General features: G+C 42.9%; 1 protein-coding gene across 1 annotated transcript; it reads left to right on the plus strand.

Annotated features, from left to right (window-relative positions):
* The first annotated feature begins 25,006 nt into the window (after positions 1-25,006).
* On the plus strand, positions 25,007-108,374 carry LOC110508639 (cadherin-2). The gene is made up of 16 exons (XM_036965888.1): positions 25,007-25,285; positions 27,553-27,664; positions 72,281-72,501; positions 81,438-81,617; positions 85,484-85,639; positions 86,715-86,859; positions 87,240-87,412; positions 89,450-89,587; positions 90,418-90,603; positions 91,416-91,669; positions 91,920-92,062; positions 92,966-93,199; positions 95,392-95,625; positions 95,994-96,133; positions 100,611-100,775; positions 106,818-108,374. Exons 1-16 carry the CDS (start codon positions 25,229-25,231, stop codon positions 107,022-107,024), a joined length of 2,745 nt encoding a protein of 914 aa, XP_036821783.1. The 5' UTR covers positions 25,007-25,228; the 3' UTR covers positions 107,025-108,374.
* The last annotated feature ends 35,805 nt before the right edge of the window (positions 108,375-144,179 follow it).

Below are 144,179 nucleotides of genomic sequence, written 5' to 3' on the forward strand. Positions count from 1 at the left end.
TTCTTAATGTTTTGTACACTCAGTTAATCATCCTTAACTTAACCAGAGGTGGGACCAAGTCATTGTAAGTCTCAAGTCTTAGCACTCAAGTCCCAAGTCAAGTCCCAAGTCAAGACAGGGAAGTCCAAGTCAAGTCTCATGTCCTAAACTTTGAGTTTCGAGTCCTAAACAAGTCATAATGTGCTCTTCACCAAATGTAATACCATTTCATATTTTTAACAAGAGTAATAGTGTATTACAATTACGCAAATCATGAATGTTTTCAAAAATATCTAAATATTTAATCCTTTCCAAATAAACGTTATATTTCCATGGAAATACATGGGTAGCCATGAGTAAGACACACACCCCCCCAATAGTGATTGACTATCGAGAATTGCTATGTGGCGCAATCGGCGATGTAGGCTTGTACACAATCGCCCAACCTTAACATACACATACACCCACTCCCTCTGTGTGATTACAGTAGGCTAACGTATGTCAATGATTTTAGGAACAGCAGTAACATCACTGCCTAGCCAGTTGTAGCTCAATCTTGGGTGCAATGTTCACGTTCCCGCTCTGACTGACTGTGTGGAGGCTCATTGATTTAACGTTACTCTAGCCTACACGATACACCAGTAAAGTAATCAAATATATAGTTGTCGGCTATATTAGCCATGACTTACCATTCTTTGTGCAGCTTCAAATGTTGAACAAATTTGGAAATTGTTGCGCCTCCGTCTGTAATTTTCTTCCCGCATGTTTTGCAAGTTGCAATCAGTTTTTTGTTGATACCGTGTCATCTTTATATCCGAAAATAATAATTTTGGGTATCATCTTTCCAAGGGCTCCATCTGAATTCGCCCGCCGATGTTCCTCTGCACTGCCACGCACAACTTTGTCTCAGCTGTTACAATTTGATTGGCTGCTGTCCGATTCAAACTGTAATCCATTATATGAAGAGATGATGCAGTGCACACATTTTTTAATAGCATCATTTTTAATATTTGGGCTTGGGGAGGGTATCAAGTCAGGTCGAGTCATAAGGCTCAAGTCCAAGTCAAGTCACGAGTCATTGGTGTTAAAGTCTAAGTCGAGTTGCAAGTCATCATATTTGTGACTCGAGGTGGACTCGAGTCCAAGTCATGTGACTCGAGTCCACACCTCTGCTAAATACTCTTTTGAAATGAACATCTTAAAAGCCGCATAATGCATGAAACTGCAGTCTAACTTTTGTTCACACAAAACAAAGGGTGAATTAAATCTTAGCTTGATTTAATCTTTTTTTTTCTCAATAATATCCCTGGTAAAGTTCTGAGGGGTAGTTAATCCACAATGACTCTGTCAAATGCTCTCCATCAGGTAAGTCACCTCAAGGAATTTGCCGTACCAAACCTAATTACACATGATCTGATATAAAGGATTATTTTATATTGTGGAGGTATTCATATCATGTGTCTGTTTGTTTTAGCAAATCACCAAATTATAAAAAAAATCTAATTAACAATTAATTTTAAAAATCTAATTAACATTATGATGATATTGCGCGGGATATACATTTTCATGAAGACTACGGCATTCATTATTTTTGTCTGTGCATCGTATTTTCTAATGGTTATGATGAAACAAAACGTATGTGTCTGATGTGTTTGGTGAACAGAAGAGGCACGCTAATGCACAGAGCCCAGAGCAACTCCATGCGAGGAGGAGTGATGTCTTTTGGCAATCGATGTTAACATGTTACAAATCTTCAGCCTGCGTTTTCACTTCATTTGATCAAATGGGTTGGTGAAGGTTGGTGAATGACAATAAAGCTGTACAGCTGGTTGGAGTGAGAGAGCGGGTGAGAAAGAGAGAGAGAGAGAGAGAGAGGCGCTGACAGTGCACAAGACACCACTGAGTCTCTGCACGTCCATCTGGCACTTCGGGAACGCTCAAGCAAAAACTCAAAATATTTCTAAGATTTCAAGTAATATTTAAACACAGGTCTGGTTTAAGAGGCCCACATCGCAAGATTTCAACAGAACATCATAACAAGGGCCTAAAATAATATTAGAAAGACTCAAAATATTAAATGGAAAGTTTCACCTAAATTAATAGGCCCTCTGAGTAATGTGATTTTGTTTAAATACAGAATGGAGCCACGAAGCAGAGAATTTTCATTGTGGTCTCTGTTATTTTATCTGATATCTAATGTGACAAGCCATATGCCTAGGGGAGACTGGATGTCAGGGGTTTGGTGCAAGTTCACAGTGGGGAACCTAAGCTTTGACAAACTGAAGAGCTTACAGCCCTTGATCCAATTGTTATTGCATGACTGGGCAGCACATGTACACTGTGTTTGTCTTGAATCATAGCTCATATATTTGTGAATGTGAACATCAAAATAAATCGAGGTGACGTGCATTCCCTAATAATATGACACATACACATCACACATTCTCAGTTTTGTGCACCCAGAGAACCTGACACACTCTGGGACTTACTGGGACTTTCCTGTGGGAAACCGGCTTCACAAGTTGACTTGCCCTCTATGAAGGAGACAAGGGTAAAACTATGACTCCCTCTGTCTGTTCTGAGGCTGAAAACCGACCAGACACCGTGCCAACTGCCAACCTCACCCCACTCCCCTCCCCTCCACCCCCCCTCCCTCTCAAATTTGACTATCTTGACACACTGTGTCTGTGAACAGCCTTGTATGCTGAAACCCTCCCCCCTTCTCACTCCCCACTCCCTCTCTCTTTCTCCACCCCTCTCCACCACGCTGCCACCTTGTTTTCCCTATCTTTCCTGGACTAATGTGAGTCGACATTCTGTCACCAGAAACCTAAACTCAGCCACTGTACAATATGTCACCACAGTCAGGAATGCATGATATTCACAAGAGCCTCTCTGTCACTATCTATTCTAGTCTTATTTTAAGACTTTTGGGATCTTTGCCTTTCATGCTTCCCCTCCCACAGATGCTAGCTCACTCTTGTCTCTCTCCCCTGATCCCTCTTGTCTCTCTCCCCCATCCCAAATTACGTGTAATTTATCATTCACTCATTTCGTGAACATGCACTCAACAGGGCAACAAATCGCTCACATTGCCAACCAACTCAGACATGTTTATATTTACTGTAGACTTTTGAGAACATTAGCCAACACTCTGCAAATGTTGAGTACAATTAGCACAGTTTTGGATTTTAAAGTGCCATTTCAAACAGTGATATGATGGTAAATGCTTTCCAGTAGATATATTACAAATAGCAGAGCGATATACAATGACAATGGTGCAGAAGCACTGCTAAGAAATAATCAGCCATCTCCTATCAGAACAATTTGGTGCACAATGATGAATTTTCCGGAATATTTCTAGATCATTTGGAATGCTCATTCAGATCGTTCAGCAGACCCTGTTATATTTGAAGAAAACAGTCACCTGGGAACACATTCACCCTGCTGAGTGCACACCTTGTGCTGGCGCTCCTTCGCCGAGACACCTTGCAGTGTGCAATCTCACATTCTCTTGGCACCGTGAAAAGTCGAGCGAGAGAAGCTTTGTCTCTAGATTTAATAAAGTTCTAAGGTTAGCACTCAGTCGCACCGTACGTTCATGTTCCCCTTGTTATGCAGATATTAACACATATTTGCATGCATGTACCATTTTTCAACTAAATCCATTTTCTCCCAGAACTGTAGAGCTATGTGTTTTTTTTAAATTATCCAAACGGTGTGGTGAAAGCCTTGTAACGGCACCCACCACCATCAAGAAGACTTGTTTCAGACGTTCAGACCCCTGAGGCAGACCTTGAATGGGAACTTAATGATGCATTTGTGAGAGGTCATTTTGGACTGCGAGTGAAAGTGATTTAATTAGTAAGGTACTAGGCCATTAACATTTGGCGCTCTTAACCTGAACCGCCACTCCCTAGAACGTCCGCAGCATACTTTGTGTGTCAGAAGAAAGATGGGGATTAATGCTGGAAAGAAAGCCTTAGTTGAAGGTTGACGCAACCTTTACATGTGTAAGGTTGAGCAATCAGTCTTCATCTAAGAAAGGCCAATGATCTGTTAACCTACTCAGGTTAGACCCACGTCTAATAATCCATGCCTTTTGCGATCTCTCCTCCAGTTGAAAAACAGTTTGGGTAATGAAGTGAATGGGCAACCTAATTGAGAGTTGACTGGGTCTCTGGGTATGTTAAGAGGTCGGCAATCTGTCTCACTGTACAGAGGCCTTCTCGTTAAATTAACCTAGTCGGCTTGGATTATGACAAATATTAATGACGCATAAAGAACCCGCAGTGAAATAAAAAAAACGGGCCAGTGAAATCGATGTGGCTTGGTTTCTGTGGATGGATAGTAGTCGTAACCACCTGTAGGTTTCTGCTTCCCACGACGAGGCCCGCCTGGGCTAGCTAGAGTGATTCATGTTTCTATTTTTAGATCGTTTCCCCGGCTTTACTTTATTTATTTATTTCTAATTGAGAGAAGGCAAGGCAGACGGGCAACACTGCCAACAGAAATACTTTGTCAGCAACTTGATTGCATTTACATGGTAGAATGGGTCCAAAGCTGGAGCAAATTAAAAGGTCCTGAGCTGCAGGGCTCAGCAGAAACAACACAGACACTCTGAGACACACAGTGTGGTGAGCCTTTAACACGGTCACCATCAATATCATTATTAACTAAGCCCTCATATTATTACCAACAACCTTGATTGTTTAACCTCATCTATTTTCCCTCCTCGTTCTTCCTTTTACCACAGTGATCCTTCGGCCCTATATTTAGCATCAAAGGCCTTAATAGTTTTTCCAGTCTACATCCATTTCTCTCCGTTCTATGATTCACCACAGTGCACACACAAACCTGTTCTTTCCATCCTATTACATTTTGTTTTACAATCGCCAACAAGCGTTCACCTAAACTTTAAGATACTTTTTCTAAACACTTAACACAGCAGCACACCTACATCACACAACTGGCCAAAGAGTTAATTTTCTGCTCAAAACCGCATTTTGTTCATTAAATACCAACTCTACATTTCAAAATGCAAATAAAACGTTCTCGGCATACACTAACTATTCCAAAACACAGCAAACCCGACTCAATGTCTAATCATTCTGTCATAACACTAGCACATGTTTTCTATCCAAGGGGAATACTAACAGTTGATGGCAGTTGATGGCATTACAAAAACTGCATTACATTTCATGTATCAGTTCTACCTGCATACAATAGACAATATGAAATCCATTGTTTTTATAATTCACTTTCCTTTTCCTGTAAACCACTCTACATTTTTTGGTTGAGTATCGAATGTGTGCATTTTGGCAACATAATATCAAAAGTGAATGAGTCCTCTTTACATTATAGAATGTACAGTAGAAACAAATAGTAAGTGACAGAATTGCTGCAGTAAAAGCTTTATTAGCAACAGTAAATTGCTGCCAGTGATGAACAACACATCCAACATACATGACCTTTGGTTCAACAACACATCCAACATACATGACCTTTGGTTCAACAACACAACCAACATACATGACCTTTGGTTCAACAACACATTCAACATACATGGCCTTTGGATCAACAACACACCCAACATACAAGGCCTTTGGTTAAACAACACATCCAACATACATGACCTTTGGTTCAACAACACAACCAACATACATGGCCTTTGGTTAAACAACACATCCAACATATATGACCTTTGGTTCAACAACACATCCAACATACATGACCTTTGGTTCAACAACACATCCAACATACCTGGCCTTTGGTTCAACAACACATCCAACATACATGACCTTTGGTTCAACAACACATCCAACATACATGACCTTCGGTTAAACAACACAACCAACATACATGGCCTTTGGTTAAACAACACATCCAACATACATGACCTTTGGTTCAACAACACATCCAACATACATGACCTTTGGTTCAACAACACAACCAACATACATGGCCTTTGGATCAACAACACATCCAACGTACATGGCCTATGGTTCAACAATACATCCAACATACATGACCTTTGGTTCAACAACACATCCAACATACATGACCTTTGGTTTAACAACACATCCAACATACATGGCCTTTGGTTCAACAACACATCCAACATACATGGCCTTTGGTTCAACAACACATCCAACATACATGGCCATTGGTTCAACAACACATCCAACATACATGACCTTTGGTTCAACAACACAACCAACATACATGGCCTTTGGATCAACAACACATCCAACGTACATGACCTTTGGTTCAACAACACATCCAACATACATGACCTTTGGTTCAACAACACATCCAACGTACATGACCTTTGGTTCAACAACACAAAGTTGTTGTAGGGGGGGGGGAAGGTGAGTAGGGGGGAGGAAAGGTGAGTAGGGGGGGGGGGGGGGGGTGAGTAGGGGGGAGGAAATTGGAAACCATTCTTGGATGGGCTGCAAACCAGTTTGTGATTCCATGTGAATGGTGGAATGCTACATTGTCCCGTGCAATAAGAAATGTCCTCATGTTTCCTCCCACCTGTTCCCGATCTCAGTGTTGTAGGGACCAATCTGGCATTTATGCAGGACCAAACCAGCACTCGAGACTGCAGCACACATTGTGATATTTCCTCTTCTCTGACCCGGCACATCAACAGTGTCCCTTTTCCATTGCATTGTCAGCAATGACCAATCCTACAATGACATGCTCTTAGTCTTCAATGAGGAGCTTTCCTCTTCCCCAGAGGGAAGAAGACGTTGCAAACTTCAGAGGAACAAAAATACAGTATTTGCATTGGGATTGGTGGCCTACAGTTACTGTGGGACATACCAACAGTAATAATAGAAGAAGCCCTTGTGAAATGCACTACTTACTTGTTGGTTTGTTGAAAAATCCGGATAATGGAAGCCACGGTTGACCGTCTGAAATTAGGCTGGACTCTTTCACCAGCCTCTCTCAGTGATAGACCGTGGTATTATGCTGGACTCTTTCACCAGCCTCTCTCAGTGATATACCATGTTTTATCACATGGTCTATGATGGTGGCTCTTATTTCATCAGTGACAACAGCTCTTACTCTCCTTTGAACACCACCACACATTCTTACTGCTCTCCCCCTACCTCTCCTTCTCCCTTGTCCTGGTCCAACTACTCCTCTGCCTGGTCCAGCGACTCCTCTGCCTGGTCCAGCTACTCCTCTGCCTGGTCCAGCTACTCCTCTGCCTGGTCCAGCTACTCCTCTGCCTGGTCCAGCTATTCCTCTGCCTGTTCCAGCTACTCCTCTTCCTGGTTTCCAGCTACTCCTCTCCCTGCGACAGCTACACCTCTGCTTGTTCCAGCTACTCCTCTGCCTGGTCCAGCTACTCCTCTGCCTGGTCCAGCTACTCCTCTGCTTGTTCCAGCTACTCCTCTTCCTGGTCCAGCTACTCCTCTCCCTGGGACAGCTACTCATCTGCTTGTTCCAGCTACTCCTCTGCCTGGTCCAGCTACTCCTCTCCTTGGTCCAACTACTCCTCTGCCTGGTCCAGCTACTCCTCTCCTTGGTCCAACTACTCCTCTGCCTGGTCCAGCTACTCCTCTGCCTGGTCCAGCTACTCCTCTGCTTGGTCCAACTACTCCTCTGCCTGGTCCAGCTACGCCTCTGCCTGGTCCAGCTACTCCTCTGCCTGGTCCAGCTACTCCTCTGCCTGGTCCAGCTACTCCTCTGCCTGGTCCAGCTACTCCTCTGCCTGGTCCAACTACTCCTCTGCCTGGTCCAGCTACTCCTCTGCCTGGTCCAGCTACTCCTCTGCCTGGTCCAGCTACTCCTCTGCTTGGTCCAACTACTCCTCTGCCTGGTCCAGCTACTCCTCTGCCTGGTCCAGCTACTCCTCTGCCTGGTCCAGCTACTCCTCTCCATGGTCCAACTATTCCTTTCCCTTGTCCAGACATCATTTTTTCTCTCGCTGCTCCTCTGTGTTGTTCTGTATCCACATTGAATAAAATCAATTCAAAGAGTCCCCTTTTAACTGTGTGTGTCCATGTAATTGAAATAACTTCAACACCTGGCTTTCTCTGCAATTGAGATTGGAATCAGCTGTGGTTGGTCTATTTTACACAATTTACAGTAATTCAGCTATTTCTCAATGTTTCAATGATCTGTTCAGTCAAAGATGCTTATCAGCTGTTTCAATATAGCTTTTGAGCTGCTGTTGTTGCAGAAGTAGAGGTGTTATAGTATATTTAAGGTTCTAAACATTAGGTCTTCATTTCTGGCATGCTGTGTGCAAGCATTTGTAAATAAGACAAGAAAGATCCATAGTATTGGTATTGGGTAAGCTTGTTTGTAAAGAAAATGCAATCTTTTTTGAAACCTGTTAATTGACTGCATATTCTGTGAAAACAACATGGTCCACAACAGACGGATGTTGTGCTAATTGTGTTTAGAGTTTGGAAATGTGACTACAGATTGGATAAAAGGATGTTAGCGACTGTAAAAAGAAAACCTGTAATACCAATAGCCTTGATTGTTTTCACATTCTAAATCCTTTCCTCTTCTTTCTTTCCTTTCACGAACCACAAATGGACACACATACGTATCCCTCCCTTTAAACTAAAAATAGTAGCCATAGGGAGGGGAGACAGCAGGAACAGATGCTCAGTGTTATGGTCTCACATGTCTCAGTGAGGAGGCAGGCAGAGCCACCCCGACAACCTACTGAAAAGACTCCTCTTTACCTGAGGAGGCTGTCTCTCTCATTTGACTCTCTGACTGGCCAGTGATCCCTCACATCACCTCACACCAAGCTTACACTGAGCACCGCCATACCTTTGTAATGTAACTGAAATAATCTGTTCAAAGTTGTGGTATGAGTTGAATGTGAATAATTAGCATATGTGGTTTATCTAAACAGAGAAGTGAAGCAGGATATCCATGATGGGGTTATGGCTCTATGAACACCCCCTACATTGGTGTAAAACAGATCCACGTAGAAAGTGAACATCCCCTTTCTCTAGCCAAAGCGTCCCGCTGACACAGCAGCTGTGTGTGTGTGTGTGTGTGTGTGTGTGTGTGTGTGTGTGTGTGTGTGTGTGTGTGTGTGTGTGTGTGTGTGTGTCGTGCCAACGCAGGTGGTTAGAGGGGGGCTGCTATGCCTGTGAGCAGAACAACAAATCCGGTACAGTGTACACCTGAGGAGCTGTCATTGTCATCATCAGCCATTTATAATGCATGAGAGAGACTGAGAGAAAGAGAGAGAGACAGAGAGGGAGAAAAAGGGAGGGAGAGAGAGTGACAGAGACACAGAGAGAGGGTGGGGGGGGGGGGGGGGTTGGGGACAGACACAGTATCAAAGTTCTAGGTGTGAATCTCCTTCAGATTATAACCCAGATCGCTCTCTCTCAGTCCTGAAGTCGCACTTGTCACGACCAGAAATCTCTCCTTCCACTCTACCCTCGTCCTCTCTCCCTCCCTCTTCACGCCCTGTCTGGCCCAGCGGGTGTGTGTCCGGACACCTCCTCCAGAGAGCTCAAGGTGACACACATTTTAGTCAGGCTGCTTATGACTGGTTGTGGCCGTGTCCCCGGTCCTCACACAACGGGACAACAAGCCAACCTGGCCTCACGTCCTCCACCTACACCGCCAAAGCTCTAAACAAGAGCCCCTGAACAGAAGGTAAGCTATAGTACAAACACCAACACCACCTACCAACCCCCAGAGCCCTTTGTGGTTCTCACAGAGAGAGACACTAATCTCCATACTCTGTTGTGTGTTATGTGTGGGGCTACTGGGAGCTAGCAAGAGCGGCAGGCAGGTTGACGAGGTTCCAGCTCTCTGACACAATCATTCATGGCTCATTGTATATGGTGTGTTTGGGGAGTGGAGCAGAGCAGAGAGAGTGCTGTTAGACGGCAGGGTTGGTATTTTTCTGCAGGGTCAGCAGAGGCTGGTGCCAAGCCAGCGTCACAGCGGATAAATCAATGAAACCCAATTAGACTCAGAGAAAAGCCAAGGTGAGAGGGAAATTGAATGGCACTAAAATGCACAGAGTTAGACTGCAAGTGATCCTCAACCCCTTTCCCTCAGTGGCAACTTTGTGAAAACGCAGAGATTAAATCAAACTTTTTTGGGGTTCACTAACACTAACACTATGAAACTATCCACAACCTAGCGCCAGCGAGGTGTTGTCATTGACCGGTAAATTGAGATATAGCGCTAGAAAAAGCCCAATGCAGCTTGTGATGTTTGAGAGCACACTGACACTGTCATAGAGTTCCTAGAGACAGTGTGGCTTGTGTTTTGTGTCACATGTGGGTACAATGGCACAGTGCAGTGAGTCTGTTGTACATGCATGTGGGAGGTTTACGTTTGTCACGTTCCTGCATCATAAAGGAGTGTAAGGTGTCATACCTCCATGCATTTTCATGTTTTGCCTCTGGGAAATCAAGGCATACACGGCGAAAAGGTGGCTTAGAAAGAGACATAAAACAAACACTCATTAAGATATTAGCTAACAGAGGGATGCTGAGACTCATTTAAAAAGTGAGCAACCTCAGTTTCAGCATCACTCTGTTACAGTGGAATTGCCCAGAGAGTACATTTGGTGCTGTGTTCACACTGAGTCCAAGAGTAAAGCAATATGATGCAGTATGTTTAATGATCACCTCGTGAGCTGGCCAAATGAGGAAACCTTTGCTCCAAGCAACCTGCCACTAACATCTGCTGTGGTGGAAGCATATGCCTTTCTTCTTTATGCCAGAGTTACATCTGAAACCAGGCTGCCTCAACCTTACATTATAAACCATGTCCAAATACACACACACACTCATGCACACAAAGACACACTCATACACACACACACACACACACACACACACACACACACACACACACACACACAAACACACAAACACACACCATGAGCGTTACGAACTCAATGTGATAGTTATCAGTTATCAGAAGATAATATCATACCACTACTGTAGTTGATATCCATCCTCTTTTGTGTTTGAAATGTTCAATCTTGTTGTGAGTAATGAGAGTCTATGTTATACTAATTGGAGAGAGTGAAGACAAGCCAATATCGGTGTTTCTGTGAAAGGTGGTTGGTAATGCCTGTCCCCGGGCACACTTCAAACAAGAGCACTGTAAAGAGCAACAATTCGCTATACACACAAAGTATGATACTCAGATAATGTAGCTCTGTTCTCAACGTACCCATAATTCAAGTGGAAAATATGGATGTGTTCTGAATTAATGAAAGAAAAACAGCATCGAAGCATATGTGATAACCTGCTGAGTATTCATGAAGCGTTTGAAATTGTTTGAAGATGTTATGCAGCAAATTGCAATTTCAAAGTTTCAACGTAAAAAACAAAAACCCTGACATGGCATGGAAATGCCAGAATTGTCTGGATATGGGGTAGATTGGCCGTTACCTAACTCCCTCATTAAAAATGGCAACATAGTATGATCAAATCAACTGAACGTTGCGATGTAATGGAACCATTCTAATCAATAACCATGGTTTACATCCAATCTATCAATCCCTTATGGAATTTCACGTGAACCATCTATCCGTTCATCTCAACCATTGTCTTGTGTATTGGGAATGTGAGCGCTTTAATGGTTTTCATTAACCATACTTAGAAATTCTAGTCTCAAACTATGTCCTTTGAAAACAGGAGAAACAGGGGAAAACAAAGCCCTTTTTCAGTTTAATTTCTCATTTCTAATCCCATTACTTATGTGATTAAACTCCAGACCGTGTCTCATCAGTCCCAAAATGTCTCCAGTCGAAAACCCTAAGCTCTGTCTCAGAGGAAGCCCAGTGAGACCGATGCAGCTGGGTGGACATCTTGGATCCGCCCAGCACCCTGACTATGGTATAAATCCATCGCGGGGCTTTGTTGCTCAGACAGGCTTATGGTCCCATCCTAAATCAGAGAGTCCAGACTTGCAAGGGATGACAGTCTGTCTCTTCACAGATCAATAGCAATGAGAGGGAATGGATTTCAAACCTCAAGATTCGAGAACTGCTCAGGTTCCAGCCAGAGAGCGAGACAGGTCCACAAGTATCATGCATATTTGAATGGCAAATGGAATATTGCACCCTTTAAGTGATGATGATGGCTTGGTCAATGTTGTTTATGCCCAATGAGACCTGTTGCAGAGAGCATCAGCGGGGACTAGCAGACCATGCATCACTTTGAGAGAGGTTGCATTCCTATTGTATGCAAATGGTTTGGGACAGGAGTTGGATATTTAATTTAGATCCTCAAGGACTTTTCTGTGTGTTTGTGTGTGTATATATATGTGTGTGTGTGTGTGTGTGTGTGTGTGTGTGTGTGTGTGTGTGTGTGTGTGTGTGTGTGTGTGTGTGTGTGTGTATGTGTATGTGTATGTGTATGTGTATGTGTGTGTGTGTGTGTGTGTGTGTGTGTGTGTGTGTGTGTGTGTGTGTGTGTGTGTGTGTGCGCGTGCGTTTGTTGTGCATGCGCAAGTGTACACACATAACTCAGTCAGAATCCCCTTCATAGGCATCATGCCGAAAGGATTAGTATATGAAATAAGAAAAACTAATGCTCCAATAGCATTAAGATGGTTTCATTGAATTTACTTGGCTATTCTATTTGACCTGCTGTGTGCTGGGAGATCATGCTCTGTAAAAATACATTCTTGTCTCACTCTAAGAACTCACAGCAAAATAGCAGAGCCATTACTATTTTTTTTCATTTTGTGTTGGAGAGAGAAATAGAAACTTGTTCAAATGCTTTTCACTGCTCATGTCCTCTACTGTGGTGTAGAGCACAGTGTCAGTATATTCTGTCCTCGTGGACACTTTCAGACAGAAAAGTACAAATTGAATTCCTCCCGGATAGATTGTTCATACTGAAATGTTTCCCACTGATAGAATTAGTTCAGAAGCCCTTAAAGATAAATCCTACCTTCAAACACCAAAGTGTCAATGAATGAATGGATGACTGGATGAACAGATGAACGGATTAATGAATGAATGAGCAAAGAAACAAACAAATCAATGTATGATTAAGTGAAAACTAAAGCATTCAACAGTCAACACTTGGCTGGATTGACCTGAAGAAATGATGGTGATGGAATGAATGTATGAATGAGCAAACAAACAAGTCAACAAACACTTTTCCTGCCACACGGGCCACCATTTAAATCAATAGCCATGGCTTTCATCTCTTAAGGACAGACACTGCTCTCCCTTGGTCAATCCTGAGTGGTCCTCCCTAATCAGCCAATCAATAGCTATTACACCCAAGTGCCATACGAGCACATAGCAGCAAGATTTGCCCCCCCCCCCCACACACACACACACACACACACACACACACACACCAAAGCAGCATCTTGACATTGTTTGTGGACAAGGCAATGCTCTGATGTGCTGACACTTCTTTTCACAAGGAATTACGATGAACACTTGGTCGTACAGCCGAGAAAAATATGGCCCTAAAATACTTTGTGATTTTAAATGCAATTATTGGTTTTATCTCAGGACACACTGTAGACCATAAAAACGAGCCACAAATCCATCATAACCGGGTGTAATCATTCAAATATTTTGGCGACTGAAACATGGGGTGACCACTGGAGGCTCCTCAGTCGAGGAAGGAGAGGACCATCCTACTCAGTGAATATCAGAAATATAAAAATAGTCAAACATTGAAAAGTTATCTTTTTTTAGAAAGAACTATACTAAATATATTCACGTCAACTTTTCCCACAATTAGCAAAACCTTACACTCAAGGAGCAAAACACAAGGCTAGATTTGCACAACTGTAAGCACATTGTCAGCTTCACACTATTTGCAAAACATTACACACAGTGATTTGCAAAACACTAAACACACTTGTATAAATCAGACACAGAAGTATATCATGATGTCACTTCCTTGCAATTCCAAAGCACTGACTGTCAAATTACCACACCTATGAGCCAATCTGTTAAACACAGCCATCAGGTGCACAAACACATGAATGCTAAATTGTAGACACACCAATCAGGTTTAAGCACTATAAAAATGCAGCAGGTAGGTCACCTGCCTTCAACCAAACTGGAAGGAGTCAGAAGAAGAGTGAGGGTGAGAGGAGGAGTACACAGAGGAGGAGGAGGAGGAGGAGGAGGAGGAGAAGGAGGTAGAGGAAGAGGCGGAGAAGGAGGTAGAGGCAGAGGCCGAGCCAGAGGTCGAGGAAGACCTGAAGCAGGAGGAGAACGTGCACAAAGAAGAGGACCAAACCTATCAAATGACATTCGTGCAACACTAGTGGACCATGTTGTGAACCACGGATTGACGCTGAGGGAGGCAGGACTGAGAGTTCAGCCAAATCTATCAGATATACAGTGGCATCTGTCATAAGGACTTTTCGACAGGAAAACAGGTAAAAGATCTGTCTACAGTTACAGTAATCAGCCGCTTATTGTATGCACCATATCAGCACTTGTGATACCCCTTCCTGTGACATTGTACAGTAAGTTACATGTATTATTCTCTACATAGGATTGAGGGTCGGGACAAACAAGGAGGAAGGTGGCCCATATTCACGCAAGAACAAGAGAGCGAGATAATAAACATGGTTTTGGCCAATAATGTTATCAGGCTCAAAGAACTACAAGCCAACATTATCGGTGACCATGCCATTTTCAATAATGTCCATCAGGTCTCTCAGTCAACACTGGCACGCATCCTGAAAAGACATCAGGTTCAAATGAAACAACTTTATCGAGTGCCTTTTGAGCGGAATTCTGAGAGGGTCAAACGGCTGCGGCATGAGTATGTGGCGGTTTGTATTGTTCACTTTAGCACTGTGATGTTGCATACTGCACACATTACTTTTTTACATTGACTGTATACTAGACCTATGAACTACACAATCTTGTCTTTCACTGTATTTTAGGGAGTTTTGCAGATGGATGCTGAGGAAATCCTGCATGAATTCATATATATTGATGAGGCAGGGTTAAACCTCACAAAAGCAAGAAGGAGAGGCAGAAATATCATTGGCCACAGGGCTATAATCAATGTCCCAGGGCAACGTGGGGGTAACATCACCCTTTGCGCTGCCATTTCACAGCATGGGGTTGTCCTCCGTCATGCCAAAATGGGCCCTTACAACACACCTCACATTCTCGCATTTTTGGACCAATTGCACCACATCGTCACAGCAGGTAATGAAATGTACCAGATGCAATACACGGTCATCTGGGACAATGTGTCATTCCACTGCTCTGCTTTGGTCCAGAACTGGTTTCAACACCATCCACAGTTGGCAGTACTATACCTTCCACCATACTCTCCGTTTCTAAACCCTATCGAATAGTTTTTCTCTGCATGGCGGTGGAAGGTTTACGATCTCCAGCCCCAGGCTCAGGTACCCCTCATTCAGACCATGGAGGACGCCTGTGACCAGGCCGCAGCTGTGCAAGGATGCATTCGACATTCAAGACGGTTCTTCCCGCGTTGTCTTGCTAATGACTATATTGCTTGTGATGTTGATGAAATTCTCTGGCCAGATCCAGCTAGGCGACGAGATAATGTATAGTATGTTTACTGTAGTATTTTCTGTACAATATTGTCCGTTTTTTTCAGATTATTTTCTGTTTGTTGTTATTTACTGTAATTGTAACCTGTACTGGATACAGTATTTTACGTTTGTCTGTTTGCTGAGCTAACAGCGTTATGCACACTACTGTAGTAGCATGAAAACTGGGACATGTTTTGTTGTGATTCTCTATGTTGACATGTTGACTGATTTGGGTACATGGAGAGAAATAAATGATATCGTCCTCAGTCTGCAGCATTGGTCTTGTGTAGTGTTTGTATAGTTGCACTTTCTCTGTGTACTTCATTTACAGCACTCTAATCACTGACAATTAGACTTGCTAAACGTGTTTTAGGTTAGCAACAGCAGTGTAACTGGTTCAAAAAGATTGAAGTCATATGAAATGTGTGTTTCGTATGGTGACAAAATATTTAAGTCGTGTATAGTTTTGACAAGTGTTCCATTTTGCAAATGATCTGAAGTGTTGTGCTACTTTGGTGTAGGGTTGTGCTAATTGTGTGTAGTGTTTTGACAAACCGGGCCCTGTTTTCAGAATTGTGCTTAAAACAATTGAAAAAAACTGTAAAACACACTGTTTTGCGAAGGTCTCCAGTAGCATCAACCGCACCCTCTAGGGTAGTGCCATGGTGCAGCCACTTTTTTTACATCCTCCTCTGGGTACATTGCCTTCAACACAAAACCCTTGGGGCTCATGGTTCTCACCACCTTCCATAGACAGTAATTATGACGACTTCCGGAAAACGTCCTACAACCTATCAGAGCTCTTACAGTATGAACCGACATGTTCAATCAAAGGATCCAATCAAAGGACCAGAGAACGAATCTAGTACTGAAAGCATAAGCTACAGCTAGCTAGCACTGCAGTACATCAAATGTGGTGAGTAGTTGACTCAAAAAGAAAGACAATCTAGTTAAACAGTTTGGAACAAACAATTAAGGAGAAGCAGCAGAGAGCGAGAGAGAGCTAGCTATATTTTGTTATATATTCTTTACCTTTCACTTATTTAGCTAGCTAATGCATCCCAATTGTGCCTACTCAGCAACCTGACTCAAACTGAGAGGAGTGCTATTTATGTTAGCTAGCTGGCTTAGGCTATCCAACACTGTGACTCTTCCAAGCCATGGTAAGATTTCAGTTTTAGGAATGAGAGCCCGTGGAGGCGGGAAAGAGTTATACAACGAGCAAAGTGATGACGCTGTATATGGCTGCCATGAAATTGACCTGTGTGTGCGGGTGATCAGGGGTGTTTTCATGACTCCGATTCTGTTGCAAAACGTTTCTGAAACTGAAGCAAATGGAACGAAGGGACCTACCTGAATAAGTCCAATAGAAACTCTTGTTTTAGTTGCAAAACTGAATGTTTTGCAACTGTTTGGACTAATGATTAATCCCCGGATCAGCTAGATGCAGGCAAGAGTATGCAATACAGTATTGAATGTGTCACTGTCACCTTGATTACTCCAATTTGTATCTCGACCTGTGCACCTATGTTATACATTTCATTTGTAGTCTAGGTCTAGCAACCTCACAATATGTCCTCCCTAATCTTAAATGCCACCGACCGCCACTGTATGCTTTAGGACAGAGATTGGGTACAGTGATAGCGGTGAAAACATTTGAAAACCACAATATCCCACCACTAAGACAGAACAGACAGACTATACAGCACAACTCTATTTGGCCCTATTGTTCAAATGGCATAAAAGATTGAAAGAGCCGATTTGGCAGCAGAAACAAATAATCACAGTGTTACTGTGGTCCTAAGAGGGCTCTATTGAATCCATAACAATGAAGCTTGATTGGAATTGATAGCTGCTTTGAATGCTTCGATGTTCCTCTCAGCTGACTCATTTGTTATAGGGCGACCTTTGACACGTCAGGGAATGCCATTGGCTAATGAGCTATTTAGCCAAAGTTAGAGAGGGGTCAAAAAAATGTGTGCTTTCTGTCAAAAGGACTGGCATTCTGTTGAAGAGGTGGGCTATCGGAACACCATTAATCAAAAGCGTTTTTACTGCAGTGAGCTAAATCAGGGTCACACAGTGTATCTTAGTAATCTTAAACAAATCTACTTTGAAACAAAAGTATTCTGTTATGAGCTTTAAAAAAGAAGACACCTGTACCATGTCAGATATAGAGTTGAAATGTATTCAATTTTGAGTTTGCATCTCAATATTACACTTTATATATCCCAAAAGGCTGAAATAGAACAAAACCATTTGACATAGAAACACCAGATTTTCTACAAGTTTTTAGAAATAATGTTTATTAATTATTAAATTATGAAAAATATTAATAAAATTCCACCCACGAGGCCACTAGAGAGCAGTTTTGGTCATTTGACTGCAGGAAAGGGGTGTTATGATAGCTATCTGTTCAAAGCGGTTGTCTGTTTTTACTAGTCTCGACCACTTTACCGTAGCAATTAGCCTGGGGAAGAGGTTCGTTAATTACCTAAGGAGGCACTCATTCATGACTCATTATAATTTGTATTCAATAAAATGTCAACCTACACCGACAGAAACATCATAGAACAAGCACACATGGGGAAACTACATACTACTACTACGTACAGTTCCTAGTCTCTGTATCAACAAACATATAGTCAGCATGAAAAAATGCAGAGGTGTGTAAGTGTTATAAAGGTGCTGCTGACCTCTGCCATTTTTTCTCCCTCTGAGCGATCAAGGCCACCGTGGAGAAATGGGCCTGGAGTCAAGGGCTTCCCCCCAGGCCACCAGCCCCCACCAGCCTCCCCCGGCCCCAAGTCACCAGACACCTGCACTTACAGGAGTCAACAGCAGTGTCAGCAGCATGGGCCACATGCCTCATACAGCAACCTTACAGCTGGCCTGAAAGCAGTGCTATTTCTCTTTACCCAGACACCTCTACATAACACAGGTCTAAGAACAATAGATACCCACCTTCTCTAGTCTCCATCTGTAGGATACAACTCACCTCCTCTTCTGGCCCTACCTAATCTACACATCCAAGTCTCAGAATTGGAGCAGATTCCAATTCTGAATCAGAACAGCATATTGATAATAATATTACACTTTAGACTGCATGCAGTTTTATATTATTTATTAGTATTAAATGTATTTTCATAAAAGTACAGCCCACAGTAGAAATATGCTACATACACAGTTCTCATAGGTACAAAGTGGCTTTATGAAATCAGAAACGTGATATGGCTTGATTGAATGCTCTGAGTCATAATTGGATTCCTCCTTTCCTCCCCCCTCACCTCCCCTCACCCCTCTCCTCCTCATCTCCCCCCCGACAGAAGATAACTGCAACAGCCTTAATCAAAGAGATGGAACATTTTGATCCCACTCTCGATTAGATTAGATTACATAAACTGAAGCAATTTGTACAAAATGCAAGGCGAATGATCAACAGGTCATTCAACTTGATCTCTAACCCAGTGTAGGCAGTTACACAGTAAACAATGTAAGGCATTCCACGGTTCCATTTGCTTCCTTAGGAAAATCCTTTAGTTGAAATTTCTAATCAATTTTACATTTAAGTTTCTCCAATACTGTGGAGTACATTGAATTGATTTAAAATATGTTTGTTGTAATTGTTTAATTCCATGTAAATAAAAAGAGTAAGATAACTAAATGTAAAATATACTGTCTGCAAAATGTATATAGGTTCAGAAAGAGCACAGTTGTGAAAGAGCACAGTTGAAAAAGACATGGCAAGTATAAATCTAAACAGAAAGGTCTTCAGAGATAGATGAGAGGGATTGAGTATAGCTGAAGGATGGGACTAAAAACAAACAAAAGATGACTATTGTACAAATGTACTGTGTCCGTAAATTGTATATACAGTTGAAGTCAGAAGTTTACATACACTTACGTTGGAGTCATTAAAACTCGTTTTTCAACTACTCCACAAATTTCTTGTTAACAAACTATAGTTTTGGCAAGTCGGTTACTTTGTGCATGACACAAGTTATTTTTCTAACATTTGTCTATAGGCAGATTATTTCACTTATAATTCACTGTATCACAATTCCAGTGGGACAGAAGTTTACATACACTAAGTTGACTGTGCCTTTAAACAGTTTTGACAAATCTGATAGCTTCTGATATCTTCTGATAGGCTAATTGACATAACTTGTGTCAATTGGAGGTGTACCTGTGGATGTATTTCAAGGCCTACCTTCAAACTCAGTGCCTCTTTGCTTAACATCATTGGAAAATCAAAAGAAATCAGCCAAGACCTCAGAAAAAAATGGTAGACCTCCACAAGTCTGGTTCATCCTTGGGAGCAATTTTCAAACGCCTGAAGGTACCAATTCATGTGTACAAACAATAGGACGCAAGCATAAACACCATAGGACCATGCAGCCGTCATACCAGGAAGGAGATGCCTTCTGTCTCCTAGAGATTAACGTACTTTGGTGAGAAAAGTGCAAATAAATCCCAGAACAACAGCAAAGGACCGTGTGAAGATGCAGGAGGAAATAGGTACAAAAGTATCCATATCCACAGTAAAACGAGTCCTATATCGACATAACCTGAAAGGCCGCTCAGCAAGGGAGAAGCCACTGCTCCAAAACCACCATAAAAAAGTCAGACTACGGTTTGCAACTGCACATGGGGATAAAGATTTTATTTTTGGGAGAAATGTCCTCTGGTCTGATTAAACAAAAATAGAACTGTTTGGCAATAATGACCATTTATGTTTGGAGGAAAAGGGGGGATGCTTGCAAGCCGAAGAACACCATCCCAACCGTGAAGCACGGGGATGACAGCATCATGTTGTGGGGGTGCTTTGCTGCAGGAGGGACTGGTGCACTACACAAAATAGATGGCATCATGAGGCAGGACAATTATGTGGATATATTGAAGCAACATCTCAAGACATCAGTCAGGAAGTTAATACTTGGTCGCAAATGGGTCTTCCAAATGGACAAGGACCCCAAGCAGACTTCCAAAATGGCTTAAGGACAGCAAAATCACATTATTGGAGTTTGTGGGCAGAACTGAAAAAGCGTGTGCAAGCAAGGAGGCCTACAAACCTGACTCAGTTACACCAGTTCTGTCAGGAGGAATGGGCCAAAATTCACTCAACTTGTGGGAAGCTTGTGGAAGGCTTCCAGAAAAGTTTGATCCAAGTTCAACTATTTAAAGGCAACACTACCAAATACTAATTTAGTGTATGTAAACTTCTGACCCACTGGGAATGTGATGAAGCTGAAATAAATCAATCATTCTCTCTACTCTTATTCTGACTTTTTACATTCTTATAATAAAGTGGTGATCCTAACTGACCTAAAACAGGGAATGTTTACTAGGATTAAATGTCAGGAATTGTGAGAAACTGAGTTTAAATGTATTTGGCTAAGGTTTATGTAAACTTCCGACTTCAACTGTGTTATGTATAAGCTTGAATTAGAAGCCTAAAGGGCTGTTGTCCATCGGTTTACTCCAATTAGGGGAGGTGTGGTAGGGTTAGGGGATAATAATGAAGGAAAATACATATTTTTTAATAGATATGGGGGACTGGAAATGATGCAGACAATTAAATTCATGGAAACCACAAGCTATCTGTAATATTAAAGCTGATCTACCCCCCCACCCCCCAAAAAACTAGAAAATAAAAAGGTATAAATAAAAAACCTACAAAAATGTTTCCTAAGAAATTACAAAAATATATATATTTGTAAATAAATTATATAGTAAGTACTGTAGTACTCCATGGTAACCTGTAGTAATATTACATGTGGGTGTCTTTCATTTGGATAAAGATCAATATCATAATTTCTACATAATATAAAAAATAATGCAAGATTAAGGGCATGTCTTTAAATCTCCCAGTTTAGCTACTCATAAGATTTTCAGGCATAGAGAGTAGAGCAGGAGGGTGGAAATAAAATACTTTTAAAAGTCCCGAACAGTGAAGATCATGTTTTTCATCTAATTGTATGATATTTGGATGAAACCAGTTGAAAGTTGGATAAGTTGCAGGGTAGAGTACTGGGAGGTAGCCGGATAGTAATATTGACTAGGGTTCAGGGCAGGGTACTGGGCAGAGACTGGCTAGTAGTGACTGTTTAACAGTCTGATGGCCTGAAGATAGAAGCTGTTTATCAGTCTCTTGGTCCCAACTCTGATGCACCTGTACTATCTCCTCCTTCTAGATGGTAGTAAGGTGAGCAGGCCATGGCTCGGGTGACTGAGGTACTTGATGATCTTATTGGCCTTCCTGTGACACCGGGTGCTGTAGCTGTACTGAAGGGCAGGCAATGTGCCCCCGATTATGTAGATGACCCCTCCACCCTCTGGAGAGCTCTGCAGTTGCGAACTGTGCAATTTCCGTACCCGGCGGTGATACAGCCTGACAGGATGCTCTTAATGGTGCATCTGTAGAGGTGTGTGAAGGTTTTAGGGGCCAAGCTGAACTTCTTCAGCCTCCTGAGGTTGAAGAGGCACCTATTCTAGGTCGGTTTAACAAAATAACTTGAGTTCCTGTACGTTATCATAATCACACCATTAGTAGTTAATCATATACCTGCAGCTTTCTTCTTCCCGGAGAGTTCTTTATTCCTGTCTGCGCGATATACTGAGAACCCAGCTGGCTGTATGGACTGGGGGACAATGCATCCGGAGAGAGCCATTATTCAGTGAAACAGAGTATGTTACTGTCCCCGATGTCTCTCTGGAAGGAGATCCTCGCCCTGAGCTTGTCTACTTTATTGACCAGGGACTGAACATTTCACGAGTAATATATCCATTGTGGCTCCGGAGGAGCACCCAAAGAATGCCTTCGCCACACCAGAGGAGCTTTTCCAGTATGTGAGGATGCTCTTCGGACTGCATGGTGCCGCTGCAACTTTCCAACACCTCATGGATGCCATTCTACGGCCCCATCAAGAGTATGCAGTGGCGTACATAGACGATGTGGTCATCCACAGCGAGGACTGGGATAGTCACCTCCTGCGATTACGGGCGGTGCTCGTGAGTTTGGAAGCCACAGGGTTGACGGCCAATCCAAATAAATGCTGCCTAGGCCTGTCCGAAGAGGAATACCTGGGGTACACCGTGGGGAATGGGAAAATACGCCCACAGGCAGAGAAGACCAGGGCAATTCGGGACTGGCCTCGACCCTGGACCAAGCGGGATGTTCGGTCCTTCTTAGGGATAACGGGATATTATCGCTGTTTTATCCCGGGATATGCAACCATTGCCAGCCCCCTCACAAACCTCATCAAGAAAAACTTGCCAAACCAGGTAGTGGAAAGACGAGACGGAAGAGGCCTTTCAATTGTTAAAAGATGGCCTGTGTTCTGATCCAGTCCTACAGGCTCCGGACTTCTCACAAGAGTTCATTGTGCAGGTCAACGCCTCGGATACGGGCTCGGGCCGTACTAGCTAGCTCAGGGTAAAGGCGAAGCAGAGAAGCCGATTCTCTTAATAAGTAGGAAGCTCAGCGATCGGGAACAGAGATATGCTACCGTAGAGAAAGAGGCCTTAGCCATTAAGTAGGCCCTAGATTATCTCTGGTACTACCTACTGGGTCGGAGGTTTGCATTAGTTACTGACCATGCGCCCCTCACGTGGATGGCTGGTAAGAGAAACAATAACAACAGAATAGCCAGATGGTTTTTCTCTTCACAACCGTTCTCTTTCTATGTCATCCACAGGGCCAGATCGAGGAACGGGATGGCAGACGCGCTGTCCCGACACGACCAAGTCGGTGCGTCTGGCGCCCGACCCTCCGGTTCGGTCCTGAGGGGGAAGGTATGTGGAAGGACCACCAGAGGGCAGGCTGAGCTCACGGATAGTAGCCCAACAAGGCATGGGAGACAAGGTAACCAGAGGCAATTAAGCACAGCTGACGGTACTAATGACATATTGTCCTTCCCCTATAAGAGAAAGTAGGGAACCAGCAGACAAGGGGGAAAAAACTATCTGTGGAAGATGGCCACCGAGACAGAGGAGCTATCCATGAAGAACCACTAAGGCGGTGACAATCCCGTGAGATTTGTTTTAGTTTAAAGATAATCGTATTGTGTTCCTGTTTGATCTGGAGAAGATGTATGTTTTGTCCTTGGGAGATTTTCATTGATTATGTTGGAGTGTTTGTGTTGACCAAATGTCCTCAATAGAAAACTGTGTTCAATTAAGAAAACCTACTTCTGACTCGTTTATTCCAACTTTCCGCTTTAGAGTGACGCCCAATTACTTGGTCCGCTCACACCATCTACAATAAATGCGGCCCCAGGATATGGGGTTTCCAATTTGCACATAGTTCATTGTAGTTCCTTGAGAGCCATCTGGGGTTCGACTTGCAGGGGAATATACACGGCAGTGAAGATAACTTCGGTCAGTGAGGTACTCCAGATTGGGAGAACAAAGGACTTGAGTTCCTGTACGTTACCACAATCACACCATGAGTTGTTAGTCATGAAACAAACCCATCTGCTTTTTTTTACCCCCGAAAGTTCTTCTTGTCTGCTCCATGGATGGAGAACCCCGCGGGCTCAATTGACGGGGACAATATATCCGGAGAGATCCATGATTCTGTAAAACAGAGTATCCCTGATGTCTCTCTGGAAGGAGATCCTCACCCTAAGCTTGTCTACTTTATTGTCCAGGGACAGAACGTTAACGAGCAATATACTCAGAAGTGGTGGATGGTATGCATGCCTGAGTCTGACTAGGGCCCCATTTATTCTTCCTCTTCTCCAGCATTGGTGTGTTGGTGCAGCCACTGAGATGAATAGAGCTCCCTTAGGGAAGTTCAAACAAAGGATCCAGATAAGGGAAGTAGAATTTCTGCTTGAATGTCTGGTAAGTGACTGCCATTCTAATGTCCTATAGTTATTTTTGGCTGTTGGTAATATTACTAGATAGTTGCACATTGGCTAAGAGCTGGAAACAGGGTGACTGTGTCTGTCAGTCCCATCTTAAAATGTTTTGCTTGGGAGAATGATGGTGCCGGACCTTTAAAGGGCCAATCAGCAGTTGAAACAACAGCTAAAAAGCTCAGGAATGGGGCTTGAGAAATGTAACAATAATCAAACTAATCGACATGGATACAAGCGCTGACCATCAATGATATCAAAATTATATTTTTAACCATCTTTTGAGTCGATATAGTGTTTGTTTACAATAACATTGTTTACATACAATGGAGTAAACCAAGCTTTTTGGGGGGGTTATAATGGGGTTCAACAGTTAAACCAAGCTCGTGAGTTATTTAAAAGTTATATTCTTCATGAATCAATGGGTACATATCATTCATTAGAATTATTAAAAGAATAGCAATCGCAGATATTCCATTTTTATTTTTTAGAAAGGAGGAGTATCGAGTGGAAGGAGCGAGTCTCAAGGAGCCAAAATGTGTTTAGTGAAATTGGCGAATTGACCAGTAGGGAGAGACAATGAGAGACCCTGTCCTGGCACAGCGACAGCGTCTTTCCTGTTCTGTTGGAGGGACTGCATGCAAGGGAGGGAGTAGCAGCCTCAGTACCAGGAGGTGATCTCAGATCGGAGCACGGAGTGGATAGGGGAGGCTGCTAGGCTACATGCTGCTGCCGCTGCCACCTTTGTTGTAAGCAGGGAACGTTTGATTTCACCACTACATCCATACTGCAGCAGACATAGCCTACGGATATTTATCACGGATTGCAAGGGGAAATACATTACAACCGGCATACCCATGTACTTTTACGAGGGCAGAGGACTGCTTCTCCTCACGCTCTTGGCCGCTTTGCAGGTAATGTGTCTGCGGAACGGTTTTGTTGAGTTGGAACAGGACAGTTCTAGGACTAGTGCTTGTTTTCAGTGACGATGCTTCTGCTGTGATCTGTCGGGTAACGTGCCCGCCTGTCCATTATGGCTCGCCTCTCCACTATGAAAAAAGGCTACATAGGCATGTTTTGCATGGTTGCTAGATATAATGCAGTATAGGGAACTTGCATATGTGACGCGTCAACAAATAATGACAATATGTAGTAGATTGATATTGCATGAAGATCAACCCTGGGTTATTTTAGCCGACACCGCTAGGGTCTATTTGAAGGATGGGATGATTTGCCATTTAAAAAGCTACCCTTTTTCAAAATATGATTTTGTTGGCTTCAATGTATCAAGAGTAAATTAATTCAAATAAATCTAAACCACATTATATATTAAACATAGTATTATCTATTAGGGTATTCCGTCCATATGGTGATCAAGCAATACATTGTTTCTTAAGTATTTCAAAAAAAAACTTGCTTAGATGATGATAGCCTATACATGCATGTTTGTTGGATACATTTGTAACATTTTCACGAGAAAACATTATATGGTTACAAAGTTAACGTCTATTGATGCAGGCCAGCTACTTGAATCATTTCCCCGGACCGCGGGGTTACAAAAACCTACCATTATTTATTCCTAACGGACACGGAATGAGGCTCGAGGCAATGGCCCATTCCGTCTTGCAAATAGGCTATCAGTGCAAACAACAGCTACACACACCGGTGCACTTATCGTATCTAGAGTTTCACTAGGTTAGTGGAATCCACAAACTCTGCCTGGAACAATGCTGAGTTAATGTTTGATTTCCGACCCACAAATCGCCTTCAAGTCAGCTGCTTATTGTGCCTAGGCAGAATTTAAAGTATTAACGTAGCCTAATCCAGTTTTCTATGCTATTTATCATATTTTATAGCTAATTCTGCATATTCTGGTTTCTTCACAATTATTCGTTTTAATTACTAATTTAGTCCTAAATTACTTATTTGAGTTATAACATTATAATTAAGGAACTTTTTCTTTTAATGGTCAAAATAGTAAAATGATTCAGCTCTAATATGAGAAACAGTCTAATAATATATATATATAGGCCTATGTATGTTTTCCCCAAAACGAGATATCATTTTAGAAGAACTAGTGTGTGAACAATGCTGTTATATGCATCGTGGTGTGCTCTGCCTGGTAATGTAGTGAGAGAAAGGCAGCCCTACACCTCCCCCTCCTGCCCCAGCATATTCCAGTCAAATTCCGCTGATTAATGGCAAGTGGCACTGATACACACAATGCTTTTTTTTCTGCTGAACTCTTCTCCTTTCACATTATTTTCAGGTCCGGTCTTTCTAAAGAAATAGGATTAAGTGTATTTGGGAAGATGGGGTCGACTGGTGCCCACCCAATATGTATGATCGGATTTGAACATGCTTGTACACAATCAGGGAATCTATTTAAACTCAACCCTGAATGGCTTAGGCCGACTTGTTCTTTTTTGGCTATGTTTATTTGAAATGTTTTATAAATGTGATTTCCGTGTGTTATTTTGTTATAGACTAGACCCACTCACACTTGATGAGATAAGTGTCAAACTCTATATCTATCTAAAAATCCAATTTGTGTTCAATTGAATTTGTGTCAATGAATGTTTGTTTCTTTTTGGAAAGAAGGTGGAGATAAATCATTTGGCAGGTGATCCTTTATTATTCTAACAATGACAGAAATATAATGTATCCGAAACAACATGACTGTTTTTAAATCTGAGATAGAGTGAGGCAGGGGGAGGAGAAAAAGGAACAGATGATGTAGTGTTTGAGTAGACACAGGAATTCACACACAGAGACGTTCACCCATACTGTTTAGTAGGAGTGTTAGGATTTGTAGCCTAGTTTCACCGTTCCTGAATTTTAAAGCATCTTGTTAAACCAGAGCAGAGTATTATAAGGGGGCCAACCAGCGTTCAACCATTGCCTGGGCTTGGGCCTCCCTCTCTCTCCTCACAGAGACAAATGGGGCCTGTTCTTACCTAGCCATGCTCCTTGGCTAATGCTTAACCCTTTGGCCTCATTATCCTAATTGCAGTCCCCGCTATAAAAACAACAGATGCTTTGTAGAACTGTGGTGGAGGGTTCAGAATGTGACCAAGTCTTTTCGGGGGGTAGTCAGAGAAGTGCATTTTGGAGGGGGGGGGGGGGGATTGTGACTCTGACTCATTCTCTCCCCTCCCACCCCCCGGTCCTTTCCCTGCAGATCGCAACTGAGGGCAGAGGCACCCTTCCTCTGTGCCGGCCGGGGTTCTCTGAAGATGTGTATGTTGCCGTGGTGCCAGAGAGTGCAGAGAAGGGACAGCCCCTTTTCAATGGTAAGCGCTGAATTGGGTAGATTCTTTCTATGTTGCTCTTCGCTGGCTGTTTATAGTATGTTTGTTCACATGTGCTTCAGTGTTTTTATGTGCGTGTGTCTGCGCCTGCCCATGTCTATATATAGATACTGCTGCACTGTCGGAACTAGAAGCACAAGCCTTTCGCTACACTCGTAATAACATATGCTAACCATGTGTATGTGACAAATACAATTTGATTTGATTTACTGTTGTTTCGCTCAACACGTGTATGATGTTGAGTGCGGTGGGAGGGTGACAACAAGCATTAAACGTATTTCAACAATTAGCGTTGCTGTTATATGGGCCCAGAAGCCCATGTTGTTTGGCTTGTAAGCCAATGAAATCTCAGTCTGAATCAATTTAGCCCTGCTTCTAGTCTTTTGCTTACACAGGCCTTTTTTGAAGAACAGAGCACAATTCAACAACAAAAAATAATATTACCGCAGTGTTGCTGAAATTCCAATGCATTATCACTGGGGCAATCTGTTCCTGTGATGTGACTCGACTTTATTTGCCTTTAAAAATAGTTTTTAAAGGCAATTGAAAGAATTAGAAAAATGTTAAACCATTTGGAAATTAGATAACTTTATACAGTCGCCTTTATGAAAAATGCATATTTATTTATTTTAATTTCACCTTTATTTAACTAGGCAAGCCAGTTAAGAACAAATTCTTATTTACAATGACTGCCTAGGAACAGTGGGTTAACTGCCTTGTTCAGTGGCAGAACGACAGATTTTTACCTTGTCGTCTCGGGGATTCGATCTTGCAACCTTTTGGTTACTAGTCCAACGCTCTGACCACTATATGCTTGCATAAGTCGCAGAAAGTCTCATTCTGAATAGGAAATGAAAAATCAAACTTCTTTCTTCGTTTTGAAATGGAACCGTGGTAGTTGTAATTCTAAAAGTGAAAACATTGGATGCACTTTGCATAGCACAGTCATGTAATAGACATGTTGCTTGTGCCTCAGCACACCTTCTATGTCTTGTTTCTATGTTTCTGTATTTTCTCCAATTTCCTTTTTACACATATGCTAACCCAAGTGGCATGCGGATCAAATGGTCCAAGCTTTTATATCATGTGTGCTATTTGCTGCTTTAGGCAATAATTATTATGCGAGTAAAGAAGTATGTGGTTATTATTTCTGTCATGTTACCCTTTAAACAGAGCTTCAAGAAAATGCATAAACCTTGCAAGGACTTGGTAGAAAAATACATTCAAGGAAATAAGTGTTTCAGTGGCCATGCTGTTTTATAGTCCCAACCCCACTCCATGGCTGTCATTTCCTTGTGACACAGCTTTAAGTATCAGTGTTGTGTTTTGAACGTCAACTGTTCTGTTGGAAATCCAACATTGGAATAGCATCATGACTTGCTCGATCCGACCAGCCTTTTATCGGTTTCATTTGTGTCTGTTTCATATAACTTCTAAAACATATCATTCAGAAAAACAAGGAAAACAAGGAAATGGTTTGTCATGTTTATTTTTTTCCCAATCATTATAATGCAATGGAAACTGTAATTACAATGTATAATAGAAAATATGACCAATTAAAGTATTATTTGCGACGAATCAGTCCCAAAGTGAAAATGCTGCCACACAAACAAACACAATTGCTATAGTGACAGCCACCAATAGCACCTCTGAACAGTGCTGAGACAGACAATAAAACAGGAATATACCACCAACGTGCTATCCAAGGGCTTGGGGCCTTGAGGTCATCTGAACCAGAAAACAGCTCCAGTGGCGTTGGATTTCACAGTGTGTGCCTAGAAGTCACAGTCAGCCGAGGTTGTGGGTCAGAAAGATGGAGGGGGGCGAGTAGGAATGAGGGAGAAGAGAGAGATAAAAAAAAAAAGAGAGAGGGAAAAGGAGGGAGAAGGGGAAGGGAGAAAGAGACAGAGAAAGAGAGAGCGAGTAAAAGAGGGGTGGATGGAAAAGAAAGAAATAGCTTTTACACAGCCCAACCTCCAGTTTGATCCTCCAAGTGATAGTTTTGCCTCTCAGTTGGTTTGTGGATGGGCCGTGACCAGAGGTAATCGGGTTCCCATTTGTCAGCCACCCTTCATCCCTTCCCTCACCTTCTTCTCTCCTCTCCTCTCTATTTACCCTCCCTCACCTCCTCCTCTCTCCTCTATCTTAGCCCTCCTCCCAGCCCTCCAACCTCTATGGCGAGAGAGATTCCCTGACAGGGAGAGAGACACAGCACTTCTGTGTCATTGTAATGTGCTGGCCTGGAGCTGGGGCTGCATGGGGCTCAGTAGCTCAGTGGTGTGGGATGATGCTAATGAATGCGCCAGTCGCTAACGAAAGTCTCCTGTGGCATGTTTTGAAAGACAAAGCTTCCATGGTGTGGAGGGAGTGTTAAGCCCCCCTCATGTTTTCTAACTCCACTTTCACCATGCTGCTTGTGAATATTGTTTTTACCAGGAAGCTGGGAAACAGAGGATTTTCAAGAAGCTCCTAGCCACATGAGGTGTGGTGTGGCACCTAATGCCATGACACCTTTCTATTTTGGTCTTTCTGTGAGAATGCCTGCCTCCTGTGCATTTCATTACGTTTCTTAATTGCACCCTTAGGCCCTAAATAATGAATGAATGGAGACAGTGAATCGTGTAGCAGTCATTCTCCTCAACCATACCTCAGTGTTAATGCTCATTGTAATAGAAAATCCTTCCTTGTTATGTCAGAAATAATCTAGCAGCCTCATTGTAATATGCATGGACCTGTCCTCATTTAGAAAAGCTATTAGGGAGCGTAGATATACTAAGCTCTTTCTCGAGCCGGGACAGTTTATTTCCTCCAAGTTTGCCAAGAGGAATAGTTGTGAATATGACTGTAAACCTATCAGTATACAGTATTAGGTAACAGTAATACGATCACGTTGTTCTTGCTGCAGTTGACCCCGTGGAGAGTGGAGACCGTAGGAGAAGGGATAGGTTGTGAAGACGTTTCATTCCAACTCGCTGTCTCTGAAGGTGATTCCATTCGAGTAATTGATTACCAGAATACACACCCTGAGAAGATCATAGCGAACAGCATTCACATGCAAATGTCATGGAATAAATAACAAAGTAAAAAGTTTCTCGGCCCAAAACACATTCAGTTTTGCTTGGGTATTCTCTACAATGGCAATTCCTCCACAATACACAGGTGATTGTTGAATTGTGAAGACGTAATGATTTGTTAGGTGATGCAGATCAGAGATTAACTATTGGTTGGCACCAAGCGAACGCTCCATCAGTTTCCAATAGAATCGTTCAGGTGTATCTGGACAACATTGGTTAGCAGAGCAGCAGAGGGGAAAGCGAGGGTGGACAATTATTTATCTGAGGTCTCCTCTCTCCTCTCTATCCGATGATGTGGAAAGCAAGGATTTGAGCTTTTTGTTTGTGAACGTAAAGCTGCGTCAGGCTTAGGAAGTTTCCCACTGTCGGCCCCAAGGGGCCTCTCATGACCTTGCCTAAAGCAGGGAACTATTTGTTTATGACTGATACTTAGTCACTCAGTGGAGAGAAAATAACAAACATGGCCTATACATCAATTCCCCTCACTGTACTCATCACTAGTCACCACCCCAGCTAAGCTAACACGGTGTCACCAGCAGGGAGTGTTCCCATAGAAAGGACGTTTTAACATTCATGTCAGGTTCGTTTCCTGTTCGATGGAAATTACTTAACTTTTGAAATCAGCAGGTAAAATGGCCATTATGGCTGGCGACGGTAGTATGGCCTGGGTCTGGGAGCTGCTGGATAATGGAATACTGGCTATAGAGAGCTGACGTGTACACTGAGTGTACAAAACATTAGGAACACCTTCCAAATATTGCATTACAACCCATTTTGCCCTTAGAACAGCCTCAATTCGTTGGGGGGAATGGACTCTACAAGGTGTCGAAAGCGTTCCACAGGGTTGCTGGCCCATGTGAAAAACCCAGCAGCGTTGCAGTTCTCGACACACTCAAACCAGTGTGTCTGGCACCTACTACCGCAACCCGTTCAAAGCCACTTAAATCTTTTGTCTTGCCCATTCACCCTCTGAATGGCACACATACAACACCCATATTTCAATTGTCTTAAGGCTTCTTTGACCTGTCTCCTCCCCTTCATCTACACTGATTGAAGTGGATCAAGCAAGTGACATCAATAAGGGATCATAGCTTTCACCTGGATTCAGCTGGTCAGTCTGTGTCATGGGAGGCTTTTTAAGCAGGAATGTAAATTGAGTCACTCACAGTAGCATTATTCAGCAGAGGCGTTCCTCTCCAAAACTGGGTTAATGAAAAAGCCTAATTGAACTTAAAACACTCTCCTCTCGCTTGCAGCCACCCTGCCTCCCCAACCCCATCACCTATGTTACCCTATTTTCAAATTAATACAGATTAATTAATACAGATACAATAATACAATTAATACAATTCCCAATTAAGTGTGCTGGGCCGATGAAAATGCTTATAGTCTACTACTTCAACTTCTGTTCAAGTGCTTTTAACGCCAGTTTGTTGACCGTGTCCACTGAGCCGTCTGTACATGGCTCCACTGACTGGGGGTTCAAACCCCAAGCCGGCCTGGGGAGACACAGTTGACCGATTTCATGATGTGGTTTGAACAAGCAGTACCAACATTAGCTGAGAGAGAGAGAGAGAGAGAGAGAGAGACTCAGACTCAGACTCACTGGATTTACAACCTCAACTCTCTTTCTTTCTGTCTAATGAAATGTAAACTGGATGGAAAGACCTCATGGGCAGAAGAAATAACATCACTTTTCATTACTTTGTCTTTTAGTATAATTACCTTTCCCTGGTCTGTTTGATTAAGACAAACATCTTAAACCAACAAAGAACCAGTCCCGTTTGACAGAAAGAAAACATTCAGAAAAATAAATGATAAACCTTATTTTGTGGCTTTTGGCGTTTTTTAAGGGTGGAGATTGCGTTTGCGTGGGGTTGTTGTTCTGGTTCTCTGCACTCTTTCAAGGTGATGGCCCCTGGTATAGGGTACATTTGGGGCAGCTCTCAGAAGTGTTTGAGAGGCCGTGTGTTTGGTCAGACGTGACCCTGGTCGATCCCATCCTGTAAATTGGGGCCGGTGCTCAGCAACCAACTCAACCTCTTACGGCCCCAGGAGGGAGGGGGTGGGGTGCGTGTGTGTGTGTGTGTGGAGGGGGGTGGTGGCATGGTATTCTAGCGATCTCACACTGAAAGGAGAGACCGGTGAATGGAGGTCATGACCCTCACAGTGGCGGCCGCATGTACACGACACCTCTCAGTGCATGTTGTCCTGACCTGTCTAAATGAACATCTATCACCGGGAAAAGGAGAGGCGGCGAGGCGGAGCGTTCCGACGGAGCACCATTCGGTTGGGTGGATCTCTACGGATGTTTCCACCGTACATGATAAATGGTAATGAATTAGCGTGACATTCGCAGCATAATCAAAGGCATCTGTATTAGTTATGAGGGGCTGCTGTGGAAACACTGACGGAACATGATTCTCTTATGAAACATTATAGCAAAGATACACATTCCTTTCGTGAATAATGTGTGTCTGAGGGTTAGCCGGAGTCAGTGTCATCGCACAGCACATCATGGCCGTAGATAAGAGAATGTGTGTAATAGCGTAGTGCAATGAAATCTCCCCCCGGCCGCCTTGCTGCAGTTGAGGTGGTGTAGTAGACCACTGTCTGAAGCACTGATGTCTGTGCCAATCCTGAATTATTCAATAGTCAAACAAGGCTTCTTTAATATTCTAATCCCCTGGTGAGATGAGATCCATAACTACAGAAGAGCCATCATCCTTCCATTCATCAGTCAGATGAGAAGAGGAGAGGAAGAGGGAATCAGCAGGAGGCATCCAACAGCTCAGCCAAGCCCTTACTTTTTTTTTCTCATTACGATGTTCGCTGGGTGTTACACAAGTTCCTCTTAACTCTTGTTTTTTTTTTTATAGTAGGACATCAAGTGCAACCCCACGACCGGACCTCTCTCCCCATCTCATTTGATGGGGGCTCTAAATCCCAATCCCCCGCTTCCCTTGTTTTAAGTCGAAGCAGCACTTCTTCCTTCCTTCAGGGTGATCCTGTTTGCAGCACCAGTCCATTGCTCTCTTTCTCATTCCCCCCTCTTTCTCTTTTCCCCCCACCAAGCGGATCAATAGATCCAGGGTCTTTGTTTGGCTTGATCAATATGTTGTAATGAAGGCTGTGCTCCAATTCCCAGCTAAAGCATTGCTGCCTGCCTGCCTGCTGGGTTTTTTGGAGGAATCTGCTTTTCTCTTTATTGTTATGAGACCCCATGCATTTTCATTGTCCGCCTGTCGGTGTTGGTTTTTCCCCGTGCCACGCCCCCATGGCCTAGATAACTGCCACATATCATGTCGACTGATTGGATTTCAGTGGTATATGGCTTCAATACCCCTGACCTCTGATGCAATTTTGCCTACGATATAACATGGAAGTTGTGTTAGTGTTGTGTTAGTCCAGCAGTGAGAGGTGGGGGCTGAGGACACTATATACTGATCCTTTCACGTGATCCCGGGTCCATGGCCCTCCAAAGGCCGTATCATAACCATGAAACAGTAATGTTGTTAATGTATTAAAGCAAGTGCACCCATCTGCGGCTAATTTGCTCAGAGGTAGGGGAGGCTGGCTGTGCCATTTAGGGCTATGATGCTTGGTGGTATGACTGGAGAGGGCATCTTTTATTTATGGCTGACCTTTTTTCTCTCCAGTGGCTCCTTATCGAACAGCTAGTCTGCTCAGCATCTCCGCACGTTTTGGGGGCAGACAGGGACTTGTGAAAAGCCTGAATGCAGATAAAGGGATTTTTTTGTGTGGAGAGTGGTTGGTGGAGGGTTGACATTGGGGTTAACTCTTTAGTCTGGCTCACGTCTCAGCGCTCCTGTTCATATCGCTCATATCAGCGGCTAGCCCTGCCCTCTTGTTAGAGTGTGTAACACTGACATAGGGCAGCAGTTAAGGTGCCTCTACATTGCGCCTGTGTGTGCATGTGTGTGTGTCACAGTGAGTGTGTGTGTGTGGGTGTTTGTCCTTAGCATATAATTAGCGTTTTCAACCCAGAAGGCCCTGAGAGCCGGTGGGGCTCCTCTCCCTCTCCACCAGTCAGGAGAGTTCCTGGAAACCACAGCTGTTGCTAAGGGCCTTGACTTGTCGTCAGTCACATGACCCACCTATCATTCAAATATCTCAACTTACATTCAGGAGCAGCCAATATGCTTTCTGTAAGGGTTAACGTAATCCACCTAGATGGGGTTCTTTTAAGTGTTGTTTCTAACCACATTTTTCAAATAATAATTGTGTTGACTGGGTTACCATGGGGATTGGATATGGAAACAAAGGTTTCAAACAATTGGTGCACGGATTCGTCCTCAGTCATATTATGTCCTTTTATTTGTTATTTGCTTCTGAATCACACCAGGGCCCCTCCAGCCTTGAACCACTCTGGCTTGGGTTTCTGAAATTGATGTGTGTTCTTCAATCTAAACGACTGTCAGAAGGCAAAGATGAATTTATTTTTCTAAAACAATCCTTTCCTGTAAGCACTCTGTCATGAGGTGAGGTGAGACTGGGAATGGTTCCTTTCTGAATCTGGGCAACCACTAATTCGGATGTGTGAGTTTTATTTTACATGAAAGACATCTGGAAAGTGCAGAACATGACCATTCCATGTAATGAGGTTGGGTATAATTAGCCTTATTGGCCTCGCTTTCCACATAATATGCTTCCTTATATGTAGGCTAGTGTTATTTTTAACTAGTATAACTCCAGACCCAGTCTTTCGCTTGGCAGACAACAGGTCAACACCGTGGAGTGAACTGTTTACTTTACTAAAGGACCGACCGGCTTGTGGTTTTCACTCGTTTTTCTTTCTTCAGGAGGCAGGCCTCTTTAGTTTGGGCTCCAGCACAGCGAACAACTCCATATCTCTCCTGCTAGATTCCAGCTTCACAAAGAGAGCCCTGTTCACAGTGTTGGCCCAGCAGTCGATTGAGCAGTATTCAAAGAAACCTTTTTATTGTACCCTCCTCCCATTCGTCCATTCCCTCTCTCGGTGTTGTGTGCTTGTTTCTCTCATTATGCGGCTAAATAGTTGAGTGGGTGGAGGCTAGCCCTCACGTTTTCCACCACATTCCACCATTCAGGCATCACTTAAGCATAAAGGAGGAAAATAACAAATATCCCTCGTACCACAGGAGCAAACTGCCTTTCCCCCCCTAGTGAACTTGTTTGCTTTAGATACATGTAAATCCTTAACTACCATTTTGTTGGCACTGGGGTGTGGCCTTGACAGCACAAGTATCTGAACCTTTGACACTACCTATATCAAATCAAATGTATTTGTCACATGCTTTGTTAACAACAGGTGTAGACTGACAGTGAAATGCTTACAATCACTTATCCTTCGAACAAGAAGCGTTCGAAAGGCAATAAAAAATAGCAGTGAGAAATGCCCAGAACCATGTCGTCTTTAGGGTCATAGAGTTAAATTATATTATAAATGATATATACATTTATGAGACAACTTGACTGAACTGTGAGCATGCAGCTCTTTTTCTATTGAAACCGAGTGTGTATTTAAAGCATTTGTCTTTTTTTCTTGTCAAATGTTAAGCTCAGCTCAAGGTTTTAAGCCCCATGCTGAGCTAGAGAGGCAACAGGAATTGACACACCATTATTTCACTGACAACAAAAGGGGACATTTGAGGCAGGGAGACATAAATTGACTCAGATCCTATAACCATGTTCCACAAAGGCCAATATCCTGCCTGGGATGAGATCGAGACGGCAGGCAGCCTCCCTCCCCTCTCCCTCCCCCACCGCCTGTCGCATGCGTCACCAACTATTGTGTTCCGGACAGGGCTTCTGTTTCAACGTACCAGCGCTTCTTTGGATGCTACTCTTTGATAATTTGCCAGGTCCTGTCCTGTGACATCGCTCCCTGACGCATTCTCTTCTCTTCTCCCACTCATCCCTTTCCCCTCCATCTATCATCCCTCCTTCTACTACTCTATCACTCCCTCCCCATCCCCCTCTAAGCACTAAGCAGCAGTGTGATGGATGAGCCCCCATATCCTCCATAGGATGATTGATGTGCTTTAATTGAGTAATACACTGATTCTACTGAAGCGTTCTGTTTAGCATTATACAGCGTCAAAACCAACCACAGGTTTTGTTCCTTATGGCGACCTTGACAACCTCATGGGTGTTAGTCTTTAGCTGGGCACATAAAGCACTGTTAAAGTTGTGCTGGTAATGTTTTTGACGAATGGCCTGGCCCGGTGTTGTTTTGTGGAGGTTGGTATTTTTTTATATTTCCCAGAGGTCTCTCTGTTTCAGCTGAAGAGGCCTCTGTGTCTGTCTGAAGTGCGCTGGAGGGAGAGAGAGAGAGTGGGAAGGAGAGAGAGAGAAGCAGAGGATGAGGCAGGAAATGAGTAACGATATCCACTACTCACTTATCATATCAAGCCAGGTCACCTCCGAAGGGACGGGTATTGATATGTGGCAACGAATTACGTTGATTTATATCAGTTTAATCTTGGGCATCTGGTGATTGGGAACACTGAGGCGACAGTTCCTCTTCGCTTCCCTTCGCCTGCCGTCTCCCACCAAAACTGTTTACCTCATCAGATGAGCGGATGTGTCTGCCTGTATTACTGTCCCGCTCAAAGTGATATACCGTTACCGGGCCGCGTTGACGCCGCCCGCCGTCGAGCTGCGGAAGTTATGATAGACCTGCGGTAAATTGTAGTTACCATCTGAGGCGGGCGTATACAGGTTGCTGCATCACAGAGCTACACCATTCAGTCAATTAATCAATCAAATGTATTTATAAAACCCTTTTTACATCAGCAGATGTCACAAAGTACTACACAGAAACTCAGCCTAAAACCCCACACAGCAAGCAATGCAGATGTTTTTGTATTTATTATGGTCACGGGGTTCAGCAAAATTAAGGCAGTTTATACAATTTCAAAACACATACATTACACTCACAGATTTCACAACACACTGTGTGCCCTCAGGCCCCTACTGCACCACTACCACCTATCTACAGTACATACTCCATGTGTATGTATATTATCCTGTGTGTGTGTATATGCATGTGTCTGTGCCAATGTTTGTGTTGCTTCACAGTCCCTGCTGTTCCATAAGGTGTTTTTTAATCTTTTAAAAAAAAATCCAATTTGATGCTTGGGTCAGTTACTTGATGTGGAATAGAGTACCATGTAGTCATGGCTCTATGTAGTACTGTGAGCCTCCAATAGTCTGTTCTGGACTTGGGGACTGTGAAGAGACCTCTTGTGGGGTATGCTTGGGTGTCCGAGCTGTGTGCCAGTAGTTTAGACAGACAGCTCGGTGCATTCAACATGTCAATACCTCTCATAAGGAAAAGTAGTGATGAAGTCAATCTCTCCTCCACTTTCAGCCAGGATGTCGAAGCACGGTGGCTAGGAAAAACTCCCAGGAACCTAGGAAGAAACCTAGAGAGGAACACGCCCTTCTCCCCTCCCCCTGTGTTATTTCACCCTGTGTCGATATTTACTGAGGCGTTAAAAAGCATGCAGTGTGCCGCCACATTATTTGCTGTAATAGTGTGGGCTCAGCAAGATATGGGCTGGAAGGGGGTGGATGTACACTACTGGGAGCTCATAGGCCTGGGATGGTTACTCCTTGCACCATGTAGCCTGTATACTGTGTGTTGGTCCTGGGCTGCAGTGCAGTATATGATTTGAGCCCTGTACATTAAATGACCCATTGAGGTGTATTTGAGAAAGGCTCAATAAATCGATTTGAGATTTGATTCTTTTTCAACTATGCACACAACGCCTGAGCAGTTTTTGTGCTGACCACTCAACCAGCCACCTTAGCAACATGTGCTGTGTTTGCTTCTCGCAAACTGATCAATCAACATGAACCAACATGTTATTTCAACGAACACATGTATTATTTGTTATTCAAGCTATAAGTAGATATATCAAGTTAGATAGGCGTAGTAAATGTGTTTTACAGGGTGCCAGACATTGTCTGTGTTAACTCACTCACTAACTTACTAGCATTACATTCCAGGTGCATAGCTTTCCGGTAAACATTCCACCTCCAGCCTCCCACTATATCCCACTAGAAAGCAACACACTCAATCTTCTACAGACCCTGTGTCACTCCTTCACTCTCCCCACGAAGTGTTCTAAGCACTGTGACCTTTTGCCAAAGATAAGCTTCTGTCGGCTGACTTTAAGAGTTTGAAATAATAGCATCAACCATGAGTCTATGACGTTGTTAACCATATGAGAGCTATGAGCCAAGGTTATTGACCTTTCATGCCTGTCACTAGTGATAGAGGGACTTGGGCCTGGGAGGTGAATATATTTGCCTTATTAAGGACCAGAGATTGGAATCAAAGACCTAGGGGGCAACTTTATCCTCCAATTTTCCCTCTCAGTGGACATTTAAACGTCTTTGTTGTACACTATTTGAACAATGCCCTTCTGCTAGAATAGAAAGTGATGGTGCCAGTAGTGTTTAGGCCTGGTGGGAAAGTTACACAGAATCATAATGCCTCGACTCAATCATAATGCATATTGCAAGACAAGGGTTAAATGCAGGGGCTGATTGTAGGATTAACACTTGCGGTCCTGACTTACTTACCAGATCTTAATCTTGAACGGAGGTCATTATTACGGTATGTGATGAAGGATTTGCGGGGGGATTTGAAAAGCTGGTGTTTCAAGGATTTTATGCATAAGGGATTTAATGCTAGAGTTGCTGCAATGTTTTATTTTCAATCACAATCTTTTCTCTTTCTCCCTACTGGGTCTTTGTACTGTGTGTGATTGATTTGGTATGTTTATAGCTGGAAAACAATACAACTGAGTGGAGGGCAAGAGAGGCAGAGTTTAATGAACTATGTAAGGAATGTCGGCTGGAAGGACGGGAGGGTCAGGGAGATGCCGGCGAGGGAGACGTGGGTTGAGGAGACTGACCACATGTTATTAAGTATGAATGTCTTAGTGGGAGGTGAGGGAGGCATGCAGCCCTGTTATTGGGTTCTTATTCCATTCTCTATGATTCTTCTTTTTTCTTCCAGCTGTCTGTATCGAACCACTTCTGTGTTTGTAGTCACGCGCCACCCATCTCTCATTGGGTCCAACTAAACTTTGGAATAATTTCAATGTCTAGTTTTGATTTTATATTTGGTTGAGCTGTCAACTAACGTGAATTCAATGTGAAATCAGCAAAAAATGTTGATTTCCCTTACGTTGATGGCGTTTTGCAAATCCAATCAGTTATCCACGTTGACTCAACATCATCACATTTAATTATTTTGTTGAAATGACGATTCAACCCGTTTTTGCTGAGTGGGTTATCTGAGAGGACCCACCAAGCTTTGTTTAGTGAATCCTGGATGTACATTATTACATATACATATTAACACAGGACCGCTGTCTCTCCCCATTAGAAATAAAATAAAACAAATACATGGAAACAATTCTATAAAATGGGTGTAGCCAGCACCATGTCTGTGTGTTTGTTATTGCCAAGTGTCCCTAGTGGGGTCCATCTGAAAGCACATTTTTAATAACGCTGTCTTATGTTTAGTGATTCGTAAATGTACAACTGAAACCCAGGACCCTAGCTATAGTCTGGTGTCCTTCATTTGGATTAGCCTGTTGAATTCGTCAAGTTTATAGAAAGATAGCCAATGTATGTGGTAGAAGGATGGATGCATAAGGATGATTTCATTGTTTGTTTGTGTGTGTGCTCACTTCTACATGTGTTTGTAGAGTGGATTTTTTTCATACGTGGTATTTACAGACGAAACACAGCCAATCTAGAGAATATGTTAGTTTCCAGTGGGGGTATGCAGGGGGGCTCAGTTTATTTTGGGCATTCAAGGCCTCTATATCATGCAGTCCTCTCCTGGCAGGAGGTCTGGGGAAGTGGGTGTCAGTTGATGGGATAAGATAAACAAAGATAAAGTCCCCGCTTCTGGCTCTTGAAGTTCATGTATGTTGTGGATGAGGTGCCAGGAGCATAAACCAAACGACTGATATGATTCATTTAATTGTTTGTTTTTAGAGCCGGAATGAGGAATAGTTAGGGGACAGGGTGCACCCCTGTGTAGTCCCCAATAAAGTGGACCTTGTTGGATGAGCAGAAAAAACAAGACAACTGTTGATTGGCCATTTGAATGTGAAGGGCTTGTTTTCGCTCTACTGCGTCCCACAGAGAATGCGTTGTCTAGGAGTGCTAAGGTCACAGTCACACAAACAAGGCCATTGTGTTGGGTGAATCAGCAGTGCATTTACCAGCGCTATTCTATTCTGCTGTTGATCTCCCCCGACCACTAATGGCCATTGTTAGGGCTCTTTTATATGGTCGCTGAAGGATTCTTTTGTGAATAGAGATTTGATTGAAATGACGTTGGCATTGACAACTGTTGTGAATGAGACACCATATTAGGGAGTTACTGGATAAGCGATTTGCCTTAAGCGTGGGTTGAATAGTACCGATATTGACGTTTATTACTTTTTTATATTCATGCAAATACTAAAAGTATGTAGAGTAGAGTTGGGATTTTAAACTGTGGATTGATTGTGTGATTTCAAATGAAGGGTGAAGACACCAAACAGAAGAATGTGTTTGATATATTATAAAACAATGTACCATGGATTTGAATGCATACAGGCATGCGAGCAGGCACTTTGTCATGCCTGCAGCTGTGTGTGCACACTACCTATGATTCATGAACTTGAATCATACCGACCAATGACAGCAGCAGCACAGGCTGGTACTAAAGTAGCGCTGCCTGGGAGAATAACCTGTGTGGCGTGATAACTCTACAAGAACACCTCACCACTGTGGCCAGCCATGCTGTCCACAAGCTCACCTGCCACACCACAGGTATCACCATAACATCACAGCCAAACAATGTTGCCTTCCGCTTTCATAGCCAAGACAAAAACAAGAGTCTGTCGTTATTCTGCTCCCCCCTCTTCCTCACACCAGCACCATCCGCGGTCCCTTCAGAGCTGGGCTAGTACAGCCGTTAAGGCTGTGTGGTGTGTGGAGTATTAGGTGCTGCCTGGCTGCTGTTGACAGCTGGAACAGAATTCCATGCCACTTGGACACAGCTGAGGCAGTGTCTAGCCCTCCTCTCCTCGCCCAATCCCCTCCAGTCTGGGCCCTGTGATTATCCCTGGCCTTTATTTATTATTCTGCCTATCGCCGGCACAGCGCAGGACACCTAGAAAATGTGATTGCACCACCATCGATTTGTGCCTGTTTGAAATGAGGTGGGCCAGACAGAAATACACACACTTATGTGGGAGTAAGTCTTCCCCCTTTCTCTCTGTCTCTCTGTCTCTCTGTCTCTCTCTCGCTCTCTCTCTCTCTCTCTCTCTCTCTCTCTCTCTCTGTCTCTCTCTCTCCCTTTTACCTCTGTGATTGTGACTACTTCCTGAGCCTGCTGTGCTGTGTGAGTGGCTGTGGCTCCTTAGTCTCTTGTTGTGCCTTGTCCGCCTGACTACTGAGGCGTCTGAGCATGTGTGTCTGTTTGGGCAGCTGTGCCCCACTGGTAAGCGCCGTTCCGTGGGGGATAAGTGGGGATAGGCATGCGTTCTGCTCTACCCGTCAAGAGTTTTTCATCTGCTTGCAAAACGCGACAGCTGGACTGAGCTTTGGACAGCGCTAAAGTCTCTTCTACTGCACTCCTCTACTCTTCCTGATCAGAGAGGGCCATCGAGAGAGAGACTTCGACAGTCTCTTTGCCTTTCCACAGTCTCTTTGCTTTCTTCTTGTTCTGGTTGAAAGCAAAGCTCTGCAAAATGAGAGCATGTGTTAAGAATTAGCACCGACAAAACTGTTTTAAGAGCGGCTTAACAATTGAAATATGGGCTGTGGCCGGCTCCTTTGGTCTCCTCCTACGTTCTTGTGGTGAAAACATTGAGCGGTAATACGAGGAAGGGCTTTATGTGTGGAGGAGAAGAGAAGGCCAAGATGAGCCCTCCCCTTGGGGATTAATGGAACTCTTTGTCGCTGTTCATAGGAAATAGGAACGGCTCTTTGTTAGTGGAGTGGACTCGACGGTCGCTGCAAGCAAATAACCACCCCTGTCATATCCCAAATCCCCGTCAACCTCTAAATTAATTGCCTTGACTGACTCTCATCCTTCAACCTGATTCCCCCCCCACACACACACTTTAAGCCTGTGTTTTCTGTCAAAGTCGCTCATTTATGATTCTGCTGCAGTGCACTGTGTGTGCTGGGGTAGTTTGGAGCGGCTTCGGAGACACTAAGGCTCACACTGTTAGTATTCACTGTCACTTCGATGGTTAAGGCCGTTGTCGAAGCAGAGACAGCCAGGGTGAAATAGTGGCACGCAGACCCTTATTCATGGCCTTGCCTGTGATTCCATGTTTAGTATTATCTGCCTGCTCTGATCTATTTTTCTGCAGCTCAACAACTTGTGGGCCTACCTCACAGTTAAGAAGTAAGTGAACGGCTAGTTTTTTTGCCACTGCCAGCCAGTAAATAATTGTTTCTTCCCGACTGGTTGGACAGTGTTGTACAGATGTAGGATCTTCATTTAAGACAGTTTGCTAAAGCAGGAAAATAATCCTGCTGCAACAGGAAATGTGAATAATGTGGATAATAATTAATTAACATTTTTGTAGGAGTTGGTATTAATACATTTTTCTCCAAGGAAAATCAAGCCTGAAACTTCCAAGTGGAAATGACAAAAGTCTTTTTAAACCTCAAATACACTACAAGTTTTAAATGCCCTGCAAAGGAACGTTCTCCTGCAACAGGTCCTACATCTGTTTTTTTGTGTGTTTTTTTTTTTAGTGCAGATCCTCAGTCGTCGGAGAGGCTAGACGTTAAGAGATGTTAAACATTCCTTCCCGGGCAAGGCCAGATAAACGGTGGCCTATCTATCAGTATGGGTGGAAATGAGAATTTGGCACTTCACTGGTGTGTCTTTCATCTAGTCACACCTTGTCACATATCACACCTGTGGTCCAGTCAGGAAGAGAAGGTGAAAGGTTGATCCGCGGTGTCAATCGAGGTGTTAGTCTGTTTGAACGACTCAGCCTAAAACAACAATAGGATTCATAAAAAGCACATTTTCTTTTACTCCCTCTATCTAAGCACCCATGGTCGTCGTGAGCATAATTGTTTTACAGTGTCTGCAAGGCTGAATATATTTCTCTGTTTTTTTGGGGGGTACTTTAAGAGAAGGATTAAAATGTGTCAGATGCTATTGTTTTGTTCTTCCCTGTCTGCATTGCACAGGAATTTGGTCTGCGCTCAGTCTGTTAAGCACTTCAATACAGTACACAGATTAACGTGTCTATACCAAATCCTCTTTTCAGTGGCTCTGAGCTTACCAGGACTACTCCAAAAGAGTTTCATTCTATCTCGACATGTCTGGCGTTTCTTTTAGACATGGAGGCTATAGGCCTTTTAGCATCCTCAACCACAGTTTATTTGGTTTGGAGGAGAGAAAGAAGGAAATAACCGTGTTCTAGGATATAAACATGTCACCTCTGACGTTTATGTGGCAAAGAGCCATGTCTTCTGTATCTTGAATAACCTTTGCCGTACTGATTTGCAAAGCAATCCTGAAAAGTTTAGGCCGTACACAGAATATGTCACATATTTGACTAAATGTAGTTTATAAGATACAGATTTGAGGTTTCTGTTTTGAAGCCGGTTGTTGCTCACCCTCCTCCCTCTTGTCTGTCTAGCCTAGAGGTGTAGAGCAAGTGACTCAGTGGAGGGAGACAATCTATTGGCTCCATGTTGACTTCCCCAGGCCGTCTCCAATGGATTTGACACAGGTAACACTGTGTTTGTAATGAAAGGGGGAGGGGAGCTAAAAGATTACGTCAAAGGAAAAGAAGGAAAAACTCAGATGCAGAGGGACTCAAAATGTGCAAAAGCTTTGGGTTTTCCATTGCTTTCTGACACCTGTTTTACTCTCCCATTTTCTCCCCACATCCCCACCTAGTAGAGTTCTAGACTGCAGGGGGAGTTCCTGGCAGAATATGAACCAGGATTTGAAAGGCTGAAGCAAAATACACAAGACGTACATGCATTCCATGCCATGCTAACTTCATAAATGTTTTTGAATTCAGTTGGCTCTGATGCATGGACTAAGGTCTTTGCTCCTATAATGAGGTTTCATTGTTTTTTCCCCCGACTAATTTTTTGCTGTTGCTAGTTTAATTGTAATAGTGAGGAAGCATTCATTTGTTTAATTCACTGGACTGGGAGTTGATGTCTGGCATGGCATGGTAGGAGGGAGGCCAGTTTAATGGCCATCCTCTGGAAAGGATAAGCCTGATTAGGTCTGATGTGCCTCCTGTCTCCTATAACCTAATGTGGGAGTGATCGACGGAGCAGGGGATTCTGGGACGGGAGGCAGTGGATACAGTGGAACTATAAATCGGGACCATGTTCCTGTTCCCTGGCCCTTGAGTTTGTAATTGGCCATTAGGCCTGGTATATATACGGTGGAGGAGGCTGGAGATGGAGGGGCCAGATGTCGTTGGTCGTCGATGTGGCTGGGTTCAACAGTGGGCCGTTAGTGAGGGGGGAGGCTGTGGCAGTAAATAGGGGGATGTGGGCTGGACACTGTCCCTCATTAAGGGGGGGCTGGACTGGTGGGCCCCATAAAGACCCCTTTAATGATCTGACTAGGAGGAGCTCCAACAGTTTGCCCACAGTCGTAAAAACGAGCCGATATCCCCAAGATACTCCGCTGTGATTTGGTCATAGCTCTCGGCACCAGCTGTCCTAGCCTGTTTAAATCTAACACGTGGGCGCCGGCCCCCTCCAGTTACGGTGTATGCCATATGTACAGCAACATTGATCTGAAACTGAACTGGACAGCTCCCAATGGTCTGCTTCAAACTGTTTCTCCACGTCTCCCCCTGGATGATTGAATGGAACATATGCAAGGACAAACATTAAGGATTCCAGTATTTGGTGTAATATCATATGGCCCTGTTGGTCATATCATCGCGATTGATTTATGATGCCATTTGGGTTTCTCACATTACCACTTTGTATCCTTTGCCCTCATTCTTTCATTCCCCATTCAATGAAACCAAATACGGCCTTGCTTTTTATATTCAACTAACCTAGTCCAAGAAAATATTTCCTTTTTAAAAATAGAGATTTGATTTACACTTGATGGCCTGAAGGGGTTGAGGTGTCACAGAGCCAAGGCGTGGCAGCAGCCACAAGCACCCCTCACTCTATCTCTTGTTTATCTAGTCCTTAACTCCACACACAGCTGTTGTGTTGGGCTGGGGGTCTGTGGAATGGTGATGAGCTCCTAATGTGGATTCCAGTGAGGCAGAAAGGCAAATGTTAGTTGTCCAGGTTCCTCCTGGTATCCCGGCATCGGTGCAGCTGCCACCCCCCCACCCCCCCTCCCCCCGCCCCCACACAGACACACACACACACACACACACACAGACATGCACATCCACATACTGTACACACACACACCCCGCCTTGGCGCCCACCCAGAATGCAACACAATATCCGCCAGCATCCCAGCTGCAGACGCTTTAAGATATCCTCTGTTGCTAATATTCCATTCTGTTCAGCGGCAGAAGCCTGCATAGTTAATCATTAGGGCATTCAGCACAATGGTCCTCTTCTTTGAGACCAAAGTCCTCCACTGGTAAAAACAACAACTGATTTGAAGATTTGGAGAACAAATCTGATTTAATGCTTGGTTTAATGTTGTATCGTCCTCCTACTGGTGTTAAATGAACTTTGCATAAACCGAGCATTCAGATACATTTCTAATTAAAATGGTGTTTGGATAAGGTGTCCTCTCCACTCTGTTGCCTTTGGTTACGGCACACACGCACGCACACACACACGCACGCGCGCACGCACACACACACACACACACACACACACACAAAAATCTCCCCTTACTCGCGCTCTCTCTTTAAACACCATTGTTTCCAGTACTTTAGTAGAATGTTATGGTTCTTCTTTGGCTGTGGCTGTTTTAGAGGGTCTGTTTTGGAGGGTTTTTGGCTCTTTGCGGTGGAACTGCTCCTTGGCCAGGCAGTATAGATCACAATGGAGGGCTCTGTATCTGACAGATGGGTCACTTTTAAAGAGACATATGAATGCAGAACCATGGTTTTCCCATTGCATTGCACTGGGATGTTACTTTACAGGAAGGGTATGAACAGTGCAAAGCTTTTGCTCTTTTTACCCCCTTCTTCCTGTCTTTTGTTTTTTAAGAGGCAGTTTGTGTGTCTCAGCACTTTCATTCCATCTATGCCTCCCTTTCTTTCCATCTCTCTCCAGCGTTTCCCCTTTATTCATTTAGCAGCGGTGGGATGCCACTGCTTAATCCTTGCTGCCATTTCCCCCAAATATATATATATATACAGTACCTGTCAAAATGTTGGACACACCTACTCATTCAAGGGCTTTTCTTTATTTAGACTATTTTCTACATTGTAGAATAATAGTGAAGACATCAAAACTATTGTCACGATTGTTATAATGAGTGGACCAAAGCGCAGCGTGATCTGGGTTCCACATCCCTTTATTACTAGGTGAAACTCACAGCAAAACAAAAACAATAAATCTCAAAATGAACCGTGAAGCTAACAATAGTGCTAGCAGGCAACTATACAGAGTCAAGATCCCACAAAGCACAAAGGGGAAATGGCTGCCTAAATATGATCCCCAATCAGAGTCAACGACAAACAGCTGCCTCTGATTGGGAACCATACCTGGCCAACATAGAAACATAATCACCTAGGTGACCCACCCTAGTCACACCCGACCTAACCAACATAGAGAATAAAAAGCTCTCTATGGTCAGGGTGTGACAACTATAAAATAACACATCATGTAGTAACCAAGAAAGTCTTAAACAAATCAAAATATATTATATATTTCAGATTCTTCAATGTTGCCACCCTTTGCCTTGATGACAGTTTTGCACACTTTTGGCATTCTCTCAACCAGCTTCATGAGGTAGTCACCTGGAATGCATTTCAGTTAACAGGTGTACCTTGTTAAAAGTTAATTTGTCAAATTTCTCTCCATCTTAATGAGTTTGAGCCAATCAGTTGTCTTGTTACAAGGTAGGGGTGGTATACGGAAGATAGCCCCATTTGGTAAAAGACCAAATCCATATTATGGCAAGAACAGATAAAATAAGCAAAGAGAAATTACAGTCCATCATTATTTTCAGACATGAAGGTCAGTCAATCTGGGAGAATTTGAAGTACTTAAAGTTTCTTAAAGTACTGTCGCAAAAATCATCAAGTGCTATGATGAAACTGGCTCTCATGAGGACCACCACAGGAAAGGAATACCCAGAGTTACCTCTTACCAGCCTCAGAAATCGCAGCCCAAATAAATGCTTCACAGAGTAACAGACACATCTCACCTTCAACTGTTCAGAGGAGACTCAGTGAATCAGGCCTTCATGGTCGAATTGCTGCAAAGAAACTACTGCTAAAGGACAACAATAAGAATAAAAGACTTGCATGGGCCAAGAATGGACATTAGACCAGTGGAAATATTTCTGATGAGTCCAAATTTGAGATTTTTGGTTCTAACCGCCATGTCTTTGTGAGACGCAGAGTGAGTGAACAGATAATCTCCGCATGTGTGGTTCCCACTGTGAATCATGGAGGAGGAGGTGGGATGGTGTGGGGGTGCTTTCCTGGTGACACTGTTAGTGATTTATTTAGAATTCAAGGTGCTTTTAACCAGCATGGCTAAAACAGCATTCTACAATGATACACCATCCCATCTGGTTTGCGCTTAGTGGAACTATCATTTGTTTTTCAACAGGACAATGACCCAAAACACACCTCCAGGTTGTGTAAGGGTTATTTGACCAAGAAGGAGAGTGATGGATTGCTGCATCAGATGACTTGGCCCCCACAATCACCTGACCTCAACCCAATTGGGATGAGTTGGACCGCAGAGTGAACGAAAAGAAGCTAACAAGTGCTCAGCATATGTGGGAGCTCCTTCAAGACTGTTGAAAAAGCATTCCAGCTGAATCTGGTTGAGAGAATGCTAAGAGTGTGCAAAATGTTCATCAAGGCAATGGGTGGCTACTTAAAAGAATCTCAAATATAATATATATTTTGATTTGTTTAACACTTTTTCGGTTATTACATGATTTCATATGGGCTATTTCATAGTGACTAAACTAGATAAAAAGTATGTAGAAAAGATAATGGAGCTATATATATTTATTTTTTTGAGAACTAACAATCACCACAATAAATACTAGACAGTCAAGGATAATGTAAAGTTTCCAAAATGTCATGGCATGGGGCCCCCATTGATTTTGTTATAATGATTGAGTTTCTAAGATAACATAAGAACACGGCATAAGCCACGGCAAAATGTGTAGAATTGCAGGAAATTAGCTTTAAAACTGCAAATTATCTTATCCCCATTGCAAAATGTGTAGAATTTAATAAAATTTACTTTAAAAATGATATTTTTTTTCTCTCAGGCCCATGACAAATTTGTAAAATGTTGTCTCTGCTCCATGGCAAAAACTATAAAATTGCAGGAAATTTGCTTTAAAACAGCTAAATTTAGTCTCTGGCCCAAGAGACGGTCGAAGACAGCACCCTTGGCCATACCCACTACTCCACCCCCCCCCACATGCTAACTTTGCCACCGCTGCTGAAAATTATCCTAGCGGAAACACTGCTCTCTTTTACTTGAGAACCGATATCCAAAAGACTGCTTCAGGTTACAGTGCTGGCTCACAGATACTTTTCGAAAGGGGAACACAGTGATTTCGCAGTGGTGGGTGGGGAGGGAGGGAGCGAGGGTGGGAGGGAACACAGCCCGGTAGGAGCTACTCTCCTCTGCCAGCTATGCTGAAGGCATTCAGCTACTGCCCATTGTGAGTCGTTTCAAAGGGATTGGTTGGTGATGGGGATGACATTTGCCCTCTCACTCCCACATTATGTAAATGAGAGCACAAAGGAGAGGGATGATTCAAACATTTTTCTACACACACACACACACACACACACACACACACACACACACGTCTTTTTGGTTACGCATGTATGTGTGAGTTTGTGTTTGTGTTTGAGATCGGCTCCATCTGTGTGTGCTTGTGTTTGTGTGTGTTATGCATTAACATTTCCGTGCCCCGAGGAACCTAAACAGCATGTTGTTTCCTGGAGAAAGACACCACCCGGCTAAACTGGTTGTCATGTAACTGAACTCGCCCACCAACCCCACCGTGCTGCCTGGGTTTGGTAGAGTAGAGAGGGTAACTAGAGATCCCTCACCAGACCTCCAGGCTCCCCTCCTAAACTCTTTCATTGTCCCCAATACATAAAGGGAGGGGGGATATGTAACACAATTTGGGCCAACTTGCTTTCGAGGTTCACGGGCAACGGCCTTTCCCAGAGTCTCTCTTTCTTGCTCGCAGTGACCATCACTGGTTGTAGTGGTTTTAGTAGTCTCTTCTGAGAAACCTAATACTACTGAACTGCTGCCCGCCCCCGTAAAACCACGTTTACATTCATTATTTATTCGATTTTCCCTTGCTGTCTCTAACCAGAGCCTAAAAAACATGTTTTCCCACTCCCTTGGTACGTATTAAATATTGGGGTTCTAGTCCTGCAGAGTCTGGTGTGAGGAGCTATAGGAGGACGGGCTAATTGCAATGGCTGGAATGGAATATATAAAAAAAATTGCATAGCTTGTCCACAAAAAAGAAGATTCAAGATTTATTTTTAGTCTTTTTTTAAATTTAGGGATAGGTTGATGTTTCGGCCTCGTCATTTGGTCAACATATCTGTTCTGAGTGCAATGGTCACACGGACTTTCATGGAATAAATGGAGCGGTATTAAACATATGGAAACAACGATATTGACTCCGTTCCATTGATTCCATTCCAACTATTACAATGAGCCCGTCCTCCTATAGCTCCTTCCACCAGCCTCCACTGTAAGTCCAGCTGGTGCTTTTTGACACGTCACTCATGGAGAGAAGCACAGGTGGACTTATTTCTGTATTCACTGTTTTCTTTTGTGTTTTTCTCTCTTCCCTCTTCCCTCTTGCTTTGATGTGGTTGGCTCTGAACAGGCCAATAAGGGAATTTTAAATGGATGTATACAGAGAGAAAGGCCCTTCAAAATCAATGTGACTTCAAAAAAGCTAAATGTGTTTTTTGTTGTTGTTGACGATTGGTGTCTGTGTGTCCCCGTTTTTAGTTCCTGGAATCTTATCACATTACACACAATTGTTTGGCAGCACAATTTCATAATATTTCTGACAGAAGACAGCAATTGTCAAATGTTCCGAATCGGTGCAAGTGTTATAGCTTGACCACTTACTTTCGCACACAACAATCCTTTGAAGTCAGGTGAAAAATCATAGCATTCCTATTGTATCAATCGCTCAGCATGGATTCGTACTGTAGTGTGATTTTGAAAATCACAGTGCTTTTGCAGTTGTCACGGGCCTCGTTTCCAAAAATCACTGACATCTGCTGGAAGGCAACTGTTGTGGAAATAAATATAAAATAAAACAGCTGATGGATTAATCAGTTGCTTGCTGCTGCAATCGCTGTACATGTTAGATTCAACCTCTGTCTCCATCTGTTTTTTTCAACAGAGGCCACATAAGTTAATAACTAGGTCAATAATTCAAGATTTTCAGAGTCCATGATCTGATATGTTATTCAATTCATTTAACGGGACACTGGTTTAGTGTTTATTTTTTTGCTCATATGTTGAGGCCCTTTTCTCATCTCCCAAAAAATCTGCACGGCTTTGGAAACAACATGATTCCAACCATCTGTTTCGAAGGGTTTAGAGGGTGAGCAGCGTAACATCAACAGACCAGGCTTGGATTGTGTTCTTGTTTGACCTGCCATCACCGTGTATGTGCCATGCAAATGCTCTGTTCTAATGCTGAAGCCACAGTGTTGGTAGTGATGATGACTCGATGCCATTGCCTGCCGATGCCAGGCCGAGCCATCACGTGAGCAGCCAGCGCCAACCTTCACAAATGATCAACGTCATATTTTCCCGCGGAACGATTAGAGATGGCGAAGTAGACAGTATTAAGACGTTTAGAGGGTTTTCAGGAGGCACAATGCTGACATCATTGAATTGGTAAGACTGTAAAAGTGTCTGCTTTATGGGTTGTTTATTGCAGCTATACACCCCTATACTGTAGTGTTGAACTGTATAATGTGAGAAATACAGTGTGGTGTGGCCGTGGCTTGCTGTGTATGGATAGTGAATTACTGCCTCTCAGGCCTTCCAGGCACACCACTGAAAATTCTAACACACTCTGATATTAAAGTTAGTTTTCCTACCCTATTAACAACCATGGAGGGCTACGCATTCTTCAATATCTGTCCGAGCGAGCTCTTCCTAGAAAATAAAGAAGACGGAGGGAATCATTTCCCTTTCGTAACATCATGCGTTATGTTGAGGAATAGAAATGAGAACAGAAACACCAAAACATAATAGGATTACTTTTAGAATGCACAGCAAGAGTTTTATCATCCAATAAAGACGATGATGAACTTTGACTAGTGAAATGCACAAGCTCCAGTAGTCCCCCTAAACAGAGTCAGAGGCCCGTGGACTACTATAAGACAGACAGACCTGCCCTGGAGCCCTGAGCCTGCCTCTGAAGAGGCCCTGATCAGTAATCTGGCTAACAGGACTAGCCACAGTCTAGGCTCCTGGTCGGCTGCTATTCACATGTTTGGAAGAATAGGTTCAATCCCAGTCTCCAGAATTGCTACTCTTGTACCTGGAGGCCTGACAGGGGACTGTTGAAGAAAATGGGACGCCACCTGGCACAGTTTAATCCTCCAACTTTTTCCAACCCGGAGGCAAAGCGGCAACAGCCTTGTACCCAGTCAGTCTATGTTGTAGCTAGAGGGCCAGCCGTTGCCAAGTTTAGATTTCCCCGCCTTTAGTCTTACCCCAAGAATGAGAACAGCGTACTCAGTATCAATCAGGATTTAAAGTATCACATCCAAGGCAAGGGGATACTTGCAAGTGCAAGCGTATTTCATTCAAGTGTCTTCCCACAAAACAACAACACTAAAAGCCCATCTAGTATCACTCTTCCTTAAATGATATAAACAAATATCACAATCAACATTGTGCCAAATAAGATGAGTCATATAATATAGTCTGCATCATGTCGCAAAGTAGCATCTTTGCGTCTTTCTATCTGGGCCTGCCTCCACCTCCTGTGGCAAATAATCAGGACAAAGCACTACCACATAGGGAACTGGCCAGTGGATTAGTCTACGACAGACCATGTGGTTTGTTGTTTAATCTCACTCACCGTGTGTGAGCTGTTCAAAGGGAGAAGAAAGGGCCACTCTGTAAACACAGACAGAGGAGCTCTAATGGCAGTGGAATGTCTTCCTGATCAAGCTCTTTTCCACGGTGCCCATGACACGCTGTGAACCACAGTCTGTCTGTTTGCCATAGAGGTAGGGACTGGTGAGGCGGGATGGAAGGATGACGAAGCTAGCCAGACCAAACATAGCACATCTCTTTCTCTTTCCACTCTCTTGCCTTGTCTTCTGTCTCTATGTCCTTCTGTCTCTGGTCTCCCCCCCCCGGTCTCTCTCTCGCGCTCGCTCACTCTCCACTCTCTCTCGCTCTCTGTCTCGCTCACTCTCTCAGGGTCTTACGTCTTCAGAGTGACTCAGGTGGAGGCATCGTGCTTACCTACACTCCTGTAGCTCTATAACCCAGTTAACGTCTGGGTAAAATGCATCGCCATGCCTGCTCTAAAAGCATTGTCTAATTACCAAACAATTATCGTGTTCAATTTACTCTAATAAGCGTCTAAATTGGAACGTAGTGGCAGTACCGTAACATACTATATACATGGCGTCAGAGCTTTGGCTGTCAGTGTTTTATTTATTTTTATTTTTTTACTCCCTATTGGTAGTTACAGTCTTGTCCCATTGCTGCAACTCCCATACAGGCGAAGGTCGAGAGCCATGCGTCCTCCAAAACATGACCCTGCCAAGCCACATTGCTTCATTACACACTGCTCGCTTAACCCGGAAGCCAGCCGCACCAATGTCTCGGGTCAAACATTGTACAATTGGCGACCACAGTCAGCCACAAGGAGTTGCTAGAGCGTGATGGGACAAGGACATTTCAATTGAGCACCGCCTCATGGGTCTCCCGGTCGCAGCCAGCTGCAGTACAGCCTGGGATTAGAACCCGGGTCTGTAGTGATACCTCTAGGCACTGCGATGCAGTGCCTTGGACCGCTGTATGGGTTTTTTGACCGACAGACATTCTGAACTTGAGCACTGCCTGCAACAAGAAGTTGCCCCCCTCCCACCCGGTATTTGGACAACTTTTAAAAAATGTTGTTGTCTGAGTGAGTAAAATGCTGTCAATTAACATGACTCGATGTATTTTGAAAAATAAGATGTTGAGGATTATAATAAATACAGCTTTGATGTCATGCAAGCAAGCCAAACCCACGTGAGTTCAAATGTGCCCTTCACATCTCGAAATTTTAAAACTCTTGTCAGATACAGTGTCAACGTTTAGGATCACTGTGTTTGATGTACAATTACAGGATGACATGGGATCATACACTGGGTTGTTCTGAACAGAATGAGCCTGTTTGTCTGTTGTAAATCAAATGTGCCATGGCACACGCACCTGAATGCACTCATGACGCCTTTCTATGCCCATCAAAATCTTTTTCCCTGAATAGCCTTGTAAAAGCGTAACACTAAAATATCATCTTTTATAACCTAGCTAGTCATGTTGGCAATAGAACACGCTTTCAAATCATGCCCAGCTGACCCAGATTGTGTTTTACAATGAATAATTTTTGGATTGCGTAAAGAAAAACTGTAATTGTGTGATGGCGAGGGTGCAGGCTTGTGTTCCGAACTTAACAACGACAAGTGTGCTTGCTCTAGATCCTCAACGGCACAGCTAGCAGAGCTCAAAAAGTAACTTATAGTTGACTCTTTTTTTTTGTTGTCATAAAAGTGCATTGAAATGTCTTAAGAACTCTGCACACTTTTCCTCTTACTCAAAATGTTGTTGTCTTATGTTGCACCGAACCCACATTTTCCAGGGATAGTCTTATCATGTCACTGAATGTATACAGAATATTTTCAGATTTTGTTATTAACAAATGTCAGATCGAACAGTAATGCCATTGCGACTTTACCCACAACAAAAGACACGGTCAGTACAGAAAACACAACATTGAGACAGCAGTTTTTCGTCTTTAGAAACAAACTGTTTTCCATTAAGGTCATAATCAGAGAGACAGAGGCATCGGTGATATCCTCTCTGGGGCTTATCGTGAATATTTAGAGCTTGTGTATAGCAGTGCATATACATACATCATCGTCTTGATTAGTTAGAACATGATGACTTGTTTGTAGCTCCACACGGCTCCACGCGGCGTGCGGAAGTCACTCTTAACTATCTATCAACATCCAGGCAACAGACTGTTCCTAGGAGCCACAGTCAGTGTAAAAAAACAACCCAAGGTCTGAGAACGTTCTCACAGACTTGCCTGCTTGTCGTGTCTCTACAAGTGGAGACAGATTTGTACATGGTCATGCTTGCGGTTTGGTGTTGGAGCCCGAGACAAACCAAGGACAGATGTGTTTGGAGTCATTTCCCCCTCCCCCGTTCTCCCCAGTTCTCCCCTTCCCAGATCCCCTAATCTGGTCTTCATTGTGTCTAATAAAGCACAGCTGTAGGCCTACATATCCTGGGCTGAACCCGCTCAGTTCAGCTGATTAAACCAGGCTAAGAGGGCTCTCCATATGGAACAGAGCCAGACAGACATACAGCTTTACAGACATACCAATACATATGGATTGATATACAGTACCAGTCAAAAGTTTGGACACACCACCTCAAGGGTTCTTCTTTCTGTTTTACTATTTTCTACATTGAACAATAATAGTGAAGACATCAAATCTATGAAATGACACATATGGAATCATGTAGTCATCAAAAAAGTGTTTAACAACTCAAAATATATTTTAACATTTAAATCAAAATATATTTACTCTTAACAAGGCACACCTGTTAATTGAAATGCATTACAGGTGAAGCTGGTTGAGAGAATGCCAAGAGTGTGCAAAGATGTCATCGAGGCAAAGGGTGGCTACTCAAATCTAAAATATATTTTTATTTGTTTAACACTTTTTTTGGATACTACATGATACCTTGGACTGGTTCTGTACGTACTGCCGGTGTCACTATTAGGTCTATGACTGACCCATACAGCCAACCAACCATACAGTCATACCCAAATATATGGAGGTATACATATTCCCCATACCAGTGTTACCATATTGGTATATTGCAGCCATACATACTGATATACAAATCATATACAACATGACTGTTGTAGGGGGATTTAAACCGCTTTACATACTGAAACCAAAACCTGCAGGCTAGTCACATACAGGTGTAGCCATTGTACCAATGCATCTATACTCACACCATCGTAGCAGTATGTAAAAGCATGGTTTTATCATATCTATCCTCGTTAGTAAAGCTATAATGTGCTCTCCTATACAATCAGGGCAATCTTATACATTCACATATCTGTGGCATTGACAAATTTGTATGACATTCTTATTTGTATGACACATTTTTATTTTCCAACAAATATCTTTGCAAGGGGATAAAATAGGATCTACTTCACAGTCTGTTTGATAAGAGCCTTTTAGAAAAGGTCTCTGTGCGTCCTAAATTACCAATGTCTGGTTCTGTGTTAGGTTAAGCCATGACTCACTCTGCAACATTACAGTGCGCCAATTTGTAGGTTGGAGATGCTTCTGCTGCCACGTAAAAAAAGGAAGTCATGCATTTGAAAGTGAGAAACAGGCCTTAATGGAAAGATGCGATGCCTTCGTCTCTCACAAATGAATGCTACATCTGCCCTTCAGAGGTTTTATGGGAGGGAGAGATGGCACCGACAAAGATCTATAACCACCTCATCCGGTCTGTACATGAGATAACGTCTTGTTTCATTTCCACTGACCTGCAGTGTGTTTTCCTTCCTCTTGTAGATTTACATTTTAGTCATTTAGCAGACGCTCTAATCCAGAGTGACTTACAGCAGCAATTAGGGTTAAGTGCCTTACTCAAGGGCACATCAACAGATTTTTCACCTAGTCATCTCAGGGATACAAACCAGCGACCTTTCGGTTACTTGCCCAACACACTTAACCGCTAGGCTAACAGAGGCTACTGTTATAGATTACCATGCATACTGTACATCACCGTCTGCACACAACACCGTGTACAGGATATCTAATATAGCTTCCTGTATATTGTATATGCAGGATTTATTTGTTTATTTACTTTAACAGCGAGGAGACCGACCATCAGTGCTATTACAGAAGTCTGTGCCATCCATTTGAAAGTGTGATTCAACCAGCCTGCAGATACAGACATTATTGCTTGCACAGATGGATGATCCTGCTAACCCCCATACTCCATCCCCTCCAGTCTCACTTCCCCCACTTCCCCGCCTCCCCCCTCTCAATTTCATTACACTCAGTTGGTTGATCTCTTTTGAGCCACTAAGTTTATGCGGTGGATGAAGGGGGGTGCGGGAGTGGAATCTAGTATCTAGCAGGTCGAAGTAGGTTAGTAGTGAGATGAGATGCCATGTCTGTTATGGTGTGTTATGTATCCTAGTTATTGTCGCTTGATATCTTTAGGAAACCCACACAGCAGCACAAAGGGCTCAGTGGAGTTGACAGACACGTTGAGAAGGTGTTTGGATATTCATACAGATGCATGCTTTGCTTTCCTCCCTGCTCTGCTCTCCTCTGCTTTCTTCAACTTGAGCAGGCACATAACAAGCTGTCATGTGTCTGAAAAGCCTGTATAGGTGTTGAATTTGAACGATTTTGAGAGGAACATTGTGCACATCCTTTAATCTTCCCTGAGTGTATTTTTCCTTATTTTTCTTTAGCGGCACACTAATTGTGTGTTCAAGCGGCATTTGACACGTATTGATTCAAATGTGTGGTGGCTGGCGAATGCACACCCAGCCTACCCTCTGTATTGGCAGCTGCACTAATCCTCCTGCCTTTTTCTTTGAAAAACCCTCGGTCTCTTTCTGTCTTTTTCCAGTGCCATTGTTTTGAGGAAGTTTTTTTTCCCCCTCCTCCTCTTTAACTAAGCAGGTTTTCGTTTTTCTGCCAAGCCCCTCAGAAGACTAGGGTTTATTTTTTCACTGTTTTAAAAACAAACAAACCTTGTTTTTTTTTTGTCCTGTGCAGTGCCTCGTTGTTTGTGGTACAGGGGTCAACGGGTCGGTGGTGTTAATGGGGGTGGGAAGCTAGGTGGAGTGAGGGAGATACTGCCTGTTTAATTTTTTGATAACGAGAAATGCTCTGGCCGTCATAAAGTGGTGCAAAACTGTCTCTTTGGGAACACATGGAAATGTCAAATACAAGTAGGCTGTGTCAATATCACATTTTTATTGATCGTGTATTTGAATGACATTCCAAGCAGCGGTTGGATATTCTTTTGGATGGGATTCAATGTTCATCTCCTGTGTCCAATCTGTGTCCATCTGTGTTATACTGATTAGACCTATACATTTGCTGTTAACAGCAATGCTAGACAACTTCATTTACGTTCCATCAAGTATGCATTTATTTCAGGTTTCAGATAAGACCCAAGTGCAAACTGTGTAGAAGTAACAATGTTTATTGTACCAACAGGGGCAGACAAGCGACAGGTCAAGGCAGGCAAGGGTCGATAATCCAGAGCAGTGGGGCCAAGGTACAGGGCGGCAGGCAGGCCCAGGGTCAGGTCAGGCAGAGGTTGGTAATCCAGAGTAGGGGCCAAGGTACAGGGCGGCAGGCAGGCCCAGGGTCAGGCAGAGGTTGGTAATACAGAGTAGGTGCCAAGGTACAGGGCGGCAGGCAGGCCCAGGGTCAGGTCAGGCAGAGGTTGGTAATCCAGAGTAGGGGCCAAGGTACAGGGCGGCAGGCAGGCCCAGGGTCAGGTCAAGCAGAGGTTGGTAATCCAGAGTAGGGGCCAAGGTACAGGACGGCAGGCAGGCTCAGGGTCAGGCAGAGTGGTCAGGCAGGCGGGTCCGGACAGGCAGGGGTCAAAACCAGGAGGGCGTGAAGCAAAACACTGGTTGGCTTGAACAAACAAGACGAACTGGCACAGACAGACAGAAAACACAGGTTAAAATACCCAGGGGATAAGTGCGGAAAATGGGAGACACCTGGGGGGGGGGGGGGGTGGAGACAAACACAAGGACAGGTGAAACAGATCAGGGCGTGACAGTTTATCTGAGTGTGTTTTCCTTAGCCTTAGTAAATCAATCAAGAGAGAGGAGCATACTATGAAGACTATTAGTTATCTTATTCTGTTCTTCTCCAGACCCACTGGGCACAGACGTCAATTCAACGTCTATTCCTTGTTTGTTCAACGTAATTTCACTGGGCACAATTTCAGTCTCAGTTTTCTTTTCTTTCTTGGGCACATTGTTAAAGGTAGCCGAAATGCACTTGCCTGGCTACAAATCAACTTCGCTCTGGCCAAACGCCACGCCTACTTACGTTTCTTCTCCAAGATGAGTCTGGATTTGATTTCCTCCCCAACAACTCCTCCTATGTGAACACATTCAAACCATTTTGATTGGTGCCAGAAACCGATGGGTAAAGCAGCATTTTGGATATAGTCATTTGGTTTAATACTCTGTTTAGAGACCATCCGTTCGCGGATGACTTGTTTTGTACAACCCCCCTAACTTTGACGTCAGCAGAAATGACTTCTACGATGGCAGTCCCAGACGGAATGTATGTAGCGATAAGTAGGGCAGTCCAAATTCAATTCAGTATGTCGTCGGGCAATAAATACACCACTCTAAAGACATGAAGCATGTTATTTTTATTTTCTCTTACTATGGACAAGTTAGGTTTAGGTGGAATCTCATTTACGACATAGAACAGCACCCAACATAGTATTGATTGGATTTGTAATATTGCCTACAAGATCTTAATTTGATCACTCTGTTGTATGAGAACTTGTCTGCAGTGGAGGAAATGTACACTTGTAGTGTATTTGAGGTTTAAAAAGGCTTCTGACGTTTCCACTTAACCATTTCAGATTGGACCCCCCCCCTCCAACCCCTACAAAAATGTCCATTCATTATAATCCACATGATAATTCACATTTCCTGTTGCTGCAGGATCATTTTCCTGCTGTAGCAAACTCTCAAATTAAGATCCTACATCTGTAGTCTGTTTGTTAAATCCAAGTGTTTTTGGGGGTTATATCCAAGGGACAGACTGCCTTGACATCTGAAGACTTGTCTGCAAATGACAAGTTGAACAGATAGTGGGTACTAGTGCATGTAATTGGGAATATTCATTGTGTTCTGTCCGAGCGCCTTGATCCTCATGCTACTGTATAGGCTAACAGGGAGAGGCAGTCTGTCTGTGTCGTTACTCAACACCGAGGTCGGACTGGGGGACTGAAATGTGTTTTTCTATGTAATGAGATACTATTACAGGATTATAAGACACTTATAATAAGAATTAACACTTGTAGACAGTGCAATTCACAGGCCCACGGATTCATCTGGCTGTGTTAGGCCTGTGGTGTGTAGATATGCGCGGGCGTGTCATGTGTGTGATTACGGGGCCACCAAACGTGTGGTCCCTCTGTCATGCGTGACGCTTATTATTTGTGGTGGATGGAGCTGGCTGGCTGGCTGGCTCCGAGACTGCGTTGTTTAATGAACTGTATGTCGAGCACAAGCGCAGGAGGTTGGACAATTTGTCGGAATTTAATCACGCCCAAATGTACAGGAGTCTTAATTTTATCCGAATTGATAATGTACAAATCTCTCTCTCTCTCTCTCTCTCTCTCTCTCTCTCTCTCTCTCTCTCTCTCTCTCTCTCTCTCTCTCTCTCTCTCTCTCTCTCTCTCTCTCTCTCTCTCTCTCTCTCTCTCTCTCTCTCTCTCTCTCTCTCTCTCTCTCTCTCTCTCTCTCTCTCTCTCTCTCTCTCTCTCTCTCTCTCTCTCTCTCTCTCTCTCTCTCTCTCTCTCTCTCTCTCTCTCTCTCTCTCTCTCTCTCTCTCTCTCTCTCTCTCTCTGAGCTCCTGGGAAATCTCCTTTGTCTTCTTACTCTTTACTTTCGAATCGGAAGGCCTTTGTCCCTAACTAATCAGAGTTGTATTGCTCTCTATGATTTGGGATCTTTATCCTGCATTGTCACGGTGCTGCTTTGTGCTAGCTTTTTCTCCCATTGATTTAGAACGTAGTCATCTAAATACATAGAGGTATTCATTATTTGATCATCACAAGCTCTCAATCACTTTCTGATGACTATTCAAATGATGTCGCATTTTTCTAGTCAAGAGCTTTTCTCTCTTGTTAGCTTTGCTAAACCTCTGAAGTAGTTGGGTATGTTTTATATTCACCACTCTGTTTTATAAGTGGTGTAAATCCCACTCCAAACCACCACAGAAATGATGGCAAGTCCAGTTTGATTTAATTCAACACTCTAAAGGCCTTCAAACATAAATTACTTGACAAACAGTTAATTGCCCCCTTCCCATCCTTAACGATTTCATTGTCAAGTGAAGCTCAGTAGCTCACCCATGTCAAGCAGCTGAGAGGCGTAGTGCCTGAAACTTGCAGAGACGCGGCAATACTTGGGGAAGGGTTTTTGGCTGGAATGATTGAAAAGGCACATTGTTTTACATTTACACATTCACTGAATGGACTTTCTGAAATGGTGCTCAACGCCAGTCTGTCCGTCTCCACACCCCAATAGAATATCTCCCAACAAGCTGCTGTGCTGAGAGGTCATTTGAATTGGGTGGCGATGCAAATCATGTCTGTTTGAGCTTGCAGATGCCAACCGCCGAACCCTAATGCTATGTTCTACTTCTGCCACGGCAGTGTTAGCTATACTTTCTGACAGCAGCTATACCATTGTCTTTCTACATGTCTCTCAGGGTGTTATTTATGACAATGTTACCCCTCAATCAGAAGATCTGAACCTTTGAGTGGGTTCAACCTATTGATCAGTGTTCGTTTCAGCCACATGCCACTCTGTCGATAGTGAATCAAAACAATTGAATTGAGCGGTTGATTTTTGTGTGTGTCATTTTAGCTGAGGCTAGCCAGCCAGCCAGCCTGGTCCTGCTGGGAGGAACTACCCGACAACAGCCACCTTTCCGTTGCGCTGGAGAGATAATTAAAACATCTTATGAGTCTCCATGAACATGCCCACAGTGGAGACCTACCAACTCACTCTATCATTGGGTTTTTCTCTCTGACACAGAGTTTTTTTTATATATATATAACAAAGGCATTCTGACAGAAATGATCAAGGGGGTAAAATGAATGGCTTTGAAGCCCTCAGTTTCAGATCAAAAGCCCCGGCTAATGCCCCATTACAGGTTGCACTCAGGCACTTTAATGGTCAGCCCCCTCGTGATCCAGCCATGTAGCCAACATAAATATGTTCCCTCTCTCTGACTGGCTCCATTTCTAGCCCTTGACCCAGCCTTCCTCACCGGGGTTCAAAATGATTGGCTGATGATGACAAGGTTGATGGCTGCCCTTCTCCTTTCAAGGTTTTCTTTATTCTCCGAATCTCGTCCAAATGGAAATGTGAGAGCCCCATGTTCTGAGTGGATGATGCAGTTGTAGTACTGGTACATTAAAGTAAGGTCTTATACAGGTATATGACATGTTTGGCCTGCTTTTACCATGTTGCTCAAACTGAGTGGACTCAGTAATTGCCCTTCTACTGTGCCAGAGTGGTTTTCAAGAGGTGTTTTCAGGTATTTCAGTACAGTGTTAAGAGTGAAAGCATTTCACTTACATGTTTTTGAAAATTGGATGTCACTGGTGCAGTGTGTCTGTGACTATGAGAGATACAGTTGGCTCTATTTCTGCTGTGTGAGTCTGTATGTTTGTTTTGAAATGTTTTGTGATATAATATCATCATATTATGTTGACAGTGAATCTAAACAAGTTCATATCACATGCATTACTTTGGGCAAAATTGTATTTATATTGTATATGATGGCACAGTATTTCTTGCATTGTTTCCACCCTTCTATTCCAGAGCTGGCATGTGTCAAATGAGCAGAAGTTCTGTAATGGCACTTCAACAGCACTGCAGCCCATTTGAAATGGATGCAGAAAGCAGTGTAACATTGGGCAAATGTGTTTTCCCCCACTGTAAGGTCAGTGGGAAATGGCCTCTGTTATGCACGATGCTGCAGTACGGTGCAATGAATGTCGTCATGGAAAGTGGCTTATTATTCACAATCAGATTTTGAAAAGGCATCTTAGGAGCTGCCCCTCTGGCATCTAACCGCACATAGATATCTTTTCACTGCCCTCTCTCCCTCCCTTGGAAGGCGGACGGTGGCGATTGGGCAGAGTGAGCAATGTTCAGCAGTTAAAATTGAACAAGGGAAGCACAATTAAAATTGAATGACCTTTATGAGAGGGGGGAGGCAAGGTTAAAGGAATCAATTATAGACACAAAGTTCAATGGTTTTATTTCTAATAACTTTGATTTAACGTTGTCTAGAGGTGTCTGGGCATTGTCGGCCCAGCCAGCTACAGTCAGATGCCAACGGGAGGAGGAGAGGTTACAACGGTTTTGTAACGGTTTTCCTCTTCTGAGGAGGAGTAGGAAGGATCGGACCAATATGCAGCGTGGTAAGTGTTCGTCATTTTATTCAACTGAACTGAACACTACAATATAAAGTAAACAAGAAGAACAACTGAAACAGTTCCGTCTGGTAACTAATACAAAGACAGAAAACAACTACCCACAAATCATAGTGGGAAAACAGGCTGCCTAAGTATGGTTCTCAATCAGAGAACGATAAACATCTGCCTCTGATTGGGAACCGTACCAGGCCAAATACAGAAATACAAACATAGAATACAAAGCATAGAATGCCCACCCCAACTCACGCCCTGACCAAACTAACGCAGAGACATAAAAAAGGAACTAAGGTCAGGACGTGACGGTACCCCCCCCCCCCCCCCCCCCCCCCCCACCCCCAAAGGTGCGGACTCACAAAACCTAAACCCATAGTGGAGGGTCTGGGTGGGCATCTGTCCACGGTGGCGGCTCTGGCGTGGGACGTGGACCCCACTCCACCACAGGCGACCCTCGCCGCCGACTTCGGACTGGGGACCCTTGCAGCGGGCCCCGAATAGACGGGAGATTTTGGCAGCTCCTGACTGACGAGCAGCTCCGGCAGCTCCTGACTGACGGGCGGCTCCGGCAGCTCCTGACTGACGGGCGGCTCCGGCAGCTCCTGACTGACGGGCGGCTCCGGCAGCTCCTGACTGACGGGCGGCTCCGGCAGCTCCTGACTGACGGGCGGCTCCGGCAGCTCCTGACTGACGGGCGGCTCCGGCAGCTCCGGACAGGAGGGAGACTCTGGAAGCGCCGGACCGGCGGGAGAACCTGTAGGGAGGAGACGGAGAGACAGCCTGGTTCTCGGAGGAGGCACAGGATAGACAGGGCTGTGGAGGCGCACTGGAGGTCTCGAACTAAGGGCCTGCACAACTCGTCCTGGCTGGATGGTGATTTTACCCCGGCACGTGCACAGGACGCACTGGGCTGTGCAGACACACGGGAGACACAGTGTGCAGAGCTGACGCAGGATATCCTGGCCCGAGGGGACGCACTGGCTGTCTGGAGAGCAGGGCTGGCACCATCCGCCCTGGCTGGATCCTCACCCTAGCCTGGCAGATGCGGGGATCTGGGATGTAGCGCACCGGGCTAAGAATGCGTACTGGGGACACTGTGCGCTCCACCGCATAACGGTGCCTGACCAGTACGACGCCCGCCACGGTAAGCACGGGAGGTTGGCCCAGGTCTCCTACCTGACTCCTACCACACTCCCTGTGTGCCCCCTCCCAAATTTTTTGGGGGGCTGCCTCTCAGGCTTCCTTGCCAGCCGTGTTCCCTCGTATCGGCGGTTCCCTTTTCCTGCTGCCTCTGCTCTCCTGGCTGCCTCCACCTGTTCCCATGGGAGGCGATCCCTACCAGCCAGGATCTTCTCCCATGTGTAGGATCCCTTGCCGTCTAGAATGTCCTTCCAAGTCCAGGAGTCCAGAACCCTCTGCTCCTGGTTACCACGCTGCTTGGTCCTTTTTTGGTGGGTAGTTCTGTAACGGTTTTCCTCCTCTTCTGAGGAGGAGTTTGGATGGATATGCAGCGTGGTAAGTGTTCGTCATTTTATTCAACTGAACTGAACACTACAATATAAAGTAAACAAGAAGAACAACTGAAACAGTTCCGTCTGGTAACTAATAGAAAGACAGAAAACAACTACCCACAAATCATAGTGGGAAAACAGGCTGCCTAAGTATGGTTCTCAATCAGAGACAACGATAAACATCTGCCTCTGATTGGGAACCATACTAGGCCAAACACAGAAATACAAACATAGAACACAAAACATAGAATGCCCACCCCAACTCACGCCCTGACCAAACTAACACAGAGACATAAAAAAGGAACTAAGGTCAGGACGTGACAGGTTTTATATGGACACACACACTGACCCTTCCGTTATCCTCGTCACGGTTTTACAGTTAAAAACGACCATTTTAATTCTTCAATGAAATAGGTTTTCATTATCTCCCTTTGATCCCAGAGAATGTGAAGGAGGTGTAAAATATGCTCGAGGTTATGTGATGCTGCTGGTGATCTCCTTCAAAGGAGTGGGTATTTTTCCTTCAACACATGATCTGTTTCACACGGTCAGAAGAAACTCAGGACACTACTAAGCAGAGTGAAAGACAGTGTTAAGAAGTGTTAGCTTCCTAGCAGTTCAAATATCATATTTTCATGTTGATCTGAGACTCCATTTACCTGTATGTATTACCATGGAGTTAGCTACTAGCTAGCCATGTTAAAGTCTTCATAAAGAGCTGTTGAGAGCTATTTGACACCCTTTTAATAATGTGGTCAGTTTAATACCCTCCTTTAAGCCTGAAACGCTGTATCAAGCGGCAGTCCTGATCGCTCTGCTCGCCCAAATCCCAGTAGCTATGTTGCTGATAAGTAAAGAAGGATGTAGCTTAGCCATTATCAGCTCTTGGCTCCGATGACACAGTAATCCAGCTAGACGCTAGGCTAGGCTCCTGTGACACCAAAAAACACACTAGAATCATCTCATTTACCAAACAAAGACTGTTGAACATCTGAATACGTGATATCTCTTTTCACACTAACCCGTTTACTTTCAAATAATTTTCCCTCTAGCAGCAGCTAACAGACAGCATTTCATTCAGTGACTAAAATATATTCAAAAGCTCTTCAGCCTTCATAATAAGAGGTCCTCATATGATGATGAACCTAACAAGGAGATGACTATGGCTAATTTCTACATTCTAGCTGTAGAACATAACAATTAGAACACAACAGCGAACGTCCTTCTGATTCCGTACAGAAAAACACCCCCAGTCAATGAGAATGAAATGAGAATTAAAGGCCCTTATTTGACGATGGTATCCCAATGGAGATAGCTGAGGCTAATTTTCCAGGTTCGACCAAACAACACAGGGACTTTGCACTTTAATGGGCCCGATCCAGAGAAGCGATCTGCATCTCCCGATCTGTGAAGGAAATGGAGGTGACTGTTGGGCACTGGCGTGGAGTCGATCGTCTTACCTTGTTATTGTCCTCCCAATACATTCACTGTCAGACAAGTCCGCTGGCTCCCGGGAGAGCCAGTGGTCATGTGCTGGCGTGAGAGAAATGCTAAGTGTTAAGAGAAAGGAGAACAGGAGAGAACCTCATTTATGGAAAAGGGCTGTTTTATTCCCTCAGAGCAAGGGGTCCGTTTAGCATATCCAGAGAGCCCATAGGTCAGTTTATCTGAGATTGAAAAGGACCTGCATGGGATATCGCTGCTAGCTGTTATGATAATGCTGCTTGTGCTGGTTGTGTCTCCGAGTGTGTTTGTGCCAGTGTGGGCGTGCATGGTAAAGAAAGGTGGTATCAATGCAATTTGGTAGTGTGTTTTCAGCCTTTAACTGAAGCCTCGGTTTCAGGACGGTGCTACGTCTTCTGCAATAATACATCATTGTCGTGGGAGTTGGTCACCATAAGAAAGTAAGGCTGCTGCCTATGGCGTAGCCCGTATGACTTTGATAGCCTTTTCCCTTTTCACACGTTTATTTTGCAGAAAGACATTAGTGGGGCAAGTCGACATTTCTCCATGTTTCTCTGTTTGCGAATCCTGTACATTTTTTAGGCAGAGCCTTTAACACATGGTTCTCTGTGACGTTTGAAGTTCCCTGCAATAGCAATACCGCTTCAAGCAGGGCCCCTGTCTGGCAAAGACCAGCCTTGTCATTCCAACATCCAAACATCAACTGTAAACTGTTTACTTTCCCTCAAGAGTTCCCTGCTACTCATCGCAAGGACATTGCTGTTCGAGCCTCATGTCCACAGAATGAATGGGTTTAAGATTCTTAAGATGGAAAAAAAAGCTTTGACATAAAAAGCCAAAGGCTAACCAGCTAAAATGGCATACTACCCTTGAGGGTATAGAACATGTACTCAGAGGAAAAGCTTATACACCACCTAAATGGGAACGAAGTACACAGGCATGCATACGTATGGGTCGTATCAAGCTATGATACTTCAAAAGCATCAGTATGGTGTTACTTTCACTTTTTATATAATAATTGGACAGGACAGAATATTGTGAAGGGCGCAATAGCAGAAAGTCCTAATTTCATGCTAAATGTTTCAGAAAATAAATGTTTTGTGGCCTCAAACTTGATGCCAAATTGCCGTTTATTCATTTAGCCACTATTTCATTTTCCTGTAGAGTGTCTTTCTTAGCACTTTGATTTTAATTGAGGCACCGGCATGTGACCTAGCCAAGTTTCAGCTTAGCCACCATCTTGTAAACAATGGACATTCCGCTGAGCACAGTTCATTTAGAGCCTATGTGATATATGGCATTGTCTCATCTCCAGTGCAGCCATCTAGGCCCAGCGTTATGAGCATGAACTCGATTTGGTGATCTGTGTTCATGAAAATGCATTTGTATCAGTGGCGTCCTGGCATTTGCCCGCTGGGATTATCTCTGGAGCATTCGCCGGGCTCTGCATTTCTGCCAGGCGACTGATGAAACACCTATGCTGAGTATTTTACGCCTGTCAGTGACATCACCAGCTGGAGATGAATGATGGTAATATCAGGACGAACTACATGACGAGGTGTTTTTTGTGTGTGTTTTTTGTTGTTGTTGAATTTGACCCCTTTTTCTCCCCAATTTTGTGGTATCCAATTGTTTCATCGCTACAACTCCGGTACGGGCTTGGGAGAGACGAAGGTTGAAAGTCATGCGTCCTCCGATACACAACCCAACCAAGCCGCACTGCTTCTTAACACAGCGCGCATCCAACCCGGAAGCCAGCCGCACCAATGTGTCGGAGGAAACACTTGGTTAGCGCGCACTGCGCCCGGCCCACCACAGAAGTCATTGGTGCGCGATGAGACAAGGATATCCCTACCGGTCAACCCCTCCCTAACCCGGGCGACGCTAGGCCAATTGTAAGGTAATCAGTCTTGCCACATTTACAGCACATTACAGGGACCAGCTTTTTACTAACTTAGTGCCACTATATTGGATTGGCAGACAGGCATAAAAAGGTAAAGACTATGAAACATTTTATGTACTGTCTCAACGTTAGGCTACGACAGACGACCTCTTTATGTGCTCCCATTGTGAGGTAGGCTGCATGAGAATGAGATACTGTATTTTAGGTCTTAAAAAAAACTGCTGTCCCGTGTGACAGTTCTCTAGAATGCTGCAAATTAAGAAAATGTAGTATCTCTCTCTCTCTCTCTCTCTCTGTCTCTCTGTCTCTGTCTCTCTCTCTCTCTCTCTCCCCCCCTCTATCTGCTCTCTGTAGTTGTGCTTGTCTGTTAGTGACACCAAAGGATGGAGACAGACAAAAGAGTGGCACTTTGGGGAGGTTAGCTGTTTTATTTTTTTGTGTTGCTAGTCAGCTGCGGGGGTTTCTATAAGCCTGTGAATGGGCTTGTTGAGTCGGAGGTAATTCTGTGCCCCGGCAAGGGGCATTAGTTGGACTGGCCTTTCTGCTGACTGGCCTGTGTTCTTCCCCCCTAACAGCAGCAGTATATACCCCTCTCTCTGCTGCATCGGCGTTTCTGTCCAAACCAAAGACCTTTATTTCCCTGGCCCTGTGGCCATGACGACATGTCTAATAGGGTGTGGTGCTGGTGGTGGTGGTGTCAGCAAGGATCTCTTTAAGTTTCGTTATACCTTGGGGAGACGATAAATCTAGATATAGATAAACTGGAACATCCAGGGTTAGTAAATGCTGCTCCTGTCTTCTATAGGCTATGGGAGTTTCGGGCTGATAAATGAATAGACACATGGTGGACATCCCCATTCATTATTATTGGAATTTGTGCTGCCTGCTGAGAATTTGCACAGCGATTGCCATGGCGCCTGGCTGCTGAAGGGCCTCCCAGAGGTGTTCACATGGCCAAATCTCAGACTGAGCTAGAGAACTGGAGCTCAGCATTCCAACAACAGGCCTCAGTGCCACAAAGGCTCACAGGGAAACCACTGCAATCAAATACAGGATAACCCAGAGTTTCCAAAACTCGGTCCTCGGGGCCCAACATTTTGGTTTTTGCCTTAGTAATACACAGCTTACTCAAATAATCAACTAATCATCAAGCTTTAGGGAGAAAAAATAAATGTGCACCCCTTGGAGTCCCCAGGACCGAGTTTGGGAAACACCGGGCTAACCCATGGTATTGCACACACCCAGACACACACTGTACATCCTCAAACACACAGGGAGCAACATTGTAGCCTTGTTTGTAATTAAATTGGGAGCGACCAACCAGGCTCAGCTCAGCAGCCAGCCAGGACTAGCCCCATAAATGATCATTAAGATGAAGCAATATTAACACTAATCACTAATTATCATCTCTTTGATACTATAGGCCACAACAAACAGAGTGTTTCGGCCAGCCAATCAATATACCTCATTAGCAATAGAGCGTGTGAATTAGATTGTATCACCTCTCCCTTTAATGATACGGTTCTCATCCACCCAGTAGACCTTTGGGAAGCTGTCATTGTGAGCTGAGCCGTTCTGACACTTCTCTCTGTATTCTGCCTATGTGTCTGAGCATCAGCCGGACTACTGCTGTTGAGTTGATTGCCTGAAGGCTTTGAATTTACAGACGGGTGGCTGGAAGGAAACACCTTCAGCTAACCAAGGTCATTTAGCGCTCTGAAGTCTGCTTTTCCAGGTTCAAAGACAAAAAAATGACTAATTGGATGAGGTTGCTTGAAAAACATCTCTGTGCAGTGTGCAGATGGTCAATATATAGGCCTGTGGTGTGTTTGGTTCCAGTATAGATTCTCCTCCCGTTGTATCTTGTATATCTTCATTACATAGAGTGTTTACTCTTTGCTTTTTCCCCCACAATGCCGAGCCGCTCTCTGAGACACCTTTGTGTGCTTTTCATCAATATTTAGATGAATGGCAATTCCTCAGGAGCAGCAGACCAGTGTACCATGCTGTGGCTTTGTTGGCAGATGTGATGCTTTATCTGTCTGTAGGTCTCTCTCTCCTCTCCTCTGTTTTCAGGTTTTTGAAAATGATGTGAACATTTTGTCCTTTAAAAAAAAAAGGCCTGTATTTCTGTGTGCTTTTGGTGAGGACTTGGAGGTTAATTCGGTAAGGTACACTCCACTGGACACCTTTGTGTCCACTGTGAAAATCAACAGTCTGACTAAGCAAATGTTTTTTCCCCTCTCTTTATGCTTTGCCCAATTTTCAGAATTTCACAATTCTTTGTCATTGGTCAAATTGCTCTATCTCCTGCTGTGGTGGTTTAGCCATTGTGCTTTATGTTCCGGAATAGAAAGGAACTGGTACATTTTGTGTATTACGTTGAGTGCCGGAAGCAAGCGAACACAAAAGGCTTTCTCTTTAGTTCAATTAGCACGGCAGTGTTAATTCTCTATGTCACAGAAAGGTTATTAGTAGGTAGTGAATTGTATTTCGGTGTGTGTGTATGTGTGTGTGTACTGTATGTGTGTGTGTGTGTGTTTGTGCGAGTCTGCAAAATAAAAATAGTAGCTCCTATTTTAGCTTTTTTCACCAACATCCTTGCTCAGTACCCAGGCAATAGGGCCTGGGGTTAAACCTTAGCTCCCGTTCAGAGCCAGGGCTCAGCATCCCTCCCTCCACATATACTGTATTGCACTACCTCACACTGCTGTGCCTCCAATGTAAAGACCCTCTGAAGTCACAGCTCTCTGTAGCGCTCTCTGTCCTTAAGGTTACACAAGAATGGGAGATTAGATACCCTTCTTCAATACTTTTTTTTAAAGTCATTCCACATCTGGTTTAATAATTCAAAATGGCATCGGCGCAGCCTCCACAATCTCTTTAGCTTGAAGGAGTTTCAGTATTATCTGTATACTGGGTTCTGTTCTCTATCACCGCTACAGAAAACAGCTGTCAGGGAAATCTTTACACACAGGAGGCACTGAACAAGCACTGGAATATTGAAGTGTTTATGTATGTGTGCATGTGCGTGTGCATAGGTTTTTGTGTACCTGAGTCTGTATGTGTGTGTGTGCAGGTGGGGTGTTTGAGATGCACTGTCACTCACTTGTAACATGAACCGATGTCAGACCACTGCCACTGAAGCGCTCTGGGACTGTGTACTAGAGCTCCCAGGAGCCATGTGTGTGTGTGTCACTGCAGCTGTGTGTGTACGTGTGCATGTGTACTCACTTATGAAATAAACATCACACACTTCTCACTCCCTGAGAGTTGGGATCGCTAGCCGACCACGGCGAATCATCCGCGTTTGTCATTGGGGAGAAAGCTACTGTGCAACGACTTGAGCTGAAATAAATAAGAATGAAATCAATTATTCTTATTTTATTTATTGAAGCTGATGCTTCTTTTTACCCATACCCAACAGTTCATTTAGCCACAGTCAAATTAGCACATCAGTTTTAAAGTGCAATGTTTTGGTATTTTAGCTTTCTTTCTTTTTTTTCTCCTTTTTTTCCTGTTAATATTAAAACAAACAATCTTTACATTCAGTCATCGAACAGACTCCCATTTTAGCTTTCAAAGTTGTATTCAGCAAGTGCCCTTCAGGGGTGCACATCTCCCCTTTTGCTTTCTTTCCCTTTCTCTTTTTTTCTCTCTCTTTCTTCTTCTCTCTCTCTCTCTACCGCACCTGTTTAGAACAATACCTTTGTGGTGCAGCTTGACATAAATTATGTATGAGTTTTAGGAGGAATTGGAGAACCTTTGTGGACTATACCACACAGTCTGTGAGTGGTGTGGGAGCTGTCTGGATGTCCGTCTGTCTGTTTGAGTGTCTATTCGCTGTCTTTCTGTCTCTCGCTCCCAGGTTGCCTCAGCTTCAATCTCATGTTCTGTTTCCCCTCTCCTTCTCTTACAGTGAAGTTTGTGAACTGCGGCCGAGGTGGACTGGTGCGTTTCGAGTGCAGTAACCCGTTCGACTTCCGGATAGAGGCTGACGGGGTCGTCTACGCCCTCAGGCCTTTGACCTTGTCCACCCTCCCTACAGTGCCCCTAGTTATCGTAGCCAGGGACGAGACCAATCAGCAGCAATGGCAGACCCAAGTGAGACTGACGCCCCCTGTAGGCCAGGACCAGCAGGTACGTCCAACACCTCCACATGCATCCTCTCTCCTACCCCCTCTCTCTCTAATAGTTGTTGTTTATTTGTGACTTTGAGTAGCATTGTGGAAAGTGGAATGTTCCAATTCGGATTCCGCCGTTGCATCCAATTCCGCTTATTAGCCTCGCATAAACAGATGATTTGTTCCCTAAATTGTAGCAGATGTTCCGCGATACTGAATGGAGGCTCGTTATTTAAAACTTAATGTTTTGGTACAATCCATACGTAGCTTGTTTTTGGTCGCAGGTTCAGGAACAACTGAAGAATTGCAACATTTACCTGGAGTTAACTCTGCAAATAGCACTGCTGGGTGATATGAAAAGTCATAGTCAATCAATCAATAAAATAATAATGCTCTTAGCAAAAATGTTTATCTTTAATTTACAATCCATAGAAACCATGAGAATAGAAAGGTTCAGAACTTCTGTGAAACATCACAGCACAGTTGTAATATATATGGCAAATAGAAATCAAAACTGGACGGTCTTGGCAGTGCATTCGAAAAGTATTCAGACCCCTTCCCTTTTTCCACATTTTGTTACGTTACAGCCTTATTCTAAAATGGATTAAATTACAAAAACTGAAATACCTTATTTACATTGCCTTGCAAAAGTATTCATCCCCCTTGGCGTTTTTCCTATTTTGTTGCATTACAACCTGTAATTTAAATTGATTTTTATTTGGATTTCATGTAATGGACATACACAAAATAGTCCAAATTGGTGAAGTGAAATAAAAAAAATAGCTTGTTGTAAAAAAATTTGACAAAATAAAAAACGGTAAAGTGGTGCGTGCATATGTATTCACCCTCTTTGTTATGAAGCCCCTAAATCAGATCTGGTGCAACCAATTACCTTCAGAAGCCACATAATTAGTTAAATAAAGTCCACCTGTGTGCAACCTAAGTGTCACATGATCTCAGTAAAAATACACCTGTCTGAAAGGTCCCAGAGACTGCAACACCACTAAGCAAGGGGCACCACCAAGCAATCAGCACAATGAAGACCAAGGAGCTCTCCAAACAGGTCAGGGACAAAGTTGTGGAGATGTACAGATCAGGGTTATAAAAAAAATATCTGAAACTTTGAACATCCCACGGAGCACCATTAAATCCATTATTAAAAAATGGAAAGAATATGGAACCACAACAAACCTGCTAAGAGAGGGCCGCCCACCAAAGCTCATGGACCAGGCATGGAGGGCATTAATCACAAAGGCAACAAAGAGACCAAACATAATCCTGAATGAGCTGCAAAGCTCCACAGTGGAGATCGGAGTATCTGTCCATAGGACCACTTTAAGCCATACACTCCACAGAGCTGGGCTTTACGGAAGAGTGGCCAGAAAAAAGCCATTGCTTAAAGAAAAAAATAAGCGAACACATTTGATGTTCGCCAAACGGCATGTGGGAGACTCCCCAAACATATGGAAGACGGTACTCTGGTCAGATGAGACTAAAATGTAGCTTTTTGGCTATCAAGGAAAACGCTATGTCTGGCGCAAACCCCACACCTCTCATCATCCCGAGAACACCATCTCCACAGTGAAGCATGGTGGTGGCAGCAGCATGCTGTGGGGATGTTTTTCATTGTCAGGGACTTGGGAACCTGGTCAGAATTGAAGGAGTGATGTATGCTGCTAAATACAGGGAAATTCTTGAGGGAAACCTATTTCAGTCTTTCAGAGATTTGAGACTGGGATGTAGGTTCACCTTCCAGCAGGACAATGACCCTAAGCATTACTGCTAAAGCAACACTTGAGTGGTTTAAGGGGAAAGATTTAAATGTCTAGGAATAGCACAGTCAAAGCCCAGACCTCAATCCAATTGAGAATCTGTGGGATGATTTAAAGATTGCTGTACACAAGCAGAACCAATCCAACTTGAAGGAGCTGGAGCAGTTTTGCCCTGAAGAATGGGCAAAAATCCCAGTGGCTAGATGTGCCAAGCTTATAGACACATACCCCAAGAGACTTGCAGCTGTAATTGCTGTAAAAGGTGGCTCTGAATAGTTATGCATAGTTGTCTTATTTCTCGTTCTTGAGCTCCGAGACAGGATTGTGTCAAATCATAGATCTGGGGAAGGGTACGAAAAAAATGTCTGCAGCATTGAAGGTCAACAAGAGCACAGTGCCTCCATCATTATTAAATGGAAGAACTTTGGAACCACCAAAATTCTTCCAAGAGCTGGCCATCCAGGCAAACTGAGCAATCGGGGGAGAAGGGCCTTGGTCAGGCAGGTGACCAAGAACCCAATGGTCACTGACAGAGCTCCAGAGTTTCTATGTGGAGATGGGAGAACCTTCCAGGAGGACTACCATCTCTGCAGGACTCCACCAATTAGGCCTTTATGGTAGAGTGGCCAGCCAGATGCCCCTCCTCAGTAAAAGGCACATGACAGCCTGCTTGGAGTTTGCCAAATGCACCTAAAGAAGTCTTAGAACATGAGAAACAAGATTCTCTGGTCTGATGAAACCTGGATTGAACTCTTTGCCTGATTGTCAAGCATCATGTCTGGAGGAAACCTGGAAACATCCCTATGGTGGTGGTGGCAGCATCATGCTTTGGGGATGTTTTTCAACGGCAGGGACTGGCAGTCTAGTCAGGATCGAGGGAAAGATGAATGGAGCAAAGTACAGACAGATCCTTGATGAAAACCTGCTCCAGAGCGCTCTGGACTTCAGACTGGGTGAAGGTTCACCTTCCAACTGGACAAACACCCAAAGCACACAGCCAAGACACTGCAGGAGTTGCTTCAGGACAAGTCTCTGAATGTCCTTGAGTAGCCCAGCCAGAGCCCGGACTGGAACCCGATCGAACATCTATGGAGAGACCTGAAAATAGCTGTGCAGCGACGCTAACATAACAAAATGTGGAAAAGGTGAATGGGTATGAATACTTTCTGATGGCACTGAATATATACTGTATTTAAAATAATGTACACTTCTGTTCAAAAGTTTTGGGTCACTTAGAAATGTCCTTGTTTTTGAAAGAAAATTTTTAAAAAGTGTCCATTAAAATAACATAACATTGATCAGAAATACAGTGTAGACATTGATAATGATATAAATTACAAATTGTAGCTGCCCCTACTCAGTAAAAGGGGCAGATTTTTCATGGAATATATACATAGGTGTACAGAGGCCCATTATTAGCAACCACCACTCGTGTTCCAATGGCACATTGCATTAGCTAATCCAAGTTTATTATTTTAAAAGGCTAATTGATCATCAGAAAACCCTTTTGCAACTATGTTAGCACAGCTGAAAACTTTGTACTGATTAAAAAAGCAATAAAACTGGCCTTCTTTAGACTAGTTGAGTATCTGTAGCACGCGCTCCAGCAGGTATATCTCTCTGGTCACCCCCAAAACCAATTCTTACTTTGGGTGCCTCTCCTTCCAGTTCTCTGCTGCCATTGACTGGAACGAACTACAAAAATCTCTGAAACTGGAAACACTTATCTCCCTCACTAGCTTTAAGCACCAGCTGTCAGAGCAGCTCACAGATTACTGCATCTGTACATAGCCTATCTATAAGTTAGCCCAAACAAATACCTCTTTCCCTACTGTATTTATTTATTTATTTTGCTCCTTTGCACCCCATTGTTTCTATTTCTACTTCGCACATTCTTCTACTGTAAATCTACCATTCCAGTGTTTTATTTGCTATATTGTATTTACTTCGCCACCATGGCCTTTTTTTTGTCTTTACCTCCCTTATCTCAACTTATTTGCTCACATCGCATATATACTTTTTTTCCTACTGTATTATTGACTGTATGTTTGTTTTACTCCATGTTTATCTCTGTGTTGTTGTATGTGTCGAACTGCTTTGCTTTATCTTGGCCAGGTCGCAATTGTAAATGAGAACTTGTTCTCAACTTGCCTACCTGGTTAAATAAAGGTGAAATAAAACAAATAAAAAAATCTGGAGCATCAGCATTTGTGGGTTGGATTACAGGCTTGTCACTCTATTCTTGTTCTGAGATTTGAAGGCTATTCCATGCGAGACATTGTCAAGAAACTGAAGATGGTACAAAGCTGTGTACTACTCCCATCACAGAACAGCGCAAACTGGCTCTAACCAGAATAGAAAGAGGAGTGGGAGGCCCCGGTGCACAACTGCGCAAGAGGACAAGTACATTAGAGTGTCTAGTTTGTGAAACAGATGCCTCACAGGTCCTCAACTGGCAGCTTCATTAAATTGTACCTGCAAAACACCAGTCTCAACATCAACAGTGGAAGCGACTCCGGGATGCTGGTGCTCTGGGTAGAGTTGCAAAGAAAAAGCCATATCTCAGACTGGCCAAGAAAAATAAAAGATTACGATGGGCAAAAGAACACAGACACTGGACAGAGGAACTCTACCTAGAAGGCCAGCATCACGGAGTCGCCTCTTCACTGTTGATGTTGAGACTGGTGTTTTACGGGTACCTTTAACTGTTCACTTAATGGGGAGCACAAACATATACTCAGCCTGATCAGTGGGTAGCAGCGCTGCACACAACTGATGCAGAATACCTCCTCATAAAGACTGATTTCAATCAGCCTTTTTGTGGCGGGTTATGGAGGTATGTTCGTCATCCAACCAGAGGGGATCACTAGTGGTGATTCAAACAACAGACAACATCTGTCTCTAGGCTTTAAAGAGCCACCGTTCAGTCAGTGTTCCCGCTGGGCTTGACAGATATTGCTAAATATTGACCATGTGCTCATCAGTCAACATTGTGATTGGCTGTAGATGAGAATGGCCATGTGATGTGGTGATGTAATGAAGTGTGTCACAGAGAGAGAGAGAGAGAGAGAACAGGGAAAGGAGGAGAAACGAGACTCAAACGGCTGGGTTTGTATTTCTCTCCTCATACTCAGTATTCGATTATGTGTTCCTGTTCAATTGAACGTCCATAATCTGTGACAGTTTTTCTTTCTCACTCTGTGGAATGGTGTTAATTGGCAAGACAGCACAGACTCACATTTAAGCTCTTTGGGAGGCTTTCTCTCTCTCACTCTTGCTCTCTCTCTCTCTCTTCCAGCCTTTTCTCTGTAGCTCGTTCTCAGCCCTTTCTCTTTCTTTCAACCCAATTTGCACCGGTGTGAGTGAGCTGTTTTAGGTTGAATTATTGAAGTCAGCGTTGTCTGATCTTACGTTGTGGACTTTCATTGTTAATGAATGCCTCTAAGTACAGTACAATGAGCCTCTTTGTTCAACAAAGACACAGTCTGAAAATACATTGTCTCTTCCTCCAGTCATATACAGGACAAATTAGTTACCCAAGCAGTACATTTCAAAAGCACCTCTCCGAAACCACTGCATAAAAGGCACTTGCCTTTTATAAGCCTCCAGATTAAAACCGTTGAGAGTTATGTCTAGTTAGTATGAGTGCAGCAGTGGAGGTTTAAAATTCTACAGGGGATGATTTAGTGATAGTTTTGAAAACAGCATCGTTAGCTGCTGACGCTCATTTACCATTGTGACTCCTGCAGGTATGTGATTCTAATGACATCATTAGTCACCCGGGCCGGTCATTTAAAGAGAAATGCACACATGTTCAGGGCAGATAAACAAGGGGCTTGGCCACAGTTGTTTTTAAATAGAAATAAGCGGACCCAAATGGGTAAGCACGTGCTTTTTTTTAGGAGGGTGGGCCTAGTCTAGACTGATTGACAATTGATGTCAATGTCAGTGCTGTGTGTCAATGTGATTGACTTAACTGTATTGACAGTGGTGGCTTTGGACTTGATGACATGGTAGTAACCAAATCTTTGATTGACTTCAGAGCCCTCCACTATATATCTCACCAGTTTATTGGGCCGTGTGTGGTTGGTTATCTGGTTATCAGCAATGGCTGTCATGAATCATCATCATGCGATCCTTAATCACATCAGCAATTAGATGCTATATTAGCGAGCGCTGCGAACGCATCGGCCCTGGGGAATGTTTTAGCACTAGAACCGCTGGGCCTTGACGAATCCCCTTCAAGCTAACTAGTTGTAATTCTGACTGAAACATTCTAACAGTGTAATTAATACACTTCATATATACTATCACTAAAATATTGATTTGGTTGTGTTCATGAAGGTAGGTGTTAGGTAACATTAAAATATATATTTTTCTCTCCCATTTCAAATAACAAAATAGCATTTTCATTAGTTTATATTACTGTAGGCTGGAGTGCCTTTGTTACAATAATGAAACAGAAAACATTTGTTCCTCGTTTCAGGAAACTAGGCGTATATCGCGCATCACTACTTCACAGGAGCGCCATTTGAATGTAAACATACTTATTTTTCTTTAAATAAATTCTGGAACATGTGAAGTTTCATGTGCCTTAATAACAAACGTATATGCCATCTGTAAATAGAAATACACTTGTTAAATTACGAGCCTAGTTCGTTTAGCCAAGAAAAATGACAGCAACCTTCCCGCTAGCCATGATTGGCTGAGATAATGAGTGGGCTGGACATGTCGAGAGATGAGTTCAGATTGGTCTGCCATGTAGCACCTTCCGTCTATAATATGAGCTGATCAGTATGTGTAGGTAATCCATTCTAATGCTGCTTTTTTGAAATATATCAGGTCGTAGAACTGCAGAAGTGTTGCTCCCCACTTTCTGGAGGACCGAGTTTAGAAAATCAGTGGAATTAGAGTATAATAATTAAGGAGATTGAGAAAATTCTGCCGTTTGATTGCAAATATGCAGACAGAGTCGAAAAGGGAACACACAAGGCTGTTGTATATTACATCTTCAAACTAAGGGCAACCATGGCATTTGTGACAGAGAGGGAGAAGCGTCTATCCATATATACGGGTAAGAGAGTCTAGCTAGCTACATGTAGGCCTCCATTGTAAATAAGAATTTGTTCTTAACTGACTTGCCTAGTTAAATAAAGGTAACAGCTAACATTGGACCTTTGGTTAGCTACCTGCAGATTCACACAAGGTTGGGATTATGGTTCATTGTTTAGCTGAGGTTCCGACTCAGAAGAATAATAGAGATGTCATGATTCATTTCATCCCCAAGATTTTGAGATTATAATTATAATATACAAATAGAATAGAATGGCCCACCCTGTTATTCATTCAGAATAAGTTATTATGCATGATCCGCTTCCCCTCGCTCTGCAACTCACCCATGCTCCCCCTTTCGACCCCATCATACTTTATTTAATGTAGTTTTGGTTTAGTTTAGGTTCCGTTTTAGAAGCAATTATCGGGGTGATTATCAACTGGCCTCTGCAACTTCCATGTCGGATGAATGAGCAGCGCAGGTCCTACTGGTGGGAGAATGAGGGGAAAATGGGAAAAACATTCAAATTATGACATGCCCTCCTAAAAACGTCTATGACTCCAGTTCTGTTTGTGTTATTTCGATTCTAACAGCGGCAGTGGGTTAAATAGACTTATTTAGGAAGGGCCGAGGACGGATGGGGGCATGACTTTAAAAATCAGAGTAATAAAATGAATAAAGACCTCCCCTGCTAAGACCATCCACATCAACAAAAGAGTCTAGGCCTTAGAGAGGGTGATTTTGTACTTGTCTATAACAACACAAACACACATACACACACACACAGTCAGAGGATGGAGGTAGACTCCAACAAGGTGCAGAGAGACATGCCGAACACTCCAGAGATAGATAGATGTGTGTTGGGGCTAAGGCTTCTAAGCAAACCCTCCACACCATTCATCATTCCAGACGCCAGGTCACAAATAATTACCGCTCGCACTTTCTCCTCCAGTTTAATAGGGTAATAGATATTTCTGAAGCATGTTCCCCGCTATCTGTCCGCTTGCCTCTCTGCATTTCAAATGTGTGAAAGCAGCATAATCGGATTTCAAACATGATTAGTGGAGACGCTCCAACAGCTCCGTAGATCGTCAGGGAGGGGTGGCATGCGTGCCGAGGCGGCATAAGATGGGGCTCGTTTTGTAAGGCAAAACAGTCATTAATTTTGTTGTTTGCACAGAGAACTTTCTGCTAGTTTCAGTACTTGGGATACTGTGCAACGAATTGGCGATCAGTAATTACAGACGGAGGAGAGAGTAAATAAAGGACTTTCTGAGGCGTGACTGTTCTGCAGCAGGGAAATTGCATCTGTCATTCACTGACTTTGACTACCTAAGTTTGCCGGCGTCTTGTTTTCATTTTTACCATGGCGCGTTCAAGGTTATTGTGACTTTTCTGGCGCTGCTTCAGCATCTCTCCCAACAGTCTCTCTCTGTGGAACAGCATAGGCAATTGGAGCCATCTGGGTATTTAGAGTCTGGCTTGCAGGTACCATCCTCCTTTGTTTCAAATCACATTCATTACAGCCATGGGAGGATGGCACATCAATTTTAAAAGCCTTTGTGTGTGTGTGTGTGTGTGTGTGTGTGTGTGTGTGTGTGTGTGTGCGCATGCTTTTATCAGGACATGAGAGGAGGTCTGTGATTTAAAGCTAACTGTGGGCTGCAGTACTATCCCCGACAAAGCACCTCAAACACTACTCTCATTCCCAGCCTTGTTTCTCACTGAAAGCCTGGAAAGAGAGGCTGTTCAAACACATCATCACATATATGGAGGCTATGTTAACCTTCACTGAATTCTCAAAGTCAAAATGGATCCTAAAATATAACGTGGCCACATCAAAAAGCCTCCTACAAGCTCCCACATTTGGTCATCTAGTGGGTATAATTGAATGATATTGGGAAAACAGTTTTAGGTCAGGCAGGAATGTACATTCTCTTGAATTCCTTCCATCACATCATTGGTAGTTAAAGACAATTGGTCTTGTGGCTACTGTATAAACAGTCTACCTCAAGTCATTCGTTTCTAGATGTGTCCGCTTTAGTTGTTTTCAATGTCTATCTGAAGTTTCCATAGTTTTTTTTAGATGTGCCAAGTTAGTAACCTGATGTTATTTCTCTCCTTCAGGCCCAGGACATCCAAGCTCCCCCAGCTCAGTCCCAGGGTCTCCAGGAGATATGGTTCCCATCACGGCAGACAGACAGCAGCTCCATCGGCCAGCTCAAACGCATGAAGAGAGACTGGGTCATCCCCCCAATCAACGTTCCCGAGAACTCCAGAGGAGAGTTCCCCCAGGACCTGGTCCGGGTAAGATGTCGCACGCACACACACACACACACACACAAACACACACACAAACACCAGATATCCACAATATCAAAGGAAACGGTATTGCTCTGATGTGAGCTTCATGGTTCTATGAAGCAGCAGAAGATTTTGGACCGGCCATTCCCATTCTACCACCATGACCACAACACTCAATCCACCGCCATATTTACTACATGTCCCGAAAGGGGCCTGTGCTATTATATCTGATTTCCCTCTCCCAGTCAGGCAGGTCATTGATATGAATGTAACCTGGTATGATGTAGCGTTAGAGAACACAGTGAATTTTACAAAAGAGCCCTCCATTGGCCTGTTTCCCAGTTGAGATACTATCTTCGCTTTATCATGGGCTCAAGGACACTCCCAGCACATCCATTTACCTTCCACACACACACACACACACACACACACACACACACACACACACACACACACACACACACACACACACACACACACACACACACACACCATAGCAGTGGGTGGGTGGATGTGAATGAAGGACTGGCAATCTTTCTCATGTCAGTTAAGAAGTAGATCCTTTCTCAATGTAAGCTTTCTGGTTCCTGACTGAGTGCTAAGTCCAATATACGACATCTGTATGTATTATCTTTAATCCAAGGGCATTAGGGGTGGGGATTTTACTGAGTTGAATCAATGACATAAGGGTGTGGCAACAGGCACCATGCAGACACACTATGGATACTCAAGCTTATGGGTAGAGATAGATAGACCAGTGAAGACACGGAGACTCAAATATATCACACTCACATAGCCTTGCAAAAGTATTCAGGCCCCTTGGATTTCTTCACCTTTTATTGTGTTACAAAGTGGGATTCAAATGTATTTACTTGTCATTTTTTGTCAACAATGTACACAACATATTCAATGTACACAACATATTCTGTAATGTCGAAGTGGAAGAAAAATTCAATTTTTTTTTTTACAGATGAATTGATATTGAATTAGTAAAGAATAGTTGTTGCATAGTTTTCATCTCCTTGAGTCAATACATGTTAGAAACACATTTGGCATCAATTACAGATGCTTCTTGGGTAAGTCTATAAGAGCTTTGCACACCTGGATTGTGCAATATTTGCCCTCTATTATTTTAAAAGTCTTCAAGCTCTGTCAAGATGTTGAGGATCATGGCTAGACAGCAGTTTTTAAGTATTCCCATCGATTTTTTAAAGCAGATTTAAGTCAAAACTGTAACTTGGCCACTCAGGAACATGCACGTCCTTCTTGGCAAGCAACTCCAGCTTACAATTGGCCTGGTTATTGACCTGCTGAAAGGTGAATTCCTCCCTCAGATTCCCTCCCTTCGCCTTTGCTTAGCTCTATCCCATTTCTTTTTATCCTGAAAAACTCCCCAGCATTTGCCGATGTCAAGCACACCTATAACATGATGCAGCCACAACCATGCATGAAAATAAGGAGGCAGTTACTCAGTGATATGTTGTGTTGGATTTACCTCAAACATAAGGCTTTACATTTAGGACAAAAAGTCTATTCCTTTGCTGTGTTTTTGTGGTATATTTGTATATCTTTTTAATTATGTCATTTAGGTCATTATTGTGAAGTTGTTGATCCATCCTCAGTTTTCTACCATCACAGACATTGAACTGTTTTAATATCACCAATGGCCTCAAGGTTACATCCCTTAGCAGTTTAATTTCTGTCTTTCAGTTCAGAAAGATGACTGTATCTTTAATGTGTCTGGGTGGTTTAATATATAATCCACAGCATAATTATTAACTTGATCATGCTTAAAGAGATATACAATGTCTGATTTTATATTGTTACCCATCTCCTAATCACTGTCTTTCTTTAAGAGGTTTTTTAAAAACTCCCTGGTCTTTGTTGTTGAACTTGTGCTTGAAATTCAATACTTAACTGAGTTGTCTGTATGGGGACAGAGGTAGACTTAGTCGTCAAAAAACAATATTGTGATATTGTCAGAATTATACAATACGATATATAATATTCATATATGCAACTGTATACATTTTCCCCCCATCACCAGTACACACACACACACACGCGCGCGTACACACACACACACGCGCACACACACGCGCACACACGCACGCGCACCCACACACACAGGCACAAACGCACGCGCACACACACACCCACACACACAGGCACAAATGCGCACACGCGCACACACACCCGCACACACACACGCACACACACACGCAAGGGAGGAAGATCTGTTTGTACCACTCACTAACGGGACTCCAGGGCAGGGCAACACACGCACCTATACATACCCCCGCCACCACATTATTATTTTAAAGTAAAATTCTGAACATTACATACACCTTAGCCAAATACATTTCAACTCAGTTTTTCACTATTCCTGACATTTAAACCAAGTAAAAATTCCCTGTCTTAGGTCAGTTAGGATCACCACTTTATTTTAAGAATGTGAAATGTCAGAATAAGAGTAGAGAATGATTTCTTTCAGCTTTTATTTCTTTCATCACATTCCCAGTGGGTCAGAAGTTTACAGACACTCAATTAGTATTTTGTAGCATTGCCTTTAAATTGTTTCGGGTCGCCTTCCACAAGCTTCCCACAATAAGTTGGGTGAATTTTGGCCCATTCCTCCTGACAGAGATGGTGTAACTGAGTCAGGTTTGTAGGCCACCTTGCTCGTGCACGCTTTTTCAGTTCTGCCCACACATTTTTGATAGGATTGAGGTCAGGGCTTTGTGATGACTCCAATACCTTGACCGTGTTGTCCTTAAGCCATTTTGCCACAATTTTGGAAGTATGCCTGGGGTCATTGTCCATTTGGAAGACCCATTTGCGATCAAGCTTTAACTTCCTGACTGATGTCTTGAGATGTTGCTTCAATATATCCACATAGTTTTTTCTTCCTCATGATGCCATCTAGTTTGTGAGTGCACCAGTCCCTCCTGCAGCAAAGCACCCCCACAACATGATGCTGCCACCCCCGTGCTTCACGGTTGGAATGGTGTTCCTCGGCTTGCAAGCCTCCCCCTTTTTCCTCCAAACATAACAATGGTCATTATGGCCAAACAGTTCTATTTTTGTTTCATCAGACCAGAGGACATTTCTCCAAAAAGTATGATCTTTGTCCCCATGTGCTGTTGCAAACCGTAGTCTGGCTTTTTTATTGCGGTTTTTGAGCAGTGGCTTCTTTCTTGCTGAGTCAGTATAGGACTCATTTTACTGTGGATATACTTTTGTACCTGTTTCCTCCAGCATCTTCACACGATCCTTTGCTGTTGTTCTCGGATTGATTTGCACTTTTCGCACTAAAGTACATTAATCTCTAGGAGAGAATGCATCTCCTTCCTGAGCGGTATGATGGCTTTTTGGTCCCATGGTGTTTATACTTGCGTACTATTGTTTGTACAGATGAACGTGGTACCTTCAGGCATTTGGAAATTGCTCCCAAGGATGAACCAGACTTGTCGAGCTCTACAATTTATTTTTTCCTGAGGTCTTGGCTGATTTCTTTTGATTTTTCCATGATGTCAAGCAAGGAGGCACTGAGTTTGAAGGTTGGCCTTGAAATACATCCACAGGTACACCTCCAATTGACTCAAATGATGTCAATTAGCCTATCGGAAGCTTCTAAAGCCATGACATCATTTTCTGCAATTTTCCAAGCTTTTTAAAGCAGTCAACTTAGTGTATGTAAACTTCTGACTCACTGGATTTGTGATACAGTGAATTATAAGTGATTGAAAACGAGTTTTAATGACTCCAACCTAAGTGTATGTAAACTTCCGACTTCAACCGTATATATATATACCTACAATTGAGTATTGATCATCATTTAACCAACCTACCTTTGTGTTCTGAAACAGATCCGGTCGGACAATGACAAGAACCGATCCCTGAGGTACAGTGTGACCGGACCCGGAGCTGACCAGCCACCCACCGGCATCTTCATCATTCACCCCATCTCTGGAGAGCTGTCTGTCATGAAACCCCTGGACAGGGAACACATATCCAACTTCCACGTAAGTCTCTCTCTCACACACACACACACACACACACACACACACACACACACACAGGCCTACGTGATAGAGAGCAGATGACTAGGACCACGCGCACTGACAAAGTCAAGATCCACTTTGGTTCTAAACATTGTACTTTTCTAGCCAAATAAAGGTATGGTGGAGTAATAGTGTGTGCAGGTCCCATTAATCTCAAGCCTTCCTTGGCCCAGCTTGACCTGAAGTGATGTGAGTTTGACTGTATTGACTTTTCTCCATGATGGAGAAAGCACCTTGGCCTTGCAACCGGTACAGTGAATAAGAGCAACGAAGCAGATATTCCAAACGTTTACAGGAAAAGTACCAAGCATTAAGCATTCATCTTTATCGAGATGTACAGTATGTCCTCTTTGGCTTATACATGCAGTCTGTACATTCCAGGAGGCTGGCTGGCATGTGCTCAAGGTCCCTTGGTAGTCAAACACTCCTCAATAGTGTACACTGGAGAGAGGTGGGGGGTTTTGGGAGGCATTCCGGAACTGACTTATCCGTCTGAGAATTTGAAAAACTCTAACTTCTAGCGATATCATGACCCACTCATAACTATGAATTAAATGGCAGTGGTCATTGTTTGGGAGTTGTGATATGTCTAGCAACCAATGCTATTGACTTGATTCAGGGTGAGACATTAGAGACATTAATACATCAATACTGTGGGCAGACAGTAAAAGCAGTATATGACATGTTTGTAATGAAAGGTAAAATGGGGAGGGCATCGCTGGAAGCGCTGCACGGGGAAGAAACAAACATTAACAGTATTGAAAGGCACATTCCTGGCTCATTATTTTTGTCTGAGAGAAATGGAAATAGGTAATGGAGAGAGTCATCACAATGCCAAGGTTCTGCTTAGGCAAAGTGGAGTGTGTTAGCTGTATGTTTATCGTGCGGGTCCTACATTGCTATGACTTTTGTATATTTTCTGTTTTCTGGTTATGTGTATGCCTGGATGAATAAGTGTGTGCGTGCATGTGTGCATACGTGTGTATGTGTGTACACCACAACCAGCTGAGTGCTCTCCCTGGTGTCTCACCTACAGCTGAGAGCTCATGCTGTGGATCTGAACGGTAACCAGGTAGAGAGCCCCATCGACATTGTGATCAATGTGATTGACATGAACGACAACCGGCCAGAGTTCATTCATCAGATCTGGAACGGCTCCGTCCCTGAGGGCTCCAAACCAGGTAGGAGCCCAGACTAACCTTTCCAGCCTCTGGCCCACTGTGCCACTAGACTATTACGACATCAAACGGCATTGATGAATCACACAGGGTAGTCGTTTTGTTCATTTGGCTGTGGTTCGATATGGATAAGATCTCTGCCAATAGCAAGTATTCTCTTGTGGATGTGCTTTGTCAACATTTCAGACGAAGCCAAAGCTTTTATTTGGGCTATGTTTCGACTGTGCTCCGTGTTAGTCAACGGATCCTCATAGTATGGAAGTAACATTAGTGTAATGACTGTCTTAGGTCGATTCACTGCAGTATTGAAATAAAACAAGGTTCTACCTTTTTAAAAGTTAAATCCCCTATTTGCATCTTCTGTCTCTTTTGTCATTCATCAGGGACCTTCGTTATGACGGTAACGTCTGTTGACAAAGACGACCCCAAAACAGCCAATGGGATGCTGCGCTACAAGATCGGATCCCAGAATCCCGAGAGCCCGACATCCAACATGTTCACTATTAACAACAAGACAGGAGACATCATTACCGTCGCGGCTGGCCTGGACAGAGAGGTACGCAATACAACAGTTTGTGTGCGCGTGCATGCGTGCTCGCGTGCTCTCTTATTAAACCCCATTGCAGTAGCAGTAACAGTCCCATCATCACATTCATTCGTATATGTGCTCCTCCTTCGCTGCTCGGCATTCCTCTAACTCGTATACATCAAGATATCTTTTCCTTTGTTTACCTAAGTGAGCTGTAGATAGCAGACGAACAGTTTTGAGTTGTTTTTACTGCTGATAATCTTTAGTGTGTCTCAAAACTAATGAAGTTAGCTAAGTATGCCCCATTACCATTTTCCCAACGAAGACCAGAAATTGACTCATCACACTCTTCGGAATTATTTACTCTAACATGGAGGCAATATGCATCATTGAGCAGCTAAATGGTTTTCTCCTCGTTGCTGTTAACACTCCTATTTAATTGCATGGCCATGGACTTGCTTTTACTGGAAGGAAGGAGAGGAAAAAATAACGGAATAAATATAAAAAGTCAAAGGGAAAAAACAAAGCCAATTGCTGTAATTCTGGCCAGGGCAATCTGGATAGTTGGCCCACTCAATCAAGTTTGCCCCAGGGCTGCTGTTATATATACGGCATTTGCCACCATGAAAGTAATTTCCCCGATTCTCATTACCTAGCAACTGGTCCGTCGCCTGAGTAGCTTTTAATGTGAAGGGAGTCATTTGTTACAGTGGGATTACCCATCGTGCACCATACTGCTACACAGAGTGGAAGCGTTGCACTCCCACAGCAAGCCGACTTCTACAGTTCCTTTCTCTCTCCACAGGGAATTGATGTAGACTTGATCATTGTGAGAATAACTCGGATTCCTCGTTGGGGTTTATGTAAGACCCACATTTCTACTGAACACACGACTCAAGGCTTTACCTTTATTTAACTAGGCAAGTCAGTTAAGAACAAATTCTTATTTACAATGATGGCCGAATGAAATGCAAAAGGCCTCCTGCGTGTTGTATGTGGAGGCGGAGGGCTGCAGTAGATATCTCCGATAGGGGGGGGGGGGGGGGGGGGGGGGGGGTGAGGCCTAAGAGGGTTTTATAAATAAGCATCAGCTAGTGTGTCTTGCGACGGATATACAGAGATGACCTGTTTACAGAGAAGTATAAAGTACAGCGATATGTCCTATAAGGAGCATTTGGTGGCAAATCTGATGGCCGAATGGTAAAGAACATCTAGCCACTCAAGAGCACTCTTACCTGCCAATCTATAAATTACGTCTCCGTAATCTAGCATGGGTAGGATGGTTAGTTTGGCAGCTGGGGTAAAAGAGGAGTGATTCCAATCGAGGAAACCAAATCTAGATTTAACCTTAGCTTACAGCTTTGATATGTGCTGAGAGAAGGACAGTGTACCATCTAGCCATACTCCAAAGTATTGTATGAGGTGACTACCTCAAGCTCTAAACCCTCAGAGGTAGTAATCACACTGGTGGGGAGAGGAGCATTATTTTTACCAAACCACATGCCATTTGTTTTGGAGGTGTTCAGAACAAGGTTAAGGCCAGAGGAAGCTTGTTGGACACTAAGAAAGTTTTGTTGTAGAGTATAAGACTCTGTCATATGCATATAAATGGATGAGAGAGTGTCCTACTGCCTGAGCTATGTTGTTGATGTAAATTGAGAAGAGCGTGGGGCCTAGGATCGAGCCTTGGGGTACTCCCTTGACGACAGGCAGTTGCCGAGACAGCAGATGTTCTGACTTTATACACTGCACTCTTTGAGAGAGGTAGTTAGTAAACCTGGCCAAAGACACCCTCAGAGACACCAATACTCCTTAGCGGGCCCACAATAATGGAATGTTCTACCATATCGAAAGGTCTATAAGGTTGCAGTGACACATCCATAACATGAGCTGAAATCAGATTGCATACCAGAGAGAATACTATAGACATCAAGAAAGCCAGTCAGTCGATTATTGACAAGTTTTTCCAACACTTTTGATAGACAAGGCAAACTAGAAATGGGCCTCATGTTGTCCATGATATAGAGAGTGGATTATTTTTCAACTTATTTTTTTTTCATGCAGAAAGTGCCTCAGTACACGTTGATCATCCAGGCCACAGACATGGAGGGCAACCCCATGTACGGCCTGTCCAACACTGCCACGGCCGTTATCAGGGTGACCGACATCAACGACAACCCACCAGAGTTCACTGCCGAGATGGTAAGAAAGAACAAAGCTTCACATCTATGCATTACACCACACTGTGTGATTCACTCTGTTCCCAGTCATAGCACTGTAAAGACCCAGGCAGAGCCATGTTGTGTCTCAACCGATGACGGGCACAACAACGTAAAACTCAGATGATGCAAAACAGGGTCTCGCTACAGCATGTGCAAAATAAATAAATACATCGCAGTTTACAATGTTTTAGATCATTTACGTTAAATTTACTTCATTTTTATTCCCAATTCTTTGTCCCGAGAAATGATAAAATAGTTGTACAACCCTGTGTATACGTTTTTAAAATGATATCAAACTCAACCGTTTATCTTTTCCAGTGATGAAGGACTGGATGTCTCATGATAGAGTGGGATATGCAAACCGGTTCAATTTTCAGCACATCTATTGCCTAAATGTTTTGGCATTCAGTTCCAAAAAGTGACTTTCTGACCACGTCTACTATGGGCAAATATGTATAGAAAGGTTTGTCCAAATCAAAAGGGGTGCATCCAAAAAGTGATTGATATAAAATGGAACAACCCACATGTAAGTACTGACACTGTGAGTACATCAGGCAGGCAGAGAGAGCAGAGCAGAGACAGGTGCTTGATGTATTTGTTACCGATACATTGGCCCTCGTGTATTGTAATGGTATTGTTTTGCTATCAGGCCGAGATGGCGATGATAACATGATAAATTGCTGTGGACATTTATTTACTTGAAATTGGGTGTTGGGTGTGTAGAGCTGGAGCACGGAGCCTGTGTTTTTCGCTGGCGCAGCAGTATGTGTAACTGCTCTCTGTCCCATCCTCCATCTTTTATTCATTTAGTTCTTTGGAGAGGTGCCTGAGAACCGGGTGAATGTCATCGTGGCCAACCTGACGGTGACGGACAAAGACCAGCCCAACACGCTAGCGTGGAAGGCCGTCTACAAGATCACTGGAGGTGACCCCACTGGCAGGTTCTCCGTGCCAACCGACCCCACCACTAACGAGGGCCTGGTAACCGTCGTCAAGGTGAGACAGACTGCAACACCCTCAGACTTAATCCATTACCCCAATCCCCTTCCCTCCACTCCCGTATCTCCCAGGGGAGCCACTTATTTTAATAGCTAATTGTATTTTATTATTTTATTTATTTAACTTTTATTTAACTAGGCAAGTCAGTTAAGAACAAATTCTTATTTACAATGACGGACTACTAAAAGGCCTCCTGCGGGGACAGGGGCTGGGATTAAAAACAAATAAAAAATATAGGACAAAACACACATCACGATAAGAGAGGCACCACAACACTACATAAAGAGATACCCAAGACAACAACATAGCATAGCAGCAACACATGAAAACACAGCATGGTAGCAACACAACATGGTAGCAGCACAAAACATGGTACAAACATTATTGGGCACAGACAACAGCACAAAGGTAGAGACAACAATACATCACACAAAGCAGCCACAACTGTCAGTAAGAGTGTCCATGATTGAGTCTTTGTATGAAGAGATTGAGAGAAAACGGTCCTGTTTGAGTGTTTTTTTTTGCAGCTCGTTCCAGTCGCTAGCTGCAGCGAATTGAAAAGAGGAGCTACCCAGGGATGTGTGTGTGCTTTGGCGACCTTTAACAGACTGTGACTGGCTAAGACAGCTCAGCAGTAGTAGTACAACTAACTAAAGTAGCCCCGAGCTGACATTTTCTGGGATCTTTGCCGCATTGCATTAGAAGAAGAAGAGTACTTTATTGACAGAAAAAAGAACCGAATATATACTTTATCGATCCCTTACCGTCCATGGAGCATACTTACGTACTTTTGCGTTTCCTCCCTCCAGCCAATCGATTATGAGATCAGCAGGACGTACATGTTGACGGTGGTAGCGGTGAACGAGGTGTCTCTCGCCCGGGGCATCCACTCCCCTCGCCAGTCCACCGCCACAGTCTCCATCAGGGTCATTGACGTCAACGAGAGCCCCTACTTCGACCCCAACCCCAAACTCATCAAACTGGAGGAGGGGATGTTAGCAGAATCCACACTGACCACCTTCACAGCACAAGACCCTGATAGATTCATGCAGCAAAGCATTAGGTAATAATGATACTAAATAGCTGTATTCATACAGAGCTTTTCATGCAGTTTCTTCAATCACGGATTGTCAATAAAAACACTCCCATTCTCAGTAAGATATGTATCTTTCTTTTGTTGAACATTCACCACCTTTAGCCTTGAATGTATGAGTCTGCATAAAATTAAATAATGATTAAAAAAACCTAGCTTGTAAGGTTTGAATGAATGTCTTTATGTATCTTCTTTCAATCTTCGTCCTCTGTGTTCTCAGATACACCAGGCTCTCAGACCCAGCCAACTGGCTGAGAATTGATGCTAACACCGGGCGCATTACAACCATCGCCGTCCTGGACCGCGAGTCGCCCTACGTGAAGGACAACATGTACAGCGCCACCTTCTTGGCCTCTGACAATGGTACTTAGCCTAGTCACCGGGCGCTAATATCTGCTTCCATCTGTATAGCCAAGTAGACTAGGGGAATATTGTTTTTAGCAGGCAAAAATCTCACACACAGCTGCCTTTTTCAAGGTTAAAATTGTGCCAGACACCAATGTAGCAACCGCCACCCTGTTGAAAGTTAACGTTTCAGAGCGAGCACAGACCTAGCAGCCACACTGTGGACGTATTCACCTCTTTCCTCTCTCCTTCCCTGACTGGATTTACCTCTGTTCAGGTTTAGCCTGTTCCACAGAGCACAGCGTAGGCCAATAGGCTTAGAAACTCTCTCAATAAAGAGGTTTCTCAGCATTAATAGGTCAGGATTAGATGAGTGGCTCATTTGAGCGTGGCCTGAATGGCAAAAAAAGCCTCTTAGCCCCATGAATACATAGAGGGGCTGAGGCTCTGGGTCTCCCGGGCTAAGGCAGCGACAGTGTGCTCTTCTCTGTCTGTCTGGTTTAGTATTCTCACCCTGTGGCCTCCCCCTTCGTCAGGAATACACACTCTCTTTAGATAACACACACACATGCACAGCCTCTCTGCGCCTCCCTCCATACCCCAAACATTGCGCTATATCCCCCACCCTCACCCGTGGAGAGAGAGGAGCTCTGCTCCTCAGATCAGTATGCAGTCTGGAGGGGTCCTGTCCCTGCAGACTGGCTGCTGCTGCTCCTCTCTGCCTTACTTTTACACCAAGAACCAGGTTCAGGATAACAACGTTATGTATTAGCAAACATGCAGCAAGACATCATGCATGAGGATCACTTCAATGGTATACTTCCCCTTATCGTTATTATGTGTTATGTCAAATCTGTATTCTAAGACGTTTGTGCGTGTGACATTGTGTGTGCATCCGTCTGTGTGTGTTGTCCCGTCCAGGCGTCCCACCAGCGAGCGGTACAGGCACCCTGCAGATCTCCCTGCTGGACATCAACGACAACGCGCCCCACGTCTACCCCCAGGAGACTGAGATGTGCAAGAAGCCCGAGCCTAACGGCATCAACATCACAGCGCTGGACGGAGACCTCAACCCCAACGCCGGACCCTTCGCGTTCGAGCTGGCCAACAGGCCCTCAGATGTCAGAAGAAACTGGACCATCACACGGCTCAGTGGTAAGACACAACAACAACAACATCAACAATAGCAAACAATCAAACAAACAAAAACACTGTAGATCAGGGCTATTCAATATATCTATCGGGGCAATACTGCTGGTTTTCATTCTTCCAATTTAATCAGAGACTGATTTAGATCTGGGTCACCAGGTGACCATTCTGGCCAATAGCTGACATTCATCAATCAACTTCCCGTGTTTTACAACCGCCAGTGAGAATAGAGAACCACCTGGTCATTTGGATGGTGATAAATAACACTATAGGTTTGACACTGGCTTCCGGGCAGTACCGTATGGGCATCATGTCCATGAGGTTTCTGGCTCTCCATAGGGCCAAGAGCAGTGACCGACACTCTTAGAAAAAATCTCCTATCTAGAAACTAAAAAGGTTCTTTCCACAGAGGGTTTTTACCTGGAACCAAAAAGGGTTCTCCTATGGGGACAGCCAAAGAACCCTTTTGGAACCCTTTTTTTCTACGAGCGTTTGAAAGTAGACAATGCTCTCAGTGTGCGTGCCTCACGAGGCCTATGTTAAGACACTATATTATAAAAGAGATTAGGTAACAGGTCTTTAATTTATCAAGCAGCTCACTAATTGATTATGCTAATTATACAAACAACATATTGGCGGAATTACTCATTTTTTGTGCGTTGATAGCGAATCGATGCGAGTGTAAACCGCAGTAAATGAATAACTATCTTAATAGGATAACAGCCATATGGATTATAGAATCTGGGGGGGGTTTAGCCTAAGCGGCATTATCAAAAATGTCTTCAGTGGGTTTATAAGCTCAAAATCTAAATCCTGACCATATTTTGGATTAGATAAGCTGGCACAATTTCCAGGTATTGGAATTCATGCTGTTCAAAAGTATGTGGACACTCCTTCAAATTCGTGGATTCGGCTATTTCAGCAACACACCTATTGCTGATAGGTGTATAAAATTGAGCACACAGCCATGCAATCTCTATAGACAAACATTGGCAGTAGAATGGCCTTACTGAAGAGCTCAGTGACTTTCAACGTGTCACCGTCATAGGATGCCACTTTTCCAACAAGTCAGTTTGTCAAATGTCTGCACTGCTACAGCTACCCCTGTCAACTGTAAGTGTTTTTATTGTGAAGTGGAAACGTCTAGGAGCAACAATGGCTCAGCCGCAAAGTGGTAGGCCACACAAACTCACAGAAAGGGAACTCCAAGTGATGAAGCGTGTAACGCGTAAAATTTGTAGGTCCTTGGTTGCAACACTCACTTAGAAGTTCCAAACTGCCACTGGATGCAACGTCAGCACAAGAACTGTTCCTCGGGAGCTTCATGAAATCTGTTTTCATGGCTGAGCAGCCACACACAAGCCTAAGATAATCATGCAGAATGACAAGCGTCGGCTAGAGTGGTATAATGCTCACCACCATTGGACTCTGGAACAGTGGAAATGCGTTCTCTGTAGTGATGAATCTTGCTTCACCATCTGGCAGTCCGACAGACAAATCTAGGTTTGGTGGATCCCAAGAGAACGCTACCTGCCCGAATGCATAGTGCCAACTGTAACGTTTGGTGGCCCCTTAGTTCTAGTGAAGGGAATCTGAACGCTACAGGATACAATGACATTCTAGATGATTCTGTGCTTCCAACTTTGTGGCAACAGTTTGGGGAAGGCCCTATCCTGTTTCAGCATGAAAATGCGCCCGTGCACAAAGCGAGGTCCATATAGAAATGGAATGTAGAGATCGGTGTGGAAGAACTTGACTAGCCTGCACAGAGCCCTGACCTGAACCCCATTGAACACCTTTGGGACGAATTGGAATGCCGACTGCAAGCCAGGCCTAATCGGCCAACATTAGTGCCCAACATCACTATTGCGCTTGTGGCTGAATGGAAGCAAGTCCCCACAGAAATGTTCCAACAACTATTAGAAATCCTTCCCAGAAGAGTGGAGGCATATGGACTAGCTCCATATTAATGTCCATGATTTTGGAACGAAATGTTCGACATGCAGGTGTCCACATACTATTGGCCAGGTAGTGTATTTATTTTCCCAGTAGTTACACTCTGGAACATTTTAAGTAGAGTGTTGTTTTGTTTTATTTAGGGATTAGTAATTGAGTTGCTTATTTATCTTTCTTCCTTCACTTTCCCTTCCTTTACGTCTCTTTCCCTCCCCCCTCTTTCCTTCTCCCCCGTCTCCCAGGTGATTATGCCTTGTTGAGCCTGAAGATTGGCTTCCTGGAAAGCGGCATCTACGAGATCCCCATCATCATCACTGACTCTGGCAACCTGCCCATGTCCAACACATCCTACCTGCGGGTCAAGGTGTGCCAGTGTGACCACAACGGGGACTGCACCGACCAGCAGCACATCATCGCCGCAGGGCTGGGCACGGGCGCCATCATCGCCATCCTGCTCTGCATCATCATCCTCCTCAGTGAGTGCAGCCCTGCCCTCTCGCATGCTCGCGCGTGCACTCACAGTCACACACACACACACACACACACACACACACACACACACACACACACACACACACACACACACACAGCAGTGTCCCCACCACCCCACCCGCCACAAACACACAAACACACAAACAAGATCAAATGCCAACCCCGTCATGCCCAAGAGACACCAGTAGATTATTTCAGGATTACCCAAAAGATATCCCTGATCAGGCTCGAGGCAAGCTCTAAATTCTGGATTGGATTACATGTGTATGCAAAATATGTCAGTTATTATGTTTTGTAATATGGGATCTCTCTCTCTCTCACGCTTTCCCTTCCTCCCTCCCTCCTTCTGTAGTTCTGGTATTGTTGTTTGTGGTGTGGATGAAGCGTCGTGATAAGGAGCGTCAGGCCAAGCAGCTTCTCATTGACCCGGAGGACGACGTCAGAGACAACATCCTGAAGTACGATGAGGAGGGAGGTGGAGAGGAGGACCAGGTGGAGTAACACACATGCGCAGACAGACACACACACACATACGCATTGAAACACACTCACATACACACAGACACACACAGACGCACACGAGACATCCTCAGATATACTGTACACAGAAAACTGCACTTGTTATAATGAACTTCAGTTAATACAAGGGAATCATTTTGTAAATGTCTGTTAATATCTTCCACAAATGGAGTGTGTTCATGCCACGGGCCCATTCTGTGAGGGACTCCACACACTGGCCTAGGTAGTGTAGACTAGAGATGAGTGTGGGGTAGTAGCAGTCTTCAGTCCTAAATTGGCTTCTGAGGATAGTAATTGCAGGGATAATGTAATTTGGAGACATACATCTGCTACTGTGTATTAATTAAACTCCATCTAAAGGTAACGATATGACTGGGAAGCCATTACACATCTGCCAGCGATTGGGCAGGAGGGAGACACGCACACAAACACACACACACACACACACACACACACACACACACACACAGTGATTTCTGAAGACACTGTGATATAACGCTCCTCAAAGACTGTAGAAGCGGGGGGGGGTAACTGAATTCAGATTTATCGAAGGAATACAAGCTTCCATTTTGAGCTGAGTGGAGGAGGAGGGCTGGACGTCAGAAGGAAATGGTCTTGTCTTTGGAATCTGGAAGTCAGTCAGTCGGTGGTGTGTGTTGGGTAAAAAATGAACCTGACTGTCCCTGTGATGTGGACTATATAATGCCTCACCTCTGTTCTCCCTATCTCTCCCGCTGTGGAGGAAATTGAAGTGTCAGACCATTGGCCACTCTGTGCTCTCTGAGTATTTTATTTTAGTTTCTGACTGCCATTGCCTGGGTTTTTATTAGTCCGTGGGGCACTCATTCTACCAAGAGGAGACAGCTGATCAGCCCCCTTCTCACTGGCTGTGTGGGAAGTGAAGAATAATGTGGTGTGGAAAGAATATCCAATTCCAGAAACTTCTGTGGAAGTTAAAGTTTTGTAACTTGATGGAGAAACTCCATTGTAATGAGTGTTTTCTAGCCCTGCCTGTTCATCAATGCAGTCGCAAACTGAAGCACGTCTTTGACCAAGTTTTTCAAAGGGCCACAGAGGAAAGCTGTGTATGATATCGTTTTTCCAAATACAGATGGAAATGCTTATTTTTCAAGGCCACACAAACAAAATAGCTTAAAGATACTTCCTTTCATTAAATTACCAACAGACTATTTTGTCTTGACAGAACAAACCTGTGAATGCAACCGCAGCAGGTGTCCTAATTCCTCATTCAGTTGTGAAAAGAAAAAAAGAGTCGAAAGAGTGGAAAAACAACCTCTTGTTAAAGTCTCACTCTAGGAGGAAGGGCACAGAGTCAGTCAATAGGTGCAGACCAGGGCCATCGTCTTTCAATCTTTTCCTTCAAGCAGAATATTAAATAGATATTTGAAGTGGAAATATGGCCTAACAAATTCCTCCCCTTACGTGAGGAGTTTGTGTATCTGATATTGTTTACTGTCCAGCTTTACCCGTTGTAGGATCAAGTGGAGGCCTTTGCTTAGGAATGTCCAGCCACAATGTGGGTGATTCAATGTGTTGTCCGGGCGTGGCAGGGGAAATGATATGTCAGTGTGTTGTCCGGGCGTGGCAGGGGAAATGATATGTCAGTGTGTTGTCCGGGCGTGGCAGGGGAAATTATATGTCAGTGTGTTGTCCGGGCGTGGCAGGGGAAATGATATGTCAGTGTGTTGTCCGGGCGTGGCAGGGGAAATGATATGTCAGTGTGTTGTCCGGGCGTGGCAGGGGAAATTATATGTCAGTGTGTTGTCCGGGCGTGGCAGGGGAAATTATATGTCAGTGTGTTGTCCGGGCGTGGCAGGGGAAATTATATGTCAGTGTGTTGTCCGGGCGTGGCAGGGGAAATTATATGTCAGTGTGTTGTCCGGGCGTGGCAGGGGAAATGATATGTCAGTGTGTTGTCCGGGCGTGGCAGGGGAAATGATATGTCAGTGTGTTGTCCGGGCATGGCAGGGGAAATTATATGTCAGTGTGTTGGTGCTTGGAGCTGTAATGTGTGACGAATGGTGCCCTTGAGTGCTTAGAGTGTCGTCATTATCCAGATGTGGCTACGTGACTGTAATGATATGCTGCAGTTCCCTGTCACTAAGCTCTGACCTCTGGGATGACCCCGCGGTAGGTCCTAGAAGGGTCACAGGGTGGTGGGCTGGGAAGAGGGAGGTGGGCTGGAGGGGACACATGGCATCCTGCTCTGGGATGTATGACGGCCATTGTCCCCTTCCAGACAGACCCTTTCAGTCAACCGGAGGGGACATGGGGGTTTTATTTTTACACGCACTGTCAATCTGTCTGTTTAGATTATCCATTTGTTTATTTCCAGATTAGCATGATACATGTGTAGGCCCATGTTCCACAAGGAATAGAAAGGCCTAAGTAAGTTAGATACATGTGTTCATATGAACACCATTATTTTTTAGGAGTAGGGAGTGTCTGGACTGTAGTGTCTGGACTGTAGTGTCTGGACTGGAGTGTCTGGACTGGAGTGTCTGGACTGGAGTGTCGACATGTGTAGTTGTGTTTGTGTTTAGATTCCTATTTTTGTATTTTAGTCATCTACAGTATGTATTCATTTGTCCATCTTTAGACATGCATACACACTCAGGATTTGTGTGTCCGCGAGTGTGTGTGAGCTTAGTTACATGCATAGTTATATGTGCAAGCGAGCAGGGACAATATTGAAGGGGGATATTAGAGATGGATGGATTACTGAAAATCTGCTAAAGAGGGACACTCCATCATTCACGCTTATTAAGCACACAACTATTCTCCCATGGCATTCCCTCCATCATATCCTCTCTGATAGGATATCAGTCCACCTCCTCGCTGCTGTCTTCTCATCCACATCACAATGCACCACGGCTCTCCAAATCTCTTTCTCTCTCATTCTCGGTCTTGTTCTCTCCATTTCTCTGTTTCTCTCTCTCTCCATGTCTCTCTCTCTCTCTCTGAATTTCTCTTTGCAGCTCTGTCCACTCCTTCTCTCTCCTCCTGTGACACTGCACAAACCAAACGGCAAGCCAGTCAGGTTGCCTTGGCAATGTTAATAGGATTAGTAATGGCTTATGCATATCCGCCATTCCGTGTCTGGGGCCTGATTAGAGCAGAACAGTTTCCTGCACACTCTTCCAGAAGAACACTGCTCTATTGCAAGTGGGTTGAAGACTGATGCTCGGTTCCTTAGCCTTGACCCCGAAGCTGGATATTGTTAAATGCAGCTAACTGTCCAAGTGGTAGTACTTCAACCAACAGTCTAAAGTCCACCCATTGATAGGATTTGTAGCTCTGATGATACAAGGTAGTAACAGTAACAACAATATACAGTTATGTAGACACTGCCAACCCCCTCATATATATATATATATATATATATATATATATATATATATATATATATATATATATATATATATATATATATATATATATATATATATATATATATTTAGCTCTGCATATTCTTTTTCTAGGATTTCATGATTTGGCCCTTTTTATTTCAGTGTGTCCATGTCTCGGGTAGATCATGTGGCCTATGTGTGTGTATTGGTTTAGGTAGAGAGCGTGTATCAGCATAGGTAGGGAATTCTGTCCATGTGTGATTAGTCTAGGTGGATCTTATTCTGTTCTGCCCGTGTGTGTATTGGTCTAAGTAGGAAGTTCTGCCCGTGTGTGTATTGGTCTAGGTAGGAAGTTCTGCCCGTGTGTGTATTGGTCTAGGTAGGGAGTTCTGCCCGTGTGTGTATTGGTCTAGGTAGGGAGTTCTGCCCGTGTGTGTATTGGTCTAGGTAGGGAGTTCTGCCCGTGTGTGTATTGGTCTAGGTAGGGAGTTCTGCCCGTGTGTGTATTGGTCGAGGTAGGAAGTTCTGCCCATGGCTCCTGAATGGCGCAGCGGTCTAAGGCACTGCATATCAGTGCTAGAGGCATCACTGCAGACCCTCGTTTGATTCCAGGCTGTATCACAACTGGCTGTGATTGGGAGTTCCATAGGGTGGTGCACAATTGTTCCAGCATTGTCGGGATTAGGGTTTGGCAGGGGTAGACCGTTATTGCAAGTATGAATTTGTTCTTAACTTACTTTCCTAGTTACATACTTTTTTATGTGTGTATTGGCCTAGGTAGGGAGGTCTGCCCATGTGTGTATTGGTTTAGATAGGGAGCTCTGCCCATGTGTGTTTCGGTCTAGATAGGGAGCTCTGCCCATGTGTGTATTGGTCTAGATAGGGAGCTCTGCCCATGTGTATATTGGTCTAGGTAGGGAGGTCTGCCCATGTGTGTATTAGTCTAGATAGGGAGCTCTGCCCATGTGTGTATGGATCAGGGTCTAGGTCTTGGTGGGGGCTCTGCTCTATGTGGATCTCCACTTGTCTCTGGCTTCTTGCTGACTCCCATCTGTCCCTCCTCTCCCTCTCCCCTCCAGGATTATGACCTGAGCCAGCTTCAGCAGCCCGACACGATAGAGCCGGACACCATCAAGCCCGTGGGGATCCGGCGTATGGACGAGAGGCCGCTGCACCCTGAGCCCCAGTACCCCATAAGGTCAGCAGCCCCGCACCCCGGGGACATCGGAGACTTCATCAACGAGGTAAACGAATAAACAATAAACAAAACACACTAATCTTCTCACGGTTAAACATCTGCATCTAGAATAATGCCACAGGAGATGGCTTCGTCCGGCCCCCCTGTCAAAGTCCATTTTCAATGTCATTCTCTAAATCAGGACTATTTAGAGAATGATTTCATAAACACTCATGGTTAGGGGTAGAGGTATAGATATTTAATTTAATGAAGTGAATACTTCAACATAAAGGAAAGCAGCTGAAGCAGATGATGCAGGCATTCACATTTGAAAGTGTATTTAGCTAATCTCTCTCCCTGTACTCATGCAAGTATTGATTGAAACAGAACAGACGCACACAGACATGAAAGGTTAATGGGAAATTAAATTCATGAATTAATTTTCCCTTTTGCATTTACAACTGCCTGTATAGTGTTTCCTTAGGGACAGATCGAAATGTTCTTCTCTTTTTTGTTTCTTCGAAATTTTGTTTTTTTGTGCTTTTGTGTGTTTTTTTATTGGACACAGGGGAGGGTAGTGCGTTTTTTCCCTGATTTACATTCGCTGTTCTGCTTGTATTTTCCCTATGAACAATGGCTTTACTTACTTTTGAAACATTTGTGAAGGTTTGGTATGGTGTGGCTATTATTAAGCTTTAGCTGCTGCAGGCCTATGATATGAAGGCAGTGTGCCCTGGCGCTCCAACTGACTCCCACAGTTGAACATGAGGTGAGGAAGACTGCCTACCAAAGTTACTCCTATAATCTAACAATATAATGCGTATCTTTATACAAAATATTATGATAGAAAATTGAAAAATTATATATATATACTCATTCAAGAGTTTTTCTTTATTTTTACTATTTTCTGCAATGTAGGATAATATTAAAGGCATCACAACTATGAAATAACACATATGGAATCATGTAGTAACCACAAGTATTTAAAAAAATCTAAATATATTTTATTTTTTTAGAACCCTTTGCCTTGATGACAGCTTTGCACACTCTTGGCATTATCTCAACTAGCTTCACCTGGAATGCTTTTCCAACAGTCTTGAAGGAGTTCCCACATATGCTGAGCACTTGTTGGCTGCTTTTCCTTCACTCTGCGGTCCAATTCATCCCAAACCATCTCAATTGGGTTGAGATCAGGTGATTGTGGAGGCCAGGTCATCTGATGCAGTACTCCATCACTCTCCTTGTTGGTCAAATAGCCCTTTCACAGCCTGGAAGTGTGTTGGGTCATTGTTGATAAACAAACGATAGTCCCACTAAGTGCAAACCAGATGGGATGGCGTATCGCTGCAGAACGCTGTGGCAGCCATGCTGGTTCAGTGTGCCTTGAATTCTAAATAAATCACAGACGGTGTTTATTTATGTCGCTGGCTGTACTAGGTTGGATCTGAATGCATATGGATGTCCATAAAACTTCTCAAATGTCCCTGTATGTTGTCCAGCACCAAATTCTCCAAATGGAAACTATGAAATGCCATATTGTTTTTATGGGGATTTTAGAATATTTGCATGAAAGTCTGTCACCAATTGGATGGAACCTAGCTATATGCACCCTAAAGACTCAAGTGCACTAGTCCAGTGAATGTAATTGTAAATGTATTTATGTATAAAAAAAAGGGACCACAATGGAAATAATTCCCCAATTTTATGGTGCAATCCTGGTCACTTTAAAAGTCTTTGACTATACAGTCGGATGTCGGAAGTTTACATACACCTTAGCCAAATACATTTCAACTCAGTCTTTCGCAATCCCTGTCATTTAATCGTAGTAAAAAAATCCCTGTCTTAGGTCAGTTAGGATCATCACTTTATTTTAAGAATGTGAAATGTCAGAATAATAGTACAGAGAATGATTTATTTCAGCTTCTATTTCTTTCATCACATTCCCAGTGGGTCAGAAGTTTACATACACTCAATTAGTATTTGGTACCATTGCCTTTAAATTGATTAAATTGGGTCAAACGTTTCAGGTAGCCTTCCACAAGCTTCCCACAATAAGTTGGGTGAATTTTGGCCCATTCCTCCTGACAGAGCTGGTGTAACTGAGTCAGGTTTGTAGTACTCCTTGCTCGCACACGTTTTTTCAGGTCTGCCAACACATTTTCTATGGGATTGAGGTCAGGGCGTTGTGATGGCGTTTAATGTCCTTAAACCATTTTGTCACAACTTTGGAAGTATGCGTGCTGTCATTGTCATTTGGAAGACACATTTGTGACCAAGCTTTAACTTCCTGATTCATGTGTTGAGATGTTGCTTCAATATATCCACATAATTTTCCTACATCATGATGCCATCTATTTTGTGAAGTGCACCATTCCCTCCTGCAGCAAAGCACCCCCACAACATGATGCTGCCTCCCCTGTGCTTCACGTTTGGGATGGTGTTCTTCGGCTTGCAAGCCTCCCCCTTTTTCCTCCAAACATAACAATGGTCATTATGGTGAAACAGTTATATTTTAATATCATCAGACCTGATGACATTTCTCCAAGAAGTACGATCTTTGTCCCCGTGTGCATTTGCAAACCGTAGTCTGGCTTTTTTTATGGGGGTTTTGGAGCAGTGGCTTCTTCCTTGCTGAGCGGCCTTTCAGGTTGTGTCATGCACAAAGTAGATGTCCTAACCGACTTGCCAAAACGATAGTTTGTTATCAAGAAATTTGTGGAGTGGTTGAAAAACAAGTTTTAATGACTCCAACCTAAGTGTATGTAAACTTCCGACTTCAACTGTATGTATTTTTTTCACTGACAAATAAAATCAATCAACCATTCCAAACTGTGATGAATGGAAAAAGACATCTGTTACAAAACACCAAAAGTTTCATGACATTCGGAGATTGTCAAGACTTCGATACTCGGTCAGCCTACAAGGTAGGAAGGGATGTATTTTCTGTTTGTCAAGATTGACATAGACTATTGTGGTGTTGACAATGCAACCATTATATTGAAGTGCCCGATGTCGGTATGCTTTGTCTATTGGTAGTGTGGTGCATTGGCACAGAAACCTGTTGGTGGAAAATTTGTTGCATATATTTTATATAATTATAAATATGGCATCAAAATGTTCAGTCTGACTTTGCCCTAGCTGATCAATGTCTGCAGCCGGCTCTGATCGTGGCGAACCCTCAACCTTCTGGCCCATAGCTCTGTGTGGCATCAACTGTGCCACAAAAACATGCTTAAGTGGCAGTCTATATCCACGTTTATTAACACAGGGTCGCTACAGTTCTTGTTATTTGTGGTCGTAAACATCATTTTGAGTTAATTCTATGAGGGGGGAAGGTGTTCAATTTATTTTACAATAAAAGGGGAGGGTCATGTGAACATATTTGTTACGTTGGGGAGGAGGGTGCATTTTATTTTATGACACCTTGAGTTGGACCAGCCCCTCCCCCCAAGTAAATTTGTATCTGTCCCTTATGGAAATTGTCCACGAATAGATAATCGCTTTTTTGGTTTTCTGACAAAAATACAGTATTTATAATGTGTCCAATTTAGTTATAATATTATTCACTTGGAGATAATTGTGTTTCTCTTAGCTGTGCAGAAGAATCGGATGGGGTAATAGTTTTAGACGTCTCTCTGTAGAGATCTAGTGGGATGAGACAGAGACCTGCACATTGCCTTTTCCATAGAGGTGCCCTGTTCTGTTCCTTCATGGCCTCGCTTGCCTCAGGGCACCATTGACTCCAGTGTTGAAGGGTGGATGTAAAATGAAAAGAACGGTCATGTATTTTTCACCAGCTCCAACAGACAAGACTTTCACTGTATCCAAAATGGAGTTCTCTCTTTCTCTCTCTCCCCCAGTTGTTGGCCTATTCCCATGTTTTTAGATTAGAACTCCCCTACTCGCGCTATTTCTCTCCCACTCCCCCTCCCTCGCTCTCTCTCTCAGAAAAATTCCTGAAAACACTTAATGCTCTTGTCCGCTCAGTTTATATTGAGTGAGTTTGAGTGTTTTGTCCAGTGCGTAAAAAAACGGCAATACTTATTGGAGCAGAGACAGGTCTGCTGTTTTACGTATTATTTCTGTACAAGGACAGCAGGATGTTGTGGGCCAGAGCATCCTGACCCAGACATCCACATTGCAGGCAGTACATGTCAGCCTGTTTCCCATCACATGCACATGCACACGCACACTCACACTCATCCGCACACACAAGCACACACAGGTGGTCCTCGTAGATTCTATCTACTGCCCCCTGCCGGCAGCTGGTTTATGCCTTGTCTTCATTGGGGTTGGAATCTGACCTGGTTGCTCAGGGAGAAGGGGTGGGGCTGGGGTGATGTGTCTGGGCTCAAAGTCTGGAGTGCACACACAACCCCATGCCCACAGAGCCTTTGGCAGTTAATACAAAAATGGGCAGGTAAGCAAATCCACCCAAGAATTTAGCCTCCCAGAGTGGCCAAACAATAGCCTATTATCCAGCTTTTAGTCTGTTCCCACTCCGGGAGGTAATGTTTGGGAAATCAGCCTCACCTTACATAACCTTTTGTTGGCCACAGGTGCTGGACAAAAAGTTCATACAGATTAAAGATTCAATTAAAGTGTTATTGGGGCAAAAAGTTTTTCAAGTCAACATTTCCACACTTTGTTACACTCTGAACCCCCATATTCACAGTGACAATACTACAGTTGGTTTCTAATCAGGGGAAATAAACAGAGAAACTTACCCCGCAAATCTCTGAATAGGATGTTATTAAATTCAATACGAGACCTGTTTTGTGAGCAGTGGATCAGAGGGTGAAGTCAGGGGAGGACAGGGCAGCACAATGTTTTTAGAAGGGCGAAGCTCTGTGATTGGCTAACCTTGTCACACTCCCAGTGGAGTGGTGGTTGTGCCGGATGGGGCTCTATCCATCAGAGCAGTGATGGCTGTAATTGTAATGAACAATCCATCTGTCATATTTCCCACCAAATTATCAGCGCCACAGCCCTGAGCAAACATTTAACAAAGGCTAAGAAGTGGAAAATAATCACTAAGCATCTGGGCACTTTGTTTCAATCTATCCTTTTTTTGAGAGAGAGAGAGAGAGAGAGAGAGAGAGAGAGAGAGAACTACAAAATGGAGTTCAAATATATCTCTGACATGTTTCCAATGAGCCTAGTGGCTCGTTTGTTTCTTCGTGTTGTGCTCTGTTTCTTTTCATTCAGTTCTCATTTGTTAGATGTTCTCACTCGCAATGAGAAGATGTTGAATTCGGGACTGGGCCCAATGCTCTTCATGGCCAAAGCACATCTCCTGTGCTAGATTAGCAATCCATCAAGTCTCTAGAGTACCGTTAAGGAATGGGTTTGGAAATCAATAGCAATCCATAAGGACCTCTCACACTGCTACGAGAGCTTCTGGGAATGTTAAGCACAATCTTCAAAATGGAAACCCCCACCATTGCACCCCACACTCTGAAACACACACACTAATGGAACATACACACACACACATACACACACACCCCAGGGCTCATTCCTAGTTTTGGGGAGCAATACTTGCACACGAAATGGAGTGGGCATGTAGTACTGTACCAGGGACCAGAGTGTGGTGGTGAAAGCTGGCATATTGTCAGGGCCACTACAGCAATCTCCTCCTCTCAGCCCTCCAAGCCCCTCAGGCAGCGCCCGTGGACATTGGAGTGATGGAGGTTTGAGGAGGGGGAGGGCCAGGCTAAGTCATCAGTGAGCTGAGGCATTTGGTCAGGCGGTCATGCTAAATCTCAGCTTTTGATAAAGTCCTGGATAATCTTGCATGCCAAAAATATCAGGGAGAATCACAGCCAAAATGCTTCGCTGCAGATGGACACTCAGTGGGAAATTAGAGCCGGTCTTAATCCATGAAAAGGACCTGATTTCCTAAACATGTAGAATGGAGGAAAACATTAGGAAATGCTAGCCTGTTAATATTAGCCTATTTAGGTGGCAGTATGGGATAAGAACATGTCTGTGAATGTGAATGGTGTCTGGTAGCTATTGTCAGACAGGGTTTGGTCATGTTGGACTGGCTGGCCTTAGTCTCCTCACTCATCTAACTGTGTTTTTTTATTTCCTCCCATCCATCCAGGGACTTAAGGCAGCAGACAACGACCCCACAGCCCCGCCCTACGACTCCCTGCTGGTGTTCGACTATGAAGGCAGTGGCTCCACAGCCGGCTCCCTAAGCTCTCTCAACTCCTCCAGCAGCGGAGGGGACCAGGACTACGATTACCTCAACGATTGGGGCCCTCGCTTCAGAAAACTCGCAGACATGTACGGAGGGAGCGACGACTAGGACACAGGATGTGCAAGACGTAAAAAAAACAAGACGACAAAGAATGGTGAACCCAGGAAAAGAGAAAATATATTTTGTTTTCCTCTCAATGGATGTGGACAGCTTCCGATTACCGATATTCCCCTGAAAGAGTGGTGACAGGAACAATGACAGAAAAGTTCAAAAAAATGTAAACTTAATTCAGAAATATTTTCAAAAAACAACCAATCTAGGCTTATTGTTGTAGTCTACGCATACATATGCTTGTTGAAGGCTTAGGCATACGCTGAAGTGCAGTCCAGTTTTGGAGAAGGGGAGGGAACATTGGTGAACTGTCACTGTTTGGATCGTTGATATTGAGCGCGCTCAGTTACACTTGAATTTCACAGTACAGAAGCACTGGGATATAATGTGCCTTTTTGTACATTTTTGGGATCTGAATGATTAGTTTTATGTTCAAGGCTTTAATGGTACTGACTTTTGGAGTGATTTCAAAACATAAGAAAGTATGTTAAACTATGGTATGCTTCTACATGCTTTTTTTGGTTACACAATACAGCTGTTTGTTGAACAAGGATTATTTAAGTGAATTACAAAGATGAATAACTTAGATGATGAAGGATCCTTATGAGCTTGGATGGGGAGAATCAACCGAGAACAGCACTGTACAGTACTCTAGAAATGTAGAATGTTTTCACAAAAAAATTAAACTTATTCAGCTGGTTGCAAATAAAGGGTAAGTAATACTTTTGTAGCAGAATTTGTTTGTTTTCCTTTATTTCTGAAGTGGTGTAGTATTTTATAAAAACAACAACTGTTTATTTTTGTTCTAATCCGTGTACACTTCATTTGCCTTAGTCATCATCTGGTACGTTCAACTTTTACTTCACGGTAAAGAAAATGTGTGTACATATATTTTTTTTCTTCTTCTGTAGTCTATGAAGAAGTGCAAAACGTTCTGAACTTGTAAATGTATCATTTGGACTACAAATTAATGTTTTTGCATGTTTTTATCTTTTCACGACAACAAAAATTATGAAAAAGGTTATTTCCAAAATGTATTTACAAAGCAAAAAAATTAAAACCGTGTGACATTAAATGTGTAGAAGTGAAGTCTTTTGTATAAAATGAAGAAAAACAGCAAAAAATAATAATAAAAAAATTGCAATCTTGTCAGCACAACTGTTTGAATTTGTACCAAAAAGGGGGTGGGTGGGATGTTGTGGCACCATTGGCACTAATTACTGAATCAGCTTTAAGACTGGAAAAGGTTTTTGTCTGAAGCTTTGTGGATAATCGTATGTACTGGAAAACAAATTATACATCTCTGACCCACCAACCATCCGAATAAAATGCCAATTTTTGAGCTAACGACTGTCTCTTTATTCATTCATAAACGTTTGTTTGCAGTAAATACGAGTAGCCGTGCATGAGTGTACTTGAGTGAACTTGAGTTTTCTGTTTGAAATATAGAGATGCAATATCTAGAATAGCCAATATTGTGGCCAAAAGTGGCCAGATTATTAGTTATTCCCATCTAGTACCGGGACGGACCCCCCTTTGCCTCCAAAACAGCCCGAAATCTCTGGGGCAGGGATTTTACAAGGAGTCGGAAACGTTGCACAGGGATGTTGGTCCATGCTGATGCGATTATTGACCGATGCTGCAGATTGACTGGCAAAACATTCATGCTGCGACCACAGCCCATTCCATCTCATTCCAAAATGCTCAATTAGGTTTGGTCAGCAACAATGTTCAGATATGCTGTGGCGTTCAATCGTTGCTCATTTAGTATCCAGAGACCTAATGTGTGCCAGGAAAACATTTCCCAACCTGTACTGTTGACATCAGGCAGGATTGGTCTCATGCGGCTTTCGCCAAGTCTTGGCTCTGCCATCAGAACGACGCAACAGGAACTGGGATTCGTCGGACCAGGCAATGATTTTCCATTCCTCAAATGTCTGATGTTGGTGATCGCGTGCACACTGGAACCACTTCTTCTTGTTTTTAGCTGATAGGAGTGGAACCCGGTGTGGTCGTCTGCTGCAATAGCCCATCTATGACAAGGATCGACGAGTTGTGCGTTCCGAGATGTCGTTCTGCACACTACTGTTGTAGTGAGTCGTTATTTGTCTGTTTCTTGGCCCGCCTGTTAGCTTTCACGATTGTTGCCATTCTCCTTCGACCTCTCTCATAATCGAGCTGTTTTCACCCACAGGGCTGCCACTGGCTGGATGCTTTTTGTTTGTCACATAATTCTCGATAAACCCTAGACAATGTTATGTCTGAAAAGGCCAGGACGGAAATACTGAGATACTGGATCCGGCTCGCTTTGCACCGACGATCATACCATGCTCAATGTTGCTTAGGTCAATTGTTTTCCCCATTCTAATGTTCAATCGAACAGTAACTGAATGCCTCGATGACTGTCTGCCAGCTTTATATAGCGAGCCACGTGACTCACTGTCTGTTGGAGCATTCCATTTTCGTGAACGGATTGGGGTACCTAATTAACTTGCCCCTGAGTGTATATTTAAATAAGTTTACAGTATATACTGTAGGTGCAATAGTCAGAGGGCATAAAACAGATATTCAGTGTATTTCTTCTTATGTCTTTGGAGCTTTTTCGAGGTCATCAAGGCCATATCGATCAGCTACTCCCAGCTGTTTTCTGCCTGGTTCTGGAATTCACAACAGTCCAGAGAGGATCAAGCTCTCTGACTTAGTGTTAGGAAGGACACTCAGCCGAGCAGGGCTCTCTCTCCCCTCAGGGGATGTGCATGTATGCTGGTCTCCTGGGACTGTGGGAAATGGGGTGAGAAAAAAAGAGATAGAGAGAAGGAGAGACGGAAGGTTGTTATACTAACTACTGTTCTGAAATGTCAGTCAATCATCTAGCCTTCCTCTCAATACTACCCTTGCTCTCTCCCCTCCACTTTGCTCCACTGGGACTTGTAGTTCAGGGAGTGGATTATGCTCAGCCAATCAGAGGTGGACTGGACATGCCTCATTACTTCAGCGTAATTAGACAGTAGTTGGTTTGGAAGACTTGCTATGGAATACAATGAAATAATATCATAATTGGTGGTCTTTTGAACCTCAGTTGGCTATTGTTATTCCCTGTCTTTTAACTGGTAATCAACTGCTCTGTGTTTGCTTATTGCATGTCTTATATCAGATATACTGTATTACTTGCTACAACTTTATTGTTTTTCTGTGACACAGCTTTTTTAATGTCACTAGCTAACTCCACATGAACCTACTCAGTTTATTGTTATTTCTAAACTGCATGGTGCACATCACATATTCAGTAATGTACTCTTATACTCCCACATTTCCTTGGAGTAAGTTCCCACTGGGTGCCAACTCGTTAAATCAATGTTTTTCTAAGTATTGTGAAGTGGATTCTACATGTAAAATACATTGTATCAGAAAAAAGGAATTTATGGAAACTGCTGTTTTGAGGGTAAAATATTTACCACACGATTACGTCATCATGGGAACCAAATTTCCACATAGACAAATCTTGTATAAAATATGTTGACTTTGTACATTGAAAACAGTGTTAGATCTTCAACATTGTATCCACAATCGGAAAGAAGAAAACAATTGTCTGGGCAGCACCTCCTAGTGGAGAATTGATTTATCTACAGCTACCTTTTGTTCTCCCATCCAAGGTTTTAACCAAGCCCAGCTTTGATATTTGTCATTGACTGTAAACAATGTTCTATAGTGAAAATGATTGTTGAGGAATCTCCATTAAAAGGGATTTTGCCAATGAGGCCTATATTTACTTCCCCAGAGTCAGATGAACTCATGGACCCATTTGTATGCCTCTGTGTCCAGTAGCATAAGCATAGACTTCCAGTCAGTTAGCAATTGCGCTAAGCACTAGTTAGTAACTTCCTTCAAACTCCAAGCAGAGATATAAAATGGTATCCACGAGTTCATCTGACTCTGGGGAAGTAGATCAAGAGCCTCATTGCCAAAATCTCAAAGTATTGCTTTATTAGATTCAATGTTGCTATCGAAGTCATTCCAAAGGGTAGGTTTAACACAGCAAATGAAATGTGACCATAATTTATCTTTCATATATCATCAATGATACTATTTAGGACTATATAATCATCAACAACTATCTTAAATTCAACCCAGGATTCAACAGGAAATAGACAAAACAATAGGCCTAGAGTTTCAAGCTCTGGTTGATTTCAAAATGTAATGATATTTACTGATATTGAATTGTGTTTGGTTGTCAACCCAACCAAATATCAAGATTTGAAGGAGATGTATCTCCTGCTTAGACTGTTCCATCTGTGCCACTGACTTAGTCTGGCTTTAATTCCAGTTTGTTTTCAAATTAATAATTCATATTTTGGATCAAGTCTCCAGTTCAACCAAAACTCAAAGTAAAAATAATAGGACTAAATCAAATTAAACTTTACTTGAAGGGGACTTAAAGTTTGATTTGATTTAATTTCGTCCTACTTAGATTTTTGGTTGAGATTGAGACTTGAATCCAACATATTAATTATTAATTTGTGGACAAACTGGAATTAATGTCAGACAGTGGCACAGATGGAAGGAACTATCCAATCAGAAGATAAAGCCCGTTCAAATGTTGATATTTGGTTACGTTGACAACTAAACACAATTGAGTATCACTTTTGAAATACAATAAATAACCTATGAAGTTGTCGACAAGATAACAAATGGATTCACGTCATTATTTTTCTAACAAATGGGTTTGCTCAGATTCAACCTTAAAAAGAGTAACATGGCTATATTGAGGTTACTGTTACTATAAATTGATATTATGTAATTATATAACGTGTGCATGTTCTAGATAGCATACATAGGTCATTGCAGGTCTGTAGAGAGCTGCGCAGAATCTCAATTGGCATTGATCACTTTCGTGTACTCCATGTACTTTTTAATGTCATCTCAATTGCAATCCAGGTCATTTGGTTCTGTTATGAGATGAAAGACAGCGATAAGTAACACATTAATCTGTTGTATAAATAAATAAAATATCTGACATTGTATTCCCATTTGTCCTTTACTGTACTTTTAAATGGTTGATATCACAGAGATACACATTAGGGTGACAACTCAACCAAAAATCAGACAATGTTTTGTCATGGGAATTTGGTTAGGCTTTTAGATGGTTGAAAGCATTTTGATAACACATTGGGAATTCAACTAGCTTTTGTCTTTTTGAGTGGGTGAATATAGCTTGTAATCTCATTGATCAAAGTCTCAACCCGAATACTACCCAATTATCCACATTGAAATGATGTGGTGTGACCAGGGGGTTATTTTCTATTCCCTAGGAAGTAGGAGTAAAGTTCTTAGCTAGAGCTGAGTCAGATTTGGTTCACCATACAGTAGGTCACTTCCTTTAACATTGAGGTTTTCAGACAGGTTGGGGTTTTCATGTGGTTCCTTTTTTGTGTTAACATTCAGATTTAACCTCTAATTTATGCCAGCTCAGAGCTCCTTTCCCCACCGCTGTGCTAAGAATGGTCTGGCCCCTGCAGGAGTGGATGTGGTTGATGGTGACTCACTGGGCTAATGGAAAGAGTTTTCTAATGCCCAGGGCTTTATCAAACAATGGAGGCTGATGCCAAAAGCAGACTGACACACTTCGGCTAGCTAGTCGCTGTTGATATGATATAGGTTTTCTGCTTAAAATCAGCTTGATCTGAGTTGATAGTTCACATCCTCCTCTCATGCCATTAGTGAAGGTACATAGTGTTCTGTTCCATATGTTCCAGTATAGGTATATGGTACAACCCTCACCCCTTTCACCTTTTAACTGCTGTGCTGTAAATGTACCAGTACAGGAAACCGTTGAGGATGTCTTCTCCGTCGCTCCTCTCATTTACAGGCACAACCTCCTCTTCCGCCCATCGTCTTGATGTACAAATCGTGTTCATTGTTTAACCCCCACGGGAGGGGGGGAGGGAGGGAGGGAATAATTTATGTTCCGATGCTGCACTTCAATTTCATAACATGGATTATCCCCAGAGGAATGCAGGGCAATCTCAACCGGAGAAGCCTGAGACATGTGAAGGCTGCTCCTTCACTGCTTCCACAGGCACTCCCTCCATCATACTGTAGTATACTGGTACAGCCATGGGAGCATTACAACTGGGCCACGCCTTGCAGTCAAGCTAAATCCAATTGACCACGCAACAAATAGGATATGACTCTGGTTATTTTGTATGTGATTATATTGACTGAGTAGCCTGGTTACACCTTGTGCTAACATGTGGGTTTTGTGATTTGATCAATATGATCCAATCACTATCTAATTGAGGCTTGTCACGTCTACACATGGTGCTAAAATGTGTCTCTTATCCATCCATTGTGCTCAGATTGTGACCAGATTTCCTGGTGCCTCCCTGTATGCAGATGTTTTTACAGATATTCTTTCAAAATACTATTTATTTATTTTAAGACAATTATTGTTGCCATTTAAGTCAATGATGCTACCTGTCAATGATTTTAGAGACCAGTGTAATGATTATTTAAATGGCTTGACCATCCAGATCTGTTTACACTTGAATTAAATCCAGATACAATGGGTCCCTGACTACCTCCGGAGGTGGTCACGATGATCTGATTACGATCAGACAACGATGCGTTTTTTAATCGTGTATATACCCGTCTTAAAATGTGGGCACAATCAAATTGTGGACAAGATCAGGACAAGGGATGTGTGTCAACACCAGTTGTAAACGGGGTTGGTGACACTTAATGTAAGAGTTAGGTAGTAGGGATTTGTTTGAGGGGAATCTAATTTTCAGAAATAGGGAATAGTTATGGGTAATGTTTTGGCAATGCAGTTTAAGAAGCAGCAATGTGTAATGTAAGTTTGGCATTTGTTTCTTTTTGGACATGCAAATGAATTGTACATGAAGGAATATTTCAGCTGACATTAAATGGATGAAAATAGCAATATCGTTAAATGCACATACCTATGTAGATCATTATTTGCAAGAAGAATTAACGTTAAGTGGGATGACACTGATGTCTTGAACATCTGACATGTTGTGCAGACATGAAAAGGACAAATTAAAGCTGCACAACACTATAAATATATAGTTGTTTATTCGCTGCTATTTCGAGCTGTAGTTAAATCCTGACTAAACCTGGCTTCATGTAAATAATAGCTATTTTTCATTTATGAATGTGACAGAGAAGATCTGCCAGCACTATTCACTGTGTTGTCTTTGCATATTAGATACAATATCTACATTGTTACATGTCAAGGGATTTATGTATAAGTTCAGTTATTTGGGACAAGCACTAGCTCCAAATACACAGGGAAATACTGCATGCACTCATTCCCCGTACTCTCCAAAGACCATCATAGAGATAGGGAGAGACAGAGAGAGAGCTACCCTGGCTCTAGCTTTGGCTCCTTGTCTGTCTGGATGGCTGAACAAGTGTTGCAGCCATAGTCACAGTGTTGTGGGTTCCAGCCTTAGCATGGGGAATCAGATGCAAACCAGCTGCTAAACTATGCAGCCTGTGACCTTTGGTGGACCCGGGAAGATGGATGCTTCCAGAACTATTGACATAAAATCCAGGCCCCACAAGCAGAGAGGAAATTTCTTACACATCCCACGCCCTGCTCACGCCATAAAATGAATAAGCAAGTGTGTTATAGTTCACTGTTCAGAGCTAACGCGGAGGGTTAGATACATGTACATTCTTTAATTTGTCTCTGTATCAACCCATTCGTTTATGAGGTGTCAATCCCATAGCCATATATTTTTAATTGTTAATACTGTATGAGTCGTCAGAAGACTGGTAGCTGTGTGAAAACAGCTGAGGATGCTAGCCCAATGGAATAATAGAGAGAGAATACAAATAAGAAGATAGACAAATGCTTTCATTTGTGTGTACCTATTGGTTTGCTACCGCCGCTAATATGAGTCATGCTGTAGGACCAATAGCTGTGAGTGCTAACCCCACGGAGTATAATAATTATCCCCAGAGAGAGAAAGAGACCTGTTCCATTAAAGTCAAAGACTATAGAACAGTGATCAAACAAACAACAGCCATCCTTGATCTACAATCTACAGCCTCGATTGTCTCCACACAGATAAGTACAGAACAGCAACAGAATGGCCTGCCCTCTCTTCTGTTCCAACAGAGCTGTTCCGCCTCTCTCCCTGTGCCTGCTATGTTGTTGATTTATCAGCTCTCATTTATCAGGTCCCATCCCCAGTATTATTATTATTCAGCGCACAACCGTGTCACCGTGGTCGCGGAAGGGGGTGCACTGAGATGAAAATGATGAACGATATTTCTTTCATAAGATGCATATCAGCCTGAGCATGTGATTTTCGGGCTTGTGTGTAGCTATTTGAACATTCATTCAATGTCACTTTCTGCCAAGACCGGCTAGGAGTATTTCTCATCCCTGCTGTGGGTATTTTCGCATGAACGGTCGACATGTTTCAAATAGGACATGTAATCATAGGACACAAACATACACACATAAATGCATGCATGGAGGCTGACACGCAGACAGTGGATCAGGTCTTTTTATGACCCTCTTGCTTAAAGTTCTTATTTTTTCAGGAAAATATAAAGTAAAAAAAAACAGGCTTTCGTCCTGTTTGTGGCCTAAAAAGGACAAGATGGCCAAGTAACAGTAACAGTATTGAATGAACAATCATGTGAAATATGACCATTATGACCCAACTGTTTGTTTTCCTATGCAATCATGGAAGTGTTGTATCTACAGTATGTTCTGCAATACATGGTTATGCAGTGTGGATTTATATGTGCAATGAAACAGTTAATAAACACTTGACATTCCATCAACATTGCATCATTAAGGTTTTATTTCCTTCTGGCTACATCCATACAATGGCTGAAGAAAAATCTCTCTCTGTCTCGATGAGAAAAGTATTTTTCAAAGTGTTCATTATAGTCTTGTCCTGTCAAGTGTGTGACGTTGTTGGGAGGCTAATACATTTGCTACAGGCTAGACGGCCATGGATCAATGTGCTGCTGATTATACAATGGGACTCTTGTATTATTGTCTCTAGCTATGGAGAGAAAAGAGGCCACTGGGTAGGCTTCCTGTCTGTTGGATCTATTGTAGGCAGCCATTCATATGGATCGCTGTGTGGTAGAGTGACAAGCTGACAGCCACACAGGAGCATAACTCAACACCACATTCCAATGCCATTCAACCATGGTCATGCTTTGAATGTGTAGTATCATAGAGAATAGACATTGCGGTGCATATTGAAGAAGCATAACAAACCAGATTATGGATGTAATACTAGATGACTACTTTGATTTGTGGGTGTTCATTACAAGTTGTGTTTCATACTTTTCTTTCAATACATATAATGTTATAGTTGTAGGATAAATGCTTTAGTTGAGTGGTCAAACTCAGCTCCAAAGTATAAACTGAATTGACATCAAACGCTGTATATAATGGAACAGGCAATTAGTGAGGCTGTGCCAAGATGGACAGACAGTGGTCTGACTCAATAAACCCCTAAAACTTGCATTTCATGCTGATCTGATGTTGCCCCGGTGATCATGAGGTGTAAAAACAGATTTCCACGGTGGCTGGATGATGTTAAATTAGTTTTCACTCTCGGCGGACTAATCTTTCTCTAGGCCATAGTTTTTAATTCCTCAATTCTAAGTGCAGATCAGCTTCAAATGCAGCGTGGCTCTTTGCAAGTGTTGACAACACTCTCTGCAGCTGGAACTTTACAAGCCATGTCCTTTTGAAGTTGAAAGTTAAACATAATAAAAAATGTGACATGTTTAAGGGGGCATTTCAGTAGGTGGGGGGGGGGGGGGGGGGGGGGTGCACCGGAGCTTGTTGCCACGCTAACTTGGATACCTTGGTTCATTTGCATTATTTCTTAATAAATAAATACAATCTCCCTTATTATGTCGAGATCACAACTTAACTTGTGATCGCTACATATTTAAAGTTGTTTTGTCGAGATCACAAGATAATATTGCCGTGATCACGAGATCATCAAAAGTACCACGCATCATCCATTCATTTGTTCAGACGAACCACCTCAAAGAGCCCTGTGGCTGCTGCTGCATTGATTGCAATGCTTTCATGGGGCATTTAAGCCTTGAACGCTGCCTGACAAGCGACATGTCTCTCAGGCTGCGTACCGCCACCAAGACCACAGCCAATCGCATGCAAGGAACAATGCAACTTGGCCAGTCTTGTGAGCTAACTATATATATGTGTATATGTATATATATATGTATATGTATATGTATATATATGTATATGTGTATATGTATATGTATATATGAGTATAATTATAAGTGTTGTATATATGTGTATATTATAAGTGTCCCTTATAATTATAAGGGACACTTATTTACATTTACAATATTTACATTTACAGTATCAGATGCCCCCACAAGGGCATAGATGCCCCAAGAGCTGTTAGCTCAAGGTAAGGGACATTTAGCTTGCTAACAACACTAATTTCTAAACTGATGAGCTCCAAACACGAATGAAAGCATGATGTTAGTATGAAAGTTACCATCCTTTAGTGTAGCAATCAATACAAACGTAAGTGCTGATCCACTGCGGGCTCTGGCGTTTCAGCCGTACTGTCAATCTGTCCACTCCTATTTATAGAGTTTCTCACGATCTAGACAAAACAACTTTTGTTATGGAGCGATCATGAGATAATTAAGTTTTGACCTCGACATAATGAGGGAATTTAAAAAAATGAATGTGTCCTCTCTGAACCTCCGTACAAAGAAGATACACTACATGACCATTAGTATGTGGACACCTGCTTGTCGAACATATCATTCCAAAATCATGGGCATTAATATGGAGTTGGTCCCCACTGTGCTGCTATAACAGTGTAACAGCCTCCACTCTTCTGGGAAGGCTTTCCACTAGATATTGGAACATTGCTGTGGGGACTTGCTTCCATTCAGCCACAAGAGCATTAGCAAGGCCAGGCACTGACGTTGGCCGATTAGGCCTGACTCGCAGTCGGCGTTTAAATTCATCCCAAAGGTGTTCGATGGGGTTCAGGTCAGGGCTCTGTGCAGGCCAGTTAAGTTCTTTAACACTGATCTCGACAAACCATTTCTGTATGGACATCGCATTGTGCACGGGGACATTGTCATGCAGAAACAGGAAAGGGCCTTCCCCAAACTGTTGCCACAAAGTTGGAAGCACAGAATCATCTAGAATATCAATGTATGCTGTAACATTAAGATTTCCCTGCACTGGAACTAAGGGGCCTAACCCGAACGATGAAAAAAAGCCCAGACCATTATTCCTCAGACAGCCAGATGGTGAATTGACTTATCACTCCAGAGAACATGATTCCACTGCTCCAGAGTCCAATGGCAGCGAGCTATACACCACTCCAGCCGATGCTTGGCATTGCGCATAGTGATCTTAGACTTGTGTACGGCTGCTCGGTCATGGAAACCCATTTTATGAAGCTTCCGACAAACAGCTTGTGTGCTAACGTTGCTTCCAGAGGCAATTTGAAACTCGGTAGTGAGTGTTGCAACCAAGGACAGGCGATTTTTACGCGCATTAGCGCTCGGCGGTCCTGTTCTGTGAGCTTGTGTTGCATAACACTTTGCGACTGAGCCGTTGTTTCTTCTAGATATTTCCACTTCACAATAATAGCACTTACAGTTGACGGGACAGCTCTAGCAGGGCAGAAATTTGATGAACTGACTTGTTGGAAAAGTGGCATTCTATGACGGTGCCACGTTGAAAGTCACTGAGCTCTCAGTAAGGCCATTCTACTGCCAATATTTGTCAATCGAGATTGCATGGCTGTGTGCTCGATTTTATAGACCTGTCAGCAATGGGTGTGGCTTAAATAGCTGAATCCACTTATTTGAAAGGGTGTCCACATACTTGTGTTTATAGTGTAGAAGCCTTAACTACTCCAGCAATATAATTTATTTAAATGAACTACTTACTGATTAATTTGTAGCCTAGTGGTTAGAGCGTTTGGCCAATAACCGACTCCCTGAGCCGACAAGGTGAGAAATATGTTGACTTGTCCTTGACCAAGACACTTAACCCTAGTCGCTCTGGATAAGAATGTCTGCTAAACGACTCACTTTGTGCTTGAAAAAAATACTTATATTTTGAATTAAATCTACAATAAAGTTAAGGTTAATGTTTTAAAGTTAACGTACTTATCACGTTTCAGGTAAGACCCAGATGCAGACAGTGTCAAAGTAACAAAAGTATATTACTATTACAGGGGCAGGCAAAACGACAGGTCAAGGGTGGGCAGAGGTCAGTAATCCAGATAGGGTGCAAAAGGTCAATAAACTGGAGACAAAGGGCTGTGAGACATGGGTTTAATTCTGTAAACATGTATACAGATGTATACGGAGTGTACAGGGCAACAGAAGATGAACAGCAGAAGGGCTAATGACCTTGGAGATGTGGAAAGAGACGATAACCGGGGAGAGAGTTTGTGGGATTCCATTCGCTCCTACCGGTGAGCCTTGTCTATTAGTGGACAGACGGAGACGAAAAGACCAGTAGTCCCACAATACAGGTAACTCTTAGTATGAAGCTTGTATAGCCGTTCAGCTGGAGATAGCCTAGCTCTGCCTAGTTGCACAGGCCCGGGAAGAGGTGAATCTGCAGTCTTTGGAGACTTTCAGGGGAAGTTGAGTAGCCTCCGGTTCTCTCGGTAACGGAGCCATTGGGGCGTTCTGGGATGCCTCAGAGGTGAGGTGGAATCCTTGGACGGGCGAGTGAAATCAACTCTATTCTTTGTTCCCGTAGTCGCCCATCGATCTGAATGGTCAAGGCGATGAGCGAGTCGGGATACATCGGTAGTTCCCGGGCTACAAGCTCGTCCTTTACTTCCTCTGATAGTCATGCAGGAACATGTTGAACAGCGCTTCCATGTTTGCGGCACTCTCAGCTGGCAACGTGAGGAAATCCACCACATAGTGTGCCACACTGCGGGAGTCTTGCCGAAGCTGGAGTAACTTCCGGGCAGCCTCTCGCCCAACAATGGAGCATAGAAATCTTTATTTACCTCACAAACTCCTCCAGGCTGAAGCATATGGCTGCCTGTTGTTCCCATACTGCCGTAACCCAGGCGAGAGCCTTCCCGGACATCAGCGTGATGAGGTATGCTGTCTTAGAGCGGTTAGAGGGGGAAGGAGGTGGGCTGCAGCATGAGGAGGAAATATTGAGCGAGAAATGCACAACAGATGCCCGCCTCTCCATTGAAGCGTTCTGGGGGAGGTAAGCGGGGTTCCCGGGAAACCGGGGTGACCAGGGAAGTGATGCTGCTAAAAGACGGGTTACTGAGGGGCCGGGAGGTTATCGTAGTGGTATGCTGCCTAACAGACAACCCGTGGAATTGCTCCAGCAACGTGTTCAAAGCTTGGTCATGGCGTTCGGCCAAGGTCTGGAACCCTTCCATAAGACCATGAAGCAACTCCTCGTGCCTTCCAATGGTGGCTACTTGGGAGGAGATGGCATTGTCACTTGGAATGCATTTCAATTAACAGATGTGCCTTATTAAAAGTTAACTTGTGAAATGTCTTTCCTTCTTCACGCGCTTGAGCCAATCAGTTGTGTTGTGACAAGGTAGGGGCAGTATACAGGGGCGGCCCTATTTGGTAAATGACCAAGTCCATATTATGGCAAGAACAGCTCAATTTTTTTTAAATTTTTTTTATTTCACCTTTATTTAACTAGGCAAGTCAGTTAAGAACAAATTCTTATTTTCAATGACGGCCGACCAAAAGGCAAAAGGCCTCAGGTGGGGACGGGGACGGGGGCTGGGATTAAAAATACTGAAATAAATGAAATATAAATAAAGGACGAAACACACATCACGACAAGAGAGACAACACAACACTACATAAAGAGAGACCTACTTCAACAACATAGCAAGGCAGCAACACATGACGACACAGCATGTTAACAACACAACATGGTAGCAGCACAAAACATGGTACAAAACATTATTGGGCAATCCATTCACCTTCTCTGCGTCTCACAAAGACACTGCGGTTGGAAAACCAAAAAATAAGCAAATGAAACGACAGTCCATCATTACTTTAAGACATGAAGGTCAATCCGGAAAGTTTCAAGAACTTTGAAAGGTTCTTCAAGTGCAGTCACAAAAACCATCAAGCACTATGATGAAACTGGCTCTCATGAGGAACGCAACAGGAAAGGAAGGCCCAGAGTTTCCTCTGCTGCAGAGGATAAGTTCATTAGAGTTCAAGTAAATGCTCATTAGAGTTCAAATAAATGCTTCACAGAGTTCCAGTAACAGACACATCTCAACATCAACTGTTCAGAGGAGACAGCGTGAATCAGTCCTTCATGGTCGAATATCTGCAAAGAAACCACTACTAACAGACAACAATAATAAGAAGAGTTTTGCTTGGGCCAAGGAACACGAGCAATGGACATTAGACCGGTAGAAATCTGTCCTTTGGTCTGATGAGTCCAAATTTGAGATTTTTGGTTCCAACCGTGTCTTTGTAATATGCAGAGTAGGTGAACGGATTTTCTCTGCATGTGTGGTTCCCACCGTGAAGCATGGAAGAGGAGGTGTGATGGTGTGGGGGTGCTTTGCTGGTGACACTGTCAGTGATTTATTTGGAATCCAAGGCACACATAACCAGCATGGCTACCACAGCATTCTGCAGCGATGCGCCATCCCATCTGGTTTGTGCTCAGTGGGACAATAATTTTTGTTTTTCAACAGGACATTGACCCAACATACCAAGAAGGAGAGTGATGGAGTGCTGCATCAGATGACCTGGCCTCCACAATCACCCAACCTCAACCCAATTGAGATGGTTTGGGATGAGTTGGACCGCAGAGTGAAGGAAAAGCAGCCAACAAGTGCTCAGCATATGTGAGAACTCCTTCAAGACTGTTGGAAAAGCATTCCAGGTGAAGTCGGTTGAGAGAATGTCAAGAGTGTGCAAAGGTTTCATCAAGGCAAAGGGTGGCTATTTTGAATAATCTAAAATCTAAAATATCTTTGGATTTGTTTAACACTTTTTTGTTACTACATGATTCCATATGTTTTATTTTATAGTTTTGATGTCTTCACTATTATTCTACAATGTAGAAACTAATAAAAATAATGGAAAATCTTTGAATGAGTAGGTGTGTCCAAAAATTGGACCGGTGCTGTATGATGTGTATGTTTATAATTGCATGATGTTTCCCATACTGTATTTTGGCTACCGAGGTGTTTTAAAGGCCTCAATAAAACACGTCAATAACGAGGCAACCCTGTGACTGAGACGTCAATCGCACGCGATGCCAAGGGATCAATAATATATTTGATATTACACGCCACAGCTTGAGATCTATTACTGACTATTGGCGACATATAGCGCTATCATTAATACACAGTGCTGTTGATGATGGAACCAACAAAATACACAGCTTTAAAAATACACATTTACCTCAAGATCAATAGTAGATGTATCTAAACATGTGATATGATGTAAACTGACATATGTTATGAAGTTTTAATGACTTGTAATTAATTACTAGCAAATTCTAAATAGACAACATAATCAACATATAGGCCCTATTCCGCAAATATCCATTCACATGATACAATTCCCCATTTAACGGGTTGTGATGGCTTTCAGGTGGATGCATAGCCTACAACTATCAATTTCTGTGTAAGTAGAAATTTGATCGAGGATAGAGCAGGACTGAAGACCACACTGGAGCCCACGAGGTGTAGAGCCACATAAAAGCCATGGTGGTGGTGGTGACGATGGTGGCTCAGGCTTGTTAACCATGATGTTCCTTGATACTAATTCAACGCCACAATTGGCACGATTGCCTAATTGTAGCCTAACTAATCTCACCTTACAATGAGAGACACGAACCCCTGTCTCTCCTATCTTTATACACGTCTCACTCTCCCTTCATCTCTCTCTCCCATTCGGTTTCTGTTATCTACTTCTTGACACTTGATTAGTTTTGTTATATAGTTGTGGGTTTGGGTGCAAATGATGGACCGTGTTCCTGTTTCTTCAGCTTCTCATTCCACACTGGCTCATTATGGTGATGCAGGTGTCATTTTCAGACAGTTACCAGCCAGTCATTTGACTACTCAGTCACAGAGCAGCTACATGTCACACCACGTCAGACGTTTTGTATCAGCGGTGGGGGTGGGAGGTGAGGCCCATGTCAAATCAAATTCAATACATTGGCCACTGGTGTCAAATGAGACAGTAATTCCTGTAGCCAGGGGCGCCACTTTTGTTTTAGAAGTGGGGGGGCATGGCGGGGGGTCTGGGGGTTCTACCCCAGGATATGCCATCTCTATTTAGAACAAAAAGTAAGCAAAAATGCCCACAGTCATCAAGCTAGGTAAGATATCATTATTGCATATGTTAAAGAGAGTAGAGTGTATATCAAAGGTATTCAATAATACACATTGTTTTGCAACCTTAACCAATGAACAACTCTTGAAAAAATACAAAGACTTTTGTCTTTATTAAGATATGCCCTATATCAAATTTCTGAGGCGCCTGCACGCCCGAACCCCACCAGTCTAGTCAATAACTCAACTTTTGTAATGAACACGAGGGAATACAGAGACCTGGTTTCAAGCGCAGGGCACAGAATGTGTTTATTGCAAAAGACCACAGGAGGAGATAGGTAGCTGGGTCCAGGCAGAAGGTCATACACAGGGGGTACAAAAGGGCAACAATACAGGCAGAGAAAAGGCTAGTAACGCAGTCCAGGAGATCAGGCAATATGTAGATAACAGGAAATCCCATAGGCTAGAGTACAGGCAGGAAATAGGCAAAAAGGCGTCGTTAGTGAGGCAGGCAAAAACTATCATACACGGGAGGAGTAACTCACATGAAAGACGTGACACAAAACAAGCAATACCTCACAGTGATGAGGTGCAAAGAACTGAAGTAAATAGTGTGTGATAATGACATACAGGTGTGTGAACATGTGATTAGAATAAAGGTGATTGTGATCTGGAGAGTGAGCTGCGTTCAGGGGAGCTAGGTGTTTGAGAGTGTGAGCTGGAAAGTGGGGTGGAAAGTGAGCTGCGTTCAGGGGATCTACGTGTTTGAGGATGTGATTTGGAAGCAGACGTTGCAACTCTCTCCGAGAGTAGACCCCCAGGGCCAGGACTCAGCATCCCAGTAGCTAGGGATTGCCTAAATAGGTATCTCCCCCGATGTGGGCATGTTTTCAATACAGACTCCTTTAGAAGTACTGTATTCCATACAGTATAAGGCATCCAGACCTTATTAAAGTTGCCCAGCATACCCTTAATTTGGTAATAAATCAAAGCTAGTGATACATGACTTGACATTGTGGGAGGATAACCAACCTTCCAATTAATGGCAATGCATTTCTTAGCCGCTATAAATGCTTTGCACTGCACTGCACTGAAAAAACATCACAATATTGATCTTCAATCATTTGGCCGATGGTTTCATCGTTTAATTCCGGTCAAGTGTGACTGAGGCAAAAATAATAGCTACATTTTGCCACTTTTGGCCAGCTCTCTCTCTCTAAGTGTACATCAAAAAAGCTCACCAAGTTCATTTACTTCTGTTGAAATGGGACAAAACAAAGGCTACATAATATGCCCATTGAAACAACAGCTGTTAGACAGTAATAATAGTCACCTCATATCGCTATCCGACAGATAGCTAGAGGCTAGCGCTGACCTGGCTGTTGTAAAACTCATTTTTCAACCACTCCACAAATTTCTTGTTTACAAACTATAGTTTCTTCTTTATTTCACGTATAATTCACTGTATCACAAGTTTCCATACAATAAGTTGACTGTGCCTTTAAACAGCTTGGAAACTTCCAGAAGCTTTAGAAGCTTCTGATAGGCTAATTGACATAATTTTAGTCAATTGGAGGTGTACCTGTGAATGTATTTAAAGGCCTACCTTAAAACTTCTTAGGGCTGCAATCCCGTTAACGGGATTGATATGACAACCGCCAGTGAAAGTGCAGGGCGGTAAATTCAAAACAACAGAAATCTCATAAAATTCCTCAAACATACATGTATCTTATACCGTTTTAAAGGTAAACTTGTTGTTAATCCAACCACAGTGTCTGATTTCAAAAGGCTTTACAGCGAAGGTACCGCAAACAATTATGTTAGGTCACCACCAAGCCACAGAAAAACACAGCCATTTTTCCAGGCAAAGATAGGAGTCACAAAAAGCACAAAAAGCACAAGAGATAAAAATGTATCACTAACCTTTGATGATCACCATCAGATGACACTCATAGGACGTCATGTTACACAATACATGTATGTTTTGTTTGATAAAGTTCATATAAAAAAAAATCTGAGTTTACTTTGGCGCGTTACGTTCACAAGTTCCAAAAACATCCAGTGATTTTGCATAGCCACATCAATTTTACAGAAATACTCATCATAAATGTTGATGAGAATACAAGTGTTACACATGAAATTATACATATACCTCTCCTTAATGCAACCGCTGTGTCCGATTTAAAAAAAACCTTACGGAAAAATCTAACCATGCAATAATCTGAGAACGGCGCTCAGAAAGAAAAATGTATCCGCCATGTTGGAGTCAACAGAAATCAGAAATAACATGATAAATATTCCCTTACCTTAGACAATCTTCATCAGAATGCACTCCCAGGAATCATAGTTCCACAATAAATGTTTGATTTGTTCGATAATGTCCATTATTTATGTCCAAGTAGCTACTTTTGTTAGGGCGTTTAGTACACAAATCCAAACGCTCATGCAGGTCCAGCCAAACGTTGGACGAAAACTTCCAAAAGTTATATTACAGGTCGTAGAAACATTTCAAACTAAGTATAGAATCAATCTGGATGTTTTTATCATAAATCTTCAATAATGTTCCAAGCGGAGAATTCCATTGTCTGTAGAAAAGCCATGGAACGCAGTTCGCTCTCATGTGAAATGCACGTGACCCTGACCTGGCTCTCTGCCAGACCACTGACTCAAAGAGCTCTCATCCAGCCCCACATCCCAGTAGAAGCCTCATTCAAGTTTCTAAAGACGGTTGACATATAGTGGAAGCCCTAGGAAGTGCAACATAACCAATATCCCACTGTGTATTCGATGGGGCCGAGTTCAAAAACTACAAACCTCAGATTTCCCACCTCCCGTTTGGAATTTTTCTCAGGTGTTTGCCTGCCATATGAGTTCTGTTATACCCTCAGTCATCATTCAAACAGTTTTAGAAACTTCAGAGTGTTTGCCATCTGAATCTACTAATACTATGCATATATTAGTAACTGGGCCTGAGTAATACGCTTTTCATCCAAATGTGAAAATGCTGCCCCCTATCCCAAACAGGTTTTAAGCTAACAAGGGGTAGGCTTTTTGCCATTTTCTTTAATAAAAGTTAGGCCTATGGCATACTCTCTTACACCCCCTCAATTTGAGTGTCGGTTTTAACTTAACGGCGTTTCACTGACATGGAGGTAGGCTATTTAAAAAGTGCATAGTGGGTGGAGGAATTGATTGACAAATCTATGGATATTGCAGCTTGTAGCCTAATTTCATCTGTCAAACAGGTAGGGCTACCTCTTATTCCTTAAATAGGAAGAAATAAGGTCCAACACTGTAAGGGGGTGCGTACTGGCGACAGAGAAGTCAGACGCAGGAGAGAAAACTGGGGAAAAAACTCACCGGGAAACATAACAAATTGTTACAATACCCTACGCACTCCAGGACAAACGTGCACAAACACTTACAAATAACAATCACCGACAAACACATGAGGGGGAACAGAGGGTTAAATACACAACATGTAATTGATGGGATTGAAACCAGGTGTGATACAAGACAAGACAAAACCAAAGGAAAATGAAAAGAGGATCAGCGATGGCTAGAAAGTCGGTGACTTCGACCGCCGAACGCCGCCCGAACAAGGAGAGGGACCGACTTCGGTGGAAGTCGTGACAAACACAAAGGCCTCTTGTTGTTAATAAAGTCAAATTAAAATGAAGACGGTTAAAATTAATTAAATTTCTCTTTTCTTGGAAAAGGCTCTGTCGTTTATGCAAGAGTAACTTGGTTTACTGTACCCGGAGGCAGGTGGAAGGAACATATGTTTATTGTTGTTGGTATGATGAGAGTGGAATCAACACAGTAATAATCAAAGATAATTTTGTAGGCAAATCGAGATACAAAATAAATACTTGTATACACCGTTATCAATTCATCTGTCTTTTTCGGAAGATAATTAGATCCTACCAAACAAATACAACGTCAATAAGGGTGTATGTGTTGTGGTGTAACTATATTGACTGTTAGTCCTAATGTTGCCAGCAGACTGGGTAGAGAGAGAGACTGTGTGAGCAGAATGAATATACCACTGAATGAAGAGCAGTAAGTTGGATACAAGATGAGTGTTGAATAACAGGGTGGATCCTAGGACATTTATCATCATTGGTGTCCATGTTTACACATTATGTGAATTATTATTATTATACATACTGAATGTATAAGTATCTGTCAGATACTTATACTGCCTTCTTAAATTATATCAATGGGGAATCATTATATAGTCATTAAACAGTTGCATAAAGGATAGTGTTTTGATTTAACTTGGCGTCTCTCTATTCATTACAATCTAAAACTGTGTGTTTCATTATTTGGCAGGATGAGTAGATGGCTCATAAACACTTGACTTGGTCCAGTCTCAGTGGAGTCTCAGTTGGTATGGTATCAACCATACCAACGCAGCGAGATATACTACAGTAAACACTCCTCTTTGTGGTCTAGTTGGCATTGTCACTGGCCAGGTATCGTGGGGCTCCAGAGAGATTCAGATTCAGATTCATTATCCCTCAAGGGGGAAATGAACTTGGACATGTTCTTAAAAAGACAGTACATAAAACATGAAAACACAGGAACTACACAAGTGCTAAATCTACACATTTAAAATGAACGTGTCATATGCTGTATTCTCGAGGGACCAACAGACTATCTATTATACAGCCTAATGGCTGTTGGAATTAAAGAGTCCCCATATCTATCTGTTTAAATGTCATTTTGAAGAAGTCTCTTTCCTCTTGTCCAGCTGCTGCTGTGACAAAATGTTGAGTGAAGGGGATGAGTACTGTCCTGTAAAATACTTTCAAGTTTTCGGAGGACGAGTTTGTGTACAGGTTGTGTGACTGATTCTTGATCTATACCAATTATCCTTCCCGTTGGCTTTTAATCAAGTGCTGAAGCTTGACTAGGTCTTGCACTCGCATGTTTCCAAACACGCATATCAGACCAAAGGACAGCACACTCTGCAGGACAGATTCATGGAGGTCGACATTCAAATAGTTCAGTTTGCGTTAAAAAAAAAACCTTCTCTGTTGCAATTTCTTTATCTTTGCAAAAGCACAGTCATTGAATTTCAGTTTATTGTCTATTTCGATTCCCAGGTAATTTATATGTGGTCACTCTATCGACTGATTCCCCATTGATCTTCGTATGGCGTAGTGGAGTTTTGTTTCTTCTGAAATCAATTTCTATCTCTTTTGTTTTCTTAACGTTTATTTCAAGAAAGTTATCTGCACACCAATGGATGAATTTGGTGGTCAAAACCTTGGAGAGGCTTGGTCTGGGTGGAGGAAACCCACAACAGTGGTGTCATCTGCATATTTAAAAAATCTGTGAGCTGAGTCAGAGGCCTGACAATCGTTTATGTACAGTGTGTACAGTATCCGTTAGAGTATGCAACCTAGAGGGGCTCCCGTATTCACCGTTCTAGATGTAGAGGTGGTGGAGTTGAACTTCACTTGTTGAGTACGATTCACAAGGACACTTATTCATTCACTTGGTCAGTAGAGAGTTGACACCCAAAGTCACCAGCTTATCCACCAGTAGGTGGGGTTGGATGGTGTTAAACACGCTACTGAAGTCAATGAATACAATTTTCACTAGGCTATTTGCATTTTCTAAATGTTGGTAGATATTGTTCAGCATGACCAGTAGCGCATCATAAACACCTTGGAGGCATGGTAGGTCAATTGGTTTAAGTCTAATAGGGATGAGAGACCAGAGATAATTTGTTCTTGAAGGATTTTTTCTAAACGTTTCATAGGTACAGATGTCAGGGCTACATGGCATAAATCATTATTTTCTTTAGACCTGTTGTTTTGGCTGTGTATTGGGAACCAACCACCAACCAGTGGGAGTGACAGCTTATATGATTCAGTGGGTCAGCCGATGGTTGGAGGGAGCAGTAATTCTGTTTGGAGACTCTGTTGGTAACTCCGTTGGGAGAGGGTCTGAGTGAACTGGAGTTGCCCACCATTCAGCTTAACAGGGTTGTGTGTGAGGGAGAAATCTGCAGGCAGGGGAGAGATGCTATGTGATTTAATTGGCTCGGATTAGGCATTCTATGCATAGTCCCTTGCAGTAATTCAGGCCATATCGCAAAGCACTGGCCAATTGGCCATCCCGATGGCCCCGGCAGGCATATTAGTGGGACACACGTACCTGCATGGCAATGCTGCAAGGGAAATGTCTCCACATTCAAAGGTCCCACTGGTTTAGAGACATCAAACATTTAAACTGTAAACAATATGTCAAAAGGCAGCCTCGCTGGATATTCAATGGGAAAAATGTAATTACCCAAGCAGGGAGCTCAAAGCAGGGGTTTATCTCTAATGTTTGGTGTTTTGTCTACTTCATTGTGATGGTGATTGATCCTGTGGACATGTGCATTGATAATGATTGATGACCCTGTGTCTTCTCACATTGACAGACATGTGCAGTTAAATCACAATAATTACCATCATGTGTGGTACCCCTTTATTACTATGGCAGAATGACACTACACTTGCCATATGTGGTTATGATATATAGGCCTATAAGTGTAAAATGTATGGCATCTGCTACATTGGAGTACATACAGTGCATTCAGAAAGTATTCAGACCCCTTGACTTTTTCCACATTTTGTTACAGCCTTATTCTAAAAAAAAAATATTTTTTAAATCCTCATCAATCTACACACAATACCCCATAATGGCTAAAACAGGTTTAGATTTTTTGGCAAAATAATAAAAATAAAAATAATAGAAATCCTGTTTCCATTGATCATCCATGAGATGTTTCTACAACTTGATTGGAGTCCACCTGTGATAAATTCAACTAATTGGATATGATTTGGAAAGGCACACACCTGTCTATAAAAGGTCCCAGGATTGACACAGGATTGTGTTGAGGCACAAATCTGGGGAAGGGTACCAAACAATTTCTGCAACATTGAAGGTCCCCAAGAACACAGTGGCCTCCATCATTCTTAAATGGAAGAAGTTTAGAACCACCAAGACTCTTCCTAGAGCTTGCTGCCTGGCCAAACTGAGCAATCGGGGTAGAAGGGCCTTGGTCAGGGAGGTGACCAAGAACCCGATGGTCACTCTGACAGAGCTCTAGAGTTCCTCTGTGGAGATGGGAGAACCTTCCAGAAGGACAACCATCTCTGCAGCACTCCATCAATCAGGCGTTTATTGTAGAGGGGCCAGACGGAAGCCACTCCTCAGTAAAAGGAACGACAGCCTGCTTGGAGTTTGCCAAAAGGCACCTAAAGACTCTCAGACCATGGGAAACAAGAGTCTCTTGTCTAATGATACCAAGATTGAACTCTTTGGCCTGAATACCAAGAGTCACGTATGGAGGAATCCTGGCACCATCCCTATGGTGAAGCAAGGTGGTGGCAGCATTATGCTGGCATGGACTGGGAGATTAGTCAGGATCGAGGGAAAGATGAACCGAGTAAAGTACAGCGAGATCCTTGATGCAAACCTGTTCCGATCCTAAGCACACAGCCAAGACAACGCATGAGTGTCTTTGAGACAAGTCCCTGAATGTCCTTGAGTGGCCCAGCTAGAGCCAAGAATTGAAACATCTCTGGAGAGACCTGAAAAATGCTGTGCAGAGATGCTCTGCATCCAACCTGACAGAGCCTGAGAGGATCTGCAGAGAAGAATGGGAGAAACTCCCCAAATACAGGTGTACCAAGCTTGTAGTGTCATACCCAGGATACACTCGAGGTGTGTGGTGCTGAGTAAAGCGTCTGAATACTTATGTAGGGTAGCCTAGTGGTTAGACTAGTAACCGGAAGGTTGCAAGTTCAAATCCCCGAGCTAACAAGGTACAAATCAGTCATTCTGCCCCTGAACAGGCAGTTAACCCACTGTTCCTAGGCCGTCATTGAAAAAAATAATTTGTTCTTAACTGACTTGCCTAGTAAAATGTGATGTTTCAGTTTTTTTATTTTATACAATTGCAAGATAGTAAAATAATAACGTTTTTTAAGGGGTATTGCATGTAGAAAACAATTAAATCCACTTTATAATAAGGCTGTAATGTAACAAAATATGGAAAAGGGCAAGGGGTCTGAATACTTTCCGAATGCAGTGCATGTGCAGTGCACTCCTAGAGACGTTAGGTCCATGTCTTCAACGTGTTTCTGTAGGTTTAATACATGCTGTAAAACACCAGGTTTCCAACATAATCATACAGGAACCACTTACTAGCCTGTAATGACTAGGAGGACTTCCCAGGTCCAGCACATCCCCAGTAACAAAATATGAATATGAATTTACTGCCAGGAAGATCATCTCTGCTTTATAGAGGCATTAGTATTGCAGGTCTTTGGGCTGCTGCTAAAGCTCCAGCTGTTAGACAATAAGAAACAATGAGATCCATTCCAATCCAGCCAGGGACTGTGTCCAAAATGGCACCCTATTCTCTATATAGTGCACTACTTTTGACCAGAGCCCGATGTTCCATTTCGTATGCACCCCCGGAGCAGGCAGAGGCAGGAATGACCATCCCTCACAGACCTGTGTGGGTATGTATATATTATTAATATGGATATTATCACTGGGCTGCAGTGGGTGGAATATGGACATAGATTAATGTCAATATCTTGACAAGCGAAATGTCTTTAGTTAAAATGGTTGGCCAATTTCTGCTCCTGTTCTATCTGACTGAAACACTTTCAGATAGGAAAAGACAAAAAGTGGAGGTGATTAGTTCAGGCCCATTGGACTCTGGGCTTGGAAACAACTGAGTAATGCTTTCCACACCCTCCTGTCCCACCCACGAAGTGGTACGAGCGATTACAGCGCCATTAGCTGAGCACAAGGGAGGTTCAGTGTTGGCCTGAACTAGATTTATGGTGGCGGGGGCCCACACACTACTGACAGACCCTCTTCAAGCTGCCCCTTTGTGAGCTTGCACCATATTTACACTTAATGGACGAGCACAATGCTGCTCAATGGCCATGCGATGATGTATCTGGGGCATTGCGGAAAAGCACTTCTGTAGAGACAAACCAAATAGTTCAGAGGCCTGGCCTGATCCTCCAGCTCAAGAACTGGAGGGGTGTGGGAGGGGTAGAGGGAAGCTATGCCAGGACATTGCTCCCGGAGAATTGGGGTTAATAATTGGAGCCGGGTACAGTTGCCACGCATTCCTGAGCGGCCCTTTAATTTAACATGAAAAGATTGAAGGGAAGTGAGTTGCTTTTAATCCGAGCGCGGGACTGACCCAGACGTGTTCAGAGCATATCAGCTGCACCCATCCCTTCATACACAGTATATATGCACGCACGCACGCACACACACACACATTGTCATAGAGATTGTCGCATTTCAACAAAGACAATAGATTAAATGGACTACTGTAGCCTACTGTAGATTAATAACCACAATGGCAGTAGCGTTGTTGAGCTGAGTAGCCTGTAATGACAGTAGTGTTGTGGCTCGGTGCACCACTAGAGGGGATTCAGAGTGGTTACATAATGAGTTTGAGCTCAGAATCATAGAATCAAATCAATTAGAGATGAAAAGGGTGACGTGTCAGCTGATGTGATTTGTATTTTTTTTTTTTACAGCTTTGACATTCTCAAGCACGTTGGAAACCCTTGCGGCTTTGTTAACGGCCTCCATTTCATTACTGCCCCTCTCCTCCGCATCGCTCTATATCTATATCTGTCCCTCTCTTTCTCTCTCTCTCTCTCTCCCTCATTCTCCCTCTCATCCCTATTAAAAACCATTATGCCTAAAAACAGAGCTGATTTCCTGAACTTTGCCTTCACTCAGAATCTAATGACAGTACTTGGCTAGTGTGGGTGTCAGAGATCCTCCCCCCCCATCCTCTCTCTCTCTCTCTCTCTCTCTCTCTCTCTCTCTCTCTCTCTCCTCCACATAGATGGGTTTCTAGCTCCCGGTGGGGCGGGGCGGGGCGGGGAGTAAGACATGTAATGTTGTAATTACGTAAGTAGACAGATTGGCCCCACGAATATGATACAGAAGGGATAGTTGTTAACTTGTCACGGAGATTACAGTGGTGCAACGAGGGCTAACGTTCAGACAGATGGATTCATTTCACTACTGTACTTGACCTCTGTGAAAGGATGCAACATGTTTGTTGGTGTGTTTTTCAGATGAGATAATTGCATGCAAGCAGTCTACCATAGCTGTTATTTTTTTGACACTGTAGATGATGCTTAAAGCGTCTAAAAAAAGTTTGACATATACCAGATTATAGGCATAACAAGTTGCCAATCTTGGATTTGTTAAGTAGATGACATGCATTTGTCAAAGCCACGTGTGGTCATCAGTCAATATGACCCTTCCTGTGCAAGTAGACATACCACAACAGTATCAGACCATGGCACGTCATTCTGGACCTCCACACAAGTCTTGACAAACATCATTAGCGAAATAAATAAAGTACCTAAATTACCAAAATTAATTGGATAGCTAGTACACTTCAACACCACCAACAATACCAAATGAACATTTTGTTTCAAAACTTTTCCTGTCTGTCCCCTCCCCTCCAACACGCACAGTGTCCTGTTCACTCTGCACCGTTGATCATCATGTACAGTTTTTTTTTTAATCATGCCCATCTCTCCAGCCATCCCACAGTATCCTAATGAACTCCATGCCACTGTGCAGAGACTGGCTGGCATGCATCCCGCTTATGCCGGGAAGCTGACAATGGCTCCAATAATCCCTGTTCTGAATCCACTACTTGGTTCAGGACATAGACTCGTACAACCATGTGATGTTTTTTAATGAACAACACTGGCTCTGTGACGATGACTGAGGCCACAGATTCTGACCATTTGGAAGGGATTCCAAATGAATGGATTCATCTTCAATTGAACGGAAGTTTACACGCAACCAAATTTTAAAAATCCTGAATAATTATACATCCATAAAGTATAAATATGTTTTCATAATAAAAACATAATTTTTGTTTACAGTTTTTATTGTTAGGGAGATTGGGCAATTTAAGTAGCGGTGGCAATTTGTTCCTCGGAAGAATCCTCTACATTTTCAGTCGATGGCACCGCAGCAAATAAATAGCTTCCTAACGCGTTGCCGTTTGTCCTCATATAGCTCTGCAGCCGGTGCAGCCGCTGCCAGGAACGCTCTCTGACCTTCCATACCGCCAGCTCACGGTCATCTGGGACTCGAAGTTGAGACTCACGCTATTAGGACAGGAGCTAAAACTAAGGTTGGGAACATCAGTTAGGGACATCAGTTGGGGGAAGAATGATTGACAGGGGTCACATTCCATCCCCAGCTAATCTCAAGCCTCTCTAGTCAAGAGGAAATTATAATAGAGAACAAGGTCCTTCAAAGTACATTAGCTCCATAAATCGACTCCGGTGCTTCACATTTTAATATGCTGATACAATGGCAACCCTCACACCAAAACATCCTGTTTCGTCCTATCAGGTAAATCTCCCAAATTAGCTGTGTGCTTGAGCATGATGAGGCTTGTCTATCACAGATTCCTCTTCTCATTACTGTTGGAGTAGAACTGATCTGAGAGCAGATAATACACTTCAAAGGAATGCACTTATTGACAGCGGGTGTCACGCAATCTGTTTATCATACAGCACAGAAACCCTGTACACGTAACCAACACATCTGAACACTATGTAGTGTAGGTTATAGCTGCTTTACATCTGTACAATCACTTACGTGCATTGAGCTGGACCATGCTTGATATTGTGGTTAAAGTGATTTATGGACCTTGAACTGTTCACCGATTTCTGCAGTGAATGACATGAGAATAGTGAATATAAGAATTGTTACACTTGGCTCTATATACTGGAACATTTCCTAGTAGAGGAAAATGGCACGTCACCTTTCTACATGAAATGGCTCCTTCATTCTCTCAAGGCTCTGTCCTCTCTTTTCAATCTTTGTTAGAATATGGAACTGCTAAGAGATTATTTATGTAGAATGTATCTTTAACACAAAGGAACAAGGATTCAAGGATTCAAGTTGACAATTCAAGTTGACAATAAAAGCCAACTTTTCGGTGGGTGTGTCTGCACGTGCTTGTGTGTGTGTGTGGTGTGTGTGTGTGTGTGTGTGTGTGTGTGTGTGTGTGTGTGTGTGTGTGTGTGTGTGTGTGTGTGTGTGTGTGTGTGTGTGTGTGTGTGTGTGTGTGTGTGTGTGTGTGTGTGCGTGTGTGTGTGTGTGTGTGTGTGTGTGTGCGTCTGCACGTGTCTGTGTGCATGCCCGTGTGAAAAGTCTGTCACTTAACATATGGTTGCCTGCCCATTCTCACTTTCACAGTTTGGTAGGTGCCAGCCAGGACAGTCTGTCTGGCAGTCTGACATTCAAAAAAGCCTGTACGCATTTCCATTGTTTCCCATTTTCAGCCCACAAACAAAAAATAATGGAGAAAATATGACAAGGGGGATATTGTGGAAGATTGCTCTGATATCATTTGTCCATCATCTTTTGAGTCCATTTTCTCGTGGCAGGCAGCTTAGATTGCACATAGGGATGTGCTGTGCTGTGAGAGTGCATTATTCAGCCCTTCATCTATCTATGTCTATCTGTTCGACAGCAGTGTACTGTAGTGTAGTGCTGACCTGATGCTTCTCTCTCTACTCTGTCACATCATAGAGTACCAGCAGAAATAAACAGCAATTCTCTTCCAGTTGACTGGGACCTGGCTGAAATTAAACAGCTAATGTTTAATAGAAGTCAATGAGACTTGTGACCTGAAGGGATGAAGAGAAACTCTTACCTCAAAGTTTTTCTCCTGTCAGAATGGTTGCATTTCTTTGATTGATTCCACACATGCGTGTATGTGTGTGTGTGTGTGTGTGTGTGTGTGTGTGTGTGTGTGTGTGCGTGCGTGTGCGTGTGCGTGCGCGTGCGTGTGTGTGTGTGTGTGTGTGTGTGTTGCCTGCAAGTGTACCTTGTAAAAAGTGGAACGGCACTGCTGTTCATCTGAAGTGCTTTGTCTGATTGGCATGATCAAAACTACGCTTTAGATCGTTCAACCAATTCTATAAAATTTGTCTGAAATCAAATAACGAACTTGAAAGATAAATGTGATTTTTTTTTAATGTAATGCTAGTTTCTAAATTGCTTTCAACACCTCATGGGCATTCACAGCCCAGTAAGAGCCTCAAAGTCTCATCCTGTCCCTTACACAGATATCCTTTAATATTCAGTGCTGGCAGTGAACATGTAATAATCCCCCCAAAAATAGAACACAATACCTGGAGTGCCATTCACTCTCACAGGTGGCCAAAAAGAACAAACTGAAAACCACAACCCCAATATGCCACACCTCCAACTCTTCCGATAGACTGCTGCCGCTACATTGCACCCACCGCTATGCAATGCGAATGCCAACATGATATCATATGAAAACTGCATTCTGTCACATTTTTGCAAAAAGGATCATGTCAATACATTGCATTCAATGGAGAAACAATTGTGTGACTGGGTTGATGTTTTTGTCAATGCATTGCATTCAATAGGGAAAGATGAGTGTCAGATGGTTAACGTTTTTGACAATACATTGCAGCCTATGGGAAAATAAAAGCTTCACATGGTTGACTTTTTTTGTCAATGCATTGAATGCAATGGGAAAAGATGAGTTGGCGTCACATGGTTGAATGGTTGACACCCTTCCATTGGCGGCTGAATCACATCACATGTGCGCTTACTGCACTACAGAAACCCCAATAACCGAACAACAGTGCAGGGCATGCTCACTGAATTAAAGGAAAACTTCACTCAAAAATCTACGTTTCTTCGATTTTTTTCCAGACCTCAAAAGTCATGCCCTGATGTTGTTAACGCGTTGTTGTGGAGACAGAAAATCTTTTTTGTTTTTCTATTAGAAATGTGTGAAAAAAAGCAGAAAAAATGGGGGAAATCCGAATCCTGGAAGAACAAAATTTAGGAAAAAGTAAGTAGGCAAAAAAATGTAAATGGATTTTAAACGGCCATACCAAGGTTTAGTGTGTGTCACCCTGTAGCACAGCATTTTGGGGGAAGTTGAGGTCAGGTTCAATATTGACTATGCACCCAAAAGCGAAAAAGTTTGGGACATCCTAGAAATGTTTTAATCAAATATAATATAATATATAACATTTAGCAGACGTTTTTTTCCAAAGTGACTTATAAGTGAATACATTTTTACGTATGGGCGGTCCCGGGAATCTAACCCAACATCCTTGCAATGCTCTACTAATATGCATGGCAGCGTTATAATTGCTTTCTAAAGCCTCGTTTTAATATTTATAATTTAATATGATTTATAAAGGGTGGCATCCCATTATGCCACCCTTTATAAAGCACAGGTTTATGTCATATTTGACATAGTGGGTTATGTCACATTTGACATTAGTGGTTGTCACACAGTTATGCCACCTTTATGAACCCTTTATAAAGCATGCCATACGGTTAGAGATTATTTGTAACAATGTATGTAGTGTTTTTGAAGTCTTAATGGAGGCTTTATGAAGCCTTTATAAGCTGCAAGTCATTTAAAGTGGGACCCAAAATTGTAACCAGTTAATGTGAAATTATCATGTAAAGAAAGTGTTTGGAGTCATTAGGTCATGTTATGGAACCAGCTTAACATATTGATTAACAGGAAATGTATCTAAACCTAACTCATTTACTTCTAACCAGTTGACACAATTAAAAAACTTTTTTTTTTTTACAGTGTATGTGTGTGTGTGTGTGTGTGTGCAAGCGACTGCGTATGTTTGTAGTGCAGCACAATATATATAGACTTTTTTTCATCGTGAAATTAGATTCGGCAAATGTATCTCCACAGCGTCCTATGGGAAACACGAGGCAAGACATTATAGGAGCCGCAGCAGTGTAGTTTTACATTAGCAGAACATGGCAATAGTTTGCATATATTCATATTGGATTCCATCCACCTCTATGCTGGTGGAATGGAGCTAGCTCTATGCCAAACTGACTGTGATCAATGTGCTGGGTTTGTTGACCTTGCCAATCGTCACCATTCACCTGTAATTGTCTATTAATGCTGCGTTACCTTCAGAAAGTGTTCACACCCCTTGACTTTTTCCACAATTTTTCTGTCACAGCTTGGATTTAATATTGATTAAATAGAGATTTTGTGTCACTGGCCTACACACAATACCCCATAATGTCAAATTGGAATGATGTTTTTTTTTTTTTACAAATTCATTAAAGATTTAAAGCTCAAATGTCTTGAGTCAGTAAGTATTCAACCCCTTCGTTATGGCAAGCCTAAACAAGTTCAAGAGTACAAATTTGCTTCACAAGTCACATCATAAGTTCGATGGACTCACTCTGTGTGCAATAACAGTGGTTAATATTATTTTTTAATGACTACATCATTTCTGTACCCCACACTTACAATTATCTGTAAGTTCCCTCAGTGGAGTAGTACATTTCAAACACAGATTCAACCACAAAGTCCAGGGAGGTTTTCCAATGCCTTGTAAAGAAGGGCACCTATTTAACATTTTAAAAAGCAGACACTGAATATCCCTTTGATATTTATATTTTCACACTTATGGTGAAGTTATTCATTACACTTTGGATTATGTATCAATACACCCAGTCACTACAAAGATACAGGAAGGGAAGGAAACCGCTCAGGGATTTCCCCACGAGGCCAATGGTGACTTTAAAACAGCTACAGTTTAATGGCTGTGATAGAAGAAAACTGTGTATGGATCAACAACATTGTAGTTACTCCACAATACTCACCTAATTGACAGAGTGAAAAGAAGGAAGCCTGTACTGAATAAAAATATTCCAAAACATGCATCCTGATTGCAACGAGGATCTAAAGTAATAATGCAAAAAATGTGGCAAACCAATTAACTTTTTGTCCTGAATATGAAGTGGTATGTTTGGGTCAAGTCCAATACAGTACATTACTGAGTAATACCCTCTATATTTTCAAGCACAGTGGTGGTTGCATCATGTTATGGGTATGCTTCTAATCGTTAAGGATTGGGAGGTTTTACAATATAAAAAATAAATGGAATGGAGCTAGGCACGGGCTAAATCCTAGAGGAAAACCTGTCTCAGACTTCTTTTGGCTAAAGATTGGTTATATGTAAGATACCAGTCAAAAGTTTGGACACACCCACTTATTCAAGGGTTTATCTTTCTTTTTTACTATTTTCTGCATTGTAGAATAATAGCGAAGACATCAAAACTATGAAACATCACATATGGAATCATTTAGTAACAAAAAAAGTGTTAAACACACACTTGGCATTCTCTCAACCAGCTTCATGAGGTGTGCCTTGTTGAAAGTTTGTTCAATTTCTTTCCTTCTTAATGCATTTGAAACAATCAGTTGTGTTGTGACAAGGTAGGAATGGTATACAGAAGATAGCCCTATTTGGTAAAAGTCCAAGTCCATATTATGGCAAGAACAGCTCAAATAAGCAAAGACAAATGACAGTGCCTCATTACTTTAAAACATGAAGGTCAGTCAATGCAGAAAATATTCAAGAACTTTTAAAGTTTCTACAAGTGCAGTCGCTAAAAACTTCAAGCATTATGATGAAACTGGCTCTCATGAGGACTTCCACAGGAAAGGAAGACCCAGGGTTACCTCTGATGATAAGTTCATTAGAGTTAACTGCACCTCAGATTGCAGCCCAAATAAGTGCTTCAAGTGTCCCGGCTGTTGAAAGAAGAGGAACAAGGTGCAGCGTGGTCAGCGTACATTTTCTCTTTATTTGAAAAGACGCCGAACAAAACAATAAACACTACAAAACAAACCGTGAAGCTAAAGGCTTTGTGTCCTAAACAAAGTCAACTTCCCACAAAGAAAGGAGGGAAAAGGGCTACCTAAGTATGGTTCCCAATCAGAAACAACGATAGACAGCTGTCCCTGATTGAGAACCATACTCGGCCAAAACATAGAAATACAAAATAATAGATAACAAAACATAGAATGCCCACCCCAAATCACACCCTGACCAAACCAAATAGAGACATAAAAGGTTATCTAAGGTCAGGGCGTGACATCAAGTAACAAACACATCTCAACGTCAACGGAGGAGACTGTGAATAAGGCCTTCATGGTCAAATTGCTGCAAAAAAAAACACTACTAAAGGACACCAATAATAAGAAGAGACTTGCTTGGGCCAAGAAACAATGGACATTAGACTGGTGGAAATCTGTCCTTTGGTCTGATGAGACCAAATTTGAGATTTCTGGTTCCAACCGCCGTGTCCTTGTGAGTTACAGAGTAGGTGAATGGATGATCTCTGCATGTGTGGTTCCCACCGTGAAGAAGGGAGGAGGAGGTGTGTTGGTGTGGGGGTGCTTTGCAGGTAACACTGTCTGTGATTTGTTTAGAATTCAAGGCACACTTAACCAGCATGGCTACCACAGCATTCTTCAGTGATACACCATCCCATCTGGTTTTGGCTTAGTGGGACTTTCATTTGTTTTTCAACAGGACAATGACCCAACACACCTCCAGGCTGTGCAAGGGCTATTTTACCAAGAAGGAGAGTGATGAAGGGCTGCATCAGATGACCTGACCTCCACAATCCCCCGACCTCAACCAAATTGAGATGGTTTGGTATTGGTCGGATGGCAGAGTTAAGGAAAGCAGCTAATAAGTGCTCAGCATCTGTGGGAACTCCTTCAAGACTGTTAGAAAATCCTTCCAGGTGAAGCTGGTTGAGAGAATGCCAAGAGTGTGCAAAGCTGTCATCATGGCAAAGGGTAGCTATTTGAAGATTCTTAAATGTAAAATATATTAAACACTTTTGGTTACTACATGATTCCATATGTCCTTGAACATTGGGTGAGACAATAGGCCCTTTTAATTTTGTCTGGCTTGCCATTCCAAATGTAAAAAAAATCTCATATAATTTAGACAGTTCGCTCTCCGCCTGACTCTCTGCCAATGCCACCTGGCAACCAACTAAAAAACCAGCATCTACCTTGGTATTCCATTTCCAGCGAGAGTATGGTTCACTGATGGTGAAGATGAGCGATCGGGAAAGGCCATCTGGAATCTGCCTGCTGCAAAACCAGTTCGGATTTTAGTATAACTTTTGTATGACTGACGCCTTTAGTGAGAGGTCTAATGCTTTAATATTTAATCATTTCTGCCCTCCGAATTCATATTCATTATATAAATAGGCCCAAATGCACCTTCATCACATGTCAGCTAAAGTGATTTAATTAATGAATGCATAAAATCAACCAATGTCAGTCTTTAAATGCTTTATTATCCAAAAATGTAAAGTAATTTTGTAATTTTATTAGGACCCCCATTAGCTAACGCCGTAACGCTAGCTAATCTTCCTGAGGTCCAGTGCGTGTGGGCGACGGAGAGAATGAGAATTTGACTGTTAATGCTTTCATCGAAAATCTCTTCCCAATGATTTAGCAATCTATATGGATCTCCGCCCATAATTACATTTAGAGGATGGGAGGATTCTAAATTAATATCTAAGGGGCATTTTTCGTTAGGGCAAATCTGGAAAATGACATGTGCAAGAGACATTGGTAATATTGTTCCTTTTAGAGACTATAATACATGGCGTCCAGGTCAGGATAACCAAAACATTTCTTTATGAAAGACTATCAGAAAGAATGTTGGTACTTAATTATTTTGATCTAAAGCCATGAATGAATGAGTCACTCAGCTTTATGTAGGTGCCGAGGTTATATGACTGAGTCACTCAGCTTTATGTAGGTGCCGAGGTTATATGACTGAGTCACTCCAGCTTTATGTAGGTGCCGAGGTTATATGACTGAGTCACTCAGCTTTATGTAGGTGCCGAGGTTATATGACTGAGTCACTCAGCTTTATGTAGGTGCCGAGGTTATATGACTGAGTCACTCAGCTTTATGTAGGTGCCGAGGTTATATGACTGAGTCACTCAGCTTTATGTAGGTGCCGAGGTTATATGACTGCGCCATCAACTTGATTATTTAGCAGACATCACGTGCTGCTTATATTCAGTATATCTTAATTCATATATCTTAAGAATATCATGGAATATAATTTAACATTTTCGTTTCTCTTGGAATAAAAACCTTAGCGTAACTACAGTTTTAGTTAGCAATATGCTACAGTCTAGTTAGAGATTCTACTGACCAAGTAGAAACAAAAAAAATAAGTGTATTTTTTCGGGAGTGCATGCAGGACAGAGGAATAGTTCAGGACAGAGGAATAGCTATTCTTACACTATCGTTCTAAATTGAATCACCTTCTTCATCCTCATCATTCAGTTATTTGAAATTCAATTTTAAAGTCGTGCACAATTACCATATTGGTTTATATCACCCATTCATTGTCAGGTAGAGACACATTAGGCCTTGGAACCTAAATGCATAAATCAGTGGTCTAACTCCCCCTTGTGGTGGTCTGGAGCAATTATGCAGTTATGCAGGGTAATGTACTAAACCACAAATCACCTCTAAGTCCCACGGCATAATCTCAAAACTTTAATTGAGGAACCACTGTACATGATTCCATATGTGTTATTTCATTGTTTTGATGTCTTCACAACTATTCTACAATGTAGAAAATAGTATAAAAAAAAAGAAAAACCCTTGAAAAAGTAGGTGTGTCCAAACTTTGGACTGGTACTGTATGTAGCCTCAACCCCTCCCATCTATTTCTGAAGACAATCCAGGTTCTATTTGCCATATATTTTAACTGTGCTGTTTCATAAAAGTTCTGAACCTATAAACATTTTACGGACACAGTATATTTTACAATAGTTATCTTGTTGATATTAGTCCCACGCTGCAGCTCCACTCAAGGTATCTTTACTTTTACTCAAGTATGACAATTGAGTACTTTTTCCACCACTCTGTAAATGTGATATTTCAATTTTGTACTTTTTTAAAATAAATTACCAAAAATAAACTGTTTTAACTTCGTCATTACGGTGTATTGTGTGTAGATTGATGATGGGGAAAAAAAACAATTTAATAAATGTTAGAATAAGGCTTTAACATAACAAAATGTGGAAAAAGTTAAAAGGTCTGAATACCTTCCGAAGGGACTGTATTTTTTGTGCAAAAAATGTTATCTACCATTTACAATCTGTACAAACTATGAGAATAGAAAGGTTCAGAAATGTTGTGAAACATCACAGCACATTTAAAAAATATATGGCAAATAGAAATCCAATATGAATGGTGTTAATAGAAAATGACTCAAGTAAAAGTGAAAAATACTACTTGAGTAAAAGTCTAAAATTATTTGGTTTTAAATATACTCAAGTATCAAAGTACATGTTATTGGTAAAATATACTTAAGTATCAAAATTACAAGTACAAATCATTTCTTAATCCTTATATTAAGCCAACCCGATGGCTCAATTCCTGTGTTTTAATTTATTTATGGATAGCCAGTGGCAAAGCGTTTGTGTTTAGTGAGTCTGCCAGATCAGAGGTAGTAGAGGTAACCAGGGATGTTCTCTTGATAAGTGTGTGAATTTGACCATTTTTCAGTCCTGCTAAGCAATAAAAGTACTTTTGGGAGTCAGGGAAAATATATGGAATGTACATTAGGAATGTAGTGAAGCAAAAGTTGTAAAAAAAATATACATAGTGAAGTAATGTACAGATACTCAAAAATCGACTTAAGTAGTACTTTTAAGTATTTTTTACTTAAGTACTGTACAGCAGTGCATTTACATAAGTATGCAGACCCTTTACTCAGTACTTTGTTGAAGCACCTTTGGGAGCGATCACAGCCGCGAGTCTTCTTGGTATAACGCTACAAGCTTGGCACACCTGTATTTGGGAATTTCTCCCATTCTTCTCTACAGATCCTCTCAAGCTCTGTCA

This window comes from Oncorhynchus mykiss, chromosome 28, assembly GCF_013265735.2.
Source record: "Oncorhynchus mykiss isolate Arlee chromosome 28, USDA_OmykA_1.1, whole genome shotgun sequence".
NCBI lineage: Eukaryota > Metazoa > Chordata > Actinopteri > Salmoniformes > Salmonidae > Oncorhynchus > Oncorhynchus mykiss.

Bases quoted from the DNA above. Each gene is read 5' to 3' on its own strand.
- LOC110508639 (XM_036965888.1), top strand. From the start codon at position 25,229: ATGTACTTTTACGAGGGCAGAGGACTGCTTCTCCTCACGCTCTTGGCC. The intron at 90,604-91,415 runs GTGAGACAGACT...TCCTCCCTCCAG, and splicing joins GCCTGGTAACCGTCGTCAAG to CCAATCGATTATGAGATCAG. The intron at 100,776-106,817 runs GTAAACGAATAA...CCATCCATCCAG, and splicing joins TCGGAGACTTCATCAACGAG to GGACTTAAGGCAGCAGACAA.